Here is a 144179-nt window from a genome sequence, read left to right as displayed (position 1 = left end):
GCTGACGATAAGTGTCAGGTCTCGGATTCCAGATTTTAAAAGTATCCAAAAGTACTATTTCAGTCGCATGCATGTTTCATCATACCATAACCGACTACACACCATTCTCATGTTTTTCAGTTTTTACTGGCTGCATTGACATATTTTCAATTCATGATATTTAGAGGTGCTCCAAATAGCAATATTTAGTATTCTGCCTAATACCAAATTGCTCGTCAAGTATTCAGCCAAAGCTGAATCCGAAGCAGATTATTTTATTTATTTAACAAATCCATTCGACCATTTGGAAAAACACTTAAAACAGTTTTTAAATATGTGTGTGCATCATTCTTTTCTTTTTCTTAATTTTAACCAACAGATCCTTATTTAGAACTCAGAAAAGAACCAGATTAAAAAAAAACATTCAACAAATGCAAAGAAGGATGTTGCATATGCACAACCAGCGCTGATTAAGGTGCTAAGTCGCAGGCTTCACAAATCAGAAGGGTGCCAATGGCCTTATATACTCGTTGCACGGGCATTACCTCGCTGCGCTTGGGTCGTTAACTCGGGCCCCCGGGCCATCAACCCCCCCCCCCACCCCCTCCAACCACCCCTGGTGATGCTGATGGAACTGGTACATAGCACCACATTCATAATAGGAGGGCTGAGTGATCACTGAGTGATCACTGTCTACACAAACAATTGTTTCAAATGTGTTAATTCATTGCCGAGCACATATAGAGATCCAGATGCCCCATGTTGTTGATGAACCTCTATCTCAGTGAAGGGTTAATTGTCCCAGAACATCCAACCGTTGAACGTCTCGGTGGCAAAGGTTCTACTTTATTACAACAAATTAAATAACTTCATGGTAATTTACTTTCTTGCAATTCATTCAAATGTGTTTTTATGAGGTGATCCACCCCCTATGCCACCCTGTTACGCCTTTAGTGACACCCCAACCGCAAACCCGTATTCCCCCCTTTTGCCCCAGAAGGCTTAAATACATGTACACAGTGACTAAGTAATTTGACGTCATTTACTTTGTTAAAACAATGGTAGACTGCCGAAGTATAATAGCACATAGCAGAAGCTTAGGGCTTAATCAGCAGCTCTCATTCCAATCACTACTTGGTGTGGAATGTCCAAAGCTTTTTTTCTTTCACAGCAAATAAGTTGTCAGGCACATTCTGCCCCAATTTTAAAATGAACAACAAGCATACTTAGGCGATCAGAATATGGTCATTTCAAAAGATTTGATTTTGGTCAATTCAGAAAATCCACCCCCCCCAAAAAAAAACACAATGGCTCGTGCGACTGTAGCAATTACATAAAAGAATGCACAGATACAGTACTTGAAAACAAGTTGCATCCCATGGTTGTTTAATTTCCAACGAAAGTTATTAGCCAAGAGAATAGCAAACCTGCCCCCTTCACCCGGAATATGGCCCTTTAAGCTTTCAGAAGTTAGAAGCAGTCAATGCCCAAGGTTTCCTGGAGATAAACTGTGGAATTATATTCAATAGGCCTCAACATATCCGAATTTCTCATTTTGTCACCAATACCTGTTTCATTCTAATCTGGAGAGGACCTAGAATACTACCTTTGAAGCTTTCTGACCGTCTTTAGTGACTCTACTGCTTCTCTGGATCAGTGGTCGAAGTGGTTGGGAGTGCTGCTCCTCTACTTTTTCTAATTACGTTTTACTGTTCCTATACTTTTATTTTAAAAAGAAACTGTAACCGGAATGGTTTGGTTTTAAAATAAAAGTGTTGGAAGAAGTTGAAATTCAATTCAGCGCACTGCACTGGACGTTCCCTTAAACAGCAGGTGCATTCGTTTAGGGGGTTGTATGGCGTGTGAGAGGGGGCTTGGCGAGAGGGTTTGTGGGGAGCAGGGGAAGGCCAGCAGGGAACATATTCCACTAGTTCTTTTCGTAAACTTTGACCACTACTCTGGATAGTTCAAAGGCATGCACACTGTTGCAGTGTGTTATGCATAAATATTTCTAGAGCACCTACGCTGCACAAGTGGCAGGCATCTTGGGGTTAATGAGCGAATAGTCCATGCAGGTAAAGCAGATCAGAAATTAGGTTTTAGAGCAGGATGCAGCATAGGTAATCCAGTTTCCAGCCAATGCTGACGAAATGTAAAAAGAAATATCGTTTTTTGAATGTTTATGAAGATTCTGTATTGGGAGATTGTTAGGAAAGATTTCGTAATTGTGGGTAATTTTCCTTCCATGTCCAACCCCTAAACTTTTTGCTGTTGTTTTTCACCACGATCTAGACTTTGCCAGAGAAGTGCAGCCTTCTGCCGCACTCCTCTGGGCTTTCGCTCCATTCTTACAGGGAAACTGACATGCCCTTAAGACAGTCAGTACCGGGAAATGCTGTTTTCCGTAGTTTCTTTATCATGTTGCGGCTTTCGTGTAACATGACACAAGAGGGCACTTTAAGCTAAGTTACTGCTCTCTTGGGTCTCTAGCCTTCTACAGGCCCTAGATACTCTTTTTGGATTGTAACTGATCGGTGCAAGTGAATCACGGACGGGAATGGTGGCAGCGATCGTTTCTTGTGTTTTGAGCTCCTTTTGGCGTTTTAAGCGCGTTTCTCGCGCTTAGCCCAAAATGGTGCCCTGGCTCCCGAAATGGCCAGACCACGAGGCTCCTTTGTCCTGTCCGCTGACCGTCTTGCTCCCTTCACCTTCCCCAGGTCGAGCCGACCCGGGGCCTTCCTTATTTGGGCATGTACTTTCCCGCGAAACACAGATGCTTTTGCGGGCTTCTACAGGCCTTGTGTGTGCCTCCAGGATGTGGGCTGGGATGTCTGTTCCCAATAGACATCCTGGGTGCCAGAGAGTCTAGGGTGGTGTGAATGCCTGGGACCACCGTGGTCCGTGATAGGTCCACGTATGGTGTGAGTGTTGATGAGCGGATCTCCCATTGGGTCCCCTCCGTTTTGGCGCGAAGGGAACCGTGGATAAGAGGGGGCTGGAAATGCCACTACCATGTCGATCTCCTGAGTTCTCACGAACGAAGGAATACAGGAGCCAAGTATCCTGCAACCACGAGGCTGAACCGAGGAATCGCTGGTGACCCGCTGAAGGACTGCTCCTCTGCACTGCTGTCGCCTGGTGAAACCCTTTTTACCTCTGATCGAACCAGAAGGCCTGTACTGGTACTTCGACCCTTGGAATAGCGGGAACAGCTATTCTCGGCATCTTCACCATCTCCTGCACGTAAGCCTTCGGAAGTGTCTCTGGGCCATCCAGCAGACTGACCAGCCTACACAGGAGTCTTGCTCTGTAACCGCCGCCAGGTTGTGTTGTATTTCTAGTCCTTGTCACTCTCACACGATTCGTACACTTGGCGTTCCAAGGTCTGAAGTGAGTAGTGTACATTTGGCTGAGATACACACGGCCCTCCGTTGCCCTGCTGTGGTAACAATCTGTGCGGGTTCACTTCGTTTGGGACATCTTTAACTCAACTCTGATGCTGCAGAATCTACACGACGACGAGACATCCCCTGCTCTCCTGAACCTGCCAGCAACTGAAACTGACGCGGAGAAGCCTGGGTCTGCTTGCATCGGGTACCGGTGAGCAGCATAGCTAGGAACTGGTCGCCCTCCTGCAGGAGCCCATAGCTTTTCCCCGCTGTGTCAAAACAGCACGCCTTTCCGTCCTCGCGCTCTGCTTCTGCCCACAGTGGAGGCTGCGCTTGAGTCGGGGAACTCTGTTCTTCTTCATTTGTGCACTAAACTGAACTGCCTGATTCCCTCGAAGAGACTCCCCTTTTTGCCCGTTGGCACCAGCGTGTGCAGGTACTTTTGAGCACAAGGCTCCACTCTTCGTAGGGCTCGGACTTCCTTTTTAGTTAGGTGCCTCTGAAGGCGGACTGGGTCTAAGCATTGTTTCGCACTGCCTGTTTTCCTTCCCTTCTAGGTGGACTACACATTTCGTGCATCTCACGCTTTAGACCCGTTTCTATTTGTATATATATTGTATTGGTTTGGTATGTGTTGGTTTACTAGAGTTGTATTGTGATTTCTCGCTACGGTCATTGTTTTAAAGGCCTTGGAATAAATGTGTATATATTTTTAATATAACACCTGTTTGGAGTAGTTTGTAAGTGTCCTTGCTTTGTGTGCTCATTGCGGATTTTCAGTCACCCTCATCCCTCTTGAGACCTAGTCTTGACCGCCGCGATCGCTACCCAGATTGGTCTGGCTCGTCTAGAGGTTACCCTGTTCCAAGTAATTAGGTTGGCCTTCTGAACTTCTGCGCCCCAGGACAGAGTTCAGAAATCCGTCTTAACAGAGATCCCCCATGGGAGGCTGTAATAGAATTCCAAAGATGGTGAGCCAGTGCCCTTAAGGAACACCCTGCCGGTGTGGAGTATTTCAAGACTGTGGGCCTCATTACGAGAGTGGCGGAATGGGTTAACGGGTGCCGCAAAAGGATGCGTACCCGTTAACACCATTCCACCACATTACGAGGTCCCCTCGCGGGACCCCCTCTGCACATCTGGTTTTACCAGACGTGCAGAGCGGGTCCCGCAAGGGGAAGAGGGAGCTAACAACGGGCCTGACGTAATCGGCCCGTTGTTAGCTCCCTCCCCCATTCCCATTCAGCCCTATGGGGGCTGAAATGGGAATGGGGAAGGTCTGGGCCCGGGTTCCTGGAGGGAGGATTTACCGGGCCCTCTGAACTCGGAATGGCCCGGTAATTCCCCATTCTGGGAACCCGGACCCGATTTTGGTGGCAGCCATGCCGCCAATAGCGGCATGGCTACCGCCAAAATCGTAATGATGCCCTGTGTGTTGAAGTAAAGTAGCAAATCTTTGAGCTCGATTAGGGACATATTGACCAAAATAGTCAGTAAAAAGGGCATCTCCCTATTATGGGTGCGATGGACAACACAACAGATCTTACAACTAATATGGCAGCTTACTGAAAGCCAGCGTAAGGCACACAGCACTAGGGTAATGTGCTCGGGCCCAGAGGAGGAAATAGCTTTTGGTGCCAGAGTGCGAGTGTTTCTTGAGGGGACACTGACATCCAGTGGCAGCTGGGGAATTCTTTCATGGGGAGGCATACATATTTGCCATGAATTTGTGCAAGCGACCGAGCATAGTGAAGGAGTCTCAGCCAACCGACCAAGAATCTTTATAAAATAATCGGTTGCAATGGTGCATTTTTAAATAACACATTTGTGAAAAAGTGGTTAACAAGCCCTACAATTTTCTATTGGAGAGGAATACAAGAACAAATCAAGTAGATAGATGCCAGGTCACCAATGGCATACAGCAGCATTTTCAGCACATTTCGTTATGCCTGTGCACACAACATATGCCAGTATTCTCCCTTTGTAAGAAGACATGTTTATTCTACTTGTGCCCATATGTTGCCAGTTTCTCCATTTTAGAACACTCAAGTTTGGCTTTGCTGAAATATTGCCATGCCACTTCAATAAATCATGTGCACTTTGGCTGTGCCCAAGACAGAATCTGCACTTAAGCAATCAGTTTGGCTTTGCCCATAATGCCACCCCACATCAAGAAAAATGCTCGCTGTGCCCATGACAGTATTCACCCCCATGTAAGGACACTTATTTTGGCTTTGTCCAGAAAATCATGTCAGTTAATGAAAAAATGCCCATGCAATTGTCTACAAAGACTCAACTTTCACCCATCCTCTCTAAGTCCTGCAATGGCACCTACGATTGTGGGGAATTTGCACAGGTTACTCTGATTGAGCCCCCACACATTGGCACACATTCATTCTTACTGGCATTCACACACATTCATTCCTACTCATACTCACAGCCATCCAGCCCGCATACCGCATTTACCCACATGCACACGCACACACACACACCACTTGATCAAACTTTGCTACAGTGTAGTCAATGCAATGCATTCAAAATGCATGCATTGCAAAGCCTATTCTTTTAAAAGTTTTAAAGGGGCTGGGAAGGGGCGTGCTCCAGGATGTGGAGAACGGGTCCAAGGTGGGGAGCCTGGCCCCACCTCGACTCCTAGCTTTTAGTTTCAATAATAATTTGGGCTGCCACATTTTGCAACAGATAGCCTGGTAGCCAAGATATAGGCTATTAAATAAATCATAGAACTAGAGATGCATTGGATCAAATGTTTTGTTCCTGTTACAGAAGCTGAAGAAGCATTTTTAAAGTGCAGGGTGACAAAAGCCTGTTTGGACAACCAATGTAAAAAATTGTGAAAAATGGACACCTTCAATTGCTGTGAGATTTCTAACTTGTTCTATTACAGGGGGCATCAGCGTTCTCCCAGCACTGGCATTTTTTGATTTAATTGGGTTGTGCTCAAGAAGGGTATTATTCGTCCTGGTATTCCTGTTGATCAGACATGAAGACAAGCATAGTTGGGGTGATTCAGAATCAAATAATTGAATCATTAGCTGTGTTTCATCTGCAAAAAGTATAAAAACGTGTGTCACAGCTTCTAATTACTTTCATAATTGGTTTTATGAATCATTAAATCTCTCACTGCCTTGAGCCGGACCTTCTTAATTCCGGAAACTCCTCACGACCTTCGTCTTCTCTTCCTTTTTCTCTCTCCCTCTCCCCTGCTAACCTTCTTTCTCTTTGCTTCTTTCTCTCCTTCGTATTCTTCCCAGACTGCTCAGTTCACTGACTGGTCGCCTGGTGCACCTCCAAAGCCTCACAGGTCCCATGCTCCCCGACCAGTCCTGCACTTGCTTCTGGGCCTCTGCACTCTGCTTGGCATTACTGCAATATGCTCCATGAAAGGGGCAACCACTCCCTACTTAACCCAGGCCCCAGCTGGACTGGGCAAACTTGTCCCCTTCCGCTTCCCTCGCACTCCTGTTCTGCGCAGTTACACAACCTTGAATGTACTAGGCCTAGCAGGTCTGTCTGTCCGGTTCTCCCTCTGTCTACCCTCCCTAATCTGGTTGTGCTTGAAATACTCATGCATAGGTGCATTGGATGACCAACCACCAAGCAACCTAAAATGCTTGCCAGACCAGTACTGTAGTTTATTGATCTTTATGTTCCTTTCCCTACCCACCTTTCTCCCTCTCTGCTTATTCACTCACGTATACTAGTAGATATGCCTGTGGCGATGTATTTTTTCTGTGCAAAGTCCGGGCAAAGTAATTTTGTACTGCAAAAATGACTGTGCACTGACTTTGCACAGACTTTGCATGGCAAAAATACACTTTGCACGGTTCCATGAATCAGGGTTTGTGTCGGCAGTGCATAGTCAATTTTCAGCAGTGCAAATTCACTTTGAATCAGGCAAATATTCCATGAATCGGGCCATTAGTGTTATTTGGGAAACTGATCTCGTGTTTAGGGTACAGTTTTACATTGTTATACAAAGTGCATTCTTTAGAATTCACCGGTTGTGGCAGAGCCTTCCATTCATCACAAAGTAGTCCCACCAGGCTGTCGTAGGAACACTGATAATGCCAAACTAGACGATGCCAATATAATACATTACCGATTGCTGGCCTATAAGGTGAAATAGTTGTAAGGTATACAAAATACAGCCATCTTTTTGGTATTTGGGCGTCTGTGTTTCGTGTACTGGTTACAGATAAAGGAACAGGTTACCTTTAAGATTGGTATGACTTTTAAATCTGTTCATGGAATGGCCACGCGGTATCTGAAAATAGGTTGCGATCTTCCCACCAGGCTCTGTTAGTAATTTTCAGGGAGAGGTTCTTCTGTTCAGACCTACCCTTTGTGGAATTCCTTACCATCTAATATTAGGATAATTGCAGCCATCTTATCTTTCTAAAGAGCAGTGAAAACTCTGCTCTTCAGGTATTGCTTTGCCGTTCATTTGAATATCCATTTGGCGTTGTAGTGTTGTGCTATGTTTGTGTGCCTAGAAGCAAATGATGTTGCAGTGTGCACAATATAAATGGAGGTGGACATAGAAATGGTAACCTCTGTTACAAGAAATAGACAAGCATTTGAATAGACTGCACTCTTATCAGAACCCAGTGCTTCATTTTCAGTGTTCTGTATCAACAAATGCCACTTAAGGAGAATCTAGATGTGCACCATGTGACAGCTTGGAGTTTTCAGACTGCAGATTTACAAAGATCCAGATAGATGGCATTGAAGAAGTCCAGTCTGGATATCTCAGTGCCAAGGTAGCATCAGTCTGAGGCACTTCCAGGAATGTGAATGTGTGTCCCAGCATCCTTAGAAGAAAGTCAATGGGGGTCATTCCGAGTATGGAGGTAGCCATGCCGCTATTAGCGGCATGGCTACCCCCATACCCGGTACCGGGTCTGGGTTCCTTGAATGAGGAATTACTGGGCTATTCTGACCTTGGAGGGCCCAGTAATTCCTCATTCAAGGAACCCAGACCCGGTACATCCCCATTCCCATTTGAGCCCCCATAGGGCTCAATGGGAATGGGGAGTATGCTAACAACGGGCCCGTTAATAATGGGCCCGTTGTTAGCATCCTGGTCCGCTCGCGGGACCCGCTAGGCGTCCTTAGCGGGTTCCCACGAGCAGACTCGTAATGGGGCGGTAAGGGGTTGACGGCTTTACCGGTGCCGTTAACCCCTCACCGCCAAGGCCCTAATGACCTCCAATGACTGTGATGCATCTTCAAGCGCATTGATTTAAAGAGGGATGCTTAATCCAGTGTTTTTCCCAGGCTATTTACATCTGCAGATAAAATCATTGGCTTGTGCTGACACAGTGGGTTAGAAAGAAGTCTGTTTTACAAAAATATTTTTTGGGCCAAAGCGCAATGATTTAGAACATTTGTAAATGTACCGTAACATGATACTTCTTCATCCAGAGGTCAGTGTCTAATATTTAGGCAGTACGAGTTGATTGGACAGTTCTATTTGTGCTGTGTAGTCTCATCATGACCTAAGTGCCCTTTAGCATTTCTAGTCATGAGAGCAGATTATATGAGTAGGAATCTGGAGATACGTTTTAAATAGCACTGTAGACAGCATGGACTCCTGGGGGGAATCACAGGTGTGAGGCGAAGTCATGAGATGAAGGAGTAAGCGCTATCAACTGCAATCAGGCAGGCAGAAAGTAATGATACCAGGCAAAAAACAGTTTAAGGAATTTATTTATTTATTTATTTGTTTGCATTTGTTAAGCACACTTGCAGCCTATAAGGCATCGAGGGGCTGTTACAGAAGATAAGCAGACTTAAGATTACAGACAGGTGCCCGGGGGGCTCTTAGTTACACATTGGCAGGCATATATGCAGAAATTACATAATCAGTTAGACAAAGAGTCTAGTTTTGATAGCCTTGTGAAAGGCTAGGTGCGACTCAATAAGTCTTAGGTGAGTTGGCAGAGCATTCCAGTGCGTAGCTGCTTGAGTGGGGAAGCTGGAGCCACCAGCGCACACTTTCCGTGTAATACTTGTCTGTGTGGGGTGGGTGGGGAAGAGATCCTGATTGGTGGTTTCAAAGGCTGATGACAGATTTCGGAGTACGAATGTGGCCAATTTCACTCCTTGCCTCTAAATATTGATGAACCATACAATGCTGCATATTCAAGTGAGAGCTGGAGAAATATTTTCTGCATATGGAAGAAATTGACTATTTCAGGAACTTCTGGAATAGATTTTGTTGTCTTGGGAAGGCAGTCTTCATTATGTCCAGACAAACATTTATTCTCTCAAAGTTGTGGTGAACGTTTGATTTATTGGCCCTCATTACGACCCTGGCGGAGGTCCATGGTGCAATTTGCACCATGGACCATGGCGCAGAGCTGCCAATACCGCCATGGGGGTTGGCGGACTTACCGCCCCATTCCGAGGTTGGCGGGACGGTAAGTCCCCAATCCCCATTTACCCTTCCCCATTCCCATTTTTGCCCCATAGGGTATAATGGGAGTGGGGAAGGCGTTAATTACGCCACCGTAAATTACGGTGGCGTAATTAACAACAAGTCCCGTAGCGCCATGGATTTTTCCGCCTGCAAAAAGCAGGCGTAAAAATCTCCATGGCGCTACGGAATGTCGTAGTCTGGCGGAGAGGTACGCCATGCATTACGCTGGCGTAAACCCCTCTCCGCCAGGGTCCTAATGAGGGCCATTGTGTTTTAATGCCAGTAACTAGTGTATAGTTGTTGAGTTAGAGCTCTGCAATAACTCAGGATAGGGCATCTATGCTGTTATGTTAGTTTCATTATACATACAACTCATAATGTGAAGAAAGGGCTGACATTTTCCATATATATAGTACAGATCATATAGTTATTTGCTAAGAGAGAGAGACAAAAGACAAGGGCAGCGAAAAACAAAATAATGAGATTATCCTTGACAATTGCAAGGAATAATGATATCACAAAACAAGGCAATACTCTAAAGAGTCTTGAGTTTCATGAGACTGAACTGAGTTTTGTTCATGCATTACTTGCATATTTATCAGTACAGTATAATTAACATACCTCTTGTTGTAGTCCGTCATTTGTGAACTATTGTTATAAGGCAATTATCTTCATAAACCTGGAAGTCTTATGTTGTCAGAAGCGCTAAAAATGTGTAGTTCTTAGTGCGGGAGCAATATGTTTTATGTTAATGATGTAGTGCAGATAATGATTGTTCCCAGTCTCTTTTACAGCATTTCCTGCTGTACCATCCTGTTAAATACACGAATAAGAAAGTCCATGTTATGTAGCAGTACATGGAAGGGTATTATTCAGTATATCTCAGCGATCCTTGTCTTGATTCAGAACAGTTTACTGTTTAGTCTCATCACGGGTGAGGCATGTGTTCAGCAGCTTCTAACATGAGTGGGCTGTGCACGAGCCATTTTGAAGTAAAGGTAGAGATGCACGTATGTTTGCTGACATAAAGTACGCCTCTAGAAAATCACATTGAAACAGTGGCAAGGAAACCGTTTTTTAGAGTGGGGGTATTGGCTAGCAATGTCATGGCACCGAAATCTAGTCTTCTGACAGTGGCGCTGGAGCTAGGGGTGCTGGAAGTGTTGCACCCCTATAAACTTCAAGGGGGCTGAATGCTGACAGCATGGACTGCAAATGTTCTGGAACATTTCAGTGGCTAGGGTCCTTGACAGGCACAGACAGATAACAGGACCCATGACTTGTTTTTGTTAACCTTCCTGCTCATCAGTGAGGTGTTATTCCATCCAACTCTTGGGTGTTCCTTGTCTTCTGATGTTTCATTGAAGAGGCTGGTAGTTTTATTGATAGACATGGGGAAGATTTTAAAAGCTGGACTAATTTCAAATGCTCAATCAATTTCCAGTACAAGGATTGATTCTGCATAATTTAGCTTGAAATAAAAAGCGCAAACATGTTCATTTTTAAGTGTGATGCAAAATGTGTGATATACTGCTAAAAGTCACAAAATGTTGTAGTTTACCCACCTGTCACGTATTGCCATTAGCTTTGGGCAATGCTGCATGGGCATCCCTCAAGCGAGGCAGGGTAACTGCTGTTACCATCGGCAGCTGGGAGAGGGGCAGCCCCAACCCCCTGCGCCTGCTCCTCTCCTTCCCCCCAGCTACAGAGACACGCAGTCTCGGCAGCACAAAAGCCACGGAAGGGTAAGGTGCGAACAGTCTTCGCACCCTTCCTCCAAACAGCAAAGTGCTAAGCGCCATAAGGAAACAACCATCAGGCAGGGCCCAGGTTCAAAGATCTGCCCCCACCAGGGGGTCAGACAGTCGGCTATCCGGCCGGGGGCTGCGACAACAGTGGCCCCCACCACATGCACAACAAAGACCCAGGGTCTCCCGGGGTCCTATAAATGAGAGCAGCATGCTCAGAGTAAACACAATCTGTTTGTGGACCCTGAACGGGGACCCAAGCAAACAGGAGGTTCACTGTTTACCCAGTGTCTTCCAAATCTTCTTGCTTCTTTACCACAGAACCCACCCACCCTACAAAAGGGGAGGAGAACAAAAAGAAGTACAAGGCACTGTACGGTGCCCACAACAAGTCGTGGGACACAAGAAGGCGGCATGGGTCCGAGAGGGTAACCCCAGGACCCGGTGCCCAAAAGTATGATACCATCATAATATGTGATATTGTTATTGTCATAACCCATATCTGTACAATAAAATCCTATGGCCTTTTTATTGCCAACACTTGAAACAAGTTGTGAGCCTATCATTATGGGTGAGGGTTTGAGGTTCGGCCATTACTAATGCATGCATATGGGTTCAGCAGTTAGAGCAACGACTGCATGCCTGGTTCTGATATCCAATGTCCAACGCACCAATTGGCCCAAACCCCTGCATACTTTTTATTTGAAGGATCTCTCTTTGTGGGAGTTTGTTTTCTATCTACAGGCACAGCATGCACAATAGAAATGTAAGCTTAGTAGTCTATGGTTTCTACACAAAAAAAAAAAAGATGTGCTGTAACCTGGAGTTAGGGAGGGAAAGTATCGAACGTGTAGGATTCTATGATCATTTGGAGGTGAGGTTCGCCAGCTCGGCTCAATGGACCGAGCAAATGAGTAAAGCTGGAGCATCACTTGCTAGATATGGTGGGGCCATCAAGAAACGTTCATCCGAGTATGGCAATAGAGTGATGGCACCACTGATGCAGGCATACACAACCCAAGCTAGACAGGCTGCTCTCTATGGAGCTTAATTGTGGGGACACACCAACTGTCACACACTTGTGGTGTGATTGTGAATGACCTCCTGAATAAATGTAGGCCCTGGAATTGGTGCATCAATGCTCCACATGCATGTAGAAACAGGACTGCCTTAGGGGGAGCATGTGGCTGTTCTGAGACCAGCCTTGTTTTGGACCAGATTATGGAGCAGCACTAATCTTGAAAAGCATAATGAGACGGTTAAGGAGGTCCTGGGGCCGTTGGGTGGCTCATCCTTGCCATGGTTCGCGCATGCCAAAAAACATTGTATGATACTGGACACAGCGAGCTCCGGGAATGTCTCAAATTGATAACGGACAGCATAAAAGAAACTGCCAACTGGCGAAAGTGTGAGCAAGATGTTTTGAGTTCCAATACCACTTCCCTTGCTCTAACTATTTATTGGGAAAATAAGCTCACCAGGGGTTGCACATCTTACCTAGACATCATGAAGGGAAGGCTCATGCATACTTTATACCTCCCTGTGGCCGAGATAAGGAACCAGTGGAACGTTGAGGAGTCTACTAAATGCCCACATTGCTGTGGCAGGTGTGAGCCCATAGAGCATTTCCTTCTAGCGTGCCCATATTACATTCACTATGGAAGGAGACACCTGAGGCCAAGGCTCCTTTATTTAAGAGTTAATACAATAAGCGATGCTATGGCACTCTGCAGAAGATCCAATGAAGATATATATGTGTTCGCAGTTGCGAAATATATTTACAGGTCATAGCTGAAGAGATGGAACACATTGGTGAAGTGCTGTATTAGCAACGTTTTATTGTTTAAGGAATGTGTAATTTGTAGAATCTAGCTATGACTTATCGCTGTGCTTATTTATATTTTTAATTAATGTTTTAGGCCTAATAATGTAAGTGCATTTTATACTTATTAATGCGTTTGATACATATTTACATGACTATTCATGTCATACTTTGCCAATGCGTTTGGTATGTTTACATATTCATGGATGTGCTGCATCGAGCAATGCATTTCCACTTCATACTTTCAAGTGGGTTTCCTATGCTTTCATGGTCATATTTACTGTTAAAACTAGTAATGGCTTTAACATGTTTTATTTCATTACTATGCCCGCTGCTTATATTCGCTTTTATGGCGTTCAGCTGAAATGAAGTATTTCGACTGATTGAATTAGTAGCTATCTATGTGACTATTTTATTTAAGCATACATGCAGCAAAATGCATTTACTTGTGTGGCAATGTTTGCTGTTTCTTGTTGCAAAATGTGGAATTCAATGGTTCAATACCCAGGGGGTCTAAAAAAAGGTGGGAGCACAAAATAGAGTGACTCTTAGGGCCGGATTCACAGAAGCGTTTTTATAATGTTGCAATCCCATAGGAAAACGTTCTGTGACTCAGGCACTTAGTTGTGCATGTATCATAGATTGTGTTGCAGATGCCAGTTAAATCATTCCCAATCACCAGCTGCACTCTGACCTCAGCCATTCAACTAGCACAACTTGACTCTCAGATGTAACACCTACATCGGTACACACTGGCATAGTAGCAGTCCCTTTGATTGTGAGAAAGAGTACCATCATTTTTTGGGGGTCTGACACAGAGGAAAAAGACAGACTGGGCATGCAGTCTGATCCCCCCTCTCTACATCTTTGGCAGTTAATCTGTTCTTTGGTAGGCAATGTGAGGAGATACCACCACTACAATGGTGGGCAGCAATACTTAAGAAATAAACCCAGATGGTGGGGGCATTACTGGGCCATTTTAACGTCAGACTGGGGCATTACGTGCCCTGGTAATGCACCCGCCATAGGGGGTTTATTGCTATTAGTATCCCGGCACACATTTTTACTGTTTCTCAATTTGAAAAAAAAACTACAAATCAAGATGGCCCCTATGGATCGGAGAGAAGGGAACTACACATGGACCACCATCCCTTTGCATGGTGGCCATTGCTTCTTCAGGGATGCACCGGGAACACTAGTGTTCCCAGTGCCAGCGAGGGGCAAGAGAGCGCCAGGTAAATGGGGCAGGGATGTGGAAGTAGGGGATGGGAGGAAACAGACAGGGGGTAGCGCAGAGGGGTACTTACCTCAGACCTGGCAGGGAACGGTTTTGAGCCTCCCGATTGGCTTGGTACGTATATGGGGTCAGAATACCCATTTGTTCTACCAGGGTCAGTACAATTCTAATAGTACAGACATTGTGAAAACATTTCAGAAATAATTATATACTTTTAAGGGAACAGGGCCAGAATTTTTCAGTAGGTCGTATTTACTTTATCATTAAAACTGTACATGCACTTCTATGAGTTGTTTCTATACTGTTAACAGCACAGTTCTGACAGTTGATGGCCATCTCAGAGGAGAATCAAAGGATTGAACAAGATTTGCTGCTGTACTAACCTGTTAACTGGAGGCTACGAGGCTACAGGGCTAGCCACTGCAAAGCGTGCAGCTTCTTCGTTCCCTGGAGGGGGCAGAGACCGCTCGCGATCACGTGACCTATCACGTGAGTGAAAACGTGTTGAAAACGCACCCGCGTTCAGGCGAGCGCTGCGTTTGTTCCACACAAACAAGATTTGCTGCTGTACTAACCTGTTAACTGGAGGCTACGAGGCTACAGGGCTAGCCACTGCAAAGCGTGCAGCTTCTTCGTTCCCTGGAGGGGGCGGAGACCGCTCGCGATCACGTGACCTATCACGTGAGTGAAAACTTGTTGAAAACGCACCCGCGTTCAGGCGAGCGCTGCATTTGTTCCACACAAACAAGATTTGCTGCTGTACTAACCTGTTAACTGGAGGCTACGAGGCTACAGGGCTAGCCACTGCAAAGCGTGCAGCTTCTTCGTTCCCTGGAGGGGGCGGAGACCGCTCGCGATCACGTGACCTATCACGTGAGTGAAAACTTGTTGAAAACGCACCCGCGTTCAGGCGAGCGCTGCGTTTGTTCCACACAAACAAGATTTGCTGCTGTACTAACCTGTTAACTGGAGGCTACGAGGCTACAGGGCTGGCCACTGCAAAGCGTGCAGCTTCTTCGTTCCCTGGAGGGGGCGGAGACCGCTCGCGATCACGTGACCTATCACGTGAGTGAAAACTTGTTGAAAACGCACCCGCGTTCACCCTCGCGGCGTTGAGCCCGGTAGGAGTAGAGGGCGACGGCTGTTGTGCGGCTGTTGTGGCGCTAGGGTGCGCTACCGTTTTTTGGGGAGACTGCGGAGGAAGTATCCCTTTGATCCCCTTCCGAACACCTAGTTACGTCAGCCCAGCATCAAAATTGGCCGAAGAGGATCTGTATTTACAGATCACCGCATTGATCTACCTCTCGGACTCCCTTACTCCGGAACTCTTGGTCCATAAGGGCAGTGTTCAAACTCTACCAGATAATTACAACAGGATTCCGCGGGAGTTAAGGGTGCATGGTCCGGACCTTGACGAGTGCAAAGAACGGTCCACGTAAGACTAAACAGATGGCTCATCGGGAACTCTTCAACGAAGGAGAAATAGAAGAAATTCCAGAAAAAGCCAGTGAAACCAGGGATCTAGACACGGATAATGAACAATCCCGGCGCTGGCTGAGGAGCGACAAAGTAGAAAAATCCCCGCCAAAAAAGTCAAAAGAAAAACTTGTCGTGAGCGAAGAAGGAACCCAGGCAATGAACAGAGTAACACAAGCCCTAAAAGCTCGTAGGAAGGCACTTACAAAAGTGGCAGGAAAGTCAGCCGTAGCAGAGATGAAATCATTTAATGAAAGAAACCCCCCCTTGGTGGTACATGAAGTAAATGAACAGTATAAAGCACAGGAAATGTTGTCTACAGAAATAATCCACTTACCAGAGCAAGAGGCATCCAAAATTCCGAGTTCCGCCGGCAGGGCGAGTGGGTCTCTGGCACTGGCGGCCATAGGGCAGACAGTGACGGACCCTCAACGGATCTCAAGCGATACTGACTCTAGAGCAAAGTTGCACGTACAGATGCCCACGAAGTGCAGTGAGGAGGACCAGCAACAAGTGGTAGAAGCAGGAGAAATGACAGGGATCACCGCAGAGAGGGAAGAGGGGTGTGTCCAATTGTCAAACGAAGAGCACCCCGACAATCAGGAAAGCCAGGAAAGAGCACATCAGTCAATTAGGGCGAATTTAGCCCGAGCCTCGATTCAAAGTGCACCGAACCCAACAGAAAGTTCTGAGATACCAGCAATAATGAAAAACAATGTGACCCTAAACGAAGAGCCCAAAGAAAAAATAGTAAACGGTAAAAACATCATAGATGACCAGACAAATACCACTAACCCAGAAGTAAATAAAAAAGGAGGAATAGACACAAGTTCGCAAGAAAGCGAATTTACGTCTTCAGACTCGGACATGGACCCGGGGAGAAAAGAGCATAAGGCTAAACAGAATAAAGGAAAACCAAAACAGCGTGGCTAAGAAAAAATAAAGAAAATAGCAATGTAATAAAAACAACTAAACGTAATTTCGAAAAAGTAGCTACAGTAAACCTGACAGGAGAAAGCAGTCGTTTAAAGCAACATAAAGGACCCCCACCACCCTCGATTTCAGGAACTTTAAAAGCTTTTTTCTTCAACCAACAGAAACGGAAACGGGACTCAGAAATCGAGGTATCCGATGCGGAAATCTTAGAGGCTGCAACGGAGCCAGTATTAGGAATTAGTCAACATCAATTAGAACCAGAAGTAGCCCAGGAAGGTACACCGAATTCGGACTTAACGAAAGCCCTTATGGAGAAAAGAAAAGCGGCATTAGAACTTAGACGACAAATAGTAGAAAGAGATGAACTTCGAAGACAAAGTACGTCGAAAGAACAACAAGAAAAAACAGTAGGAAAAGAAGAACATAGTCAAAAAAGCCGACAGACTGATAAGACGGTCGATATATTACAAGAAAGGAACAATGGAACACAAGAAAAGTCACTAACAAACATGCAGGCATCTATTAGAGAAGAAGTTTCAACCCTTCCTAAACAAACACATCAAGAGAAAGACATGTGGCTAATCGATCTGCGGCCTAACGGGTCAAAAGGGCAATTAAATCCAAGCCATCAAGAACAGACTCCTGCCAAAATAAGAGCAATACATGACAAGAGCCAATTAAGAGATAGTGGGGCAGACATAACAAAACAAACGTCCACAGAGACGGAAGTACATAAAATCAGATTGAGCGACAGCCTATTCATGGAAGCAATGGTAACCCCGAGAAAAACACCCAATACGCCAAAACTAACAAACAATAAAAGGCTGAGTGAAAAACCTATTTCAACGCAGAAAGAAACACCAAATAAAAAAACAGATCTTATGACCATCATGTCAGCCATAACAATTGCCTTAGCTCCATACTATAAATTATACGAGGCAATTAAAGAAGGTATTCATGACAATACTTCAATATTAGCATCGATGTCTGCAAAAATTACACACATAGAAAACTGCATGACATCAATAGAAAGTAAGACCACTGATCAACAAAAAGACTGGGAAAAAGAAGTGGAGGAGTTAAAAAAGCAAATCAGGAGCCTAACCATGACGAAGAATCAAGAGGAAGAAAAAACGAGAAATTCACAAAAGGGGGTTTCAGTGGGAAGGACGGAGGAAAGTCACAGAGATGAGGAGGAGAAGGATCCAGGGTTAAATGGTCAACTGCCATACCCAATTAAATCAGGACTTTGCATTAAGGCTAAGAAAAAACCTCCAGTCCTATTAAAACTAACCAACAACGAAAAAACGCAGAAACAAGAGATGGCAGAAAAGGTGAACCAGCAAGACCCAAACAAACAAAAAGAAAATAAAGAAAAGACTCGAAAGGTTAGCCTAAGAGATACGCAAGATGGGCAACAAAGGAGAAAAAGATGAGCTCCCCACGATCGACAGAAGATTTTATGTATGATACAAATATGATGAATATATCCCAACATTGGGAGACGGCTTCGGATAACTCAGTCATTGAGGTCAGTCAGGATAACCAAGAATCAGAACAACAAGAAAGAGTACAAGAAAAAGCAATCTCAGAAGCTAAGAAAAAACAAAAAACGATTGAAAGACAACAAAACCTTGAAAAGGAAAAACAAAAAGATAAAAAGGAAGATACTGATAAGTATTCAAGAGATTATAAACAAAGGAGACAATCAACGACACACCAAAAAGAAAACACAAAATCAAACGACAATAATGATAAAGTAAGAACAAATAAAACAGAAAAACAAGTACGGATATTTAAAGTTACCCAATTAGATTTGAACAGAGAACACATGATCCTGAACAGGAGGACATTCCTGAAAATAATGAGCACAATGCAGTCCTTAAAAAAAATAAGGACAGAAGACATCATGTTAGTGGAACCCTACCATAGAGGAAAAATTGCAAAGGCATACATCCATCTGAAAGAAGAATGTAAACAAAATATGGATACGATAGTGGGCAGAGTGATGGAGGAAAATGGGCTGGAACTAACTGAAATAACCATAGATAAACAAACAGTGAACCTAGACTCTTATCTCAATCGACAAGGTGAAAGGAAAATTTGTTACACATCACGTACAGAAGAGTGCTACCGAAGAAACAGAATCGGAAAAAACCAGGAAGTTGACGATTACAGCAGGGAAAGAGCATACGTACACGATAAATATCGAAAAGAATACCAAAAAAGAACCAGAAATGAGAACAATAAACTTTACGGCCAAAGAAGAAATGACCAACAGGGAACAGAGACAAGTAAACACCGACTAAGAAGAGATACCAGATCCGATAAACAACAAGCAAGTCCGAGATATAGATGTCCTTCGGGCGGAAAGGAGAAGGGGGGAAAGCCCGTCCTGGTGAATACAAAAACCAAAGCACCAGGAACTGGACCGGTGGCCTGGATTAAAGCAGCACTAAACTTAAATTCTGAAAACTAGCAACAAAAACAAACTCCGACATCCATAACAAGGAGAATCCGGTACGAAGAGCCAGAAGAAGAATTGACTAGCTTCATACTTGGTTCATGGAATACAAGGGGGCATGTGCATCTAACTAGACCTAGAACCATCGACCTGGGTCAATTGGACATTATATGCCTCCAAGAGACGTGGCTTCAAGTGAAACCCAGCTTAGATGGTTTCGCAGTGGAAATTTCACCAGCAATCAGAGGAACTTTTGGACGTCCGTCGTCGGGTCTTCTAACAGCGATAAAAATGGGAGCAGGGTTGTCGACTCCAATAAAATTGCACGAATCCTATGAAATGCTTGTCCTGATGACCGCATGGACGGAACAACGGGAAGGACTTAAGAAAAGGCACACTAATCAAATAATCATAATAAACACGTACTGGAACCCTTTAAAAATGACAACTAAATCCTACTGCATGAAAATGGAAGACCTTATAGATCATCTACACACAGAATATGAGAGTGCTTATTACATAGTGTGCGGAGATCTAAATACGGACTGCAGAGAGTGGACCATAACGACAAAAAGAGGAAAATCCAGAGAACCCACGCGAGAGAGAGGAAAAGCTTGGAGAACCATGATCAAATCTAGAAACCTTCATAACGTCGCCAAATTGTTCCCAAAACAAAAGAACATTCCAACTTGGGAAAATTCGAACCTGAACGTTACCTTGGACTACATATACGTGGCAACTGAGTTAACAACACGGATCCAGGAGTTTAAAGTCATTAAAACAACACAGAGCGACCATAATATGTTAACATGCAAATGGTTAGGCAACCACTTACAAAACCCAAGATATAAATATAACTTGGACATAAACAAGCAACAATCAAGAGTTTCTTTGAATGAAGAAGAGATTAAAAGAATAACAGAAAAATACGCAATGCCAGACTCAACTAAAATGCAAGAGATGAAACGACCGAACTATTTACCTTTACTGATCCCATTTAGAAAACCTGTGGGAAGTCAATCGAAAAAGAAATCGACCAACCCACATGTATACGACAGATTGGTGGTGGAAAAAAGAAAAATTGTCAGAAGACTGAGAAAAAACGCAAAAAAAACAGATTCCATAGAAGATTGGGAAAAATGGAAGATGGAGTCGAAGAACTATAAACAGTGGGTAAAGCAACATAGGTTACAACTCTACCAGCAGGATGCAGAAAACATGCTAAGATGTCTCAGTTCGAAGAAATCAAGTGACTTTTGGTCAATAATCAAAACATCTAACCTTACAAAAGAAACAGATACAACAAATGCGGTCGACGAAAAAAGATGGAAAACATACCTAACGTCGCAATTCCAACAACCAGAGTCGCGAGAACTACCCCAAAAAACTAATCACACAGTACCATGGGTAGACGTAGCAGATCCCGAAGAAATCGAAAAAATCTTAATCAACTTGAAAACATCAAGGGCCCCTGGACCAGATGGACTGACTAATGTTGAGCTGAAGCAAGCACCGAAAGCCTGGGCAGCGATTATAAGTAAAATTTTCACACATTGTGCTCAAACAAAAATGGTCTCAGAAACGTGGTTAAAGGCAATAATAGTGCCTATTTATAAAAAGGGCGGAAGGGAAGACCCGGAAAGCTACAGACCCATAGCCCTATTAGACATAGTGGGAAAAATATATGCATCGCAGCTACTAACCCATTTTAGAACTTGGACAAGGCAGGCGCCGTGTTTTGACATCTTCCAGACGGGTTTTCAAAAAAATGGAAGTACAATCATCAATATTCTAATACTTCAAATTCTGAAAGCAAAAGTGAGAGAAGGGGCACCCTGTGTCTATTTGGCCTTTGTAGATCTATCGAAAGCCTTCGATAAAATCGACCGGGAAAAGCTATGGTCCAAATTAGAGAAATGGAAATGCCCAAAATCTATCACAGGACCCATAATAGCACTGCATAAAGATACAAAGATCAGAGTGAAACTAAGTAAACAAGGCGCCCTGAGCGACGAGATAATGGTCCAGCGCGGCGTTAAACAAGGCTGTCCGCTAGCTCCGGCCTTGTTTATATCCTTCTTGGGAGATTACCAACAAGAGGAAGAAACAATAAGAAGCTTCCCTCCCAAAATTGGCAAAAGAAGTATCTCGAGGTTGCTATATGCGGACGATGCCATTATCATCGATCAGACGCCCATCGGCCTACAGAGAAAACTGGAAAATCTGGCAAGATACATGAAATCTAATAACCTCGAAATTAACACAACAAAAACTAAAGTGCTGGTCATGGGAAAAAAGATGACGAAGCAAAAAAAAAACCCACCAACATGGAGACTCGATGAGTGTAAATTAGAAGTAGTGGAAAAGTTAAATTACCTAGGGGTGTCCATAGATGGATCAGCAGTGGAAAATACAATGCAAGACAAACTATGGGACAAAGTGAAAAGGCTCACGGTCCAAACAAAATTGATCGACAAAAAATTTGGCAAATTCTCCATTATGCCAGCAATAAACTTCTATAACGCAAAGGTGGTGCCGGCGATCATTTATGGTATGGAGGCTTACTTCAACTTGCCCCAACCACTATGGCAAAAACTGGAAGGCTACGTGTGGAAATCTGTCTTGGGTTTACCCAAGTCGACGTCGATGCCAGCAATAAGAAGGGAATTGGGTCTGGTCTCTCTTGCGGCCATGGTGGAACAGAACAAGCTAAGGTTTTATAGAAAAATCATAATGGCAGTCTCTCTCCCAATATTCACAGTGATCGCAGAAGAAGTGAAAGACGGAAACTGTAAAGCTCTCAACAGATGGGTGGCAACAATCCAAGAGTCTATGAGAGAAATCGCATGTACAGAAGAGGACTTAATAGCTAACCCTAATCGAGTAAAAACAAAAATAGAACTCATGGATTGGATTCGATCGATAGAAGCGGCAAGTGCGAATAAGCTACTCACTCATTTGCCACCGACATACAATAAAGTGAAAATGCCGCTGAATTATTGCAGGAAGTTTCCTAACAAAAAAATGCGAGAAACATTTCTAAAGGCCAGATTGAACCTACTAAGGACCCAGCAAATTTTGACAATTAGGTCACCAAAGACGGACAATAGATGTCGCCTATGCGGAATAAGAGAGGAAGTGGAAACACTGAAACATCTGGTCCTGAAATGTACAAGGACCCGCCAGAATAGAGACACATACCTGTTACCATGTGTGAAAAGGGGGGACCACGCTAGATACAGAAGAGGTATGGTGCAGATTGATTTCGGGAGATATGACAAGATGGACAATCGTAATGGTAAAGTTGATAGAACTGGCTTTCGAAATGATCTCAAAAGCACCACAAATTGATCCCGCCTGAGAAGAGATGGATAACACTAACCCATCCAATAGTAACGCTACGTCAACGAAGAACTTGAAGACACTGGGGAAAATTTTTTTTTTTTTTTAACCCTACAAGAGAGCGCAGAGGCGCATCTGAAGAAGCAAGAAAAACTTTTCTTCTTTTCGATTAAATTAAAAAAAAAAAAAAAAAAAAGAATAGAAGAAATGTATGATCTCGTCTCTCTTCTCTCTTCTCTCCCTCTTCTTGAATTGCTCTAGGAGACATCCTGCATACTGGGTTCAATCGCGACACCGTTCACGGACTCTCGATCCCACATGACTGACATGCCATTGAGAGTCTTCAAGCCCTACCTACTTTTCAAAGGCACCGACCTATGAAAATAGCGCTTTAGTTGCTTACAGGACAGATCGTTCATTATCTTATAGGTGTCAAGCGATGCCACTCTGAAGTTCGGCGATTGCTACTTGTTCCTAACACTGCCCAAGTCCTGAGGAAACCAGCATGGTGCAAAGCACATCTCATTCAGTTAACGTTCCTGCAAAAGAGATCTAGGTTTAATCTGTGGACCCAAGCTTCCAATTCTGGTGAGATTGCTGTGAGGGTGAATGTGTCTGCTGCACACATATCTGTTCAAATGCAGGCCAAGGGTTGGTTTCACAGCAGAATTTACTTAACCTTCCATGCATCAAGTGAGCTGCTAGTTTGCTAATGTAGTAGGGACACACTACTTGGCAGGGATGGTTTAGTTTAAATGGCATAGCATTGTATGCTTCAACTTTTAATGGGATAGTATTGTATATTTTATAAGGACTATTATACTTTAAAAGGGGATTGCAAGATATGTCACTTCAAAATGGCTATATTTTTAATCGGACAGGACTGTCACTTCTTAGCATGGCTGCAATACTCGTCATGTGACATTTGAATTTTATTAAATGTGTTCCACCCATTCCCCTATGACAGAAAATCATTTTATATCGGCACTGCTCTACTTTTTATAGGATTGTACACCTCTTTTCAAATACCTGCTACTCTCCAAACGGGGCCGAAGAAGGACGCCTCTGCATGGCTGCAACACATGTCATGGACATGTGATTCCGTAGTCCTTCTCAGAAGAGCTACATGACTTTCAATAAGTCATCCCTGGCACTTGTTTCTATTTCCACCGTAAAGTACAAGTACTTAGTTTACATGACACGTTAGCTCTTTCTTATCCTCCTGAGTGGTTCGGGTGAACACTGACATGGTTAAAAAATGCACACACAACCTGTAGCACACCTGCCATGTAGCTGATGCTGACTCGGCTGAACAGATCTTTAAGAAATATACCTGATGTTACTGCATATTGCAGTTGTAACGTTTTAGTATCCCGTGCCAGTATTGAGAGAGATACACATCATGTATCGATTAACCACGGGATCCCATTTTCTCAAACATATATTCAAGACATTGGGCCTCATTCCTAGGTTGGTGCTAGTCATGGCGCTATTAGCGCCATGACTAGCACCAGTACCTGTACCGTGTCCGCCCTCGTTCAACGGGGACTTACCGGTCTAGTCTGAACTTTGCGGGACCAGTAAGTCCCCAATGAAAAAGCCATTCCCCATTCCCATTTCAGCCCCCATAGGGCTCAATGGGAAGGCGCTAATGACGGTACCGCAAATCGCAGTACCGTTATTAGTTCTGAAGTCCCTTTGCGGGTCCCGTCCTTAATGCCTGGTAAAACCAGGCGTTAAGGAAACCAGGCATTGAGGAAGGACCCGCAAAGGGACCTCGGAATAGGGCGCAAAGAGATTACCGGCACCGGTATCCCTTTGCGCCCGGGTCGTAATGACCCCCATTTCCTCAGACCACACAGTTCCACTGATGGGATTTAGCATATTTGCTGCACCTACTTGTCAGCTGATCTTAAGTGCCCAACAGGTCATTTGTCAGGGAGTGGTTTAACCTATGAAGTACCAGAAGCTGAAATCGAACCCACCGAGCCTTCGTAAATATTTGCAAATGCATGGAATGGTTGGATGCAATAGGAAAGCCCAGATGGTGGGCTGAGTTAACCAGGATAGTGGTGACACTATTCAAGGCAAGATATGAAAGACAGGAAGACAAAGATAAAACTATGTTCTGGAAAAACACACTGCATTAGACAGGCATTAAGACTTGTTCAGAGTGATAACAAAGACTTTTGAGAGAGAGAATGGAAGAGCATCTTCTGAATACAGAACCAAAGTTAGGGAAGAGACCAAAACATACATTGAAACCGCAGTCAAAAGTATCACAAAGAGAGCTGGCGTGATCTTGACAGCAAGGGCTCTGCGGGTGGCCAATTTTTGGAAGCAGAAGCATGACAAACAAAATCGTTTGTTGTTCACAATAAAAATAAAGCTGCCTTGCCAGCAAATCTTTTTGGAATACGCAATCTTTACAGCTTTAGACCAGTCCCTGACTTGCTGTTTATACATCATATTACAGCCATCCAAACACAATGTTAACAATGACCGGTGCCAAATATGTTCCAATTCGTGGATCTGACAAATACTAACATGAAGGGCGAAATAATGTCCTTTCGTGCACAAGTGCATTCAGTTTACAATTGCTCTGGTGGCCGTGCTAATGCATTACCTTATTTATTTATATATTTTCACACAGCCTGGGAGCATCGAGGCGGCATTACCGGAACATGTCTTAGTTGAGTATTTATAACACGCTTAATACCCAGAGGTTTCTAAGCGCGGACCCGGGGATCGAACCTGTGTTGCTTCGTGTCGTTTTTGTTTCTCAGGCGAGCGCATGCCCGCTGAGCTATCATCGGCTCACAGATGCTCCGATGCAGTTTACACATGCCCTGTCTGCCTGCACAAGCCTACTGTAATTTTGCATGCAAGCTTTGGGAGTACCAAGAGTTGTGTTGCTGTATAGTAAGAGATGTTTGCTCTATTGGAAATGTCCAGTCGAGGTCCTGTGATTGCTATATGTTAAAATGAGCATGTTCATACCTTTGGCAAGAGACTTTCATCCTCCATCCAGGGCGCAGGGGGGTAAAGAAGAGACATTGGGCCTCATTACACGGTAGGAGGTAACCATGCCGCTGTTAGCGGCATGGCTGCTACCTTACCGCATACTGGGTCAGGGTAGGCGGTATGGGGACTTACCAGGTCATTCCAACCCTGGAGCACCCGGTAAGTCCCCATGCCAAATACCATTCCCCATTCCCATTTGAGCCCCCATAGGGCTCAATGGGAATGGGGAAGGAGCTAATAACGGGCCCGCAATTTGAGGTACCGTTATTAGCTCTGAAGCCCCTTAGCCGGTCCCGTCCTTAACACCTGGTCAGACCAGGCGTTAAGGACGGGACCCGCTGAGGGACCTCGTAGTAGGGCGCTAAGGGATTACCTGCACCGGTGACTTTACCGGTACCGGTAATCCCCTAGCGCCTACTGTGTAACGAGGCCCATTGTGAAATGCAAACTCTTATTGTTATTATGGATATGCCACATTAAAGCTAACATACAATCAAGAATACTTTCTGTAATCCGGTTGAGTAATTAAACAAACTGAACATACCTGAACACCAGCAGTCAGCCAGGCAACACTCTCAGACACAGGCATATCTGAACCAGTTATATGCAGCTTTCACTCACCTCAATTTCCATTCAGGTCCCCCAACCTAATTTCCAAAGCCAAAAAAAAAAAGGAAAAGACAAACCGGCGGACAGTATTTCACATTACATATATTAGTCAATTTAGGAGAGACAGATCAGGATATCGAGAGAAATCCAGAATTCTTTTGAACAGATAATAATTAAATATATCTCTTTAAATAACGCCTGCTCCTCATCCCCTGCTTTTGGAATGATGCAGAGAAAAAGGAGCGGGGAAGAAATTCATGAAATCATGGAGTGGGGTGCAGGAGAACCACATTGTATTTGTGAGCAAGAATAAGATCAGCTGCCTGAGGGTCAGGGTATGGGTATGGGCAGAGGCCAACTCCACCCTTGGAGGACCAGAGTAAGTACTGTAGAGATTATTTTATTTTAGCAGCACATGTCGTATCTTGTGATATCCTCACATGTAAACCTGCTATCCCTTATATAATTAATTAGTGTATACCCACCTCCTTTCCAGCACTATCTGAAATGTCGTCAGGCCTAGTACGATAGACGCTTGTTCTGTTCCTCTCCCTCCTCCCCTCTCCCTCACCTTGTGTAATTCTCCTGCTTTACCAGAAATGTCGTCAGGCCTAGTACTTAGTCGCCTGTCTGTTCCCATTTCCTTCCTATCTGTGTCTTAGCACTTGCCCTATCTGAAATGTCGCTAGGCGGAGTACCATCGTTAATTTCACATTCTTGTTGTTCATGGCCTGTAAAAATGTTTTGTATTTTCCCTTGTTCTCTCCCTTGTCGTGAAGCGCTTTGGAACACATTGTGTATACGCGCTATTTAAATAAACGATCATATCATATACATGTCCTCAGGTTCAGATTCAATATAATTATCCACTTGAACTAGTGTAAACTGTGATTGCAGCTGCTACCAGGAGAACAATTATGGGGTCTTGTTTTGTTGGTGGTTTTCATTACCACGCCCTAGATTGAACCTTTGACTGAGCAGCTCTGCTTAAGTCTCACACATCCTTCACTTTCACGGAAGTTTCTCAAGCCAGGGTCAGAGGTAATTTAAGACACATATTTAGCAGTATATCAGAAGCAGATGCCACCCACACTGTGCTTTGAACAATATCTGTTGCCCACTTTAAGGGCTTCTGATAGTTTTCATTTACATCCAAGTCTGTTTGTCCATTTCACCACACAGATCTCTGTTCTATGAACTAATCTAGGCACAAAAAAAGAATTTGCCAGCAGAATTGCTCAGTTGTTATTAAAGATCAGAAATCAAATATTTGCAAGCGGGTTTATGTGTGAACTATTAATCATTCACTTTGTTCTGAGACTACTATTTTATTTGAATGTAATTAAACTTGTCTCCTTCTTCCAAAACACATTCCAACTTAGACTGGTAAAACTACTTAGGTTGTCGGGCCTCATTAAAAGTTTTGCGGTAGCCTTGCCAGTAAAACCGGCAGGCTACCGCCAAATTTGTGAATTTTTCTGGCCCCTGGCAATGGGGAAATACCAGCCATTATAACCCTGGTGGACCCTGTATTTCCCCATTCCCAGGGGCCAGAAACTTTTACTCCCCATTCCCATTTGAGCCCCATTCAGAATGGTGCTGGTGAATCCCGAGATGCTCTGTCCACGGATGTGGGTACGCCCGCCAGGTTCGCCCTGGTGGGTGTAAAGGCACCCAAGAGCAGAACTTGTAGTTTGCCGGTCCGGTAACTACGGTACCGGCAAGCTTACCGGTACCGTAGTTACTGGACTGCCAAACTTGTAATGAGGCTATTTCCCCAAGACCTCCATACTCTGTTTGAGAGTTTTGGCCAGCTAATTGTTATCAAAGTACTGGGCAGAAGAAAAGGACTGTGTATGGACCTGGGAATGGTTCCATGCTTCACATTAATGAAGCTTAGATATTGCCAAAGTAAATTGGGGAGCCACAGCATATGACACAGTGAGACAGCTACCACCGGCAACTTATTGTGCCAGCACCTGTCAGCAGAGTCCCTGTATGTTCTGCAAATCCCTGTCAACCCTCAGCCAAGCACACTTCCTAACTAATAATTCAATGTATGCCAGACCATAAAGCTGCTGCAAGAAACAACAAAATAACAAAAGCCTTGTAACCTGGTCTGGACTGCTTCATTGATTGTGTTCTTGCAATGACTCTAGCTACTGCTTCTCCTTCTTTGTGTTGCTTACCTTATTTGGCTGCACACCCATTGAAATTGGGGTTCAGGTTACCTGATAGCCTAACCAATCTGGTACAAGGTGCTGTCGCAAACACCTCGAAGCCTGGCACATTAAACCCACACATTGGTCCCAATTGATTGGCAATGCACCTTATTCTTTTGGAGTTAGGGTTGAAATAACAAGTGGGAATCCATCCTCTGATAGACCCGAGAAACTAACCTTAACGGTCCGAAGGTGGAAATCTGCGAAAGTGCTAAAGGATATGGGGATAATCCCCGGAGTGAAAAGTGATATCTCCTTTCGCGATGATTGACATACCTCATGTCCCAAAAACACATCAAGATATCTGACAACAGACAACAAGCAAAGGAAATACAATAAGTTATCAATTCACTGACTCATTTTAAATCACCTTGGCAAGGTGGTTTCACCACAGCATTCTATAAAGAATATGAGGATTTACTTATCCGAAGACTGGTAAAGAGGGTTAATTAATAATTAGGCTTTTATATAGCGCTACAAACCCTCAGGTATCCGAGCACTGCTTATTATTACCCACGGTGTGTGGTGCTCATTTATCGACCTCGGAAGGATGAAAGGCTGAGTTTGGCCCCGCCGGGATTCGAACCTGCGTTAACAGGCTCTGCACGGGTGTCAAAGCGAGCGCTCTACTCGCTGTGCCACTTGACCGGCTGTTAATGATATGTTATATCAGCAGAAGTCATCACACTTAATATGAAGGGCATCATTTATATACTTTTGATACTAGTCAAGGGAGCAGATGGCTGGAGGTCTTCTACAGTAGACTCATAACACTGCTTAATGCATATTTCAAGCACTGGCAAAGCACTTATCCTACTTTATCAGACCATTGATGGCTTGGGGCGAAAGCAGATTCATATGTGATAGAAACTTGGTGACCAATACCCATTTTCTGATTGTGCTTTTTTAGTGGAAGGTTCTTGCAAGAATGCATTTTCCAGAGTTGCATAGCAATGGTCCTATGGCTTTATATGAGGGTGCAGCAGCAAAGCTATTAATTAATCCTAATATATAGTATCTGTCCATTAGAGCTAAAATATCAACCAACCTCCGAGGCAAGACCTTTTGCCTTGTGGAGTGACTACGGGTGATTTATGTCTTTTTTCCTGTCACTGGTACGCCTAAAAAGAAAGTAAGTGCACCTTTCCAATCTCGACACACGAACCACTCAGCCCATGCCCACGTTTTGGCCCAACTCGCGAGCCGGGTCATGGTGACATACGATCAACAGGCTGGTGTCGTAACCTGTGCAGTATGCAGTTAATCTTGTGGCATGGGTGGAAGAGCGGAAGGTCAAGTGAGGTCCAACAGATCCGTTTCAAACCTCCTTGCTGTCCAGCACCGAGTTCTTTTACCTTTCTATTTTATTTGCTTTTATAAAGTCAATGCTTAATCTGAAAAGAGTGCAAATGTGACTAGACATAAACTACAGTTCTTGATGTCATAGGCATATTGCATAGGTACTGCAAGAGGGATACGAAAAGGAAAAGGCAGCACAAACCCTTACAATAAAGATGAGACAATAATGTTGCTGTGTACACAACGTTGTATTTTGCAGATCTCAGCTCAGAATCCTAAAATTGTCCCCCCCATGACCTAGACTAGGGAGGCAAGTAAAGCAATCCCTGCACATGATGTATGGACCTGTGCATAAGCACACTTAGTGATAAAAGCTGAGGTCTGCAACCTGCACCTCTCTTGATGTTTTGAACTACAACTCCAATTATTCCTCACAATTGATCTTGTTGGCTAGAGCTGATGGGAGATGTAGTCAAAATAATCTGGGGAGGCAAATGTTGTAGATCCATGAACAGCGCAGTGACAAGAAAGCCCCTCTCTAATGCTATGGAATGTTTTGATGATTTCAGGTATTCTCTTGCAGTTTTAGAATGTTGGGGTGTAATAAGCCACACTCGCAGCACATTCTGCTGTCCGGCAATCATAATTCTGCTATGAAAGAGCCATGCCAATCTTGCGCTTATAAAGAAAATAAACTGGGTGGCCAGGAGCACAGCATTCCAAACCACAGAATCTGTGGTTTCCATCCTTTAGTGTTGCATTTATCATGGTAATAAACACCTATTAGAAAAAAGGAAAATGCTAAACATTCAAATTTTTCAATCCCGGTGTTTAATTGAAGGTGCATATGCATGGCTTGCCTGCCCACCACCCATCCAGCTCCATCAGTGACCACATGCACTGAATGGCAGCTGCCACCAAAAGTGGAAATGAAAATATAAAGTTGTAGCCAGTATCTATTTATAGACCCCATCACTTTACATAATATACTTGCTAAATTCTATCTTATGGCTTTTATGGGGGTTAATTGAAGCAAGCGGAAAAGGCATTTCTAAACTTTCCTCTTGAATTTCTCAAGTTTCATAATTAGATATTTTGGCCTGCTAAAATGTTAGAAGTGAACTAATATTTCTTTGTCCCTGTGCTTACATGAAGTTTTTAAACACATTTGTTAGATTAATTGCTCTGTTTAGAATTTCTTTATATTATTTTTGCCATCATAGGTTTTCTGGAAATATAACTGTAAATAATGAGTTTCCTCAATTATTTAATGTTTTTCCAAACAAAATCCAATTACATTTATTTTGCCACTGATGTTTTGAAAAACGATTGGAGTTAAGTTAGGAATAATATTATCATCCACATACATTGAATTTTTAATACACGAATTGCGTAATTTAGCGGAAAAGTGTCTAGAAGTAGTCAATGTAGCAGGGGTTCTTTGTCATTCCATCGACAGGTTTTCTTTCCACAGAGTTTTTTTGCCACTGATTTTTGGCTGAAAAAACTCATCGACATAAAACAAAAATGATTTGGGAGATTCCCCATCCCCTCTTCCCAGCTGCTTACTACCCATTCCCCACACCTCCTACCCCTTATATCCCTTTACCCACCAACCCATATTTTTCAATGACTCAGCAAAAAAACCCTGGTAATGAATGAACGTTGTACAGTAGCATGTAGATTGGCCAAGTACAATGAAAATAACAAGAGGGCTATAATGCAACCTTGTTGTGGACTGTTTTTCTATTGATGTTTATACGATAGAGGGAGAATAAGACATTAAAAAGGAACCTGACAAGGCTGGCCATCTTTACCAATCATGTCGTCTCTGTATATTGGACCAATTGTAAATAAAATACATCATGGGCCTGACTATATGTTTAGTGGTAGCTCAGTGGTAAATCCAAGCATTTGAAGTTATAGATGAATGTAGTGAAGGGTATCGAGACTTAGAGTAAATCAATCTAAAACCAAAATGATTCTATTTATTGTAACATCTGATGTATATTTATCTAAAGGACTAAGAGTTGAACATAATATCAGCCGGAAAATGTATCTCTTTATTGCGGTTATCAATGACATGAGTCAACTACAGTAAATGAATGGTGAATCTAGAGCTGGAAAAATCAGTGTATATTTGAATACATTGAAGAGCCTCACCTTATCCGGAATAGGTAGGACTGTGTTGATTCAAATGGTTATTTTAGAATAATAGAATGGAAATCCTTTATTGCCACACAATGACCAAAATTTAGCCTGTGGGTGCATTACATGAAAACATGAAACAAGAGGACAAAACAATGTCTTAGACAATAACATCCTCACAACTTCTTCTGGGATCCAATCATACGTTTTAAGTTGTACCACAACTTCTTTTTTTCCGAACTCCTTAATTTTTACTGAAGTTGAATCACATATTGGCCCTCATTACAACACTGGCGCTAAACCATGGCGCTATTAGCACCATGGTTGGTGCCGGTGTTGTAACGGGTCCGCCATGGTTCAATGGGGAATTACCACCCCATTCCAAGGTTGGCGGGGCGGTAATTCCCCATTGAACCATGGCCCTTCCCCATTCCCATTTTTGCCCCATAGGGCTCTATGGGAATGGGGAAGGCGCTAAGTACGGTACCGCAAATTGCGGTACCGTACTTAGCACCAAGGTCCCTTTGCGGGTCCCTACTTTAACGGCTGGTGTAGACCAGCCGTTAAGGTCGAGTCCCTCACAGGGACCTCGTAGTAAGGCGCTAAGTCTTTAACGGCGCCACAGCCTTTTATGGCACCGTTAAACACTTAGCGCCAGGGTCGTAATGAGGCCCATTGAATTCATATTCATGGCGGTAAGAGTACACAAATAATCATATAATTAGAGAGGCAGAAGGGGTCTCTTTGATTATGAGAAATGTCATTAGTCATCATCATTACAGTATCTGGATGCATTAAGGAATTAAATGGGACAATATTTACGATCTTACCATCATTAGAAAAACTACTATTTCATATAAACAAAAAGGTTCTTTGAATACTTGTTTAGCTAAAGGCAAATCAATTATGAACTTCTCCCAGACTTAGGGGGTAATTCATAGAATTTAGCGCACAAGTGGTGTACGCGGCTGGAGCACAGAGTGCATGTGCGGCAGTCTGTTCCAGCCGCGTGCATCAAAACCCATTTAAACGCACAGCATATTCATGGATACTTACATCCATAAGCAGCCGTGGCGCATAGTGGCGCAGCGACCCTGCAGCAGCGCCATTTACTACCCCAACCCCACCCCGTGCACCAAAATCATCGCCCAAATCCAGTACATGGCGCAAAGGCCAGTGGACCAGAATACAGCCCCCCAACCACGAAAACGCGTGGAAAACTCCCTGCGCACCCCTCGGAATATGCATTCCCCGCTCGCGCCAGCGAAATCGAATGGAAAACTCCCTGCGCACCCCTCGGAATATGCATACCCTGCTCGCGCTAGCGAAATCGTATGTAAAACTCCCTGCGCACCCCTCTGAATACGCGTAAACCACTCGCCTAGCCAAATCACGTGTAAAACTCCCTGCGCACCCCTCAGAATATGCATACCCCGCTCACGCTACGAAATCACATGTAAAACTCCCCGCGCACCCCTCCGAATATGCGTACCCCGCTCGCGCTAGCGAAATCGTGTGTAAAACTACTCGCGCACCCCTATGAATACGCGTACCCCGCTTGCGCCAGCGAAATCGCAAGTAAAACTCCCCGCACACCCCTACGAATATGCGTACCCCGCTCACGCTAGCGAAATCGCGTGTAAAACTCCCAGCGCACCCCTCGGAATACGTGTACCCCGCTGCTTCAAGTAAAATTAGTGGAAAAAGTCCCCCTGTGGTGTGGGCTGCCTGCGGGGCATGCCCAGGGGTGATGGGCTGCCTGCGGGCCATGGACTGGGGTGATGGGCTGCCTGCGGGGCATGGGGAGGGTGGATGGGCTGCCTGTGGGTCATGGACTGGGGTGATGGGCTGCCTGCAGGGCATGCCCAGGGGTGATGGGCCACCTGCGGGCCGTGGACTGGGGTGATGGGCTGCCTGCGGGGCATGTGGAGGGTGTATGGGCTGCCTGCGGGGCATGCCCAGGGGTGATGGGCTGCCTACGGGCCATGGACCGGGCTGATGGGCTGCCTGTGGGCCATGTGCTGGGTTGATGGGCTGCCTGTGGGGTGTGGGGAGGGTGGATGGGCTGCCTGTGCGTATTCGGGGGGTGCGCGTGAACTTTCACATGTGATTGACCTGGCGCGAGTGTGGTACGTGTATTCCGGGGGTGCGCATGGTGTTTTACACGCGATTTCGCTTTTGCGAGTGGGGTGTGCGTATTCCGAGGGGTGCGTGGGGAGTTTTACATGCGATTTCGCTAGCGCAAGCGGGGTTCACGTATTCTGAGGGGTGCATGGGGAGTTTTACATGTGATTGGCCTTGCGGGAGCGGGGTACGTGTATTCTGGGGGTGCGCGTGGACATTCACACGTGATTTCACTGTCGTGAGCGGGGTACGTGTATCCTGGGGGTGCATGTGGACTTTCACACGTGATTTCGCTGATGCAAGCGGGGTACGTGTATTCCGGGGGTGCGCGGGGAGTTTCACACACAATTTGGCAGTGTGTGTCCTCCCAGGTGTGCCCCCCATGCCCCGCAGGCACCCCACATCACAGGGGACCACCCCACACCCCTGCCCCGCAGCCAGCCCATCACCCCAGTCGATGCCCCGCAGGCAGCCCATCACCTCAGTCAATGGCCCGCTGGCAGCCCATCATCCCAGTCCATGCCCCACAGGCAGCCCATAACCCCAGGCCATGGTCCGTAGGCAGCCCATCACCCCAGTCCATGGCCCGCAGGTAGCCCATCCACCCACCCCATGCCCCGCGGGCAGGCCACATGGCACATGCACTTGGTAGCCCCACCCCACCCCCATTGACGGGCACCTGCCAGCAGGCCCCAACTCATGTCCTCCCTAATTGACGGGCGCCTGCCAGCAGGCCTGACTCATGTCCCCCCTGCCCCCCATTACAAAAACAAAAGGAAGTAGAACTGCTACCTTCCAGGTTCATACCCAATTTTTATCAATAAATGGAACAAATGGAAATCGGGGAGCCTGGTATAGTTATACTAATGGATTAAATCCACTGAGTTAGTAACCCATAAGGTTTGTCCAGAAAGAAGAAAGATCGAATAAGGAGACTCACACGTGTCAAAGGTTGTGAACATAGAAGGTTTGTATTAAAACAAAAAAAAAAAAACCATCAAAAAAAAACATTTGAAAACAATATGTAAGAGACACATTTCAATAATCTAGACAACGAATAACTTGGTGGGGTACATAGGAACATCAAAAAACATTTGAAAGCAATATGTATGAGACAAATTTCAATAATCTAGACAACAATAACTTGATAAGGTACATGAAAGAAATGCCCATTCAGGCCTTTTAGTATTTGCTGAATGGAGAGTATTTAAGCGTGACCCAAAGGGGAAAATATTCACAAATGGTTCTGGGTTTTAGAACATGCTCCATGTATAATACATGTGGGAGTTGAAAAGGTTTATTAGACCTGTAGCCATCTAGGTCCTGGAGTTGCTTCTATACAAGGAAGCATCTCATCTCCCCCCATTGACAGGCACATGCCAGCAGTCCCCGACTCATGTCCCCCCACACCCCCACCCACCACCATTGACGGGCACCTGCCAGCAGGCCCCGACTAATGTCCCCCACCCCACCAACCCACCCCCATTGATGGGCACCTGCCAGCAGGCCCCAACTCATGTCCCCCCTCCTCCCCATTGACAGGCACCTGCCAGCAGGCCCCGACTCATGTCTCCACACCCCCCCACCCACTACCATTAATGGGCACCTGCCAGCAGGCCCCGACTCATGTCCCCCCAATACATTGATGGGCACCTGCCAGCAGGCCCTGACTCATGTTTCCCCATTCCCCCATCCACCCCCATTGACGGGCACCTGCCAGCAGGCCTAGACTCATGTACCCCCTCCCCCCCAGTGACGGGCACCTGCCTGCAGGCCCCAACACATGTCCCCCCTCCCCCACATTGACAGGCACCTGCCAGCAGGCCCCGACTCATGTCTCCCACCCCCCCACCCACCCCCTTTGACGGGCACCTGCCAGCAGGCCCCGCAAATGTCCCCCCACCACCCCACCCACCCCCATTGACGGGCACCTGCCAGCAGGCCCCAAATCCTGTCCCTCCAACCCCCCACCCACCCTCATTGATGGGTACCTGCCAGCAGGCCCCTACACATGGCCCACCAAACATGTCCTACCAAAACAGACCCATGGCCCTGATGCCAACCCAAATCCCCCCTGCCCCCCAGTAAAAGCACGCAACCATCCACTGAACCCACTCCCAAATGATCCATGCCATGAGAGTCTTAAAAGAACCACCATGGCCATGCATAAATGCACAACAGAGCCACACAGTGGCAACTCATGACTGAGGCAATGTTTATTGAGACATGCACAAAATCAATGATAGTACACAACACCAATCATGAAGTTAAAATAAATGTATTAAAAAACATAATGAAATAACATAATCAAAATCAAACTTGCAGATAGATAAATAATGAAAGCTATTACCAAAAAAAAAGAAAATACAATGAAAACAAAAATCCCCAGCATGAAAAAAGAAAAGTGGTCCATCGCCAATGTCAATATGAATTATATAATAAAAAAAAGAAAACCATTGATCCATAGGAATTGTAAAAAAAGAAGTATGTACACGTCTTCAACTATATACAATCCAAGTCCAAAGGGCCCATGATCCCAAAACAAAAGGAAACCTACAAAAAAGTCCTATGAATAAAAAACTATATACATAAAGTGGAGCAAAGCCCATGAACTCCAAAATAAAAGAAAAAACAAAGGAAACCTAACCCTAAACAACTATGTACAGAGGCAGCGGGCAAGTCCCATGGCTCACTTGTAGATGTTCCGGGCCAGAGCATCATCGAACTCCACATCGATGTTCCAGAGGCGGGCCTCTTCCCTGGCCTTGAGGTCTCACAGGGATGCAGCCATGGCCTCCTCCAACTCCCTGTGAGTTGCCTCGAGGCACTCAGGCCACCTCAATGCCCTGCGCATGGAGTTCTCTGCCCTGACCATAGTGAGCCGTGCCTCCTCCACCCGCCGCCTCTCGGCATCTATCTGCTGGCCCAACCGCTGCCACATGGAAGACACTCCCAATCCAAGGTCCTCCTGCCCTCCGGCCGATACCTGCCCCCGTGATGTTGATGGCCCCGAGCCATCATCGCTCCCACCCTGAGCCTGCTGCTGCTGTGCATGTGCCTTGCTTGTCGATGCCTGCACGTCCTCCTCTTGCTGGGGTCCAGTTGGTGGGGTGGCCACACCTGCTGGACCTCCGACTCCCGACTGTGGCAGGGATGTGTCCTCCACCAGCCTGGCCGCTGGGTCAGGGGCAGCTCCACAGGGTGCCCAGGTGATACTTGGGCAGGAAGATGGCATGGAGGATGACTGGCGCATAGGGGGTACAGTTGAGGAGGGGGTCGCTAGAGGATCCAGCACACAGAGGAACCCAGTGCCGGTGACCTGTCCTAGTAGGCTGACGCAGTCAATCGGTATTCAAAATGACGTGCATTGTCCTCACGAGAACTCTGCACGTCATCCCGAATACCACGTTGACGCAATGTCATCCCAAGTAGGACAGGCTCAACACGGTCACGGATTGCCACGTCCTCAGGGAGAGGAAGGCCAGGTGTTGTTTGCGCATCCCCTCCCTGAAAATGGGTCTGGACAAAGGCATCCCTCCCTGCTGGTGCCGTCATAGGATCAGGGACAGGATTACACACAGGCACTTCTGTGGCGGCCTGTGCTTCCCCCTGTCCCTGCCCCTGGACTGCACCACTAGCACCAGTGGAATCCCCCCTCCAGGCCCCGTTTGTGGGCCTTCCACGGCCTCCTCCTCAACCGAACCCCCCACCAACCTGGATGACTCCGTGCCAGCTTCCTCCATAGGCCCCTGTGGGGTCTCAGCTGACCCTACTGGCCATGGACGCGACACCAGATTCCTCACTCCCGGAAGAGATGCCTACGTGGGAGGAGAGCTGGGCCTTGCATCTCCGGCTGGCGGTGGGATCCCTACCTCTGTGCTCCACAGCACCATCTCCGCCCTCTTCATCAGTCGACACTGCAGACAGGGAGAGACAGAAAACAGGCATCAGGGCACTGTACAATGGTCAGATACACATGTGACAGTTGCACATGAGTGGCAGTGTCAAACTTCACAGATGGCATCACACTCCCCAACACTCATATCATTTGAACCCACACACATGCACAAATTGACAGGAATTGTGCAGCAGGCAGCAGCATCCATACACACAACACCAGCATGAACATCCGATGGTTGGCATGATGTCACAAGCAACATGGGGAGTGCCGAACACATGCACACATGCCAACAGACAGACATGCATCTGTACATCTCCACCACCTGTCAAAGTGCAATCATCGGCAACTATGTCACATCTGCCAATCGGGTTCCTACATGTCTGTGTCACATGCATCCATGGCGTATCACTGTCACACACATGTGAAACACACACACACACATGTATGCCGTGCACATACATGAAGGTGGAACCAGCATCCATGTGTCACACCCCAATCATGCCATAGTACATACACAGATATACTCACATGTGTGCATCTCCACATACAGTTGTACATCATGCGTTGGAACACATACACCATTGATGTGCATCACACATGACAGGACTCACATGCAGCACTGTCATGTCCCTGCACATACACATCCATACATGGCCCTTTTCAGATATATGTCCAAGCTGCACACTCCTGGCACACCTCAACATGCACCGCATCCAATAAGTACGCATGGACATTTACCGCTTGTGATTTGGCACGTTAAAAAACAGCACATCAGCGTGTAATTTGAGGAAAGGCCCTAAGCGCGTAAGCGCATATGTGATGTAACATGCACAGGCGTTTCCCTCGTCACGGGTGCATAGTTATTCAGCATGTGAAAAAACAGCACGTCCGCGTGTTAATACATGTAATTGGAGGAAAGGGCCTAAACGCGTAAGTGACGTGATGCGCACGGCCGTTTCCCTCAGCACGGGTTAAAGGTGAGCGGGTCCCGGCAGGTGGCTGTATGTGCCGTTCGTGGAGACAGATGCATGTTTTGCTACTTCTGGTTGTTTCACGCGCCATCACAACTTCACATCGGATCAAGGACGCATCTCTTCTCTTGGCGGGAGTATTGGCTACGCGTGTTTTTCATTACCACGCTAGTCAGACGGTAAGTTGTGCACCCTATTTCTCCCACTGTGGGTCCCCCTCTGTATCGCATACCCATTTTCGAGGTCATAGTAGCCTGCGTGTCCCACGTATATGTGTTTTTCTTGCCCCTGGGTGCCACCCCGTACTGCAGGAGGTTAATTCCACACACATGGCCTACTGGGGGTTGCATGCACGGTTTTACTGCAGTGTTGGGGTGCCTGAGCATTGGGTGACCCGTCACTTCCTCACCGGGGTCACATACAGCCTTGGAGGTGCACAGGGGTGCTGTTAACATCTAGTATCCCACCCCCTCCACCCAATTACCCAGGACAATTGTAGTGTACACCTCCAATTGGCACTACTACATCTGTACCAGCACTACTACACCTGTGCCATGGTTGGGAGGCCACGAAAGGTGAGGGGCGCCTCAGCTGGGCGTACTCCATGTGGCGGGCGTGGTCAGGGACGTGGCCGGGGTGACCAGGGAGTAGGGGGACTCCAGGGTGTCCAGGGTGGCTGTAGAGGGGGAAGAGGCAGGGGTGTGCCACTTCGGGATGATGTTGTGCCACGTGTTGGTGCAGTCATGCAACCACCCCCTGTGGTTCCGGGAGATGCAGCTCTTGCATCTGGCACTGGTGTCCATGTGACCCGGCAGTCCGTTTCATCGACTGCCACGGGCCCAAGGGTAGTGGTCGCTGCAGGTGCAGCTGTGGACACCACCACCCAGGCTCAGGGTCAGCCAGCGCATGCTGCGTTGGGACATGAAGAGTCCCGGGATGATTTCCAGGAGGTCAGGAGGCACACGGTAAGTGCATGCAGGGCTGCCCTGACCGAGGCACATGTCCCTGGGGCAGTATTGTCATCTGCTGCCCCGAGCAGCCGGGTGTTGGCAAGTGCATGAGCAGATGCAGCCGACACCACCCCGGCTGTAAGTCTACCATCCAGGACAGTCCCGGTCAATGACCTTGGCACAGCAGATGTTGCTGCGCAGGGTCCAGTCAAGGGCACCCAGAAGCCACTGACGCAAGTCAGGGCTTCCGTCCTTGTTCCACCTGCCAGTCTCTCGGTTCAATCCACCAGCGCCACTGCCCCTACTGATCAGGGCGGCATTTGCCAGTCAGGGTCCAGATCACTGTCCAAGAGGAGAAAGGTTGCACCTGCACAAGAGGCTGGGACCCCACTTGAAAGCATTCACTGTCTGTTCCAGCTGGGCCCTTCAAGCTTGTCTCGTGTATGTGTTTGCGGCTTGGGGTCCTGACTCACACATGCCACTCCTGCTTCCCCTATCCATGGGCTCGCAAGGATGGTTCGATTTTACAACCATTTACACAAAGGCATTGGAATTTGGTCATATCTGTGGCCTGTCTGCTGCTGTACTACTTGTGTTAACACCCCTAGTCGGGATTATGGATGTTTTCTCCACAGCATGTCTGCAATCAATTTTGGTGAGTACATTATTGAAATGTACATTTATTGATGATGATTGTGATGTATGTTCTTTTCTTGCATGTATATGTGCTTGATGCACTTCATGCTGTAGACAGTAGCCTGCACCCTTTGGCTGTCAAAGTCACACTGATGGTGGGAGGGGCTGGATGTTGACAATGTCAAGTTGGTACATGTAGGGTTCAGCCCCTGGGGATTGTGGCAAAGGAGGCTGCATTAGGAATGTGACCCAAGAGGCAAAAGTCACGGTCCAGTCTTCACCTGAGATGTCCGCCTATACTACTACTACTCTCCGTTCCGTTTGGACGGCACATTGTGTCTGTCTTCCCTCTTGGACTTTGATGCTGCCTGAAGGCGCAGTTTTCCTTCTGGACTACTGCTCTTTTACTTGTTTTTCACACTCTGGTGCCTTTAGTCCCTGTTCTTCTTCCTGCTACTGTCCTTGTTGCAGATATGTCCACCTGTCTCTCGGGCTGTTATTTCCACATACTCTTACACTGCCTCGGTTTGCCTCTGTACAATTCTGTTCAACAGCATCTTTCTGTCGCTCCTCCTGTCTTTCATCTATTACATCCATGTCTTTATGTTGGTTGTTGGCTTTTACCAATGCTATTCAACTGTTGTGGCTCTTAACTTGCTGTCAGCTGTTTCCGGCTATCTTGCATTCTCTGTGCCCTTCAAGACTTCTGCTGTCTCTGCCTTTCTTTGTTCACTCTATCAATGATTGATTGGGTTTTAGCTCAACCATACTGTTGTGCCAGCCTCCTTGGTTATTTTCGACTCAAGTTCCAGCTCTACCTGTCAAGGTACAGAACCTGGGGTTGTGTGGGAGGAGGTCCGATGCAGGACTCAGACATGGCCCAGTGACAACCAGCATGAAGACATACACACAGGAAACTTTCCAGCCTTATTAAAAGCTTTTATGCCCTTTCTGCAGGAAATTGAGCCCCCAGACTACCTTTACCAGCAGACACAGGGCCAAGAACTACAAAAACATGGCCACTTTGGGTGGTGCACACGTGCTCATGCGTGTGCAAGCAGAAGCACGGGGCTTGTGCTTAGACGTCCGACAGATGCAGCCATGTTTCCAGAAGCTCCGAACAAGGTGAGCGCACAAGGCGCCACACTTCGATCCGACCTTCCTCCAGGCCCCTTGCAGATGCAAGCTAAGTAGTGCCAGTGCTGGCGAGCTTAGCCAGGCGTTGGGGAGGGTGCGCACAGTACAGCTAAGCCGCACTGAGGAGCAAATGCCAAGAAGCTTTCCAAGTTGTCAGGGGCACACGCAGGGGGCATCGGCCATATCCTCAAGTCCCCCCTGCTCCATAGAAGCTAAGGTATTAGCGCAGTTGCGTTCTTAGCCACAAACGTAGACAGTGCAAGGGGGCACCCAGCGACACACAAACTCGAGTGCAGTGCATATCATTAGCATATGCAATTAGCCACGTGGGCTGCCTATAGTAAGCCAGGGCTGGCATAACTCAACTTGTACTGAAGTCGCACCTCGCCACACGCATCTAGCAGCACATCCAAGGCACATTCTATCATGTGTGATTCTCAGCACATGGTCTTCCATTTGACGCAGGGCCACGTGCGGCTTCCTTACCGTATTAACAGTGTATTAACCAGCACAGGGGCAAGCAAAGGTTTACGAATGAAGCAGCAGACAAGAGTGCTTGTTTGGGGAGGAGTCACTAAATTCGAGGCATTAATGGTGTTATGTGTGTGTGAGGAAAACACACACAGAATAGTAACTCACGTTCTCTTACCAGCATTGAACTGCTCCTGTTACCGGACCAGAGAGTGCGCAGGCAGGAGGCCAGCACTCACCCCAGAGATAAGTCTCTCTTTTGCTCGCCTTGGAGCCATTTTGTACAATGTGCATGAAGTACATGGTTTCTATGAATGAGTATGTGTAATATTCAATAGTTGTATTTTGTATTTTCACTACTTTCTCTTGTCCATTCACCTCCCCTCTCCTGACCCTCTTTCCTGTTTTCCTAAATACCAATGCCTATCCAACCAACGGAGTCCTAATCCTCTTTCCCCGCCAGGGTCTCGGAGTCCTGTGTAAGTTTTACCTTGCAGGCACCCAGACAGCGGAGGGGGTGGTTGGTTTGTGCCACTCCTGCACCTGGAGACCGGAGCTGTGACACTACCCATTAGTTGTTGCATCCTCATTGATTGTTGTGTACTGAAATTGCTCCCCTTCCTGTTGAACCATTTTTCAACTGTGGTACCTTGGTAGTAATTCTATCATTCTGCTTGGACATGTGCTTGGCCATATTCAGCGACTTCAAGTCATCTACTGGAGACTCTTCCAGGGTTTTTTGGTGGCTACAGGCTTTTTCCCTGGTTTGGGGGTTTGGCTCCTTGGAGTTCTCTGCGATTTGGTATTTTTACCAGTCAAGGTGGCCTCTGAGGCGGCTGGACCCTATTTACACGAAAGGTGGAACAAGGAAACCAAGGGGTAGGAGGATCCTGAAGCCAGGTAGACTAGAAGGAAGAAGCCAACGGACCCCAAGCACAGTTCTTCTGAAGGTCATGGTGATGAGTAAATGAGTGAGGGCCTTTTGTTGTCGGACAGTACGCTTGGGCTACAATGTTTGGGGTATTATGTACATGATGTGTTCTGCTGGTCAATGGCTGCTCCTGAGTTGTGTTTACTTATCAGGTGTCAGGGGATTGTTTTGGTTTGACATACTGGGGTGTACACATGGCCAATGTTCACATGTGATGTGTACAGGACACTGAGGGTCACCAGATTTCACATGCATGTATTGAGTGCATGTCCCTACTGACACACACACACACACTTACACAATGCTCCACCACACATACAGCCACCCTTCCATGCCTACAAGTGCACACAGATTGCCTTCTCTGGAATGCTGTGTGCCTGCAGCTCATGATTACTTACCATTTAGGAATCGTTTAGATGCATCAATAGGTTATTTGTGTTGCTTGTCCTTTTTATATGATGCTCAAGGTGTATCCTCAACACAATGGTTGCTCACTGTGCTGTGTGCCGAGCGGTGTGTTGCAGGAGACACACACAGCACACGGGTTTGGGATTTGCAGATTTGGCTTGTCCAATGTTCATGCCAACTGGCATTCTGTCTTTTGGTGATGGTACCGCTGGTGGCATGCATTTATGTATGACTTTGTATGTGTTGGAGGTTATTGGTCAGTCATTTGTCAGGTGTGATTATTTCAGGCCTCTTTCCAATTATCACGTGTCACTTCGTATCTAATTGGTCATGTTTTGTGCTTTTGGTTTGCTCTTTTGCTGTTGCATGCCATGTCATGGTGTGGCGGACAAGGGTGATGTGGGTTGGGAGGGTTTGGGTGACATACCAGTGATTGCCATGGCCTGTTTTGCAGGGGGGTGGTGTGATATACACCTTGCATGTGTTCCTTTTGGTCACACAGGATTGGTTATGTTTAAGTAGCTAGGGATGCACACAATGTAGCACTTCCATGGCAACATTCACAGGGTGGTAAGGTTGTCACAGTTGACTGTCTCTTTGTCATCATCGATTGTCACATGGTATGTGCCAGGCCTGTGTGCACTCCACAGGGGTGGGAGTTTAGGTGAAAAATATGGCCACAAGCTGGGTCCGGGCTGCCTTGCCACATGCCCTTTCCCCTCCCATGGGCAGCGCCTGTGGTTGGGGATGTGGGGGAACCACCATGTCCACCGGTACACCCTGCCGTGTTGCAACATTGTGCAGGACACATGCTGCCACAATGATCCTGCTCACTACTGGGGGTGCTTATAGTAGCTGCCTGCCAGAGCGGTCAAGGGAGCGGAAGCGTGACTTGAGCACTCCGAATGTGTGCTCCACTATGCCCCTGGTTGCAATATGGGCAGCGTTGTATTTTACCTGGGGTGGTGTGGTGGGGTTCCGTATTGGTGTCAACATGTGGTTGCTCAGAGGGTAGGCACTGTCCCCTGGGGAGGTGATGATGGTTGTCATTAGTTGGGTTTGTGTATTTGTCTGTGTGTGACATGCATGCATGTGCACAGACATTTGTACTCACCAATGAGCCATGTGTCGCCATGCTTCCCAGCTTCCAGGTCCTGGCTCAGGGCAGACATTCCTTATATGAAACTGTCATGGGTATACCCAGGATAGTTTGCATAGACAAAGGTGATGATTCCATGGGCATCGCATACAACCTGTACGTTGATGGAATGCCAGTGCTTGCGTTTCGATACATGTGCTCAGTGGCCCTAGGTGGACGTAGGGCCACATGGGTGCAATCTATGGCACCAAGCACTTTGGGGAAGTGTACCATCCTGTAAAAGTCCTGGACGACGGCCTGCCTTTCTGCGGGTGTTCTGGGCATGTATGTGTACCTGCGGACTGAGGGGCACGCAGTCATGATTGCCAACACCTGGTGTAGGCAGCGTGACTGCGTGGCCTGTGAGACGCCCCCAACTATGGCAGTTGTCTGCTGAAATGACCCAGTGGCCAAAAAATGCAGGACATTGAGCACCTTTTCCAAGGGGCTTCGTGCTTGGGAGCACAAGGTGTGTGATGTGAGGTCATCCTCCCACTCAGTGACCAGGTCTAGGATGATACGAGGTGGAAACCTATACCTGCCATAGACCTGGTCATCAGGCATCCCAAAAAGGCTGGTGCTGGGCAAAATAATGCGGGTCCTGCCTTTTCTCCTCCTCCTGCGGTGTCCCACGATCAGTGATGCGAGAAATGGGACATTCATCGTAGCTGTATATACGTGTTTGTTGTTTGCGTGCACTTTTATACAGCGCGGGGACGCTTCCGCCTGCTTTTGTGTGGTGCACGTGTTTACGCCTGTGCATGTGTTTTGGCGTGCGTGGATTTCCCATATTCGATTCCATGAATACGTGTTGTTTGCGTGCGTGTGGGCGTTCCGTGTATTTCCCAGCAGTCCTTCCCTAGTTACGCCTTTTTTTTCACGCGTTGTTCCCCATTCGCGTGTTCCGGCCACTTTTTGGTGTGTGCTCGGGATGTTGCAGTGACGTTGCACGCCCGTGTGCGCTACGCGCGGATTTGGCGCACATCCCGGGGAAAACACTTGCAGGGCCTTCCATGAATCGCACGCGTGCGCATGCGCTTGCTTTTTCACGCTTGTGCCAGCTTGCGCCACACATTTCGGCGCACATTTGTTCCATGAATCGGCTCCTTAATCATCAATTGAGCACAACTCAAGCAGTTTGTTAAGTTCTGTACGTGATCTCTGAGAAATGTGTAGTGATATATGTATGCAGAGGTATGGCACATGGCCTGGATCAAGCAAAGGGGTCAAATGCTTCATTATTACAGAATTCTTTGGTATTCTGGCAATTCTTTCATAATTGTGATTTGTATTTATGTTTGTTGATGTTTAGAGTGTATTTAGACCAGAAATGATGCACATAGGATGCAATACAGGATATGGAACGCAGTCCCTGGGAATGATTAACCAGTTAATGAGGAGATCAAGTGTCCAGTTATCATATGTAGTATCTGCCTTTTGCCATAATGCCTGGCATAATACATATTCATACTACCTCTACTGCCTTCAAACACACCCCTCATCCATTGGGTTGAGCCGGGAATGGAGGGGTTGCATTCCCTAGCACTCCTCCTTTTTTCTTTCCTCATCCCCCCTGACTTGCCATTATTTTCATCCTTTGAGTACCAGTAGTCTTCCTTTAAATGACCTTTTTCTGTGGACTTCCTCCTGCTTTACCTGCCCCTGGCTCTACTAACTCCTTCAGTGAGGATCTAGACACACTTGTCTCTGTTTTCTTGCCTTTAGATATTCCCCTTATTCTTCTAGATTTCAACCTCTATCTTTTCTTGATCCACTCTTCTGTCCCCCTTATCTCTATTCTCGATTTACCATCTGTTTTCAATCCCCTCTCCTCATTCCCACATCACTGGTTCCTCTCTTGATTTAATTTTGCAATCTCTGATTCAACTACCTGTGTCTCTGCGAACCCAATCTACTTCTCTGACTATGATCTCCTTTCCTTTTGCTTTTCTATTATTCCTGCTTCCTCCTTTGCTGCTCCCCCTACAATATACTCTTTTCTCTGTCTTGATCTTCGTGCCTTTGACTCCTCATTGGTCCTTTTCACATGTACTTCTTCCCTTCCATCCCTACCAAGCTTTGTCTCCCTTTCCGCTGATTCCGCTACTTCCTCTCTTTTCTCTTCCCTACCTTCGTCTCTTGACTCCCTACATCCAGCATCTCCATGTTGACCTATATGATAGCCTTCTCAGCCTTGGTTCACCGTCCAGCTTCACTCTGTATGGCACAATCTTCGCCGAGCTGAACATTACTGGTGTAAGTAATTTGCTGCTTTTAACTCTGATACCTTCTCTTCTCTTCATTCAGCTTTAAATACTGCCCTTCTCTCTGCCAAACAATCTTGCTATTCTGACCCCCTTCATTCTCACTCTTCGCATCCTCGTCTTTTTTCAAATTGTTATGATGTGTCTCCCTGGTGATGTAACAGGGAATAGGAATGTATATGGGTGTCAGGGGCTTGGAGTTCTGCAGTGACCATTAATCGGACGGAGAAAGCCTTGGAGCACGTGTACTGGGGCTTGCTGTTAAAATAACTTAAGCAGTGAATAAATATCAAAAAGTATCATGAAGTTATCTGTGTGAAGAGCCTCACTTTATTGGTGACAAGCACCCATGCACTTAGACGACCCCCAGCATTTTCCTTTGCTTAGTCGTTGCCTTTTTGACATATCATCCCCTGTGTGAATGGCTCTCGGAGCAGACACTGCCCACAGTTGAAGAAGGGCATAGACGTCGAGAAAGGACTTCAGTGCCTCCTCAGTCCTCATTTGTGGAAGGCCAAAGGTGCCAATGAAAAAATTGAGAACCCTGTGGTGTGACGCAACGGACACCTGCCTTGCCTTGGAAAGTGCTGTGTGGGTGCTCTCATACTTTGATGGATGCCAGAGGATTTTGCAAGTGAACGCCCTCCTACATGGCTCTGATTTACTCATGCTTCCATAGCAACAGCTCCAGGAAGCTTTTTTCTGATTTACTCATGCTTCCATAGCAACAGCTCCAGGAAGTTTTTTTTCTGTCAGCCCTGCTCCATGCCCACCTGCATCACTACAAAATATTGGAGAGTGACCTTTGCTACGTCTGTGTGATCGTGGGAATCCCAGTGTGAACAGTGTGCAATCTATTTTGGAACTCTTATTCTCTGAGGCTGTGAAGAAGTATGGTGGGACATTTTATTATTTCCTGCATCTTAAAACTATACTGCTGGTGAGAACTGCCTGGGGTGCCTGGCCCTGCTCTGCATATGGCCTCCCTGGGTTCTTTTAAAATAAAATGGGGCCAATGGAACAAGGGATCCTTGCATTATCTGAGAGTTGAATGTGGGAACACCTTTGCAACCAACAGGAAAGTATCTATGGAATTGGATGTGACAAATGAGTTGGATATTGTGCTGCTCAAGTTAGAGGTCCACTTTAATAACAAGACTAGCACAATTCTGTAATGGTACAATTCTGGGGTACAGGTGCAGGAAAGTGGAGAGTCTGTGGAAGAATATATCACTGCTTTGCGCAAATTGGCCCCTACATGTAAATTTGGTAGTGGCCTAGATTAACATATTTGTGATCAGTGCATGATCCATTGCAATAATAACAGGATCAGAGAGGAACTATGACTTCAGGATGATCCAAGTTTGGACGAGGTGATTGAGATGACAGAATGAGTGGAACACTCTATGGCGCGTGTGGCGAAGCTAGACAAAACTGAGAGTAACGCGTGTGGCGAAGCTAGACAAAACTGAGAGTAAGGAGCCTAGTCCAGAAGTGCTGAAGTTTCCTCCATGCAGAAGTAAAAAAAAGGAAACAAAAAGGGACCGTGCTCCATGCTAAAATGGGGAATGAGGCCAAAGGAGGTTGTCCCAAAGGACAGAGGGGCAAAGAACAATTTTTTTTCTGGTGAGCCAGAAGTGTGATCATCTTCCCAATTGTTGCAAGTGCTTCCAGATGGGTCCCAAGAAAGTGTTTTATGTTTCTGAAGACGGGCAAGGCTCATCTGAGGGGAGGATGAGGCAAATGTTGCAATGATAATGGTGAATGTGGTGCAAGCAGAGATGACGGTAAGGGTCGGATGCCCCAAATTATGTGAATGGTGGGATTGTGTCCATGATCGCTGATTCAGGGGCAAAGATCTCTTTGTTGTCAAGGAAGGTGTTTGAATTTGATGTGGGGGGAGCTGTGGGTAATGTATGCATCCCGGACATGTGTTCAGGTCAATACAATTTAGATAAGATAGAATAACTGGAATACTTCCTGGTGAATCTCAAATTCAAGGGAAAGAAGGCAGAAGGAAAAATGTATGTGACACAGAAGGGGGCAACGTTGTTGGGGTGGTGAGAACAGAAATTGTTGGGGATTAGATTGGATCCCAGTACAGATGAACAGGTGCTGCATGTGGGTGAGTCAGTACGTGAAATGTATGGGATAGTGTTTGCCAAAGGTATTGATGAGATGAAGGGTATGAACCAACAAATCAACCTCAAGGATGGAAGTTTGCCGGTGGCGGCAAAGTTGCGTTCTGTTCCATCAGTCCTTAGAAAAAGGGTCAAGGTAGAGCTAAATAAACAATGTAGTTTGGGTGTGATTGAACACGCAGGAAGTGTGCAATGTATATAACCATTGGTGGTGGTTAAAAAAACACTGGTGAACTTCGCCTGTGTGTAGACCTTTGTGAGTTAAATGTGTGGTGATGGAGAGATACCCCCTTCCAAACATGGATGAGATGTTGGCAATGATATGGTATTTTTCAAATTAGTAATGGCTTCAGCCTATCACCAGATTGAGCACAAGGAAAAGTCACAAAGAATGACAAAGTTCATAACACATGAGGGAATTCTTTCGTTTTCAGAGAATGCCCCTAGGGTCAGCAGCATCTTTTCTTCCAGAAATGTGTGGATACGTTGTTGGAAGAGCATGAAGTTATATTGGACCAGGTCCGTAAGATTTTGGAGGTGAGAGGAATAACATTGAGGCAAGAGAAGTGCGTGTTCAGAAAGGATTCTGTTGAATACTTAGGGCACACAGTTTCAGTGCTGGGAGTAAGGCCCAAGAGTGAAATTGTGGATGCTATCAAGAGAATAGAGGTGCCCAAGACTAAGAGTGAGTTGTGGTCATTTTTCAGGATGATAGAATTTTACCAAAAATGTGTTTGTAACTTCACCAACAATGTGGGCTAGATGAGGAAGCTGCACAAGAAAGGAGTGCATTTTGTAAGGCATAACTTGTTTGATGAGTTCAAGTGAATAAAGGAAGAGATTAATTTGGCAAAGGCATTGTGTCAGTTCAACACTAAAAGAAAATCTGTGATTACAGTGGATGCAAGTGAGGGTGGGATTGGGGCAGTGTGGTCCCAAATAGACAGGAATGGTGAAGAGCATATAGTTGAACGATAATGAACTTCCAAACCGCTTATTTATGAAAATAATATATTCTTGTGACATCAACAATATGCATTGGGCGATATGTAGTACCATGACGGAATATTATGATTGCGCTTATTTTCTAAGTAATTATATGAATGTTTGTATGGATACTATCATTTATCATGACTTGTGACCAAAGTTCGATACAAAAAAGATACACTATCACAGGCCCTGAGGAAGGACATTACTGTCCGAAATGCATAGGCCTATAATGTGAATCATTTGCCAAACATTATTTGCAATAAATAGAATTGGAAGAATGACATTATATGATATTTTGAAGTGATTTTCTTACAATCAAACAAGATACCATTACATCAGTACGAAAACTATTAAGTCACACCACTTTACCGCGGTGATCAGGGTGTGCAGCCCACACTGCTGACCGCGTGGCCGAGGTCTCTTTTCTTGGATTATATAGTGCTATATCAAGGAGGCACCTCTAATAGTGGGTATGCACCCCAAGTTTAATGAACAGTAATAAGTAACTGAATCAGATCCGAATTTGATTATTAAGGTTGTGAAAGCTCACCACCAATGGAGAGCATATAATTGCTCATGCCTCCAGGGGTCTGCAAGGTCCAGAGAAAAATGGCTCGGTTTTGGAGAAGGAGGTGTAAGCATGTCATTGGGCCATAGATACATTTAGGGACTTTGTTTGGGGAGCAGAGTTTCTGATACATACTGCCGCTTAAGGTGATTTTTTAATCAAATGGGTTGGACAAAGTTTCTCAGCGTGTGGCAAGTTGGGTGGCCAGGATGTAGCAGCATGCATTTAAGATGGAAGTGATACCAGGCTGGGAAAATGTTTTAGCAGACCATTTGTCAAGTTTAGGTGGACAAGAAGAAAGTGGAGACGTAGAGGAGATGGATGTGTTTTTTTTTTACACACAAAGGTATCCTTACGAGAGAGGAGTGGTTGTTGGCTATGGCAGCCAAAGATACCACGGTCTGTGTCATGCGATATTTGACTCAGAGTGACCGGATAAGAGAATGATCACTATTGATGAAAGGAAGTCAAAGACGAGTTGAGCTGTGTAGATGGACTACTGTATTGGTGGGTTGAGTTTTGGTCCCGCAAAGCTTACGTTAAAAACTAGTGACAATAGCCCATGAAGGGCACCTGGGTGTGTCAAGGACAAAGGTAGTTTTAAGGGGAGAATATTGGTGGCCCGGGTTGACTGTGAAATTGAAAGAAGGCTGGGAAAGTGTGTGTAGTGTAGGAAAACATGTAAGGGAGAGCGAACAAGCCCAACCCATGGCTAAACTGGATGTGCCCAGGAATGTATGGGAGGACCTCACCATGGACGTTTTAGGTCCTTTGGAAATGGGATGTGAATGAGGAAAGTTTATTTTGGTTCTGGTGGACTTATTGTCCAGGTGGACAGAGCACGACGTAGTGAGGAAAGCCATAGGATAAATGCTTGTTGAGTTTTTTGCAGGAAGTATTTGAGAGGGAGGGACTACCTTGAAGTATTCCAATTTACAATTGTAGCCAGTTTGTGGGAGGTTATTTTGAGAAGTATTTGAGGTGTACCACCCAGGGTGTAATGGCATGGTTGAGTGGGTGAATAGGTGCATGGAGGAGGCTATAAGGATGGCAGGAGTGTGTGAACCAATAAGAAAATGAGCATGAGGGGAAAACTTTATGCCCTCCGGATGTCGTTTTATGGCGTTACATGGATCAGTCCCTTTGAATTGATGAGAGGTTGGAAGTGCAATACCAGAGTAATACCTCCCTTGTTGGGGAGGGTGAGAGAAGCAGATTGTGTGGTGGGGGAGTTACAGTGAAAGATGGATGGGAGGAAGTATGGGTGTAGAGAGAAAACAAGAAAAGGGGGTAGAGAATGGTGGAAGTTTGGGGAGGTGATTGGGTGAGACTAACAAAGGGTGTTGTGCAGAGGAAAGAAGATCTGTTATATTCCGAACCCGTACGGGTGGAGGAAGTTTTGAATGGAGCTTTGAGGGTGAGTGGTGGACAGGTCGGGCAGATAGCACAGCGAGTTGAGCACTCGTTCTGACATCCCTGTGTAGCCTGCTGACGCAGGTTCGAATCCCGGCAGGGCCAACTCAGCCTTTCATCCTTCTGAGGTCGATAAATTGAGTACCACGCAGTGGGATAATAATAACTGTTATTGCAGCGCTTAGATACCTGCGGGTTTGTAGCTCTATATAAAAACAAATTATTAGGTTTGGAACATGGGCAGGGTAGCAGTGGTGAAGAGGAAGGGAGATGTGTTATGATGTGTCTCCATGGTGATGGAATGGGGAATTGGAGTGTATATGGATGTGAGGGGCTTGGAGTTCTGCAGTGGCTATTGATCGGTGGGAAGAGAGCCTTGGAGGACGAGTGCTGGGGTCGCTGATAAGCTAACATGAGCATTTAATAAATATGAAATAACATGAAGATATCTGTGTGAAGAGATTCACTTTACAAACTGTGTCTAGTATCCTCTTTCCCCATTCTCCTGATCTTGCTCTGTTCTCTACCCTTTCTGCCGGCAACCTGGACTTGTACTTCTCATCTAAGGTCACTCTTGTCCGTAATGCTATTTTGCCTACTCTAGCCTCTCAGTATTCCTCTTCTTTGTCTCTATGCTCAGCTCCTATGTCTTCCTTTATCCCTTCATTGGACTCTGATACCGCTGCTTTATGGGCTTTATGGGCTAAGGCACTCCCTCTCTATCCTGTTCCATCTACACTCGATCTAAAGCTCGATCCTCTTCTTCTTCCCTATTTTACTGCCCTGTTTAACAGCTCTCTCTCAACCTTTGTCTTTCCTCCTCCATTGAACATGCCACATTTCTCCCTAAAAACCCTACTTGAATACCTCCCTCCCTTCTAATTATCATTCCATATCCCTTCTTTCTTGATTTCGAAACTCTTGGAGTTTGCTGCCTACTCTCAAATGTGAACCTTTATTACCTCCAACTTACTGCTTCCTCATTTCCAATCTGGCTTTTGTCCTCACAATTCCACTGAGACTTCTTTGCTTTCAGTCTGTAACTCTCTTCTTTCTGCACATTATGCTAAGCACGCTACACTTTGATTCCTCCATGATCATCAGCTTTTGATAGTGTTGATTGCTGTCTCGTGCTTTCCTCGCTTCCATACTTGGGCTTTTCCGGTTCTGTACTTAACTGGTTTAAATCTTACATTTCTAATCACACCTACTCTCCGTCGTGGGCGGGCAATGTTTCTACCAATTCTTGCTCTTCTTCACAAAGCTCTCACTTGTGTCCCCTTCCCTCCACACTTGCCCTATTCCTGCTATTATCTCTTCTTTGGAATTAACCCACCATTTCTATGTGGACGACACCCAGCTTTTTCTATCCTTTTCTTCCTTCTCTTCTAAGACTCATGCTACTATTTCATCTTCTCTACTGGCCATTCAATCTTGGATGGCCGATCAATAACTGGCATTTAACTCCTACAAAACCAAGGTTCTTTTCTTTCCTACCTCTTTACTCCCTGCAGCCTCTATTTCATGTTCTCCTTCTATTCTACCCATCTCATCTACTGCTCATAATCTTGCTGTTTACTTGGACTCTACCCTTTCTTTCACTCATCATATTTCCTCTGTTTCTTACTCCTGTAGAAACCACCTTTTCAACAATCGTAAAGCTAGGCCTTTTCTTTCTTTTCATGATACTAAACTCTTAATCTCTTCTCTCATCTTCTCTTGCCTCTTTTACTGCTCCTCCTTGATTTTTGGTCTTCCAGCTTTCCACCTATGTCCACTCAAATCTATCTACAATTCCTAGATTTCACTCTTATGTCCCCACACAATTCTATTACTCCAATTTTTCTTTTTTGCGTTGGCTTTCATTTTACTTTTGGCTCAAGTTTAGTTTTATTTGGTTAGTCTTCAAATCTCTCTATAAAATGTCTCCATCCTTTCTCTCCTCACTTGTATCTTTCTATTCTCCTACTTGTTCTCTTAGCTCACAGACACTTTTTCTTCTTAATGTCTCTTGGCCACCCTGTGCTCAGTCCCATTTCCGTTCCTTTGCCCTCTGAGACCTACTCCACTGGAATGAGCTCCCATTGGCTCTTCACTCTCTCCTCTCCTATTCTCTTTTTCGAACCTGCATTAAAGACCATCTTTTATCCATGCTGACACGTGATGTACCATTTTAATCGTGTCCAGCGCAGTGTCGTAAAGCGATATACAAATACAAATAAAATACAAAAGAATACAAAATATTGACATATTTACATAGTTACAGATGCAATGTATGATTGGGGTCAAGTGGTATGGCTAGGCTGGAGTTTCTTGGGGAGTGTAGGACAAGCTCCTTTGTTGGTCAGAAGGTGGAGCTTGAAACTGTAAATGTAATTGGTTGTTTATAACACTCTTAATACCCAGAGGTTTCTAAGTGCGGATCAGGGGATCAAACCTTTGTTGCTCTGCATCGTCTTGCTTCCACGACAAGCACGTTGCCCCTCAGCTATCCTCCCGAGACTGGTCTTGAACTGTTAAAAAGATGGGAGTGTTTCAATATCTGGTGGGGGCATTGCAGTATGGGGCAAGCAGGGAGGAGCAGCACATGCAAGAGAAGGCAAAGGAAATGTGGGAGACACAGGTTAAGTAGGGGTGATGAATAGAGATTTTGTGAGGGAAGAGTATAGGAAGATGCAGTCAGCAAAGTGGGAGGTTTGAGATCATGGATGGCTTTGTAGACAAGGGTAAGGGATTTAAAGAGACATCAATTTTCAATTGGGAGCCAATTAACTTTGTCGAGGTTGTGAGTAGCAAACTTGAGGACTTTGTTTAGATGGACAACAAAAAATATGCTCATAAAGAGCTGGGGGGACTATTAGTGTTTTAGTGGTGTGTGAGGTGGGGACACATTTCACTGATGTTGAGAAGGTTGACTCTATCAGCTAAAGCAGAGGCAGTAATTAACTGTTGTAGTGCAAAGGTGCTGTTAAAGGGTGTCTCAAGATTGCATGCCTTTGGTGAAGCCTGCAAAATGGAAAAGAGAAGATCTTTGTGTCATTGGCAAAGAGAATGTAGTGAAAGCCAAAGGAGGAGTTCAGCTTACCCAGGGACGTGATGTCAAGCTTGAGAAGGAGTGTTCCAAGGACAGATCCTTGGGTAATGCCCAAATGAATGCATGTTTCCGTTCCAAGTCACCACAGAGAAGGAGTGGTCCGACAGGTAGGAGGCTTCTTATCGAAGTACAGTTTCCTGTAAGCCATTCATGATGAGGGTTTGGTGGAGAGATGGATGGTCCACAATGTCAATGGCTGCAGAGACATCAAGTAGAATTAGAATGGATGGTAGGTGAAAGTGGTGTGTCTTGCTCAGAAAATTAGAGACCTGGGTGTCCGCTGTTTCAATATTGTGGTTGCTCCTAAATCCAGATTGGAAGCTTTCAAACAGTGGGTGGTACTCTTGGTAGCTGACAATGTGCTTGAAGATAACTTTCTTGAGGATTTGTGAATTGGTTGTGGGATAAAACGACAGTTCTGTCGAATGAGGGATTGTTGAAGTCAGCATTGGGTTTCTTAATAATGGTAGCTATTTCGTAGCAGGCAAGGAAAATGACAGCACAGAGAGATAGGTTAAAGAGGGAGAAGAGATGATTGGAGGTAATAGGTGCATGCTCTTTAATTGTTTAGGTGCAAAGGAGCCAATAGAAGCACTGGTTGGAAGGAGTTCAGTAGGGGAGACCGAGACAAAGTGGGATACAAAAGAGAGAGGGGTGGTGATAAGCGTTGGAGAGAAGGATGGTGAAGGAGGGAAGGTTACAAGGGTTGATGAGGTATTATCTATACTTGTGATTTTAGAGGAGGAGTAGGAGTAAAAGTCCTCAGCGGAAAAAGAAAATAATAGGGTGTGTTTTTGCAGGGAAATGCTTAGCCTTGAGTGTCCTGGCGAGCTTGCAAGGGTGGGAGTGGTGAAAAGACATGATGTCAATATAGTATGATATTCCGGCAGAGCCAAGGTTGGCCACGAGGGCAAGGAGAGAGTCCTTGTAGGTAGTGAAGAGAATGGGGACATGATCTTTACTCCAGCAGCATAGGTGGAGGTGCATGAAAGTACTCTGTTGCTGTAGGGCTATGGTGATCTGTGTTTGAGGGCATGAGAAAGAGGAGGTAAATGAGCATGCAGGATAATTGTAGTCAAAAAAGGTGGCAAGTATATCATTGAATTTTGTGGAGGTCAGTTCAATTGAGTGAGCGAGCAGAGGATAGGGTTTATAGGGAGGGATTAAATTGGTCCAGGTATAGAGCAAGAGAGTCACATTGGAGCTTCCTATAGGCGATGAGGGTACAGATATGGCGAAGTGAAGTAAATGAGTAACTGGTTAGAGGGAGAGGGATATATGGAGTGGGCAGAGGAGGTGAGAGGGGATAGATAGAGCCAATCAATGGAGTACCCATGGATGTGAGTTGGGACGCTGTGGACACCATGTGGTGGTCAGAGAGAATGAAGTTGAGTTGTGATTGATGGTTCTTATTTAATACAGGAAGGTTAAGGTCACCAATTATCATCAGAAGGATTTTGGCAGGGAAAGACCCAAGTAGTAGGGGGAATGAGAAGAAAGTTGACCCTCGGCTGAGAACAAATATTTATAGAGGATCATTTTGCAAGTCCCGCAGATTGGAGAACAAGGTCTTAAGACAGGAGTATTTGTGTTACATCTGTCTTAAAACCTTTTCCTATCCAGGTGATTTTTGTGTGTATTTTATGCAGAGAGGAAGCACTGTATTGACTATCTGTGTCCTCCAAGTATACCCACTCCACCTCAAAACACCATGGGCCTCATTACGAGTTTGGAGGCAGCCATGCCCTTGACAAGGGCATGGCTGCCTCCAAACTCGGGTCCGGGTCCGTGGTCCCTGAATGGGGAAATACCGGGCCATTCCAACCTTGGAGGACCCGGTATTTCCCCATTTAGGGAACACATCGCCATTCCCATTTGACCCCCCATAGGGTTCAATGGGATTGGGGAGGGAGCTAAAAACTGACCAGAAATCCAGAGCAGGTCCCACAGGGGAACCTCGTAATACGGCGGAATGGGTTTAACGGCACCGGCACCTTTACCGGCGCTGTTAAACCCATTCCGCCTGGGTCGTAATGAGGCCCCATATGTTTTAACACCAGCAAATATTTTTCATCCTGCTAGTAAATCGTTATTCCTAGGAAATACACCAGCTTTTCTACACCTGGCAAAGGCAAGCTGTTTCCATAGGAATACAGTTTAAATGTGCTTACTTTTTTTCATTGTGGGAGCCATTTCCACCTTTTTCCAACACATAGTGGAAAGGAAAGGTGTAAGATATTTTTTCTTGTTTTTAACCCTTTTTACACTCTTGTTTTGAAATCATTAATATTTCAAACACTCGACTTTTGCACAAATGAGCAAATGTAAGTGATCCCATCCATGCATTTTACTGTTTGAATGAAAATGACCCCCCACAGAGTTATAACACTTATGCAACCCCCTCAGATGACAACTTTCATAGTCTATGTGAGGATTATTTACCTCGAGAAATGAATTGGGCGTAAGGGAACATCTGTTTTTTGCCCAGTATGTGCGACATCAGTGGAAGATGAGTTATATTTTATGTTGTCCCTGTCCTTTAAATTAAGTTCTGAGACACAAGTGGTTTAAACCATTGTTAGGTCTGTATGTGGTTGAAACTAGAAGAGAAGCTGTTATCATATTGAAATGATCCTCTTCGACCAGGATTATTAATGCTGCCCCAAAGTTTCTATTTTCTGCTTTCAAAAAGAGGAAACATTTTTTCAATCAGCAGTAAATAATAGATCCTTCATATGTGAAGGATTCAGAATTTATTGATCACGTTTTTTGCTTGTCATCGTCTAAACATTAATCTGGATTGTATAATTATTGTTTTGCCTGGAATCTTATGTACTGCGATGTCTTTTAAACTGTGACAATTGTTTTTATATCCTGTGTATTAACCGAAGACTGGGTTTATGCTGTTGGATTTGTGCAAGGGTTGTTTAAGAGTTTGTAATGATTTTTTTTATTATTGATTTGTCTGCTTTTATGGTGTACAGCCGAAATAAAGATGATTTGAATTGAATGGAATATAAAACAAAGAGAGGAAATTAATTTGAGGGTATGGGTGGTGGTCCTAAGCAAACACTATCATACCATCTTCCTTTATGCTAATTTATGGAAGGAACTTGAAAATGAGATCACAGAATATGACCTAAAATATGAACTTGCACACGCCATTTCAATCCTCAGTGCACAGGAGTGTGATTCAAAACCTGAGCAGCTATCAACACCGAGACACATGTGTGCAAGGCAACCTGCAGTACGTCGCTGCAAGCCTAGGTTCAGTGAACCTGAACTGAACATGCTTGCCTACACCCTTGTTGAGCAAGGACGAAGCTGTTTGCATAGATCTGTGGCGCCAAGAGCAAATACGAAAGAAGACTATATGGAGGAGGTTGCCCGTAAAGTTTTGGTGGTGCGGACAACACCCTGTAATGTGCGAGGCTGCAAGAAGAGGTAGGACGACCTATGCCTCTGTGTGCGCAACCTCCTGGACCCGAAAACATAAACCACTGACACACCCCACATGTCCAGTTGATTGCCCATAAAAGTAGCATCTGCATGCACACAGACACACATCAACTAGACAATGCCCAACTGGTGTCGTCACCGCCGTGCCACCACATGCCCTAAGCCATGTCAAGACAAGATGCACACATCAATGACACATGTGGCACACTTGTCACACCACCATGTTCCATCAGGCTGAATCACCATCAACACAGCAACAGCCATAGGCAGCAGTCACAAGTGAAACACATCCATTACACAATCAAACTCAACTCAACTCAACATGTCACACAGCTCATGTGGCAGGCCCATAACACCCAAACTGGTAAACACCAGTACCCCAGTCAACAGACACTGCGCACACCATGGCCGCACAACAAACATGCACCCACAATGCATCCCCCACAAATGCATGTGTGCACCATGCCATGCCCTCCACCATGTCCATGACAATGCACATGAGTCTGAAAGTACTAGCATTGATGTATGTCTGATGGAGCCACACCCATTACTGATGCCCTGCCTCACTGTCCGCCACAGGCACATCATCTGACAATGATGGGAAACATGCAACCAAATCCAGGGGCACCAGGGCACGGCCCGCCACAGGCAGACCACCACCTCAAACCAAGATACGAGCATATCCGCCACCACAGTGTGCAACAACACATGTGGGCTAGCCCCCCCACCAGCATGAGACACCTGCTGCCAAGCAGCCCCACCAGAAGAATACACCTGCTGCCAAGCAGCCCCACCATCCGGAGACACCTGCTGCCAAACAGCCCCGCCAGCAGAAGACACATGCCACTAAGCAGCCCCACCAGCAGGAGACACCTGCTGCCAAGCAGCCCCACCAGCCGGACACACCTGCTGCCAAGCAGCCCCGCCAGCAGGAGACACCTGCTGCCAAGGCCCCACCAGCAGGAGACATATGCTGCCAAGCAGCCCCACCAGCCAGAGACACCTGCTGCCAAGCAGCCCCGCCAGCAGGAGACACCTGCTGCTAAGGCCCCACCAGCAGGAGACACCTGTTTCCCTGGCCCCAGCCAGCAGGATGAACCTGTTTCCCCAGCCCACAGCCAGCAGGATGAACCTGTTTCCCCAGCCCACAGCCAGCAGGACGAACCTGTTTCCCCAGCCCCCTGCCAGCAGGATGAACCTGCACCACTACTACAAGGCTCTGGAGCCGACAGCTTTGTGGAGGGCAGTGTACACTGCCACCACAGCGACCGTAACTATTGAGATGATGCTGTGTTAAGTTCCATGGACCCTCGGAGCCCACCACCCATGCCACTACCTGGACTACATCAAATACGTGACATTGAAGGGTGCCTCACCAGGATGATGGAAAGGCAGCAGGCAATGCACACATTGGTGCAGCGGTACCTTACTGAGGCACAGCTCTCGTGCCAGATGATGCAGGACATTGCACGGAACACTGCCCGAATGCTGGGCAGTACCACGGAGGGGGTGTACCACCTGGTGAAGCATGTGAGGGATGGGAATGGTACCATGTTTTCACTGGTGGAGTCAATCAATGTGTTGGTCCAGGCAATTGCCGAACAATGCCACATCGCCACACCACTGGCCCCATCCTCGAGGACAGTGTGGGGATAGTTGTGGTGGGGGTGTGGGGATAGTTGGGGAGGGGGTGTGGGGATAGTTGGGGTGAGGGAGTGGGGTCAGTAGTACAGAAATGTAGTAGTAGCCAATGACGATCACATTTGTGCATAGTTATTCATATCACAATACACCTGGGGTTTCATAAAATACATGACTGGATATTGCTTATTCAGTGTGAGTATGTTTAAGCATGTACAGTGTCCAGTGCCCAGTGTGATTCATGTCCAGTGCCGCGTCTGTAATAGTTAATTAAAAGTAGTGTTGAATTAATTCTTGCCGTGTGGCACGCCCATCATTGCCAGGGCTTTTTCGCCATCTTCTTCATCCTCGTACTCAGCCTCTGGTGCCAGCATGTCCACGTCAGGGGGTAGAGGGACGTTGCGCCGGATGCACATGTTGTGCAGCATGGTACATACCAGCACAAGTTTGCCCACCTTCTCTGGCCCATAGATGAGGGCTTCCCCAGATCTGCTGAGGCAGTGGAACCTGGCCTTCAACAGGCCAAACGTCTGCTCGATGGTGCAGCGAGTGCGTACATGTGCACAATTGTAAGCTTCTTCGGGCCTGTTGTGAGTATGCCTGATGGGGGTCAAGAGCCATGCCAGCAGGGGATACCTGGCATCACCTGCATGGGAGCAAGAGCAAGGGCACCTATGATTTTTGTAGTCATTCCATGTTGGCACAGGCTGTACAGTGTTCATTTGAGAAGAATACCATGCACAGGGAATTATTACTGTACATGGCTTAGGTTATTTCCTATGTACCCCGTAAGTGAATTTAGGGCAGACGCAGGGGCGAGGGGGGTTTGTGCAGTTGCTGTCACATGGGCCATTCACTGTCAACCTGCCCTCTCACAAATCCCGTACAGCTCACAACAATGAATTTAAATGTCATTAATGTGTTACCAATGAAAGAGCACTGTGCCTATGAAGTGGGACTTTACACATTCACCTCATTAACATTGTTTTTCACAGTGGTCTCCATCGACAGGACTTTGTGTACACATCCATCTACATCGTAACACATATGACAAGGCCACATATCCATTGATAGGAACTGTGTGAGGGGTAAAGGGTTATGTAACAGCATTACGACTGGGTGGGTGTTTGCATGGATGATTGAAGCTTAATTGGGTGAGGCCGGCAGGTCTCAATCATGTATTGGTGGTAGTCAAGAATTGTTGCATTTTGCTAATTTGCACTTAATGCATTCTACCTGAAGATGTCCCTTTAGGAGACATGACAAGCGTAATGACCAGCAGTCTACCTGTGGAATGTGTGTGCAGTCACGATTCATTTCAGTGCGGCAGATAGTTTTATCTCTGGCTGACCATCATGACTTGTGAATTCACTCTACTGTTGTTTTGAATGTCAATCATTGTCACTAATATGTGGTGCATTCTGGTAGATGTGGTTTGTGTCTTCTGAAGGCCCATATACATGTACTTATGTAGGCACTGTGTGTATTACATGCATGGAGACACACCTGGGAAGGCCTTGCGCTTTGGCATGCTATTATTGTGTAGCACATTCAGTTACATCTGCGCACTAGCAAGTTCAGTGCACTCAGAACGCTGTGTATGGTTTGTTCCGTTCTATGTGTGAGGTTTGTTGTTGGGCAGGTTGCGGATGAGGAGGTTCTTTGGTTTATTCCTCATCTGCCTTTGTCGTTTGTTGGCCTATCCAGCCTCTGTGCACTTCAATACATGCTTGGTAATGGTTACAGGATGTTGCAGACGGATTGATTCTGGCTTAATGCATGCAGTGTGCACATCTGCCCTTTATGCATCTCATGCTGTGCTATGTTTAAACACTCCTCATGGCCGTGTGGTTGGACTCACCCAGCAGCCAGGTTCCCCCACGCTGTTTACTACCCTCCCCCCCAATTTAACACTCCTCATGGCCTTGTGGTTGGACTCACCCAGCAGCCAGGCTGCCCATGCTGTTTACTGCCCCCCCAATTAAACATTTCCCGTGACCTTGTGGTTGGACTCACCCAGCAGACAGGTTGCCCATGCTGTTTACTGCCCCCTCAATTCAACACTCCTCATGGCCTTGTGGTTGGACTCACCCAGCAGCTGGGTGGCTTGTGATGTTTACTGCACCCCCATTTCAACACTCCTCATGACCTTGTGGTTGGACTCACATAGCAGCCAGGTTGCCCATGCTGTTTACTGGCACCCCAATTCAACACTCCTCATGGCCTTGTGGTTGGACTCACCCAGCAGACAGGTTGCCCATGCTGTTTACTGCCCCCCCCAATTCAACACTCCTCATGTCCTTGTGGTTAGACTCACCCATCAGCCAGGTACGATGTCCAGTGTGTCGTGCCATGTAGCGAGGAAGCGTGGAGTTGTGCAGCACCGTGGAGTCATTTGTGGAGCGAGAGAATCATGCGCAGCAATGTGTGATTATTTTTCGAGCATCATGCACCATCTGTACGTTGAGTGAATGGTACAGTTTCTTGTTGCGGTACACTACCTCCACAGCATGCCAGACAACCAGCTCCACATGTGTGCAGTCGAATGCTCCTATTACATTAGGCATGCCTGAAAGTACATTGAATGCTATTTTTGTGTCATTCACCTCCTCCGCAGTCCGTGCTAAGCTGATGTGGTCACATACGTGGGAGAGGAGTGCATCTAGCACCTGGCAGAGCATACAGGAGAAACAGGGTTGGGAGATTCCATGCAGATGTCCCACTGTGTGCTGATAAGTGCCTGTGGCAAGGAAGTGTAGCACAGACACTACCTTCAGCAAGGCGGAGGGGGGTGGCGGGTGGCTGTCTGGATATTTATTTGGCTCACTAGGTCATCATGAATCAGGTCCACTATAGTGGTGAAGGTGTCCCTATCCAGCCAGTACAGGGTGTGGATCTGTGTGGTGGTGAGATTGAATGGGGTGGCCCTTATTCAAGGGATTGGTGGTTGTCTGCGGGGGACAACCGGCTGCACATTCGGTATCTGCTGGGCCATGATGGCCCTCCTTCTCCTCATGCTCCTCCACTGCGTACTCTGCCTCAATGCCTCCTCAATGAGTAGCTGTGCATGCATGTCCACCAGCTCCAGTATTGCTAGTGCTAATGGTAGCATTGTGGATTTGGAAGGGGTGTGGGGTATGGGAGTGGTCCTTTTGTGCTTTGCCACAGGCCATTGGCTCCACCTGTGCTGATTGTGCGCCCATGTGGCAGGTTTCTACACACCAGACTCCTCTTAACATCTAGTCTGTGATGCCGGTGTTTCCAGCATCATTGTACCCCTTATTACCTGCATGTACATGCTGGTGCTTTGCTTTTTTCCGTGCACCTCTTAATGTGTAGTTACGTACGCCATGACGGAATCACTGGCACGGCTGCCGTGTGTCAAGACAGATACTGGCAACGGTGTGGCTGTGCACGGTGGATTGCTGGCTATGCCGGTAACACCGGCATCGTGACTCGGACTACACCAGTCTGGAAAAGGGCGCTGGTATGGAAATAACGGAAATGCTATTTCTGGATTTGCATACTTGTAATGAGGACCATTGTTACAGTGGGTCCGTCTCTACACAGCAGGGTTGGAAACCTGGTTCAGGAGGCCTTAAAGACACTGAAAGATGGTGTAGATCCAGAGCCCAGCAATAGAAGTTATTTAAAATCTTCAAAAAGGCCAGGTTGATTATATCCAGATGTGATGTCCTAACACCACACAACTGCAAACCCCAAAGCCCAATGCTCCTTTATATTTGGAAAGGGTGTGGACATATCAACGGGCATATAAAACACTTGCAGCCATCGAGCATTACGAGGAATTCAGATTTGTAAACTTGCACGAGTTATGCTCGATGGGGCATGGGCTAGCCATTTTAACAGAAGCCATGGAAAGACTGGTCAGGTGTATTTTGGAAACTGTTAGGCCCAACTGTTTCATCCAGATACTCTGATGGTTTAACCAGGCCCATGCTTACAAGACAATCCACTTGGGATCTCTCCTGCAATTTACAGATTCTGGAGAATGAGAGGAGGCTCCTGCAATGTAAGACTGAGATTATGTGTTTTGTACCAATAGCAATCATGGCACTAGTTGTCAGACTCCGCTCTGGAGGTATTTACAAACCTCTGAACAAAGTCATAAATGGCCACATTATAAAATCTAAAAAAGATGGCTATTAAATTTCAATCACGGGTCGTTTAATCTGTGTCTGGCGTCTCATAGATTTAATCGAAACACAGAGTTGTAAAGATGCCAAAAAATATGCCAAAGCATTGAAATCCCATGTAAGAGCTGGATATTCCAATTGACACCCCTTTAGGCTTTGGGCCGGTCCCTTTCTTTGAGGGGTATTTCGCAGACTCATCAAAATACTGTAGTTCAACCACTGTATGTTGCACTACTGCCTGCTAACTCATAAAACAGCCAGAAGCACTTTATATGTTTTACACCAAGATGACCATTTCTACACTATAATCCACCTCCATAACTTCCTTGGGGATGAATACCTCTGTAAGCATTGTCACCATATTTGCACCAACAAAAATAAAACCAGGTGTCAGTATCATTGTCGCAGAGAGGATTGCAAAGTGCTTAAGGAGAGACCTTCTAAATGTCCACAATTTCACACCTTTGCAAGGTTGCGTGCCTGTCTGAACATGTAAATAAAAAAATCGGCTGTGGGGCAGTCGTGCGTGAGTCATGTCTTGACTGACCCATGTGTGGGAAAAATACCCCTAAGTGTAATGGGTTAATCTGCCAGGTAAATAAGGTGACAGTTTTCAACATGGCTGAGCACCAGCATTATATGATGGCTTGGAGACCTCAAAAGAAAAGCAAGGATTATATTGTGTATGGCATGGAGACCCGGCAGGAGATCATAATGCATCAGCAAAACTACATTTTTGCGCAATATTGAACAGGTGATAGTTGTGGGAGTTCAAGGGTGATTTGTGTGTGAGCGATTTTGTTAGCACCTTTTTAACATCGAAATTCACAGGCTGCACATTTTTAACTCATAATTCCCAAGGTTGGGATGGCTGCTTTGCACTCTGACATTTGGTGAAGGAGCAAATTAAAGTGTAACTTAGAACAACTAAGCTCACGGCCATATTTGTGGTAATGTTACAAATATATTGTATCTACCCCTTGAACTTCTTACCCATGAAAATCAGTAAACTCTCAAAAGCTTTTAGTTTTCCTGGTTGAAAGGGATTTTTTCCACATCTTGTAAACACGCAAGCTAATCAGAATAGCATCCTTCGACCAATACAACGTTCAGCACATGATGCCTACCTAGAAAGAACATTTAATTATGTGGCATAAGGCAAATGAACACAGCGTGTTTGACTTTCACCAGGAGGGATAGGCTCACTGTAAATAAGATGTCAACGTTTTAAGACAGGCTTGCAATTTTTTCAGGAACAGGATCATTCAAACAACCTGTTGGGAAACACCTATAGAGGATGCCTTACACGTGTTATATGTCGATCCTTTTAAAAGTATCATGCTGGTGAGTTTTTGTATGCCGATCTACAGTCAATTTTACCTAAAGCCTGAAACAATTGCGCTTCCGCCCCAGGATTCACACAAGGGGTGTCAGAAACGTTATTCCACAGCAGTGATTCAATGGTTCTTATGCATAGTGGAGACTGAAAACATTGAGCTACAACATGCGGTGGGAAAACGCTATGTTAAATATTGGTTGGACGGATATGCTCTGGTTCAAGATGTGGAAACATCCCACGAATTCAGTGGTTTTTTTCATGGGTGTTACAAATGTTATCCATCTGGGGGCAATACTTTGACAGTGACTACTAACGAACAGTTGTATAGACCCACTGTGTTGAAACAGACATCCCTATCCAGCCAGGGTGTTCATTTGTCAGTATTTGGGAACATGAGTGGCACGCAATGGTACAAAACATTCCAAAAGTGGGTCATTTTCTTAAAGAGAAGAAACTGACCAACCGCATTGTGATGCTGGAAATGCATCGGAGGGACAGGGCCTCCATATCCTTGTCCTTTACTGCTTTTTATCGTGTGTTCTGTCGTGTTTTCCGCACAGAAGTTCATGTGGGACTCCTGGCAGTGCAGCTTTCTTTCTTTTGGTTTGGTGATCAGACCTGTGGGATACACTTATGGCACCTATGGGTGAGGGTACAACCCTGTGCCCCTAGTGTATGTTTTTGGGCACCTGTGGGTGGCCCACAGAGCAGGGGATGGGCTGGTGGCAGCTCCATGCTGAATTTGACAGGTGCGCGGAGTATCCTCCATTTTGGGAAAACCCGGCCCTGCCATTGGGATCAGTTGCTTCCTGATGGAAAACAAGATGGCCCCGGTGGCCTCTTGCTTTCTATTACCCATTACCTTGTTTTCCCAAAGTCCTGGGAAGCCCTGACTCTGCCCTTTCCCCCTGACTGGCTGTTGGGTGGAAATGCCATATATGGTGTTCTTGTGAAGGCCCGGCCAGACTAGCTGGAGCCTTCCCGGTGATGTATGTTGTGGGTACCTCCTGTGGGTGGGACCTGGGTGAATAGAGTGTGTGACGAATATGCATTCAATGTTGTGGGTGTCTAGTATCTGGTGGTTGACACAATGACTGAGACAACCCTGCCCGAAACCGGTATGAATGCAACTTGGAGTGTTGAATGGCTCGGTACTTGTCCCAATACACATAACTTGTTGTGAGTGTCTGGAGAGAAGTGAATGGCCTGAATACCTTGTGTCCCTGATTGGCTGCCTGCCTGCATGAATGCCCGTAGTCGTGATTGGATGCTTGAGTGTGACCCAGCGGAATGAATGGGAGATCAACAGTATATCTGGGGACCTCTCACTGCTAGGAATCGTGTTCAGAAGCTGAAGTCCACTGCGATGAGTAACTGGATTAACTGACGCTTGACCTTGAAGCCCTGCTGGACGAGAAGAATTGCTGTTGCTCTCCTTCACAATCTGAAAGCTGCTGTGCCTCCAAGGACTGACCCAGAGAGGACCTGCTAAGGCGCCCTCTTCCCGAGCCATGAGGGACCATCGTGCACAGCTGATCTTTGCCAAAGCTCCCTGGTAGATAGACCTACGACAGGCTGCCGACCCGATACGGGGACTGCTACGGAACTCCAAGGAGAAGCACTCAGACTGTTGTCCGCCACTGTCGATGACCGCCATCGCCGACCGGAGCCACCGTGCTCCCGTTTGCCTAAGAACTTCCATCGATCATCGGGAGCTCTCGTCTGCATCGTCACCCGCTTGTCTCCCGCCGGAGAAGGCCTGACCGTCGACACGCCGAGGAGCATCCACCGGTGGGTTTCCCGCCACCTAAGGACCACAGAGACGCCGATGACTCGACGCCCTTGCTGGGCAACAGTTCTTCATCATCTCTTTGCGGTCCAGAACTATCGTCACTGAGGTGCCCCGCACACCTCTTCCTTGCAGGTCGCCAACGCTCTGTCGTCGACGAGCGCCGCTAGGAACGAAGCTGCCAGTTCACTGCCGTAGTTCCACCTGTTCACCATCGGATATTCGACGACCCGTGACTCCCGCCTTAAAGGGAGGGCACTCAAGAAGGGCCGTCGATTCCCTGACACCGAACGCCAAGTTCCCCAACACCTTTCGATGATCCGTGGCTCACACCTGAAAGGGAGGCACTCAAGAAGGATTGGTCGACGCATCGTCGGAGAACTCTACTCCACCAGGTACATTGGGGGGGTAAAAACCTTAATAGGAAGAAGTGAGACTATTGAACATATGGACTGGGCTTGTGCGATATATCTTATTTTACAGGTTGCCCAGGTGGGGGGATCTCCACACAGAACTGTGTCTAGGGTACGGGGCCAGTATTCTGCCTACTGTTTCAACCATCTTGCGTTCCTTCCTATCTCTATTGCTGGTTTCCTCATTATTAATCTGTGTGACATTTTAACCGTACAGTTTATGCACTTTAATGAGATTTGATAACATTGGTGGTACCACTTTAGAATTGTATATATTTATCATTGTTGACTTCCAAGTACAAAGTGCGTTATTGTGATCGTGTACATACCCTTGAATATTAATTATATAAAGACTGTGTTTTCAGTAATACAGTGTGTGGACATTCCTTTGTGGAGGTTTCGGGGACTACACTGTACTTAAGAACCAGCCTGCATCACCTCCTGAGAAGCTAGGCATTGATTGCTCGTCCATTGCTACCTTATAGAGAATCTTGACTGGGGTATCCTGTGTCTCCCCTCTACCATATAGAGAGCGGAAGTACAGACACCCCCTACCAGTCTTTACACTGGTGGCAGCGGTGGGATGCTTATGGTTTTAAGAATCAGTGTATAACCGTGCCACTTACAAAATATCTGCACTTTATTCGATTAAGGTTTGGGTGTGTACAAAATAAATGCATTACAAGCAACGGAGTCTATTGCGAATGGTAAATTGACTCGGATGAGCTTAGAGGCTCTCCAGAGTGCTTGTGAAGCCAGGGAGTTAGACTTTGTGGATAAGTCTAGGGCTGAGCTGATAGCTGCCCTGATGGACTACCAGACCGATGGTGAAACTCTTGATGAGGGGGGGAATGCAACCAATGAGAACTCTGCCCCTGGGGTTTCTACTGAATCTGTTTCTGGGAATGCTGCCATTCCTGCTGCCTCTGTTCCGAACCCCAGAAATACCTTGGAACTTGAGTTATTAAGGATGAAATTGGCCTTTGAATATCGCAAGTTGGAAAAAGATGCTGAGCTTAAGAAAGAGGAGCTGGTGCAACAAGTGGAACTCAAGAATAGGGATCTTGAACTCAAAGACAAGGACACTGAATGTCAGAGAATCCAGCTAGAGAAAGCTCGAGTGGAGACTTCAGCGAAACCCAGTGAGAGTGTCAGGTCCCCAGTAACTAAATTGATGAAGGATTTGGTTGGTGTGTTTTCGGAGGGTTCTGATATCCTCCAATGGATTGAAGCGTTTGAAATGGCTTGTGCAATTCATGATGTTGACAAAAGAGATTGGGCGAAGTGTTTGCTAAGCAGAGTGCCTCAAACTGGATATGACTGTATTCTGAAGCTAAGCGTACAAGAAAGGGGTCAGTATGAGTGTATGAAATCTGCTTTGATTGCCAAGTTTGGCAATACGCCTACCCAATACCTTAAAAGGTTCAGGGATTATAAGAAAAGAGAGAATGTGTCTTGGGTTGACTGGGTGAGTGCTGCGCACATGAAAATGATGGGGTGGATTGATGATTACAAAGTGAAAACATTTGTTGAATTGTCCCACCTGTTGTTTTTTGAGCATTTTTCTGAAGCCTGTTCACCGGAGCTGCGTCAGTATGTTGCTGACCAGAACATTTTAGATCCCTTTAAGCTGGCTAGGTTGGCTGAGAAGTGGGTCTCCCACCGGGTGTCCCCTAGGGACTCCAGTGGGAAGGACAAGGACAAAGAAAAGGGGGCCTCTCAGAAAGCTGAGGAGTCCCAAAAGCAGTCACAGTCGAATAAACCTAAACCCTCCTCTGCTAAGACCCCAAAAAAAATCTAGTGGGGATAAGTCATCTGTGGTTGGGAATAAGAGTAGTGGTCCACCTGCTGCAAAGCAGGCTCCCGGTGGTTCCAGTACTGTACCGCGCACTCCCAGCACTTGTTGGGAGTGTGGGGCTCTGGATCACAAAAGGGGTGACTCCAAGTGCAAAGGTAAGGCACTTGGAGTACAGGCTGTCAGCCTGACCTACCCTTACCCCATGTCTGAGGTGGAGGCCACTGCCCTCTCCTCCTCTACAGGGATCACTTTTGGTGCTCCCGTAGAGATTTCCTTAGTGTCCCTTGGGGCCTGGGACCAGTACGCGGAAGTACTGGCGACTATCCCACAGAACACCCGTAGATTTTTGAGAAGTGTCCTCCTGAATAACCAGCCTTCTACTGGTTTGAGAGACACTGGGGCAAGCATGACAGTGGTGGACAGGACCCTGCTCAAGCCAGAGGACTATGTAGATGCTCTTCTGAGAACCACCAGGTTAGCTGGTGGGCCTCCCAAATTATCGCCTGTAGCCCGAGTCACACTTGTAATTGGAGACAAGACAGCAAAGCTTCCTGGCCTGGTTCAGGACAATGTCCCTGCTAACATTCTGTTAGGTAACGATCTAGTAGAGTTGGGGTTGATCACGGATGGTCTTCCCATGACTGCTGCTGCGGTCAATAGGTCACAGGTGACACTGGGTCTGGCTGTGAGTCAGGTACCCGAGCCAAAGGCTCGGCCTAAGGCAAGACGAAGGAAGAGCAAGAAGGTCACCTCTGTGGAGGGAGCTCCTTATCTTCCTGCTGTTCCTACAGCACCCATTGGGACCCATGCTCCGGACGGGCTGGGTCCAGAGGGAAACCCTGTCTCAACTCCTGTGGGAGAAGAGCCAGAAGACTCTCCTGTGGGAGAGGTTCTCAACCCGGTGGATCATCCCGATCTACAATGCTTGTTAGCTGAAGGGGGACCCTCCCGAGCAGACTTCTGTAAAGGACAGAGAGAGTGTCCCGCTCTCGAGGGTCTGAGGAAACAGGCCCTGTCCCAGGCACAAGGAGAATTGCCTAGGACTTTCCGGATTTATTGGGAGGGTGAGCTCCTTGTTAGTGAGCCCACTAAGCCTGAACCTGGTGCTCTCAAGAGGTTGATGGTACCCCAGGTTTACAGGCCCTTCCTACTGCAGTTGGCGCATGAGGTGCCTTTGGCTGGTCATCTTGGTACCAAGAATACCAAGCTGCTGACAGCCTCTCTATGTAACTTTACAACATCAGTTTAAACACCACCAGTTTGTAGAAGGCATGCTGGACAGTCTGAATGATGATCACATACTACCACAGAGAATGGTGAATATGGCAATCGAGGACGAGTTGATGACAGATGGTGGTCAGAGCAGTAAGCTCGAAAAAGCCTTTACTCAGTATTTGCATCACCGCAATATGAGCATTTGCTATATCATGCAGAACTGGTTCATCAAGGGTAGGAGCAAAAGATCTATAACACTAAATGCTAGTAATATAGTGCTCTTAAAAAAGCCAGTGATAAGCAAAGACTAGATGGGATTGCACCACAGATGTATCTGTTTAAAACACAATTCGTCATGGAGGCTTTTGAAGACGTGACCAGTAAATCCTACGGATATCTTTTCATTGATCTAAAAACAACCAGTCTAGAGGATTATAGATTGTGCACTGATATATTCCCATCTAGTATAACTGCTATCTACATCCCTTAAAAGGAATACAAAAAAACTAAAAAACACCATAAACTACAGTACCTAGTAAATAGCTGTTAGAGCTTTCAGCATGTGAGCACAAATGCAGAGAAACATCGGGCTGATCAGAATGCTTGTATACACAACCACTTACCAATGCAACACCATTCAAGTGATGGCCTCTGACAATCTGGTGGCTGCTATTTTGGAGATTTCCCAGAACATTTTTAAGGGACAGGTCTCCCTAACACACCACCAAGTACATTTGTTAGAAAAGAAGAAAGACGTAATTGAGAAACTGGTCAGTAATCAGGTATTGATTTGATACTGACACACTCACCTGTGTCTCTGCAGGAGCGATGGACGAGCCTCCCTTGACCCCAAGTCTTCACTTCCCTGTTTACCTGTCAAATACAAGGTGTACACTCAGACCTGAATTCACCAAATTCCCCTGGGCCCTTCCCTTCTTTTTACTGTGTGCTGTGATGTCCCCACTTGGGGCTTACCTTGATCTTTAGTAGGTTGTGCACTCTATCCTGCATTTGCAGGGGCATGATTCACTCATGTGATTGGTGCCAATGTCTGTAGGCTGAGTTCAGATGCCAAACGCTGTTTTATGCCTTCACAGCGAGGCCGAGAGTTCAAGGCACCAGTTTCTTCACTGGCTAGAAAGTCCTTCCCACAAGTGAACGTTGCGCTGAGAATGTTGAGTGTCCAAAATTGTCTGTATTGTCTTTGTTTGCTGGTATTTTTGTGGGTGAGTAGCGCTGCGTGTAGAAGCTAGCTGCTGATAGGTTTGCACAGTGCCTTCAATTTGAGCGCTCCTGGTAATGTCTCTCCCTTTTCCTTGCAGGAGAAATTATGTGGTATTAGCGCTTCGAGTCCGGGTTCAGCGCTACTGAAGACTTGCTAGTTAGGTAAGTTTGCACAGAGGCTTTTGGTAAGTCTGCACCGCGTAGAGAGAGAGAGCGCAGTGAAATAAGTGTCTGCGTTATTGGAGCGAGCGCAATGAATAATGTCTCTTATTTCTTACAGTGGTTTGTGCGCTCGTGCAACTAACCTGGATTCCAGTGTTGCGGGAAGATTTGGTGAGTATGCGCAGCGTTACTTATGTGCGCGTGTTAATGCTGTTCTTCTTTGTTCTTACAGCTGCTGGTGCAGAAGTCCCCTCTTGACTGGAGATAGCTGCGGCATGGATTAAGAACCAGATAAGCTGAAGATGAATGATCCGGAGCGGGTAAGCAGAAGCAGGATGATCCGGAGCAGGTAAGCAGAAGCAGGATGATCCGGAGCAGGTAAGCAGATGCTGGCTGATCCAGAGCACAGCAAGTGTGTTGCTGATATAGCTCACAGTAAGCAACACAAAGCACTGGAAGAATCTTGGGTGTGGCTTATATAGCCAGCCACACCCAAACACTAGAGAGCTCATGAGTTATCATGCACTTCCTGTTTGGCAACAGGAAGTGGTAACCAGCATGTTACTACAAACACTAGGAACGAATGAAAGGAGGTATTTGTTATGGGTTCTTTGTGTGCCTATGCCAGGCCTGCCAAGCCTCCACCCAGCTTGCCCTAACTACCTGCCTGATACCCATGACAGATACAGGCTATAAGAAAAGTGGTCTTGTATGCTGGTGGATTCATCAGGTCTCTCATAGGCATAGCCCTCTCGCTAATCACCAGATTGCTCGGGGGTCAGTGTAGGAGCACGCTCACAAAATGTATTTGGTGGACAAGTGCCAGTTAGAAAGCCCGACATCCCCAACACCCTCAGAGGATTGGGATGTATGGAAAGTTGCCACCATGTGGCTCGACCCGGAAATGAAGGCTGTTTTAAACAGGCCTAAATTAACGACGCATGATAATCCGGTCTTATACACAGATTTTCTGCATAAATACTTAAGTCACGCCAAGCATGGTGATGCATAAAATAACAAACTAACATTATACATGCCACCCAGTGAATCTAGCAGTGTGAAGGTAACAGAGGTAGTAAACTGTGGTGAATACACTTGCGAGCACTATGAGTGTAATGCAGAACTACTGCTACATAAAATGGAGCTTGAAAAGGATCTGGTGGTGTGGACTGATAGAGGTGAATTCATCCACAGAGATTGGGTTTTAAGGAACTCAAACCTCCATGATCTAATACGGGGTACTACAAGTTGAGAGCCAACGTCTATAAAAGATTCCCCCAACTGCTGGAATGAGTTCATGCAGGAGGTTGCTGATTTAAATATCCTAACATCCTTTGTAGGTTATGTTACTCAACAACGCTTTCTGAATAGGCTAGAAAAACTGCCCCAGCTACCCCACAACAATGCAGTTCTACAGATACACACAGGGAAATCACCCCTATAATCAGATCCCAATTTCCTATTCTTGAAGCAGGGTGACCTACCTGGCATTTGAAAGTCCTTTTAACCACTTCCATATGCTACTATGATGACCCCACTGTCTACTGTCTATACCTCTGAAGCATCTAGGCTTTGCAGGAGATGCATTCACCTGAGTTGGTTTTCTGATTAATGCGATCGACCCATTGACTGTGTGTATTTTTAAAATGATTGATGCATTTTTTTACCTCTCTTTATTGAAATGTTTGAGCAAGTATAACTCATACCTTTTCTCCTTTCTGTATTAAAATGATTGTTCAAGTATAACTGATGCATTTTCTCCTTTCTGTATTAAATATATATTTTATAAACCAATATGTTTTACAATTAATAGAATAGACTGGTTGTTTATTACATTGTCATATTTTTGTATTATAACACACAACACTTGTTGATTTAAAAAAGTTATTTTATTTATATAATGTAACACTAGATAGAACACACACATGTGCATTTCTGACACAGGATGAACATTCTGCAAGATCTATTTACATTGTGCAATGTCTTATTCTTAACAAACCTCATCACCATTTCATCATTTTGCATGTGATTACTCGAGTACATTTTCAAAACAGCCGACAGCGATCACTATTCTGACATTTGACAGATAAAGAATATACAGTGCTGGTCACATGTAATAGCTTTAGAGTCTTGCACTGGCTTGATTGTATAAAATACATACTTTGCAATTCATGACAACTCAGGCATGTATGGGGTGTTGTGGGAAGTGTGCCAAGCTGTCAAACACCATTAGCGTATCCACTTTCAACCACAGAGCTATCCAATGCGTTCAACCCCGGGCCTACAGGTAGGTATTCACAACCAGGGAAACCGGACAGGTGTCAGATTGTTGTGGGGGACATATATCGCTGCTAAGCACACTGTGAAATGTTTTCCAGGCAATTCTGTGGTTACTCAGGAAACCTTTTATCTGTATATTATCAACGAGTATGAACGAGTATGTTGCGCCTAGCATTGATCTTGATAACTCTGTCAAAAATTCTCCACACTAGAAGCAAGTGCGTAGCGGCTAAGTTTCACTCAAAATTTATGTCAGCTAGTATGTTCCTACTCCTCAGTAGGTTGAAATGTCCTAATGATCCGTTGTCCGGCTTTAGATTGAAGGCTAGCAGTGTGTAGCCGCGGGGATGGTTGTTGTGTGAAAATACAACCTATGCATCACACACGTGATTCCCTGTAGTAGACACTAGCCCGTTTGACTCTTTTGTGTGAGGACCACCATCATCACTGAGCCGTCTCAATGTGAGAACAGATAAAGTCTTTCCCTGTAGCTTATGGTGGCCAGTACTGGCACGTGGGCCAGTGCGTCTTTTGGCTCTGTGAAACTCTCATTCATTTCTGATGTCCATTTTAGTTCCCTCTTCTCTTTTTGTGCTTATTTAAGGCCCTGCAATAGGGTTTTGTGAATGTGAAAAAATCAAACACCCTTGCCCTGCAGTAGTTGTATAGCCCCAGGAATTTCTGCATTTCCATCACTGTGTGTCGACGTGTGGTGGAGTAAATCGCCTGTACCCATTCTCATGTTATCCTATGCCCTTCAATGCATATTTTCTCTCACAGGTTCTGCACCTCTTCCTGGCAATATTGTATTTTTGCTTTGCCCACTTTGTATCCATTGTCTGCTAGCGATATTAGCAGGTGCACTGAAGCTGCTGTACACTCTCCCTCTGTCTCACTGGATCATTGTGCTGGGCACAACTCAGGTCCATCTGGATTACTCTGTTAAAGATTCTAGGTGACTCAAAGTACCCCTGTGGCAGTCGAGTGTGCTCAAATCTTGTTCTGTGGTACATACACACTATCAAATACCTTCAATCTCGGTGCAATGGAATAGAAAGAAGGGATTCTAAAAGTCAATGGACCTCATTCCGAGATTGGAGGTAGCCATGGGTGGCTCCAATACCGGGACCGGTCTGGTTGAATGGGGACTTACCGGGACATTCCGACCTGTGCGGACCCGGTAAGTCCCCATTCAACCAACCATTCCCCATTGCCATTTGACCCCCCATAGGGCTCAGTGGGAATGGGGAAGGCGCTAATTATGGGCCCCCAAATAGCAGGCCCGTAAATAGAGCCCTGGTCCCTTAGCGGGACCCGCTAAGGATGTGTGGTCTGACCACACGTCCTTTGCGGTTCCCGCTAAGGGACCTCGGAATTGGGCGGTAAGGGTGTACTGGCACTGTTCTCCTTACCGGTGCCCGGTATCCCTCACCGCCCAAGTCGGAATGAGGCCCAATGACTGTGAACTACTTTGCCTTTTCGGGATGTTGCATAATATTGTGGCAGGATTCAGGACCAAAGGAACTTCTGCTTTAACCACATTGTTCAGAGGGCATATATCCTGTATGAACCTCCACGGGCCATCCTTTGATTTCTTTATTGGATATATCACTGTGTTGCATGGCAATGAGGATGTCTGGATGATGCCCTGCTGCCATAGTGCATGTAGAGGGGAGTATATACCCTCGTCTTATTCTCTGGACAATGGGTATTGTTTTAACGTGGGGCAGTAGTGCCCCTTCTTTTAGTTTTATCTTCATCACCCTACCCCTTTCAGTACCCCTACATCATGGGGCCCCTTGGTCCATAATTCCTCTGAGACTTTTTTGAGATTTTCTTCTGTGTGTCTGTTCCCTTTTTCCACTAACTGTGTTAGTATTGGTACCAGATGTTCCATTACTTGAACTTGACAAGGTGGCCGTACCTGAAACACAATTTCTCCCTCCTCTTCCTCATTGGAGAACAGTTGTTCATCCAATATTCCTGTTATCATCAGTGCAGGTTCGATACATAGCACTGTGCACCATTCGATGCTGCCATTGTTTGTCCCACACAAGATTACCATGTCTTTGTGTTCCACTACCTCCTCTAGCTGTAACACCACTGTCATCCCCTTCATATCGGCCCTCTGACACTGTGGTCTGAACAGAAATTCTGAGGCCAATTGGAACACCTTCATTTGTATCCCCGGGACCCATCCTAGTAGGATCTCAACCCTGTACAGGAACTTGCTTGGGTACAAAGGCTGTGCTTGCAGGGTGCTCTGTGCGTGCGCCACCAAGTAAGGGCAGACACACACGCGTAATAGATGTCTCGCATTGTGCACACCATCCCTTTCTCTGTGAATGAGATTGTTGTATTGAGCTTCTTGCTGAACTCTCTCCCAGTATATTGATAGGTGTTTCTTTTTTGAATATAGTAGTGGCATTATGATGTGTTGCGTCCCTTATGTTAGTGGTAAATCTCTTGTTACTGAAAGCGTGACCCAGAGAGGCCCTGCCTATCCATCACCTTGTTTTAATAATGGGAATTCCCCCTCCCTGAGGAAGGATTTGGTTGCTCCTGTGTCTATACGAAAGGAGAATTCTCTTGGTCCTATTTCCACTGCTACCTCCGGTTCCTCTTCGGGGTCATCAGTTACTGCTAGGGCTGGACACACCTGGACATTATGGGAGCCCCCTATTTTTGTGGGTTACTTGGTTGCAAAGGAAACAGATTTCCCCAGACAACGCTGACCCCAATGTAATGGGTACTACATTCTGTCCTAGCACCACTGCATTTCCTGCCGCCACTGCTGGTGGTTGTGTCATAGTTGGAGCTACTATCCCACCATCAATTGTCCCTCCTTGTGCCTGCATCCCACCCTACTGTGTTAGCATCAGTGTCTATTGTGGCTGTGCAGTAGCAACCTGTATCTGCTGCCGCTCTGGCTGTACTGTGCCTAACCCCAGTTGTATCGCTTGTGCCCGGGCTTCTTGCACAACAGGGAATGTGTGTGCCAGGTGTCCCATATTCTGGCATATATAACATGGTCTGAAGACCCTGTAACCTGACCCTCTATATCCCCCTCTTCCTCGTTGCTGGCACCCTCTTTCCATAGGAAAAAAACCTGTATGTATGTAATTCCGTTGTGGTGGAGTTCCCCATTGTATCATATGTTGTGGCTGCATGTAGCTTCCTTGCTGCAGCATGTTCCCCATGGAAACTGTTCCTGTGGTGCTGGCACCACAACTGAGTTATCAGGCACAAGCATTGCCCCTTCCATTGTGTACTTTGCCACTTTCTTTTGCACCAGTTTGATTCCTGTTTTGGCAGCATTCTCTGCTGCCTGTCTCTCACTTTCTTGTTTTCATTTGCAATAATGCACTATTGTTGCCGGTTGTCATGGGGCAGGGTCTAAACACCTATAATATGGACCCAGTAAAGGGCCAAAACCAGGAGAACACAAAGGTTATGTGGACAAACCACACAAGACACAGAATCCATCATTATAGCCCTATTTGCAGGAGAAAGGCCTCAGAGACTACATTACCCAGACTCCTCTGGGCCCAGAACTACAGGGACAAGCCCAAAAGGGGCGGGATGGTGCGCGCGTGCGCACAGGAACAACCAAAGCACGACGCTTGTGCTTAAGGTTCCGACCGGAGAGGATGTGTCCTGAAGAGCTCCGTGTACAGGGATCAGCACGAGGGGCCGCGCCCCAACCAACCTCTACCTAGGCCCCTCGCCAGAGAAAGCTAAGTAGCACATGCAATAGAAGCACTCCAGCTGCATGGGGGAGAACGCGCAGGGTGGCGACGCCATACCGTGGGGCTAGCACGACCAGTGAAGGCTGCCTGGGGCAGGGGGGCTCTGCCCACGATCCACTGTCCCCCTGCTACAAGACAGCTAAGTCTCTTACCTGGGCACCGGAGCGCAACTCTGATATAACGCGTGCATAACGCTGAGCAGGCCATAAGTGTAGAGCAGTGCATGTGATTTGCATGACAATTAGCCACATAGAGGAACCGCGTAGAACAGTGCGGTTAGGCCGCCACACGTCACGTGCGGCAAATCGCACAACCATATAACTCGGATCGCTCAAGGGTCCGCGACCCAGTGAATCCACCAGCACAGTGCGGGGCCACATGTGGCTTATTCCGCATGTGCTAGTTCATTAAAGGCATTAACCTGCACACTAACTCATAGTGCTCCGCACTGCTTAGCACACACAGCAGGGTGAGAATTAACCAATTGCATGCTGGCTAAGTTTTGTTTAAGGTGTGTGCAGTAACACACAATATAGTAACTCATTGCTCTCTTGCAGCGGTAATACGCTCCAGACAGACACCGGACCTGAGAGTATGCAGGCAGGAGGCCAGTGCTCAACCCAGAGATAAGTCTCTTTCTAAATCTCTGTTGTGCATTGTATGATGTGTAGTGTATGATTATTGTGTTATCCATTGTCCCCTTCCCTATCCATCTCCCCTCTCCTACCCATCTCACCGGTTACCCTACTGCTGAACCCATCCAACCATCGTGTTCCTAACCCTCTTTCCCCGCTGGAGTCTTGGTGTCTTGTGTAAGGTCAGACTTGCAAGCGCTCAGACTGTGGAGGGGATGGTTGGTTCGTGCCACTTCTGAGCCTGAAGACTGGAGCCTTGACAGAAGCACAAGCCCAAGTGTACCAGGCTCCTGCCACCCAGGTGCGCAGCTTAGCTGCGCAGACCTCTCCCCTTCCCAGTAGTACAGCCGCCCCCAGCCCTGTTTAGGTTCATGTTTCCCCACAACCCGTAGTGCCGCTAGCCCCACCGGAAAGATACTCTGGGGACCCACAAAAGTATCAAACTTTCCTTACCCAATGTAAACTCCATTTTTTAACTAAGCCCACTGTGTTTAGGTCCATTCAGGCTAGAACAGCCTTTGTTATTTCTTATTTAAGTGGTGATGCGGCGGCCTGGGCAAACCCTTTGGTGCAAAGGGACGATGGGGTTCTCTATGATTGGGAGGAATTCCAAGCTGAGTTTGGTAAAATCTTTAACCGCAAGGCGGCGGCCATGTGCAAAGACCGTGAGCTGTTAAGTTTGCATCAAGGGAGTAAAAAACTGATCACGGATGTGACCCAATTTAACCATTTAATGGCAGAAGCAGAATGACCCCGGGAAAAGCAGATGTCACTGTTTTATCAGGGGTTGAGGGATGAGCTTAAAGATCTCATTGCCCAAGTGGATCCGCAACCACAAGTCTGTCCCGCAATGATGGACTTGGCCTTGCGTCTAGATCATTGCCAGGCTAAGCGGCGAGGCAACAAAAGACGTGTAGAAGCACGGCCCATAGCCAGATTGGACCAATCCCGAGCCCCGCGCCCCACCGGCTCTTTTGATAAGTCAGCAGGGGACGAGCCAATGCAAATCGGCTCGGTTAAAGGTCCTCTTACCAAAGAGGAGAAAGAGCGTCGACGCAAGGAGGGGCTTTGCCTATATTTCAGCACCACAGGACATTTTGTTGAAGAATGTCCTCCAAAGCCTAAGTCTCAGGGAAACGCCTCGGCTCAGCGGTTGTAGGGGTAGAACAGTCGAGCCATGTAGTGGAAGATACCCCCCATGGTCGGGTTTGTTAACTTTGCCCCACATGTCACTCTGTCAGGAGTTTTGGGGTTTCTGGGTCGGGAGGTCCCTGTCGCTCTCCTCTTGGACACTGGAGCCACGGGTAACTTCATCGATATTACCTACGCTCGTAAGCTGGGTATACCGTTGTGTCCTAAAGATACCCCTGAGGTGGTGAGGGCAGTTGATGGGACTGCTTTGTGTTCCAGTCCAGTAACCAATAGTACACAAGTACTGACATTGTGTTGCCAACAAAACCATGTAGAAAAAATTCTGTTTGACCTGATAGCAGTGCCACAATTTGGCATAATTCTGGGTCTCCCCTGGTTTTGTAGACATAACCCCCATGTAATTTGGTCTACTGGGCAGGTGTCTTTCACGTCTCCAGACTGAATGATGCGTTGTATCACTCCAGCGCACAATCCGAAGTCTGAGGGTGATCCCAGCCTTACTGTATGTGCAACAGCTACAGAGGGAGTTGATTTGAACATCCTATCTCCTGAGTATCAGGAGTATGTTGACGTGTTCAGTAAACAGGCTGCTGAAACTCTACCACCCCACAGGTCATTCGATTGTCGAATTGATCTTGAACCCGGGGCAGTGCTGCCGTGTAGTCGTGTTTACGCACTCACAGAAGCTAAAACAGTACACCTGAAGAACTATATAGACACCAATTTGCAAAATGGTTTTATTAGACCTTCTAATTCCCCAGTTTCGTCTCCCATCTTCTTCATACTGAAGAAGACCGGAGACTTGAGAATGTGCATAGATTATCGCAGGGTTAATCGCATCACAGTCAAGAACAGGTATCCATTACCATTAATCCCAGTATTGCTGGATCAAGTTCGTATGGCAACCATCCATACTAAATTAGACCTACGTGGAGCCTATCACCTGGTACAAGTACGGGCTGGAGACGAATGGAAAGCAGCTTTCAGAACCAAATTCGGCCTGTATGTTCTGACTTGAGTGTCGTGTAGACCGTTGAGACCTCCGTCCCCAAGTGCCGCACAGGGGAACCAAAAGAACCCCGCTGTGCGACCTTTGGAACCACAGGTGGGAGATGTTACTTCCCGGATCCACAGAACCTCTGGAACACCGATGCTGCTGCAAAAGGAACGAGGTTAAGTACCAGGCAAGTACAATATAACACAAGAATCAGAGGATCTGAATAATCTTACCTATCCGGTGGTTGGAAAACCCGGGAAACCTAGTGAAGGAGGTTCGAGACTCAGATGAGAGGCGGTCCCCAGAACAACAGGGAACGGAGTCAAGCGTGGACACAGGATAGCCCACCTGTAGAGCTGGAGACGTAGCTTGAGTTCTCAAAGGGCAATGGCGTAGAAGTCCAACAAAGTACCAAGGGGTGATCCGAAGACAAGCAAGAGACGTGTCGAGGTTCAGCAATGGGTAAACAGTTCCAAGAAAAGGTACAAAAGGGTAATCCGAGGCAGTCCAGGTGAGAGATTCAAGATCAAGGTAAACCAACAGAGTATATCAAACATAGCGCCAAACAGAGTCGAAAGACAGCTGAGAAGCGGTGAGTGCTCCATGCATCAAGCTTTATATACTGTGCGCTTCTGAGTCATGTGACGTCCACCCTTGTTACGTGGGAAGTGCCGCTCTGAATCACATGAGCAAATGAATGATCGATGCAGAGGTGTTCCGCCGCCCCTTCTGCTGTATGTTCTCCATGGCAACTGCCAATGCAGGAAGGGCTGCAACCGGGCACGTACATTGTACCTGGTACAGAGCTTTCGGTCCTTTGGGGTAACCACATCACGTGAGTCTCGAACCCTGGAGGGAGTAGTGTGGGGACCCGGGGAAGGTGTTGTGGAGATGTTAGCAATGTTCTGGTGTGCAGAGGAGCGTCTAACATAGCCCCCCCCAACGTCCCACAACCCCGTGGGCAGGACGGGTGATCCCTATGGAACCGGGCCACCAACCGAGGAGTGTTAACATCCAGGGCGGAAACCCAAGAGCGCTCCTCCGGGCCATAACCCTTCCAATCCACCAAATACTGGAGCCTACCCCTAAACCAACGGGAACCCAAAATAGCTGACACTTCAAAGACATCAGGGGAGGCCAGGGACACCGGGGCAGCTGAAGCCCGAAGACGGGAGGAATCAGGAAAGGGCTTGAGGAGAGAGACATGAAAAACAGGATGGATACGCCAAGAGTTCGGGAGAACTAGACGAAAAGCCACTGGATTCACAACCTGAGAGATCACATACGGGCCAACAAAGTGAGGCAGAAGTTTCCGACAACCAACCAGCCGAAGGTGACGGGAAGACAACCACACCCTAGAACCCACCGCAAGAGGAGGAGCAGCCAAGCGCTTGCCATCAGCACGGGACTTCATAGAGGCCTTTGCTTCAGTAAGGTGGACCAGAGTACGAGCATGAACAGCAGACAGATCCCTAAGACAAGCCGTGGCTGCAGGATTCAAAGAAACAGAGGCGTCAGGGACAGGCAAGACCTTGGGGTGTTGGCCATAGAGGGCGTAGAAAGGAGAAAAACCTGTAGCAGAGTGAGCCTCATTATTGTATGCGAACTCGGCAAGCCGTAAAGCACTCAACCAGGAGGACTGCTGCTGCAAGATAAGGCACCAGAGATACTGCTCCATAGATTGATTTGTCCTTTCAGTCTGCCCATCAGTCTCTGGATGATAGGCAGAGGAATACCTGGTATCGATGCCAAGCAGCTTAGTCAGAGCTCTCCAAAAACGAGAGGTGAACTGTGACCCACGATCGGAAATAATGACAGAAGGAAGCCCAAACAACATGAACACTGATTCAAAAAATAACTCAGCCAGGACCGGGGCCGAAGGGATCCCCTTACAAGGAACAAAACAAGCCATTTTTGTGAACGTATCCACCACCACCCAGATGGTATCAAAACCCCGCACCTTGGGGAGATCGGTCACGACATCCATAGTCAGTGTGTGCCAAGGTCTTGGGGGTACCAGTAGCGGAAGCAGCAGGCCGATTGGACAACCTCTTCGATGTTTGGCCTGAGCCCAGACAGCGCAAGAGTTGACATAGCATTCCACGTCGCGCTTCATAGAGGCCCACCAGCACCAACGCTTTAGGAGATCCATGGTACGCTCCTGGCCGGGATGGGCATTAAAAGGGGCATCATGAGACCATTCAAGGGCCAGGTTACGGGTGTCAGGCGTGGGGAGAAACAAGCGATCATGCACAAAAGGTAAACCATCACAATACACGGGATCCCAATCCCGTAGTTGATCAGAATGACTGCTCGTCCATGCTCGCACAGAATCCAACAATGATAGAGAGGGAGTGCAGAGACAAATCACGTGACTCTTACCTAGAACGGTATCAGGGAAGGTTGGCAACGAGACTCCACCCGGAGAGCGTGACAAGGCGTCCGCTTTTCCATGAGTGATCCCAGGACGATGAGTAATGTGAAAATCAAAGGCGGAGAAGAAGAGATGCCACCGGACCTGTCTGCTGTTGATGCATTTTAGGGAGGCCAGATCCTGTAGGTTCTGATGATCGGAGTAGACAGTAATTGGATGCTTAGCCTCCAGGAGATGATGGCACCAGACACGAAAGGCGTCCATGACAGCCAGAAGTTCCTTCTCCGTTACAGTATAATGGGTCTCAGTACTGGAAAACTTGCGGCAATGGTATGCCACCAGGTGCAACTTGCCCGTCGTAGGACATGTCTGAGACAACACCGCACCGAGAGCAAAAGAAGAGGCGTCCGCCTCGACTATGAATGGAAGTTCGGATTGGGGTGCTGAAGAATTAGTGCGGTGGTGAAAGCGGTCTTCAGAGCCTCAAAGGATTCCTGATGTTCCTTTCGCCACTGATAGGGTACTTGAGGGCTAGTCAGAGCCGTAAGTGGGGCCACAATTGTAGAAAAGGATGAAATAAAGCGCCTGTAAAAGTTGGCGAAGCCCAAAAAGGCCTGTAAGGCCTTAAGTGTCTGAGGAATCGGCCAATCTAAGACCACCTTAACCTTGGATTCATTCATGGATAGTGCCCCAGGGGTAATGTGGAAGCCCAGAAACTCAACAGACGTTTTATGGAACTGACATTTCTCGGGTTTGGCAAACAGCTAATGTTCTCTCAGATGGGATAAAACCTCCCAAACATGCTGTACATGGTCATCAAGATTCTGTGAAAAGATCAAGATGTCGTCCAGATAAACAACCATGTACACGTCCAGAATGTCCCTGAATATGTCATTCATAAAACGCTGGAATGTTGCCGGGGCGTTACATAGGCCGAAGGGCATGGCTAGATATTCATACAACCCGTAACGGGTGCAAAAGGCAGTTTTCCACTCATCGCACTCGCGGACGCGCACTAGATTGTATGCGCCCCGAAGGTCCAGCTTGGTAGAAACGGAGGCATGGGATAAGCGGTCCAGGAGGGGGGTGATCAAAGGGATTGGATACCTGTCCTTTTTCGTGATGGCGTTAAGGCGTCGGTAATCCACACAAGGACGTAAGTCCCCCTCTTTCTTGGCTACAAAAAAATAGGGCTTGCAGCTGGTGAAGTAGAGGAGCGGATGTGTCCTAGTCGTAGGGCGTTCTGGATATACTGTTTCAGAGCTTGTTCTTCCGAGGGGGACAGAGAATAGATCCTGCCCGAAGGAACGGTAGAATCCGGGATTAGTTCAATCGGGCAGTCATATGATCTGTTTGGAGGAAGCACCTCGGAAGAACCACGATCGAAAACTGACTCGAATGCTTTGTACTCAGAGGGAATCCCGGTAACTACCCCTCCGACGGTATGGGAATTCACAACAGCTGATCCACCATCATTCAATGTGAGCTGAGCGAGAGCTCCCAAAGCCCGTGACGGAGTATCTGTTTCAAGATGGGTTGGGAGACAAAAGTTCTGGCAGATATCCGACTCAAAGAGAACCGTGCCTGTTTGCCAATTAATCAGAGGATTGTTTTCACGCAACCATGGTATTCCTAGTATGGTACCGAACTGGGGTGTGGTGATCAAGTCAAAACTTAGCGTCTCTGTGTGAATGTCTTGTATAGTCAATAATAGAGGAGCAGTTTGGTGTCTAACGGGACCAGAGACTAGGGCAGTGCCATCTATGGCCTGGACCGGTTCAGGTCGGGTTTTCACCACTAAAGGTATATTGAGAGAATGGGCTAAAGCAATGTCTATGTAGTTCCCCGTGGCACCAGAGTCAATGATAATCATGACTGCGTGAGAGATACCCGCAGAGGGACAAAGAATGGCCTGTACAAAGATGGGCTGGACACGAGCGAAGGCAGGGGTGGCACCCGGAGATGAGGACTGGAAGCTCGACCTGGTCTCCGGATCTAAGGTCGAGCTGTCCGAAAAACCTGGGACTTCTTGGGACGTCGAGGCCATTCCTTAACATAATGTCCCGTGGTGCCACAATAAAAGCATGCATTATCCACCCTCCTACGTTCTCTCTCGGATGTCGTGATAGGACTACGCAAACCTCCCACTTGCATAGGTTCCTCAGTGCTGGAGGCGGGAGTACTGACAACTGTAGGATGAGAAAAACCCAACTCAGCCCTGTGCTCTGAGCGACGTGCATCTACCTACAGGGCTAGATCCACTAGTTCTTGATACTGAGTGGGCACGGAAGGAATCACGGCTAAGGCATCTTTCAATGGATTATTCAACCCTCTATAGAATATGACCGCCCGCTTGTTTTCTGGCCATGATGTCTCGGCGACCAATTGGTTGAAGCGGGTGATGTAGTCTATCAAGGTCCCTCTACCATGGGTTAGTTCTAACAACTCCAGATCCCTAGATTGTGCCTTGTGTCGGTTGTCGAAGACTCAGGACATCTCGGTAACCAACAAATCAAAATCATAGAGAACCGGGCTATTGTTCTCCAGTAAAGGATTAGCCCAAGCGGCAGCCGTTCCGGCCAGGTGGGAAAGGGTAAAGGCCGCTTTAGCAGTGGAATTAGGAAAGGCCAGAGGTCTACACAGGAAGTGTAACTTGCACTGATTAATGAAGGCCCTGAAGTTCTTGGGGTCACCTTGATAACGTTCAGGAGCGGCCAAGGGAGAAGGGGCTGGAAGGACCACCGGGGTTGGAGCTGGGGTACTTGCCAATGGAGGAGGTGTGGCTGGAGTGGCAGCATCCCCGAATTCAGAGTCTGCAGGGAGGGAATGCTGGACACTCTGTATGGAATCTAGCCTTTGGTGAATCACTGTGTTTGCGGTGGCCATATCTGCCCTTAATACTGTAATTGCCTGAACTAAAGCAGCTATGGGTTCTCCCGTGGACCCCTGCATTATCCAACACGACTATACGGCTTCTCAGTCTGTTCTGACTTGAGTGTCGTGTAGACCGTTGAGACCTCCGTCCCCAAGTGACGCACAGTGGAACCAAAAGAACCCTGCTGTGCGACCTTTGGAGCCACAGGTGGGAGATGTTACTACCCGGATCCACGGAACCTCTGGAACACCGATGCTGCTGCAAAAGGAACAAGGTTAAGTACCAGGCAAGTACAATATAACACAAGAATCAGAGGATCTGAATAATCTTACCTATCCGGTGGTTGGAAAACCCGGGAAACCTAGTGAAGGAGGTTCGAGACTCAGATGAGAGGCGGTCCCCAGAACAACAGGGAACGGAGTCAAGCGTGGACACAGGATAGCCCACCTGTAGAGCTGGAGACGTAGCTTGAGTTCTCAAAGGGCAATGGCGCAGAAGTCCAACAAAGTACCAAGGGGTGATCCGAAGATAGGCAAGAGACGTGTCGAGGTTCAGCAATGGGTAAACAGTTCCAAGCAAAGGTACAAAAGGGTAGTCCGAGGCAGTCCAGGTGAGAGATTCAAGATCAAGGTAAACCAACAGAGTATATCAAACGTAGCGCCAAACAGAGTCGAAAGACAGCTCAGAAGCGGTGAGTGCTCCATGCATCAAGCTTTATATACTGTGCGCTTCTGAGTCATGTGACGTCCACCCTGGTCACGTGGTAAGCGCCGCTCTGAATCACGTGAGCAAATGAATGATCGATGCGGAGCTGTTCCGCCGCCCCTTCTGCTGTATGTTCTCCATGGCAACTGCCAATGCAGGAAGGGCTGCAACCGGGCACGTACATTGTACCTGGTACGGAGCTTTCGGTCCTTTGGGGTAAGCACATCACGTGAGTCTCGAACCCTGGAGGGAGTAGTGTGGGAACCTGGGGAAGGTGTTGTGGAGATGTTAGCAATGTTCTGGTGTGCAGAGGAGCGTCTAACACTGTATGAGTATCAGATGATGCCCTTTGGCCTATGTAATGCTCCCGCAGCCTTACAGCACTTCCTTGATGAGGTATTTCGAGGTTATCTAGATGTGTTCGCCATAGTGCACATAGACGATATTTTAATCTATTCCCAGAATTAGCACGATCATGTAGGGCATGTTAAGGCGGTTCTTCACCGATTAAGGGAACATCGCCTATTTGCCAAAATAGAGAAATGTGAATTTCACCGTTCTACGGTGGAATTTCTGGGGTACTTTTTGACTCCCTCGGGTATGCAAATGGATCGGCGTAAGGTTCAAGCCGTGTTAGATTGGCCCGCTCCTACATCTGTCAAGGAGGTACAAGCCTTTTTAGGGTTCGCCAATTTTTACAGGCGTTTCATCAAAGGCTTTTCTGAGTTGGTGACGCCCATTACCAAACTACTCCAAAAAGGGAAAACCTACCAATGGGACATAGCAGCGGAGCAAGGTTTCCAACGATTATCTCCTGGGGGCACATCACACCATAACGGTGATTACTGATCGAAATCCATTGAAATCTGCAGTTCATTAAAACTGCATGGATTACCCACACGGGTCATTACAGATCCTGATCCACAGTTTACCTCTCGGTTCTGGCGGGCATTTCGCCGGTTAATCGGAATGGAGGTGAGTTTATCCTCAGGTTATCACCCAGAGACTGATGGCCAAGGATTGGAACAGTATTAGCGTTGTTATACTACAAGTGCAGAGGCCTCTTGGGTCCACTATGTGTGGTTGGCAGAGGTTGCCTATAACAACACAATGCACACATCAACTAAGTTTACACCATTCTTTGGAGAATTTCAGCTATCATCCAAAGGTTTTGCCCACAGCCGTTAGCTCACCACAGGACAATCTGCCCACTTTGATCGGAAAACATGCCCATGCAAAACAGGTCTGGTCCAAAATGCAACAGAATCTGGAAATAGCTAAGAGTACCTACAAATCATAGGCTGACAAGAAGCGTAGAGAAGGTCCCCAGTACAAACAAGGTGATAGAGTCTGGCTCTCCACACGTAACATTAGGTTAACGGGTCCTCGTAAACTGCAACCTCGGTACTTGGGGCCATTTAGCATATCCGCAGTGATCAATCCAGTGGCAGTGAGGCTGAACCTACCCAGCCAAATGAAAATACACCCCACATTCCATGTTTCTTTATTAAAGCCAGCTAAACCCTCCATCCCCACAAAACGACCACCCCATGTTTTGTTCGAAGGATTATCCTGAATATGAGGTAAAAGCTATCTTGAACTCGCAACAACGACAGGATCGGTTGTACTATTTGGTAGACTGGGTGGCGTATGGTCCGGAGGATCGGTATTGGGAACCAGTGTGTAATGTACTTGCCACAAGACTGATTAAGGCATTCCATCGGAATTACCCAAATAAACCCAAACCTATGTCCTTCTGTGCGGGGGGAGTACTGTCATGGGGCAGGGTGTAAACACCTCTAATATGGATCCAGTAAAGGGCCAAAACCAAGAGAACACAAAGGTTATGTCGACAAACCACACAAGACACAGAATCCCTCCTTATAGGAGACTCTTATGCCCTATTTGCAGAAGAAAGGCCTCAGAGACTACATTACCCAGACTCCTTTGGGCCCAGAACTACAGGGACAAGCCCAAAAGGGGCAGGACTCATGCACGCATGCGCACAGGAACAATCAAAGCACAGGGCTTGTGCTTAAGCTTCCGACCAAAGAGGACGTGTCCTGAAGAGCTCCGTGTACAGGGATCAGCACGCGGGGCCGCGCCCCAACCAACCTCTACCCAGGCCCCTTGCCAGAGAAAGCTAAGTAGCGCGTGCAATAGAAGCACTCCAGCTGCATGGGGGAGAATGCGCAGGGCGGCGATGCCACACCGTGGGGCTAGCACGACCAGTGAAGGCTGCCTGGGGTATGCGCAGAGGCGCTCTGCCCATGATCCACTGTCACCCTGCTACAAGACAGCTAAGCCTCTTACCTGGGCACCGGAGCGCAACTCTGATATAACGCGCACATTAACGCTGAGCAGGCCATGAGTGCAGAGCAGTGCATGTGATTTGCATGACAATTAGCCACATGGAGGAACTGCGTAGAACAGTGCGGTTTGGCCGCCACACGTCACGTGCGGCAAATCGCACACCCATATAACTCGGATCGCTCAAGGGTCCGCGACCCAGTGAATCAACGTGCAAGGCCACATGCAGCTTGTCCCGGTTCATTAAAGGCATTAACCTGCGCACTAGCTGCCTCCAAAATCGTTCCGACTCCGGTCTGGTGGATGGAGCAATTACCGGTCCATTCCGAGGTCGGCGGGACCAGTAATTCCCCATTCACCAGAGCCATTCCCCATTCCCATTTGAGCCCCCATAGGGCTCAATGGGAAGGGGGAAGGCAGCAATAACGGTACCGCAAATTGCGGTACCGTTATTGACCCCAGCATCCCTTTGCGGGTCCCGTCCTTAACGCCTGGTAAAACCAGGCGTTAAGGAAGGACCCGCAAAGGGAACTCATAGTAGGGCGGTAAGGGATTACCGGCACCAGTGCCCTTACCGGTGCTGGTAATCCCTTACCACCCACCTCATAATGAGGCCCTATATCTGGAAAAATAAAAAGGAGCAAGCCCTATGCCATGATCGCCATAAATGGAATAAAGGTGTCCATGTTAGTGGTCAGTCGGGCGGATTACACTCTTATGAGCATACCAGTATGGAAAACCAATTTTGTTTGCTGTACACTACAAGAACTGGAAATTAAGGTGAATGCCTATGGTGTCATAGCCATCGACATTGTGGGCCAATTCATTGCTGAATTGAAGTTCAAAGAGAGGAAAGCCATGGGTATGGTATACAAGGCAATAGGGGAGGAAAATTGCTGTTGTGGGCTGACCAAGCAGAGCTGGCCATTCGTTTAGATGCATGTCATCCCAAACGGGTGCTATCGTGAAAGGAGTTGAAAGGTGCACCAAATCCTTAGACATCGCAGAATGGCATCCAGAGGTGTTTGTGAAAAGACTTGGATGTCTCAAGGCTGTGGGCATCGCATTAGACAAAAAAAGGGGCAATCTCCATTTCATCTAAGTTCCAGATTGTGCCATTGGCATTGCAGAAAGGAAGTTGAAGAGGAGATCACAAGAATGGAAAGAGAGGGCATTGTGGAGAAGACAGAGTCTTCTGAATGGGTCATCTGCATAGTTGTGGCGAGGATCCAAATGAGTCAGTGAGATGCGGCATAGAGTTGAGAAATTTAAGCTAGATAGTTGTGGCAGAAAAATTCCCATTACCTAGGGTTGGAGATCTCCTGGCTGGCATTGCTGGTCCTCAAGTGTTTTCAATTTTAGATCTCAGAGCGTCTTACGACCAAGTCGAGCTACATGAAAAATCTATGGATCCTATGACCTTCATAACACCCATTGGATAGTTCAGATACTGAAGAATGCCATTTGGTTTGGTGTCTGTAGCAAGCGTGTTCCAGAATGTCATGTATTGCTTGTTAGGTAGTGAAAATGATGTGTTGATTTGTGGTGTGAATGTAGAAGAGCATGATGGGAGTTTGAACAGGGTGTTATAGATATTGAAAGAAGAAGGCTTTACGATTGCCTGAGAGAAGTGTACCTTCAGAGCAAGCAAAATTATTTATTTAGGACATGACATTTCAGGAGAAAGCGTGAGACCTAAACATGATACAGTGCAGGCAGTCAGAGGTATGGAGTGCCTGAAAAGTAAGAGCGATGTAGCTTCATTTTTAGGCCCAGTGGATTTTTACAATAAATTCATAGAGAAATTGTCCAATAAGATGAAAAACATGAGGAAACTTACGAAGAAGGGTGCAATATTCCACTGGGATGAGATGTGTGCCAAAGAATTTGGATCTATTAAACAAAGCATTGTCAGTGCCCCTGTATTGTCTGTCTTTGTAAATGATCGGAAGACAGTGATTTATGCAAATGCCAGTGATTCTGGTTTGGGGGCCATGTTAATGCAAGAGTGTGGTGGAGAGTTGTTGACCATAGTGTTTGCCTCTAGGACCCTGAAGGAGGTGGAAGTGAGATATTATGTGGTGGAGAAAGAAGCGATGGCATGCATGTGGGTAATTAACAAGTTCAATATGCATTTGTGGGGTGATTCACGATAAGGACGGATCACAAGCCACTGATTAGCATTTTTTCTAAAGGTGGTTTGGAAGGTGTATCCAGAAGGATTATGAAATGGGGCATCCGTTTACAGGGTCTTAAATTTTAGATGCTCTCTCCAGGTCCGTGCTGGATTTGGTGAAAAGGAACTCCCATGGTTTGGTGATGAGAAAGTCAAAGATTTTGGGGAGATAAAAAATAAGCTGTGCGTGAAAGATTCCTACTTTTGCACGGGACATAGATTGGTAGGAAAGTTTTTTTGCAGGGGCCAGAAATTTGTGTCAGGTTTTAGGATAAGGAGAGCAGTCATGGAGTTGGGCTATAGAGGTCATTTGGGATTGGCAAGAACCAAGGCCTTGATAAGATCTGATTTTTGGTGGCCGGCTATTGATAAGGATGTGGAGGAGATGGTTAAATATTGCTCTGATTATGTTGAGGGCGATGAAGGTCTTAGGTTGTGTAAACCCCCCAGAAAGTTGAGGGAGATGAAATTTCCTTGGATTTATTGGGCCTTTTCAATATTAGTGGTGCCAAGGACACCTACTTGTTGCTCATGATGGATCTTCTATCAAGATAGCCAGAGGTTTGTGCATTGAAAGAAGATACCAGCAGCAGTATTATCCAATTTTTAGAGTCACTGTTGTGGAGAGGGTTTCCCATGCTGATGTTTATCAGACAATGGAACACAACTGGTTTCAAAGGAATTCAAATTGTTATTGGGGAGGTATGGCATTGAACAAGTGATGACATCTCTTTATCACCCCCAGGGAAATGGTTGTGTGGAAAGGTTTAACTGTACTTTGATGGATGTGATCAGGGTTGCAGTAGCAACCAGTGGGGATTGGATAAGGGCTGACATGGAGAGAATGTTTCAGTACAGTGGCCATGCATTAGGTGATAGGAGTTGCACCTTTCAAATTGGTGCATGGTAGAAAACCCAATGCCCATTTTTGCCCCGGGTGGATGGGCAGATCAAGATGTGAGAAGGTGTATGTGGCATGTGTGAGGGAGAGGTTGTTTCTAAGTGAATATAAGGCTAAGAAAAGGTTTGATGAAAAAAAACTGCTGTACAAATTTTAATGTAAAGCCTGGTGATGTGATTAAAGGGATGCTTCCAGTAAAAGTGAGAAAAGGTAGTTCCATATTCTTGGAGCCCAAGGAGGTGGTCAAATATTTGGGGGCATCCGTTTTGCACAAGAGGAATGTGGTTGTTGGGTAGTGGGAGGAGGGGAGGTGTTAGGATTGGTCATGCTTTCATGTTTTGTCAATATTATAAGTTGTGTTTGTGACTCACAGCAGCATTGTTTGAAGGTGTGGGTCTCTTCCAGTGTAGAGAGGGAGATGAGTGGGCATAACTCGTTTTCTTTACTTTATTATTAAATTACTGGTATTTGAAGGAAGTATTTGGTCCTGTCGCCAGATGCCTCCCCGTTTGCGAGGGGAGGTAAAAACTAATGATGTACTGGTGGCTGGATTGGTTATTCCAATCTACTGGAAGGACCTGTGTGGGCAGTCCCACCTTAAAATAATTCAATTTTGCATTGATATACATTGAAAAATCTTAAAAAACTCAATTAGTTAAGAGGTAAGTATATTTTTATTGTTCCATTACTTTCTCAAATTTCATAGAGATACATATGACTATTTGAACGATGAAGTTTATAGTTGGATGAACAAATATAGCCAAAAATCAACAACAAGAAATTCAACAAGCTTGTCAGACCCTGACACTAGTGGACCGGAGACCACAAGTACCGAACAACAAGACGCAGGAGAAGGAACCAGTACCAATACCAGACATCCTACAGGTAGAGGATTCAACTCAACCAACACTTTTTTGGGCAGAGGCCCATGAGCAAAAGGACCAGGAGGGGACAAAGACAGAAACCAACAGCGCCGAAAACCCGACAGAACCCCAGGAAAACCTAGTGGTCAATCTATCTGGAAACCAACTGAACAAGGAAGAGAACCGCTTACTACAAAAAGGACTGAATTTCGTTCCAACATACCACTCCAACTTATTTGAAAAAGAAAATTGAACTTTTCAAATTTTCATGCTACAATGGAAGAAGAGACTACAGAGCATGCATCCCAAGAAATCGAATACAAGGAATTCAAGCCCAAATGTACCTTCATACCGCCAGTAAATTATCCAATAATTGATCTCTTCCAAAGAATGGTTACCACCGACTTCAAGAAACTTTCGTACAAACCACCATGTAACAGCAATTTTAGCAAAAAAGATCTGAATATCATCCGAAGACTGTTCTCCAATAGTGACATTACATTCAAACCACCATATACAGGGGGTGCCATGGTAATACAAGACACTAAAGATTGTCACTGAGAGTGCTCACAACAACTTATGGACAGATCTGTATAGAACCCTATAGACAGAGATCCCACAAATGAAATAAATCACAATTTGGAATATATACTGGATTCAGCACAGAAGAAAGACTGGATAACAGAAAAAATGTGTTGCTTTCTAACAACTACAAATCCAAGAGTACCTGTATTCTATACTATTCCCAAAATTCATAAAACACTATCCAAACCTCGGGCAGACCCATTGTGTCCACAACTAACGGCACCCTACAACCATTAGGGACATATTTGGACTATTTCCTTCAACCAATCATACAAAACACAAAGACTTACATCAAGGATACCACTAATTTTCTTAATATTCTCACCACTATACCAACTCAAGACGACATCATTATCTTTACCGAAAATGGACAGACTTTTATACACCTCAATCCCACATAACCAGGGTCAAGAATCAGTGGAATGGCTTACTTAACACTGGAGACATAGGAGCATCTAAAGAATGTTTAATGATTCTATTAGAATTCATTGCGCAGAATTGTTATTTCAGCTACCAAGAACAATACTATTTGCAGACGAGCGGTACCTCAATGGGGGCGACAATGGCGGCAAGCTATGCTAATAGCTTTATGTACAAATTCGAAATGGAGAATATCCTGAATCACAACACTTGGAAACAACACCTCCAGTATTGGGGAAGATACATCGATGATGTATTTGGAATTTGGCAGGGAACCGAAGAGCAATTCATCCAATTCACAGAATTCTTGAACACGATTTATGAACATATACCATTCACAACGACTCGCAGCAAGAAAGAAGTTAATTTCTTAGATGTTACTGTGATATATAAGGACTCAAAACTTACCACAACTTTGTACTGGAAACCCAGCGATCGTAATAATCAAATACATCGTTTAAGTTTTCACCCGCCAAACACTCTCAAAAGTCTCCCTTACAGTCAACTACTAAGGTTCAAAAACATAGTGCAAGATGAAGCTGAATGCATAAAACAAATACAAGAGATGGCCACAAGATTCTTACAAAGAGGTTACTCACCACAAGAGATCAACAACTCAATGCCCAAGGTGGAAACAATAGACAGAAAAGAGATATTGGGAAATTTCACAGAGACCAAAGAAACTCCACTGATCTAAGTGAGCAAATATTCGACAGAAAGCAATAAAATTTAAAAAAAAATTTTGAAACATTGGCATTTTTTGTCAGAAGACAGAATTTTGGGAAATCTCTACACAACTCCACCGATGTTTGCGTACACCAGAAGTGGAAATATCAGGCACATGTTAATACGCAGTAACATGCAAGTCCAAAAGCAAAGACCCAAAAGGAAGGGTACTTATCCATGTTTGAATTGCTCAAATTGCCACATGGTCCAGAAAGGAGACATTGTATTTCACCTGAATTCAGGACAAAAAATATTTCTGAAGAAATTTGCAATATGTGACACCATGACCGTCATATACAGTATCAAGTGCTCATGTGGCAACTACTATGTGGGGCAAACAACGCGCAAGGCCAAAGTAAGGTGGAATGAACACCGGTCTAATATACGTACAGGCAACATCAAATCTCCTGTATCAAGACACTTTAAAGAAGCTAAACATCACATAGCTCAAATCAAATTCCAAATTCTTGATGTGCTAGAAGTTACACAAGGAGTTAATGTGGACATCTACAGACTTTTAAGTCAAAAAGAAACTTTTTGTATAGAGAAGCGGAACTTTTTACATCCAGGTGATCTTAACGAGGAATGTAATTATGGATGTTTTCTTTAAGTTACTCAATTGTAAATAAGTCAGACATTGAAAAGCAATCATATGTATGAGTGATATATTGGAAATGATACCGTAGTGTGCACTTTGACATTCATGTGAGAAATGCTGTAATGATTAACCATGAAATAGCATGTAACTATTTTTGTCTTGAATGTTTAGAATTATTCCTCAGTATTAGGTCAATCAATGATTCTTTTTTCACAATATGTTTTTAGACAGCTTATCAACATCAACATCAGTATGCAAAAATAACAGGTGACGTACTCTCATTAATGAGCACTGACAGGTTTAATGATATGACTGTACTAATTATAATGGATAAGTTTCCAATTTTGAAAGACCAATACATTTTTTCACTAACACCCACTCTACACAAGTATTATTAATACAAGTCCAACATTTGAGTGCTTTTGACAACCCAAATTACGATTCCAAAATGGCCGCCGGCACACGATGACGTCTACACGCCGATGACGTCACTGCGTTACGTGCAACGCTATTTTGTAAATATAAGCAGCCAGGGCAACCAGCAATACGGGTCCACACGTGCGAGATGCCCTGCTGCTTCAAGATCACATCCAAACAGGTAAGACTCCCCATTTGGGGAGGCAAAGTCCTAACAGTCAGATGTATTATTGAATTAAGTGCTAGAATTCTTCCAAACTATATACTTTCCATCACTTAGACCACCTAATAGGAACTGCCACACGAGGAACATAAATGCTATTCAGCAGCAATTATCAGTGAAAGTGCTTAAGTGGACCATAAATTTGGGAATGTTTCCAATAGAAAGAACACATAAATAAGGCCAAGGATTTAAAGCAACATTGACACAGGTACATTTTTTAATAGTTACTGCACTGCTCATTTTGAACAATACGTGAAATACATGTTTGGTTTACTTTTAAATTAATATGTTGATTGACATTTTATTTATTTATTTATTTTCATTTATTTCATTGATAATAGTCCCTGAAGAAGGTCTTGAATAGACCGAAATGCATTGGACGATAACATTTTTGCAAGAAGCCTACTAGAGAAAGTAATGGAACAATAAAAATATACTTACATCTGAACTAATTGAGTTTGTTAAGATTTTTCAATGCACAATTGAATGCATGTTTCCTGCTGGGGGTTAGTATACCCGGACACAGGCCGTAGTGACGGTTAGACTACATAGGGTGGGGGCGGTGAGCTCAGTCAGCTCCCTCCCATATTCTCCTCATCCTTTTTCCCCCTTTTACCCTGTGGTCTCTTCGTATAACTTCCAGATCCCCAATATGTTCTGTCTGCTTTTCAACGTAGAGCCCTTTTATTTTGTCAATAAGCAAGAGAATGTATTTTCTATTATTTTGCCATCAAAAGTTCTCTCTCGGGGACCTGCAGACTCCTGAGTCCATTAAAAATTATACTTTTGTATTTTATCATGATACTGGGGCAATTTTCAGGCACATATGATCTAAATAAGCCATTATTCCCCTTCCCCTGTCATGTTTTATCCCAGCTACCCTATATTTCCTTTGTACGTCTCTCCCATTACACACTCACTCTCTCCCAATCTCACCTAACTCAGCGTTCAGTCTGGCCCTCTCTACAGGCTCAACCAGGCACTCCACTTGTCACGCTGGTCCTCCCCATAGGCCCCTCCATTGGTGTGCAGTTATAATGTCGAAAACATAATGTCGAATTACAAAAGTGTCGAAAATATAATGTCGAAAACATTTTTTTTTAAATGCTTTATTTTTTTATTGACATGTTTTTTTTGGGTTCCGCAAGAAAAAAAAACAGAAAACATTTTTTTAAAAAAGGGGATTTTGGGGGGAACCCCCCCATTTTGAACAAAAAACTAAGAAAAAATAAATTCAAATTTTTTTTTCGACATTTTTTCGACATTATGTTTTCGACATTTTGACTTTCGACATTATGTTTTTCGACATTATCACTATAAACCCCCTCCATTCACTCTGTGTTAGTATCCAGCGCCCCCCTCCACTGGCTCACCGTTCACTATGTAAGAGCCAGTATGCAACATGCCTCCTCCACACCATTTGCACACACCCGTCGCTAAAATGCCAAGTGCATTATTTTACAAGAGGCAAGACTCTTCCACTACAAGGCCACACCATACGACAACACAAGCTACCACACGCATGTCCCTTTCTATACCGTCATAAGAGAAAAAAACACAACTCTTACCCAATGATGCAACTATACAATCACTGGTACAACACGCAACTCCCATCTGATGGGGTTCACCACTTACGATGCACCCTTCCTGCTCTAATGCAGGTGTGCTCACACTCGTGTCCACTCCCTATTAGGTGGTGCACACTAGTTGCTAATACTACTACGGTCGATTTCTCACCCTCTTTGACGATGTGTCCTAGACACCATCCCTCCCCGACCGTGGGCATGCAACCCCTATGCAGAACATTCTTATATGGTTAAACTCACATGCTAGAGACCCTTGTGTCCCCTCGGCACCGAGCCTCCAGCACAAGCTCACCCTTCCCACTGAGCGCGGGCGGTACTCAGGACCAGGCAGACCTTCGTGAACTTGGCATCTGCAGGGCCTCCTCAGTGATGCACGTTGATCAGGTCTGCAGTCGCCGGACCCAAGTCCCTAGGGAGGGTTCCTGGATACCCTCAGCTAACCAGGAGGACTGAGGGTCTTGCTGGGGCCTCCAAAATAGGTCGTCTGATCCTACCATATAAAAATCGTAATAAAAAAGGAGCATACACCGGGCAAGAAGCAACGCCGTTTATTACAACTGGGCGAGCACAAATCAAACAGAACAGTGGACTGGAACTGATTGATGAGAGCTGACATCTGGGCATACAGCAAAAAATATGTTTATACCACAGAATCGTATTGGCTAGGCTATGTCATATCCTTAATGGTAAACATATGTTAGTGAAATGTGATTGGAGCAAAGAGATGAACAGTATTGCAACGCATCGCTCTGAAGGGCGGCCACCTCCCAGGGAAGTAAGAAAAACAATAGGAGCCTATATGGCTGGGCCCATGAACCTCTCTGGCGCCCTACTTGTATTGTGAAAATACTTGTTGAGAGAGGAATTTTGAATTTTATTACTCAATCTACCACATATACTATCTGTCCCTGCACAGACTCTATCATTCGCTCTGTGTGTGGGTGTATTGTTGCTAGTGGGTGGTCGTGGGCCTATCTATATAGGCTATCCCTATCTAAACTACTTCTAAAAATGTTTTTGATAAACAACTAGTCTTTTATATGTTTTTTATTCGATATTGTTGCATTAATCAATCTTAAAAGTGTTAACACTATAGAAGTATAGTTCTCTAATTCGTGTGCAAAGGAAAGGAAGAACAATTTGAAAATTCAAAAAGAACAAAATATATCATTGGCAACACAAAGAAATGTAAGTGGGGAAGAGCCTCCACTCCTGAGCCAATCTTCTAGTTTTGCAGTATGATACATGTTGTCAACTTTTACGAATCCATAGTAATGGTCTACCGGTTTCAGTGTTTAAAAAAAATTAATATCACCTTCATCAGGACGGTAGGTTCTGGAGAACTTATGAACCGCCTTGGTTTTTGTACTCTATTTCCCATGTTGCTGCCCCATCGTCTTGGTTGGTTGATGCTCTGGGTGTAGCACGATCATCCACCTCTCAGGGACACAGCGACTTACCATTTGATTGGTCCTCCCAGGAATGCCACTCCGTTCAGTACCCCTTTCCCAGAGCCACCTGCCGATAGGCACTTGTGGCCATGTGATCGGTTCACTGTCTCAAATCCACTTCCCCTCTACCCACGTGTGCCCACAGGATTTGCTTGCCACCCTGTCATTACATCACCAGGTGTTGTCTTAGCTGATTCAGTCTGCCTGTGATGCGCAGCTTGAGCTCCTTCTCCCTCCACCCTGGCCCGTGGTGGGTTGATCATGTGTTCAGAGCAGGTTTTCCTGGCAAATCCCTGCCTGGGGGCATCGCTGCTAAATGTGTTTATCTGGGATTTTCTAATATCTAAGAATAACATACAAAGGATGTTCTCCGGCCGTATGGCATGAACCGTAGGTCTCTACCTCCAGCATTTCCCTGAAAGGCTTTCTTTCATGGTGTGACTGCAGTTCGTTGGTGTACTCTTGTCTTCCTCCCCACTAGAAGGTTCCCCATCCCCTCTTGCTTACTCCCATAGGAGGTAGGTGCGCCTACCTGTCTGGCACTGAATTAGCACCTTTAATACAATTGTCTCTTATCTGTATGTTGACAGTTTCTAAATGTTTTTGACACACAGGGACGTAATTGGGTTCCTGTATTGAATTTTCACAATATCATTGTTGTTTCCTCTAGTTTCCATGGTTCTGAGTAATGTGCACAGCTATCCCCCATCCTTTGATACTGAACTATATTGCTGTAAAGCAGTAAGCTGTAAAGACTCACCATTAATATCAGCACGGTATTGCCCTGATGTTCGTCACATCCATTTGTTGCATGGTTTCCAATATGTTACGCAGTTTCCCATTGTTGAAAACCTGCCACACATTTCTGGTCCCTGAAGAAAAACTTTCCTTGTTGAGGTTCTAGCTACAACACTGTATCGCCATACTCATGTATAGTTGTTATGCGTTGATATGCTTTTGTTGATGATTCTAACAAGGTCCTTAATATCCGGGTAGTGCCCTTCGGTGAACCACCCCAGTGAGTACCTCAGAGGGTTTGTTTGTTTAATGTTAAACGGGGCATCCCGCTGTCTAAAGTATCCCACAACCGGACGTACTGAACTTCTGCAAGGGCCACAGTCCACTGTCCTTCCAAATTTACAAGTTATACCAGCTTCATGGTATTTTGTATTTTATATTTATTAATGTTTTATTTAGCGCTTTATTCCGAAGCGCTTTACATTATAACAACAAGAATACATTGGAAAACAATAAACTAGAAGCATAATTGCAAAACATGAGACAGACTATCAAAAACAGTATGTAGAACAATTAACGTAAGTCAATAAATGAGCAGAAGAGCAGGGAAAGAGTGGGAGGGAAGTAAAGAGGAAGTCAGAACGGGGGATGAAGAAGAGGGGATAGGGAGAGGTAAGTAAGAGGGTAAGTAAGAGGGAAGTAGTGAGGAATGCCAGAGGGAAGTAAAGGGGAAGAAAAAGAGGGTTGTCAGAACAGGGAATGTTCTTTGGGAATATATCTGCGGAGTCATTGCTGGGGAGCATAATGTAAAAAGGTGTAGACTCCATAGTGTTTCTGATGTACACCCGTGGTCTCGAGGAAACTGGCGTACACCCAACTGTTGAATTGTACACTCCATCACAGCCATTTCATTAGCTATTGCTTCTTGGCTCCACGGCCTTTACCCCTTCTGACTTTTTCTATTCCATAGATTCTGTGTGGGTCTTTGCTGACTTTCTGGATCTCTTCCCTATGAAAAAACACCTTTTACAGTTTCCCCTACATAATTGATTAGTCTCTCTACATAAAGACCTAAAGCCACTCTGTTTATAATAAAGACCTCATTGCTGTGAAACTGCTCATATCTCTTTGTAAAGATGGCCTTTAGTTTTGAGATCTCCACATGATCCCCCTTTCTATGGGGGGCATTCAGGTCTCCTTTTCAAAACGTGTTTTGGCATACAGGTTTTTCCAGACCTCAAAGAAATTCTGGGGTGTTACTGCTACGGCAGTAGTTTTAATAGATCTATGATGTGTGTTGTTATACACATTTATAAATGCTTGTAACACTTCCACATATCTACAGGTGTTTTTAGTTGGGAATAAATGCTGGATCCATTTTTAAAAAGTTTCTACGAAATGTTCCTCAATAGAGGCTTCAACTTCGGAGTGTCTTATGAAATGGTGCACCCCATGTTGTTCAAGAAGGGTCTTTAGATTCTTATTTTGAAACTCTTTACTGACATCTCTCTGTAGTTTAATGGGTGTCCTTTGTTAAATATGCATTTAAAAGCTGTTCCTACACTTCAACTCCACTTGTCTTTTAAAGCCTCAACATAGGCTAGAATATAAAGACATGGTTCTTTTTCCCTGGAACTGACTTAAACCCACAATATCAGCCTGCCATTTTTGATCGATATCAGATAACACAGTCATTCATGGTTTAAAATGTTTTCGGGCCGGCTTCTGTAGCCAAAAGCCACGTCTTGACAGCTCTCCTTGACACCTTCTCACCATCGGTTCACAGTTTACGATACAACACTTGAACCCCTCCTTAACTATCAACACCCCCTTCATTGTAATATATTTTGGACAGCTTTAGACAGGAAATGTTCACCCCATAATCGCTGGACATAAAGACACAATTAGGTTTTACAAACAACAGATTTATATTACCATTTACACCGTCAGATTTGTATTAACATTTACACCATCAGATTTGTAGTCACACTGCATATCAGAGTTTGTCAGATGCTGTACAGTGATCAATCAGGCACTCGCCTGCAGAGAATCACACTGTGCATCCTAGAAAACAACTTCAGATCTGCTGTCCAACCCTTGGTATTATCCCACCTGGATAGTATCAATGCCCTTTTGGAATGCCTTCTGGCAACTATCCTGGCATCCCTGAGTTGTGTTCTGAATGATGCAGCATGTCTCATCAAAGGACTTTGCAAATTCTACCACATCACCCATAACCTCATTGGACTGTATTGGCTCTCGATGCCAACTGGTATCATGTTCAAAACCTGCTGCACCATCTAGAAGGCAGTTAACCTGACGTTTCCAAGCTACCTCACTGAGAAACACAGGATCTCTAGAAGCCTATGATCCACCAGAATTAAGGATATGTTCAGATTTGAACTTTGCCGGTGCTGGATGGAAAGAACCAGAAGACAGGTATTCTCTGTCTACCCCTAAGACTTGGAAGCCACCTCCCCATCAACATCAGACTCGCCCGCTAGCATCTCCAGTTCTGTAAGGAGCTGAAGACTCTCCTCTTCAATGAATAGCTTCTCTAAAACACCTATGTCCACTCACCCTCCACTCACCACTAGGGGTGTACCGATTAGTAGTTTCACGTATTCGGCCAAATACTGAATCATTGGATAAGTATTCGGCTGCAGGCAGATATAGAACTGAATAGTTGCCTTTTTAATACATAAAGTTTTGCAGACAAGAAAAACACTTTGTAAATTAAAAACACACATTAAATTATGTACATCCATTTTTTATTATTCCCTATTGCATTTCTTTTCTTTGTTTATAGAAGATGTTTGTATGTATGCAAACTAAGAAAGGAATCCATTATTAGAAAATAAACTGTTCAATAACAGCACAGTTTATATTTGTGTGCATTCATAGGTGTCCAGGGTCCAAGTAACTAAGACTAGCCCAAAATTATGTATGCAGTTAATGTGAGGGGAGACTGGGAGACTGAGATGTCTCTACTTGTACTTTTAAATGTCCTTTTTGGGCCTGCCTAACTTTAGCCTTTTAGCTCCACCAAGGCACTGAAACACAAAAGTTTGATTACATCAATTAGCTCCCTGCAGATTGCTGAAGTGCTACTGAATGCAAACCTTTGGGATACTAAAGCCATTCTTTCTACCTGTGGTGCTGAGAGTAGATGAAGCATTTACTAATAAATAGTGTTTTTGTTTATTTTTCGGGTGAGGTATAGTTTTTGTGTTTTGGGGCATGGTAAAAGCCACCAGCTAAAATTATATAGTGATTGCTGAGTCCTCCATGGTTCTCGGCTGATCCTACAGGGAAGGGACAGTGCTGATTTCTAGATCTTTAATTGGCGTGTGCATGTTTATTTTACTTATTTGCTTCACTTATACATCCATTTGGCCCAATATTTCAAAATTGCAAACTTGTATCTCCTCAGCCCTCTTTTTGAACTCTCTAATGTTGGGAGGAATATTTCTGGTGAAATAGACTGGGGCATTTTGGTAAAAAATGTTTTTTTTAAAACTCTGAATCTATGGCATAGACACATTCCATAGTAACATCTTCACTCACTTTACTCAATTCAAAGGGACTCCTTTTGGCCATATAAGAAAGTTGAAGAACAGGAGGTGTAATCTATGTTTCGATATTACAGGCACACTACTTCCTGAAATATTTTACTCCAGGTTTGGGACATTCTGGGACCTCTGCAGCAGTTGTAGTAATCCACATATTTATATTACTTGGATTGGGAATTGGAACCTGTAACTTTCAGATTACTTCCACACGTCATTAGCAGATCAATAAGCCCCTGGAGAAAATAGCATTTTCCAATAGTGAGTTTGTAAACTATTGTAATATGACATGCATGAATGATTCCAGTCACTGGCCCTCATTACGACCCTTGCGGAAATCAACTGACATGACCGCCATAGCGTAAATAGCGTTTCCGCCATTGCACGATGGAGCAAAGTGCGGCCAATTCCGACCCATCGGGCACGAGCACCACGCCATGGCGGAAGTGCAAAGTCCGCGATGGCGGAAATGACCCCAAAACGGCCCATTCCGCCGTCGTACGGCGCCCTAGGTGCAATTCCGCCACCCATCTTAGCGGTCACCGCAATGAGCGGTCAGCGCTAAATACGGTCACCGTAAATATACGGAAACGGAAGTAAAAACATGGGGCCGGAACGGGAAACAGCACGCCGTACACCTATAAAATCAGAATCCCAACACAACCATTAAAAATCCGACCCTGACACACATCCCAACCCGTCAGCCACCCCAGTTAAAAAAATAAATATGGGAAAAGTTGCTAAAAAAGCGTGCGACCGCAAGCGGCAGGTCCACTTCTCCCACGAGGAACTCACCGTGCTCACAGAGACCCTCCAGGAGAACGCTGCCGTCGTCTTCTCGACGCAAATGACCAGGACGGCACTTGCGAACAAGAAGGCCATATGGGCGCTGGTGGCACAGCGGGTAAGTGCGGTGGGGACCGCACCCCGCAACCCACAGCAATGCAGAAAGCGATGGGACGACCTACGGATACGCGTCCGGAGCATACTCTCTGCCAACCGGAACATTGCCACAGCTACCGGGGGAGGATCGGAATCACCCATCAAGTTGACCCCCTGGGAAGAAATCTGTGCCTCCACCATTGGAATGGAGAGCATAGAGGGAGTCGGAGGGATGGAGAAAGGAGTGCCGACATCAGAAGAATCAGGTAGGTGGCCCAAATAAAACCATGCCAAATCCACAATTACCAACCATGTGAAGTACCATGTGTCCCCATAGTGCACTAGAAACACATGTCCAGGAGAACGACCACATACATTGGCATGACAGCGCCCCTCAAAAGTCTGATTAAATAAATAAATATTAAAAAATCCAAAAAACACACTCTACATGTGCAGCATGCACACCCTAACTGCAGACTGCAAAACAACTGCATCCCCAATGCACACAAAAATGAGACCACCTCCAAGGCCCTGACCCAAATCACCCCCAGGTACCACCCCAATCCATGTGATACAATTGCCATTACAATTACCACAGACCCATGAATAACGCTCGCCCTCCTTTACTCCACCACAGGGTCAGATTCCAACGACGAGCTTCAGGACACCCCTACCAGCACACCTGCAAAGAGGGCCAAGACCAACGGCCAAAGACCCTCCACCTCAGCTGCACGGATCAAGACACGGCAGCAGCACAAATCGAGTGGCAGCACACTGGAGGGGACATCAACAGGCACCCCAGCAGCCAGCATGTCCACAACAGCAGCACCACAGGTCCCCCCAATGGATGCCACAGAAGGCACTGCTTCTGGTGGCAGCAGCACCATAGGTGACACTGCTTTCATGCCAGCATGCTCCGACACAGAAAACGGTGCTGCCGATGTAGGATCCATCCATGACCTGTCCCAATCCCCCTGTATGTTTCATCCCGTACACCATGAGGACACCACGCAGGGGCACCCACAAGACGACGACTGGCCAACCCCCACAAGGCCTGTTGCAAGGCAACATGAGGTGTCCAGCCCCTCTGTGACACCACCGCAAATGGGCATGGCCCAGCAGAGGCAACAGTCCCTCGAGCAGATGATAGTGCAACAGCAGCAAATGGCCACGCTCCTCAAGGAGCATGCTGATGAATGTGGGGGTTCTAAGGCAGCCATTGAAACATCTACTGAGACACTTAGGGCAGAAATGGAGCGTAGTACAGAGACACTAAGGGCACAAATGGAGAGAAGCACCGAGAGCCTGAGGGGACAAATGGAGAGAAGCACCGAGAGCCTGAGGGGGGAACTGCATGCGACGTCCAAAGACGTATGTGGTGAACTTGCCGCTGTGCGCCGTGTGCTCACTGAGCTCTCACAAACCCTTAGGGACATGCATGGACGTGAGCAGGCAGAGACATCATCCGTTGCAAGTTCCGTCCAGGGCAGCCCCCAACGTAGATCTGGGAGGAACCGGCGCTCCACAGGCAGGGGTGCCCCTGATACCCGGAGAGGGGGCTTGCAATAGCGTCTGCCCACTGACGATGAGCGTCTTCGGACACTGGTGTTCGGGGGGGAGGTGGGAGGGTGTAGGGGGTGTGTTGGGCTTCATTGGGTGGCGGGTCGATTGGGTGTGTAATGTCATTTCACATATGCAATACAACTCTTCACAGTAATCCAATGAGATGTGTGGACATTGATCATTGTGTACGAGGCCTATCTTTGCGTACAGTCCACATTGTGCATGTCCCAGACACACACAGTGCCACAAGTCCCGTGTCCATGTAACAGCCACCAGGCGTGAGTGCTAGAAGCATGCATCTATGAGATTCTGACGTAATTCACGGGCCTCCTGTGCCTCGCGGACCCCTTCAGGTGCTGCCACATCCCCACCCTCATCATGACCATCTTCAGGTGCTAGCAGTTCTGCGTCGGGGGGCATGGCCACATTCCTACGTACGCACATGTTGTGTAGCATGACACATGCCATGACCATCTTTGCCACCTTCTCATGGTGGTACAGGAGTGCCCCGCCAGACCTGCTGAGGCAGCGGAAACGAGCCTTCAGTAGGCCGAATGCCTGTTCTATGACCACACGGGTACGTGAGTGGGCATGGTTGTAGTCCTCCTCATGCTGGTCCTGTGGGTTCCGGATTGGTGTGAGGAGCCATCTCTTCAGTGGATACCCGCAATCACCTGTATGTGGACAAGAAAGGATGTTTGTGGAATGTCATTGCTACGTACGCACCCCCACCCCCTTCCTGCCAGGTCATTCACGCATCACCTACCCCACATACTCATGCATTAAATGAGACTCACCGAGTAGCCAGGATCGGCGCCCTGCGTGTCGCTCCATGTAGCGTGGTATTCTAGAGTTCCGCAAGACCATAGAATCATGTGTTGATCCTGGAAATCGGGCAGAACAATGTGTAAAGATCCTGTTGGAGTCACACACCATTTGTACATTGATAGAATGATATTGTTTCCGGTTGCGGTACTGGGCCTCCATGGCATGTGGGACAACCAATTCCACATGGGTGCAGTCGATGGCACCAATGCAACCCGGCATGCCGGCAAGTGCATGGAATCCCACTTTTGTGTTTGTGAGCTCCTGCTCCGAGCGTGGTAAAGTGATGTAGTCGTCTGAGTGCTTCAGGAGGGCATCAAGCACTTGGAATAGTGTCCGTGAGAATAGGGGCTGTGAAATGCCATGCAACTGTCCGACTGTGTGCTGGTAGGTGCCTGTGGCCAGGAAGTGGAGTACAGACACCACCTTCAGTAGGGGTGGGATGGCGGTTGGGCTATCTATCATGCTTACAAGGTCAGCGTGTGTCATGTCGACAATGGCGGTTATGGTGTCCCGGTCCAAACGGTAGAGGGTGTGGATCTGCTCAGCTGTGAGGTTGAACGGATTAGCTCGGAGGCGTGGGATTGCGGGCTGCCTGCGTGGTGGTAGTGGCTGTGCTGGTGGGGCTTGCTGGCCATGCCTTGCCCTCCTCCTCCTCCTCCTCCTGCGTCTCCTCTGTGCGGCTGGTTGTTGCAGTCGTTGGCGTTCGTCTTCTTCTTGAAGTTGGAGTACTTGCAGTGCAATCAGGTCCCCCAGGCCCAACATCGCTAGTCCTGCCGGTAGCATTCTGGAGTGGGTGTGGTTGTGGGAGGGGTTTGGGTATGCAATTTATGTGTTTTCAGGCTGTATAGCCGTCACCTGTGGTGATTCATTCCACCTGTGTCAGCTGCAATGCCTTTCGTGCGAGCACGTCCCGCACACGACGCTGCAAATCGACGCATGGCATCTTGCATTCGCATTCATGTTCTTAATCCCGAAGGCTGTGGAATATTGGTTTACATGTTGATTCTGCTATGGTCCCATTGTTGCACATACGATATTTGCATTCGCGAGCAGACTTGTGAAGGGTCAGCGGAATGTAGTGCTCGGTCAACGGTGGACCCTCATGCAGCACTGTACCGAGGTTCACCGACGGCGGGGAGTCCCATCAGTGATTGAGGGCAGTTACCATTTTCACACACAGACGCACTGCATAGATGTATTTGTGAATACTAGCGTTCACAGATGCCTTTTCAACGTGATGTTGCAAATTAGGAATTCGAAGGACAGCGCTTTCGGTTTTCAAGTAGCGGCGTGGAGACGCCCACAGGTCTGACTGGAAATGTAACGTTCTATTGTTGAATGTCCTTGGGACAGGGCCCATGACGGGAATGCAATGTATGATTTGATTTGAATGGGATGCGCTATAGCGTAGTGGACGATAAGGCAGGACGTTCCCTAATACATGTGACTTCACTACACAAGGGATCCGGGCAGGAGCACAGTGGATTTTGAAGGCTGCATTACGCACAGACTCAATGGAAATTTCGAATGTGATGTGAGTGAATATTCAGGCGTTTTCATAACGGGACGAGGGAATGATGAATGGATGCATGGGAAGATGTTTTAATTGGGAGTCGGCCATGTACATGGCTATTTGGAATGTATCCCCTTCCCCTGCGCTATGTGATGCAAGGCTGCCATAGTGGGACCATCGTCTGTCTGCCCTTGTTGAACCCTCCCTGTCTCGGCGCGCCTTCAATCACTTGTGTCTATGCACGTTGATGATCCCATCTGATGGATCCTGTTCTGACAGGCCCATGCACACAGACACTCGTTTGTAATTTTGTATTCACCTCGATTTGTGTCGTAATGATTCGGAAGTGATTTTTGAGTGCAATTGATCCTTATGAGTGGGCTAGCATGCATATGGTTGTAGGTTTGGTGTGTTGGATGTAGTGAGTAATACATATGAAGTCCGGATGCCCATACTATATTTTTTTTCATTTGGGTGACAGGTATCTCCTCCCCTTCTGCCGCTGCCATCTGTACGCCACTCCTGCAGATGGCTTCTACAGTCGACACCTGCAGCTTCGAGTTAATCAGTGGAGCACCATTACGATCTTATGGGACGATCGGCAATGGCCCACATGCCCTTATGCAGTACTAGTGGCTAGGTGCAGCATACCTAGCTTCCAGCTGGACTAGTGCCTACTTCATGGGACGGGCCTGCGGTCCTAGGCGCTTCCATGTTGCCTTTTTGGACGTGGATGTAGCCCCTGTGTGCCATGGAGGTACAGGGCGTCACACATGGGGAAGCTGGTCATTTATTGCGGATGCAGCCCACAGTAATGCTGATCATTTGTGAGTTTATGCTCAAATGGCTGTATGGCCTTGGTGATTTTGATGTGCATTAAATTTATATTCAGATATTAACCGTGTAGCGTTATTCTTTGCTAGTAATGTGGCATTTTCCGATTTGTGGCGCGATGTATTGTGAGGTGTTCTGCATTGGGTTCCGGCTTCTGGGTACAGTTGTGTGGTACGTGCTTATGCTGATGGTTGGTTTGACTACTGCCATGTGTACAGGGCTGGTGCAGTCTCCCTCAGGTTACTGCTTTGACTGTTGGTTTACACTGGTGGCAAGCGATGGGGGACTGTTGTTGTTTTGTGTCATGGAATTTTCAGTTCATTTTGATGTACTTGCACCTTCAGATGCCTGTGCTGCATCAGTACGGCAATGGTGTGTTGCCAATTGTGGATGGCCACTCACAGGGCACTTGGGGCCCCTGCATGCATTTGTTCGTTGGCATGCATGGGTGACTTGTACATTTCACTGGTTGCATGGTGTGACTGCATTGCGCCTACGAGGAGTTGTGCAATGTGGCCAGGGAGTGGAGTACAGGCACTCAGTAGGGCCATTACGGTTGGTTCGCGATGCCGTAGTTCTCGCCATGGCGGAATGGTACTTTCCGCCATGCTTGATGGCGTTAGGTGAATGTCCGCTGGGGTCAGCATTCGCGTACCGTTGCGCCATGGCGGATATTGCGGTTTTGCAAGGCGCGCATGCGCGTACTTGGTGCAGTTACCGTTGGCGTTCATTACGGTGTCGCTAATCGCATCGTACTTTACGGTGACGGGTCATAATCGCAACGGGCGGTATTCGATGGTGGTATTACATTTCCGCCATCGTTTTTCGTATTCCGCCAGGGTCGTAATGAGGGCCACTGTATTTTGTAGGGGGAAATATTTGGCTTTGAGTGATAATTAATTAAGTATTCTGCCGAAGCTGAATATCTCATTTTCAGCCAGAATTCGGCTGAATACTTACTCAAAGTTTAATTTCAGTGCACCCCTACTCACCACCCTACCTGAGACTGAGCGACCTGATCCCCACTGTTTCCTCCCCTGATTGCTTTTAGATCCCTTGCTACCAACTGCCTGCCCTCCTCCTCCCCTTTTAGCTCCCTGCTCCCTTGTTTCTCTCCTACCCTCATCATGTTCTTCCCCTTATGATTGCGAAGCACTCTGTTGTTCCCCAAAGATAGGTCTATGCTAAATAAATACAATAATAATAGTAATAATAATAACCATCATCATCATCCTTATTTTATGATTATTTTCAGCATGTTTGGCTCATCATTCCCTGAAAAAGATGAAGTTAGGTTATTGAGCTTGGTTAAGTATGATGGGGCTGAGGAAATTCCGAAGGGAAGACAAGTGTAGCGGGGAGATGGATCTAACAAGCTTGGCAGTACTCAGGTGTAGGCTGTCACATCAATACAGTTTTTCTTAATTATACATACCTAACCCATATCTTACCTTTCTCCTCCAACACCTGCGGATCTAAATGTTTGAACTACCCTGGGCATGCCTCCGTAGGAAAAGGCTGTGGTCAGGAAAAGCAATACATACCCGGATTCTCCAAATCCCTTAGGAAGAAAGACAAGGTTAGTGGAACGAAATACAACATAAGGAAAGGAAAACAAAGGAATGCTAGTGTACAGTTATTTTAGTTGTTATTAGTAATACATAGATCTTCACTTCACTTTCCCGCTTACACACCATCAGTTCTGTTTTTTTTATATAAAAAAGGGAATCAAAATAGACCCTTTAAAACACCATAACGTCTCCCAAGCAGCTGCTTTTAAAAGAGTCCTTTATAAATATAAAACAAAGTCCATATGAAGTGCACTTTATTTGATCAAAACTATATACATAAATCCTGTACTTGGTAAACAGTCGGGTCAGGGCTGTCTCAAGACCATTTAAGTTGTGAATATTGAGTTCTGGTGCTCCTGGCTCATAGCAGGACAAGCAGGGCAGCAGCAGTAGGAAGGGGGCCCCAAAAGTATCTTAATCTGGGCTGTGTATGTCAGGAGCAACTTGGCAAATTAGCAACAGTGGGGTGCCTGTATGAGGTCTTGGCTGGGCCACATATACTGGGAGTAGCCTTCCGTCAATTGTAGCAGCAGGGGGAGCACAAAAGTCTCTTCTTCTTGGCTATGTCTGCCAGCAACAGACCAGGGGCGGGCCCAGCAGTTTTCACGCGGGGCTTCCCTTCCTTGGCAGGGAGTGCTGCATAATGAGGAGCAGAAACCCAGGTGGTGGCATGAAGGAGTGACACTTCTTGCCCCCACGGGAATGTCCAACAAGTGAGCCGGGCCCACAGTGGCGAAGACCTATGCTGCGTCCCTACTTTCAACAGGGCACCATGAATATGAAGGGCCTGGGCCACGGTGCTGCCTGTTTATAATAAAAAGGGGTTCCCGTTTTGATCCCTTAAAAAGCGACCTTGGTGTGAGTGTCACTGTCCAGACTAAGATAAGAACATGTTATAACATTTGTTAATTGCAGGTTGCATTTCTGCCTTTCCTGTCCAGCTGGTCTGGGGGCAGTTACAGTTTGGCTCATCACTGAATGGGGGATAGGAAGATTAACCCTTACTCTGGACCAGGGCCAGAAAACCCAGGGGCTACATAAGTGCCCTGTTACCTCTTTCAGGCCACCTGATCTAGAGACATGGCCGATGATCCACTTAGATTGTCCACATAGATTGGAATATATATCTATTTATTTGCATTTTTAAAGCGCTCAAAGAGACAGGGGGCATCGAGGCGCTGTTACAGAATTTGTTGTTGTCTTAGTTGCATATTTATATTGCGCTTAAATACCCAGAGGTTTCTAAGTGTGGACCTGGGGATCGAACCTGACCTGTGTTGCTTCGTGTCGTTTTGCTTCCAAGGCGAGCACATTGCCACTGAGCTATCCTCAGTATACTGCAGATCCAACTTCACTATGAAACTCTGGCTGAAGGATCCGCCTGTAGAGGTTAATCCCTGCATCTTGATGTTTTCCAATCCTCTAGTGCTCTGTTGAACAGGACAAAAACAACCCTGCAAAATCTCCAGAAGTTGAACCATGAGCGGTGGATGCATCAAATCCCTCAACATAGTTGACCTTCTAGTTTAAGTTTATGGAGCATGCATCTTTGCAGAGGCTATGAACATGTACTACTTGAATCCGTGCCTATCATAAAAAGTTTATTTTCACAGCAATTACATCATCCTGAAAATCAACACAATATAAAGGGCATAATGGATCATGTTATTCCTCTCCAACCTTCTCTTTGCTGCTGTTAACAGTTTTAAATGGTGGTGGTTGGTGTTGTGCAGAGTCTCTCCTTAATGATGTGTCAGAAAAGTACTAAAAAAGAAGGATACAGAGAAAACAGGTATATATGAGTTATGTATTATGCTGTTGCTTACTGTGCAGTATTTTAGAAGCTTCTGTTGTTTTTGATGTTTCTGCCTGTTCAATAATCGGCATCTGTATTTTGCCTGCTGAAAGTGGAATTTAGAATTGCAGTTTGGACATTTTGCAATTTTGTCAGGCTGTTCGTCAGAGCAGCAGAGGATGTAGCCCAGTTGTGGCTGCTGTCTGTGCTTGCGTAATGTTGTATTCTATGTGACTTAGTTTATTGCAGCTGTGGTTAGAGAAGAGTAGAATTAAAGAGACTTTAAATAACACTAGCATCAATTTCCTTATTAATAAAGCCTCAGTTATCATGACACAATTGCTGGACAAATTCCCATTTCGCTGAAGTGGAAGATGACAGATCAGCCGGTTCACCTTTCTTCAGGGAATATATTGATCTTGTGCAATAACCAAGGTTGAAATGTATACTAATACATGTGAATGCCTTGTTGCTTAAAAACATCGTTCATGTGTCAAACCCATCTTGCCAGCATTCAGCGCCTGGAGCAAAAGACTTCCAATCTAAAAGCAGTGAGTCTCCAGTGTGTGTGTGTGTGTTAGCTTTAAATCAAAGATAACTTGAATCTATGCTTTTGATTTACACCTTCCTTCTGCTTTTAGGTGGGTGTACCCCACCACACATATAAAAACACGCCCAAATCTTGTTATTTCCACTTCCTCGCTCACTGCATCGAAACCTAGCTTTGCTCCTCCCTTGTGTTTTTTTCTTCCTTAATTTTTGCTTTCCTTTTGCAATCTTATAATTGGATTTGAATGGCTTGCTTGTCTTAAGGTTTCCTCATTTTTCATTTTAATGTATATTTATTTTGTTGATTTCACTAATGGAAGACAGTTTAAGTATAAACTTTACACATGATTCAAATGCATATAAAAGTAAAATAGATTGATTGGAATAAAATCTGATAGAATAAGTAAAATAAGATAAATTAAAATAACCTCATTTAGGACTGATTATTCTATGCATAGAATTTCCAGAGATATCAATATACGTGTAGATAACAATACATATTCTCTCCAACAAGATTGAAGAGCACCATCAATAGTTCAATTCAATTCATTATTCGAATGTACGTTTGTATTCATTATTCAAGGTCAAAACCACCTCATTGCCCAACCATAAGAATTTGAATTAAGTATAATTCGCTTATCCGAAGATAACGCCATGCGCAAATACCCCTCCAAGATGTTATTCGCTTTGAATCATTTTGGTGGGGCCGACCCATGTGGCACAGTATACTACTGAGAAATTGGATAGGCTAGATAGTAATGCCCAAAGAATTTTCGATCTTCAACCATATGCTGTACATAGCTATATGAGTTTTTATGCTGGTTGAATTTAGACTACGGTACCAAAACCAAGGTTCATCTAAGTGCTCCAAATTGTGGACCAAGTTCCCATAGCATAATTCATAGGTTTTAGCCAAAACCGGACAAGCTATAAGTAAGTGCATGGCAGTTTCATTAATAGAAGTGTTTTTGCATAAGCAACAATATCTTTCTTGAGATAGCAAGTGGATATCAATCCACTTGTTGGCTAGCACCGGTCTATAATCGAGTCGTAGCAAGAGAAGAAAACGTCTGAGTCTACTGGACGGACTTAGGTTCATATACACCTGTGGTTTGAAAAATGTGTATAATCTATATCGTACAAATTGGTACTTTGTGAGTTTGCTCAGATGCTCATAGTTCTCTAGCCAGTCCCATAAGCCTATCCGTTTCGACAGGCCTTTCTTCAATATATCGTAGGTGCCTCTCAATGTGGGGTTCCAGTCGATCTCTCTATAAAGACTTTCCATCTGATCCTTTAGGAGGTAGATTGTCGACTCCCTAGAAATTTCTTGACACAAGAATCTCAATAAGAATTTCGAGGGTTGGTTGGTCATCTTCAGACACATATCCAATCTTCTTTTGAGTATGATGGCTTTTAGGGAGGTTAGCCCCAGTTCCAATCTGAGGATTGCCATCGGGATACATTGGGGAAGGCCCAATATCCTCCTCCAAAATTTGCCTTCTATGACTTGGAGCCAGCTTAAATAGATGTTCAGTAGTGCCTCCAGGCCACAGGTAACCATAGGAACCAATATCTGCATGTATAACTGGCGCATTCCCCACATGGTATAACCACAGATTTTGATGGCAAGCCGGTGTATTAATGCTGTTAATTGTGCAGCTCTGGTGATTCGTGTCTGTATGCAGGTCGGATATTCACCTATAACATCAACCTCCACACCGAAATATTTGTATGCGGGGGTGTATTTTATTTCAATCCCCTGCATAACTAGTTTAGGCCTAGAGAATCTTTTAGCCGAGAATACCATTAATTGAGTTTTTTCACTATTAATGACCAAATCGTTGTTGGTGGTGTATTCCAGAGCACACAGGCCGATCTGGATAGTCCACTAAATGTGTGGTCCATGATGATCAGATCATCTGCATATGCAAGCACTGGGCAGTGCTCAGATCCGATCAGTGGGGGGCAGTTATGTACTGCAGATACCGCTATGGGAAGATCGTAGGTAAATAAATTGTACAGGAAAGGAGCTGTAACACAACCCTGTTTTACTCCTCTATTTTGCATTACTGGGGCAGTCATATGGCCCTGGGAATCCAACTTCAGTTTGGCCGAGGTATTTAGATGTAAAGCTCTCAGGTAGTAGAGGAGTTCATCAGCCAGAGTTTTTCCTGAGGGACGGTATCAAAGGCTGCTCGGAAGTCTGTAAAGAGGGCGTACACAGGGGGTTTCCCTCGGTTCTCAGCTCTCGTCCTCAGCAGATTAATGATCATCTTTCCTGAATCCACTTAGGAAGTGGTTGAGTATTCCAACTTTATCAGCCCACGCCTCCAATTTTTCCAAGAGCAGCGATGCAAATAGCTTCCCTGTGCAATCCAACATCGATAGCAGTCTGTAATTTCCAGGTTCCACTCTATTTCCTCTCTTGAAGACTGGAATAAGTATGGAATTTTGCCATAAGGCCTGGATATTACAAGTCTCCAATAGTTTATAGAATAGGATCTTTATTAAGCTGGCCCAGAAATCAGGATTACTCTTCAGAACAACATTAGCTAGGCTGTTGGGTCCTGGCGCTCTTGATGATTTTAAAGATTTGATTTTGACAAGGAGTTGCTCATTGGTCACAGTGAATGGTTTCACAGGATGGACACGTTCATCACTACGTTGATAGTCCAGCGCTAATGGAGTATTACGTTCAGACAAAGATTCAGTCCATTGCTGAGCGCCTATTGGGTTAACCATTGTGTGGTTAGTGGGGCCCCTAACTTCGTTCAGTACACCCCATATGTTTCTTGTGCTTTTAGAGCATGATATTTATTCTTGAGCATTCTTCGCTGAACTGCAAAGGATTCAAATGTGGGAACATCCGTTTTCGCTTTACGAATAGAAGCTCTTAAAACTCGCTTAGCGTCTCTAATGCTTTTATCAAAAGTGGTCTTCCTTCCTTCTTGGATCATCGCATTAGTAGAGGTAGTGACATGTGATGACACAAAGGCAGCAATCCATTCTTCGATATCGTTAGCAGTATATTTACTAAAGGCTTGAATGTCATAAAGCAAAACAGCTTGTGCTGAGTAGGCTGTATTATCGATATTTTTTGTATGCCAAAGTATATAGGTGGCGGCTTGATTTGTCATCATATTTCCCATGGGTCTAGGACTCAGAATTTCCCAGTCAACTGCAAAAGTCAAAGTTAGGAGACTATGGTCGTTCCAATCTTTCTGAGTGATCTTCATATCTTTGACTCTGCCGGCGATATTCAGACTTACAAATATGTAGTCTAAGGTACTAGTTGCAGAGACATTGCACCAAGTTTAATAATCAGGATAATCACTTCGCGTTCTCCCATTAATAAGTTCCAAGTCCCAATCGGAAGAGAAGTGTCGCCAGTTTGAGCCTTCAGGATCTTCTTTGTTATGCAGCATTAGCCCCTTTGGTTGAAGAAAAGGATTGACAGTGGTGCCCTCTGATCCTTTTATATGGCAATTGAAGTCACCAGTGAAAATAACTGAGTTTTTCCCTGGTGTCATTGTCCATTCGCTAAGTAACTCACGGACAGCCTCCTGTATTAATCCTCTACAGACAGCGCCTGGAGGATTGTATATAGTGACAAGTAAAATTCTTTCATAGATAGCTTCATTTGGAACTACCACTTCCACAGCTATAATGTTATCTGATTAGCTTGTGGTAATTCGATGAAATTGAGCTGAGTGCTTGACACCCACAATCATTCCCCCGAAAGGTCTGCCCCTAGGCCCCTTCTTGGCAAACGACTGGTGCAACGAATAGCCATTAAGGATCACCGGGGAAACCAACCGTGTTTCCTGCACACAAATACATAGGTGGTCAGCTAGAATAACTGCTGATCCTTCCAATGATAACAGATGGTTGAAACTCTATTTTAATGTATATATTCACCTCCTCTTTTATCTTTTGCGACATGATGCAGTTTCTGTTCTACTAATAGGTTAGATGATGTTATGGCAAGGTATTTTGTACATTGTATGCTAATGAGGCTGACTGACTGTGCCAGAGATGACCATACTGTTTGTATGTGTGACCTCTTCAAAATGTAATTTGTAATATTGTACCTGTGTTGATAGTGACTTTCCGTGGTACTGATTGTAATTCCAGCAGTAAGGACTGTTATTTACTTTTGCTCCTCACCAGGTGCGCTGTGCAGATTAGTATCTGCTTCACATTTATCATACCATCTAGATTTAACATAGATGGCATTGCTGACTTTTGTTCTTCTTTGAGCCAAGCAGCACACGATCATGTACCTAGCGGCTGCACGGTATTACAGTCTTGTGACCCCTGTAGTTCTTTTGAACTACACTTCCCAGGATAGCTGTGCCTCAAAAACAATGAACAGCATAGCATTTTCCTAGAAATAACAAATAAATTGAACATGGTATGCAGCACAAAACTAAAACTTGTACCTGCCAAGACTATAAACCTATACTGCTATATGTGAGTGGTCAAGCTGGTTCAGGGAAAGCGTTCTTAATAAAAATCATCAGTAAGTTCCTCCAACAATTGACAAACAACAAACTGTCAGCTGTTGTAACTGCCCCCACAGATTTAGCTGCCTACAACATAGGCAGTGTCACCGATGTACTCCACTAGAACACCAAAACAAATTAGATTACTACAAACTTTCTCCAGAAGCTGCAATGGAACTATGCAGAGTTTTGAAACAAATGAATATTCTGCTAATAGATGAGGTGAGCATGGTCTCCAACCTAATGTTGGCTTTAATTCACCTCAGATTAAAAGAGGTCCTCAAAACAGACTACGAAGAGCTCTTTGGACAGAAAACACATTATTGTTTTCGGAGATCTTCTTCAATTAACACCAGTTAAACGTGAACCTATTTTTAAAACCTTAGGGCACAAACTGTGCCATAAAGCTCTTGGCAGCATAGGAAATGTCAATCTTTGACAACATTTCCAATACCAAGAATGAAATGAAAACATGTGTCAGTCTGCAGACCTCACCTATGCCAACATTTTGAAATGTATTTGAATTGGTGATCTATCAACGAAGCACAGAGTAACTTGAATACCAGATGCATCCATGACCTATACAGCCATAACTCATGTGCTACTGATGTCATGGAACAATTGGCACACAAAAATGTAAACTGTATGTCCTTGATGCCAACTCTTGCAAACTGTGCACAATTCAATGAAACAATTTTGAAATTTGTTCTACAGACACATTGGACATGCAGGGTATGACACTACCCATCTGTGAACAAACCACAGCACAACTAAATACCTTAGAACACTTTATCTCTAACACAGCTGGTTTAGAGAAAACATTAAAATTATCTTTACACCCTAAAGTAATGTTCAAACGTAACCTTGACTTGGAGCAAGGACTAGTTAATGGAGCACTTGGTACAGTTGTTGGCTTTCAAACATACCCACATGACAACAACATTCAGTATGTCAAAATTCACTTTGACAAACTATCAGAAGTGAAAAGGATAGGACGCTCAACAGCCCGATTCCTTCTTTTCAAAGACATGTATGTACGCAGAGAACTATTTTCTCTATATCTAGCATACGCAGTCACCATTCATAAATCACAAGGTCTGACCCTAGATCAAGCATTGATAGATATTGGTAGCAGAGTGTTTAAAGAAAACATGAGCTAGGTAGCACTATCACACCTATGTACACTTGAAGGACTATTTCTAGTCAACTTTGATGCAAGTAAAGTAAATGCTGATATTCATTGCATTTTAGAATACAATAGACTACGTGCTCTCTACGCACCCCATCTCAAAACCTATCCTGTTCCTCAAAAAGCAAAAGTTTGTAAAAGAAATCTAGTTCAGACTAAAATTATACAGGATCTAACAACCATACCTCCAAAGAAATTAAAAGAGGCTAATACTTCATCAATGACCACAACCAAAGAAGGATCTACTGCACAAACAAGAGCAACAACATCTTCAAAGAAACAGGGCACAGTTCCAATAAATGTCTTAGACACCAAACTGTCTGGTCCATTCAAATTTTCAAATTCAACTTCTGCAAATTGCTATGCAAATGTAGCAATCAATATTCTATTCCAATTGCCACCAATTATTGAAAACATTTACTTAAACAGGACAGACCAATTATGTTTGCAAATGTTAGTCCTTCTCAGAAATGCAACCAACTATCCTGACAACATTTACAGTGTTTCTGGAACAAGGCAGGAATTGGACCACTGTGCTGCAATGGTCAGATTCACTATAAACACACAAGAAGAGCCACAAGAATTTCTAATGTACTTACTACAAGTATTGGAAAACAAAAAAAACATACCTATAAATGAAATCTTCCAGATTTCATACATATGGAAACATAAATGCACTCTCTGCAACCATGTGGCACAGGAACAAATCCCTAATGAACGCTTTGTGTATGTATCCATGCCTAACTGTGAATCCATTCCATTTTAGCAATTTGTACAAAATGCAAACCATGGCAGATTATTTACTACTTGCAGTTCTGATAATCGTTCCAGTTTACAAATACAATCACACCATGAATACGTAATAGTAATGCTTTAAAGTTACAATGCAGATGGTACCAAAAACAACTGAAAGCTGACTGGATTCAAACATGGACAAGTATCACTTGGTAAGAAAAACTTCACAACAGTAGACATAATCTACCACGCAGGAGCCACAACCAATGCAGGTCACTTTACTGCATACATAAAAAAGAAATGTGGAGGGTTTGAATGTAATTATACTTCCATTACTCTAAAGCAAAGATTACCTGCAAATCTTCTAAATGCTTACTTAATATTTTTAAAACCAAAATGTATTCGCTAACCTGAGTATAAACATCTACAAAATGTTCTCAACAACCTTTAAAGCCACAAACTAATAGAATAGGACAACAGCTATCTAACAGTGAAAAACTATGAACAGTTAGAATACACCAACCAGTATCTAACTACAACCAGACAACTGCAATATACATTTTTCTAAGGAAACCCTACAACACTTATTACGTATAAAAATAATCTCAACAACTTCAAAACTATCAACAGTTAGAATACGCCAACAGATATCTAACTGCCTCCAAATTCTGCAACAACCAATGGGTGAATGGCGCATGGGTGTGTTATGCTGCAGTGGTTGTGGCTTGGGCCTAAAGTCTTGGGTGCATGGCCGAAGGCTCATGGCCTTCGGCCATGCATCCAAGACTCTAGGCCCTGGCCACAACCACCGCAGCATAACACACCCATGCAAGCAAAAACCTACCAACTGACCAGAACCCAAAAACATAACACAACCACCTCAAACCCTATCCACTTCACTTGAAATACTAATACAGTACTTGCAGCCAATGCACAAACTCTTCAATGCATGGCCTCTCCACTCAATACTCAACGAACTACCCAAAACCAATACATCAGAGCATAATAAAATACCCAGTAGTGCAGTCAATGGTTTGCCAGTATGAACCTTTTTAAACTTATCAGAACTGGGAGCTCGAGATTTGGAGCCTATGTACCCCCCACCCCCAATTCATTGAAGTAAAACCTGGAGAGTGAGAGAGAAAGAGAGAGACAGTGTGTGTGTGTATGTATGTATGTAAGAGAAAGTGAAAGAGAATGTCTGTGTGTGAGAGAGTGAGAGAGAGAGTGTGTGTGTGTGTGTGTGTATGTGTGTGTGTGTGAATGAGAGAGTGAGAGCATGAGAAAGAGACTGACTGGATTACAGCACTGCACTGTTTGGCGAAAAGTAAGAACGCACAACAATAAAGATTCAAACCAAATCTAGGGTGAGGGGTGATGTTGGCCCAGAGAAATTATGCCTATGAAAGGGCAGCAAAAGAAAGAGCCAATGGGAGCATGAACAAGAACTGAGAAACGTATTCACAGGACACAGGTTCAAATGACAGCAAGATCCTCTCTGCACCCCTGCTGCTTCTCACACTGCTCACCCAGCCCCCTGCTTCTTGGACTCCTCCCAGCACCCTTGGTCCTTTTGACACTACTCACCCAGCTCCCAGCAGACCGCTTCTTGGTCCCATCTCTGCACCCCTTGTCATTCTAACACTGCTCACCCAGCCCCCAGCAGATTGCCTCTTGGGCCCTTCTCAGCATGTCTGCGAACAGCCGTAGTGACCGTGGGCACCGCAATCACATAACAGCCTTTTCCCACCTAAACAAATACAGCATTTGACCCATCTCTCACTCCCCCACCCTCTTCAGCCATTCTTCCACACCAACACACTCCCCAAAATTGAATTCCAGCTCTGTTCCACGCTGCCCTGTTCGCGGATCCAACCTGACGGGCGCATCGAGAAAATGTGACGCTCCTCACGCTTCACTCCAACCAATCAGCGAACATGTTGCCTGTCCGCGGACATGACACACGTCCATTGACCAATCGGTGTACTGCACGCGGAGCGAACAGGGAAGTGTGTCCATGGACAGGAGACAGATATCACACATTTGTTTGCACATACTTTTTTGTCATTTTGAAAAAAATAACTGGATGAATTTCTACCAAATTTACAAAAGCACGCTTTCGAGACCAAGCCGCCCCTCCTGCTGCAAATTAGGTGAAAATACATCCAGCGGTTTCGGCTGTAGGCGTGAGCAAAGTTTCCCTCCGTTCATTCTATGGCAAAAAAAGACATTTTCGGACACCCCCTTGACTAAACCCTTGACCAAACCTCACCAAACATTGCAAAAAAAAAAACGGAGCCGGCCATATGCTTTTTTTGCAAAGTTTGGTGAGGATTCGTCCAGAGGGAGCAAAGTTATATGCCACCCAAAAAGTGCTCTTCCTATGAGATGAGAAACTTAACCATAACTTCTGCCTGCTACCGCAGACCCAGTAATTTATATATATATATATATATATATATTGATGGGAACATTCACTGAGCAAGATGAGTATCTCTGGTGAGAAGGGAATAGCTAATGTGAACCAAATAAGAGTGCATCCCAGCATGGGCCAGGTTCTTCAGAAGGCGATGGGGGCCAGTCTGGGACAGAGGTCTCAGCAGTAATCCCTTATGCTGAATTGGCTGAAATTCTCCAGAGGTATGGAGGAGCTCAGAGGAGCAGGTGAGCCTGGGAGAGAGAAAGGGGGAGAAAAAAGGCCTGTAGGGCACAGGATGCCCAGCCCCCCAGACACACCACAGAAGGTGAAAGGTAGCAAGCGGAAGGAAGTGAGGGTGAGGGTGAAGGAGAGCAGGTAGAATGGCATGTCCTCCAGCAGCCCAGAGAAAGCAGGAAGACGAGGAATGGCAAGAGCAATCTACAGAGGATGAGGTGGAGACAATATCGTCTTCCAGTGAGGGAAAACACAGGAAAGCTCCCAAGAAAAGAAGATGAAGAGGTCTACGGGATGACTTTGACCCTGATTCCCTCCTTGACGCAAGGCTATCAGAGTGGAAGCTGCCAACAAAAATTGTGGCATAACTGAAGAAGAGATTCAGGACACGCTAGAACGAGAAGCTAGAAACAGACTTAAATCAGAGTTCCCCAGACCAAATCTGCCGAACGGGATAGCAGAAACTCCAGAGATCAACAAAAGGATGGTCCCCTTTATGGGCAGATACATGAAAGATGTGAAGAAGGGTCTGGATAAATCCTGGCATTCATGTCAAGATAAAATGCTGCACATTGTGGTCCCAATAACAAAAATTCTCCAGGTGGTAGATGAATCTAAGGAGTAGCAGGAGAGGGTAGGTGGTAGAGGAAGCTAGGGAGAAGAATGAGAGCATCATCCCTGTGATCCTGACAGGATGGGCCCAGAGAGCCATCTGCCTGTTGGGGAATGCCAACAGTGTGATTACTACAGAGAGACAGAGAGCTATACTAGTCACAATTTACCCAAAACGAAGTGTACTAGCCACATCGAAAGTGGCTGCGGCTGCCAAAGGTAAATCATTTGGGGATTCCTTCATAAAAGAGCTAACCAGGTTTGCCAATTCCTATGCTGCATTAGATAAAGCATAGGCATCACTAAATAGGGTATTTTGTAAGCAGGTTTTCAGGCGGCTCTCAGAGGCAGGGGCCACTCTGCCAGGCACTATGCTTGTGGCAGGTCCTACAGCAACAAAAGCCACTGGAGGGAACAAGATGACTGCAAACCAAACCCGTTCTTCCCCTTGAGGGGAAGAGGCACAGGAAGCGGCTGGCGGCATGCTGAAAGGAAATAGCGTACCACAGATGAGAGCAGGTACAAGCCAGGAAGCACAAGTAATAAGCAGAAACATACCCACAGTAGGCGGGAGAGTGGCATAATGCTTAGAGGATTGGAAACTGTTATCAGGGGATACATGGGTGTTAAACAGAGGCCAAGGTTTTCACCTAGATTTTGATACCGTACCAGTACAAACAAAACCTTCGAGACCGCATAGAATACCAGCAATTACTGGGAACAGAGATAAGAGACCTAGAGAGAAAGGAAGCCATAGTTCAGGTAGCAGAGTTTGCAGACAGCTTTCTAAGCAATATGTTCCTGGTAAAAGGAAAACAAAAGCTGAGACCAGTTATCAATTTAAGAGAGCTGAATGGCTTCATAATATACAGACATTTCAAAATGGAGGATATCCACCTCCTGAGGGTTATATTACAACAGGGAGACTGGTTAACCAGGATAGATCTCAGGGATGCCTACCTAATGATTCCCATTGCAACAGAACACTGGAAATATCTGAGATTTTTCAGGAGAGGGCAGACATGGCAATTCGAATAAGGCAAGAGGCAAGCAGTGAAGCCAGTACTTTTTTGTGCTGTGTTGAGACTTTGCAATACACTCTTTCAGGAGACCATTGAGGCGCTTGCATATCCCATTTGCTTGCGGGTGGTAGGTACCAGCAAATGGGTGTTTTATTCCTAGTAGGGTAGCAATATGTTGGAGCAGTTAATTGGCCAAATGATTTCCGTTGTCAGACCGCAGGACCTCACACACGCCCCATCTTGGGAATACTTCTCTAACTAGGAATTTTGCTGCTCTCAGGGCAACAGTATGGGAACATGGCCCAGCCTCTACCCACCTGGAGAAGGGACAGACCACCACGATCATGTAACTATACCCTTGACATACCTGGCATTTCACTAATGCTACTTCCTCTGGGAATGTTATCACATTTATGAATTTCCCCAGGAGTAGGGCATGCTGCACTGGGGTCCCATCTACCCTTCTGAATCCCCTTCTGAGCCATCTTGCTAGCCCAGAATGTACTGTGGAGGTGACATAAGCACTATCTGAATAGATTGTCACTCTTTTCCCTATGCTATTTTGTAATGCCTGAATTAATGCCACTAGTTCTGCAGTTTGTGCCGAGTAATGAGGGGGTAAACAGACACTGTACACCACTTCACTTGTCCAGTCTTCCTTTTGCTTTACTACTGCGGCTCCAGTTCTCCTAACCCTGTCAGTTTGGTCAGTTTTTGAGGACCCGTCAAGATACAGTACCTCTCCACCCTCAAGTGCATCCTCCTCTACCTTGCGTGTCTCAGGGAAGAACTCAATATTTTGTGTACAATCATGAGCCCAGTGACCTGGTTTATGGATATCTGCTATAAATTGTGCGAGGTTAAAATCTTTACACCTCACTATTTTCAATTCTGGTCTTTATAATATCATTTCACACCCTGTTGCTCTTAGGGTTGTTAGTGTGCTTTTTGGTTTATGCAGTATCGCAAAGAGCGCATTCTCCATGTAAAGTGTTGTTGAGCATCCCATGATGCCTTTTCTACTGTGAATGCTGCAGCAGCCAAATGTTGTTTGCATGGAAAATGTCCCTTCATTACTGGGTCCAACTGTGTACTGTAATATGCAATTGGCTTATGGCCCATGCTTGTCTTTTGGGTCAGTACAGCTTTCATAACCACTCCATCGGTGTGGGAAAAGAGGAAAAAGAAAATGTTGTAATCTGGGGTCGCTAACACTGGTGCTGTGCTTATTGCTTCTTTCAATTCATTAAAAGCATCAGTCATTTCTCTTGTCCATCCTAGTGGCTTTGCCTCTCTCTACGCTTCCTTGAGGTCCATTAGAAGTGGACATGTATAAGAGCTGTAGTCGAAGACTCATGCTATGCAATAGTTACATAATCTGAGGAACTGCTGCAGTTCCCTTACTGTTTTAGGCTGGAGAGTGTTTTGTATAGTCTGTGCTCTTTTCGAGGCTATGTGTCTCCCGTATTTGGATATTATCTGCCCAATGTATAATACACACACGTGCAAATACCGTCTAAGTACCGCTTCGCCGATACATGCTGGTGCTGTTTGCTGTTTATTGGACTCTTTTTGGGACTCCTGTGCGACCCTTTCAGAAAACGTGTGTTGCAGTTCAAGCTCTTTGAGTGGCCGATCCTGTGGATCACCCCCTTGCCTCGCGGTACTCGTTCTACAAGACGGGCACGGCCATGCACAGCGTGCGCTCACACGTGAAAGTACCATCTAAGTACTGCTTCGCCGATACATGATGGTGCTGTTTGCTGTTTGGTGGACTCTTTTTGGGACTCCTGTGCAACTCCCTGTCAGAAAATGTGTGTTGCAGTTCAAGGTGACTGATATCTATGGACTGCGGAGACAGACAAGTGGTCTGGACCATCCCGAGATCATTGAGTGATCACTGTTTGTTTGTTTTCCAGCTCTTTGAGTGGCCGAACCTGCGGACCGCCCCCTTGCCTCGCGGTACTCGTTCTACAAGACAGACACGGCCGCACACAGCGCACGCACCTATGTGCAAGTACCGTCTAAGTACTGCTTTGCTACTTAGCCGCGCAGCAGCAGGGGACGGCTGTAGGGCATTCGTAATTGAATTGTACTTTTACTTCGGCCTGTTTGTTTATTGCAAGTAAGTGTGTGTGTGTAAGCCGCACTGTTCTATTGTGAGTGGTTTTAACATGCTTGTCAATGGCCTTTGCTGCATTTAAATTAACTACTGGAATGACTAACAGTATGTCTTCATCGTGCCTGCATTCATTGGTCACAGCTGTGCCTACGGGTCAGCAGATATTTCAATTGGCCATTAATATTACACCCTCATATGCCCTGGGGCCCTCACGTCAGGCACAGGTGCAAATATATCCTGTATCCCTGGCTCACCAAAAAAAAAGAATAATGTGAGTGTGAGTCCAGTTAAAGGGTTTCTCATTCAACAAACTCAAATCCTCTTTATACCCAGTTGCCTGTTGTATGTGGGCGGCCCTCTTCGCAGTCCGTCTCTGATACTACATTGTTAGATTCTACAAAAGGCCATGGAGGAGCTCCTCCACTTACATTTGCTGGCTCTCCGATTAGATTTCCCATTCTTTCTAATGATTCATCTGGCATTTCAATTTATGCCAGTCAATGTGAGTCACCAATAACAATTTTGGAGGACCAGAACTCAACAACGAGTTTGCATTCGACTTCACCACAGGCCCAATCCCCATTACATTCTTTTGTGTTTCCAACTCCAAGAGCTCATAAACCATCTACTAATGGGGACAACATTTTGTTCCTAACCCTTTTACAACCGGCTCTTACAGCAATCAATACCACGATAATGAGGATGTTGAAGCTATTTGACACATTAGACTCCAAAGTAGCTAAACAATCCGCTCAGATAGCAGATTTAGCAGAATGGTTAAAGACAAACGTTCCTGTTCTGCCCTGTAAGGAGCGGACTGATGCATTCCAGCATCAAGAGCAGCCTGTACTAGTCACTGATAGTGACGAGTTTAATGCTTCTGTTGTGTAATTACTGGATGCTGGGGTTACAGCGTTGGCACGATTTGATCCTCCATGTCAGCTGCCGGCAATTGAGGGCATAATTTGCGGCATTGACACAGACCACCGATGAAAATGACTGGCAAACCAATGGCCCACTTGCTTTGTCCACTACTACCCTGGACCTTGGAGAGCAGATCCTCTCCCAAGATGACAGCATAAGAAGGGTGGGAAAACCACAGCGTAAAAATAAGTCATCGGGTGTCTCCTCTAAAGGGCCCCGTATTTTTACACAAAGAAACCAAAAAATATTGTGGGAAGGAAAAAAAACATAAAAAATTATCTTGATGCTTTTTTCCGAGTCTTAAATAACTCATCGAGGCGTCAGCAACCAAAAGTTATACATAACCTTGATATTCAACAAAACCTACAGTCTGAGCGCTCAGTTCCCTGTGGTGTACCCAAAATAGCTTTGACAGTTGCACCTAGAGTTAATGCCCCTTGTCCAGTCATAAATCCCTGCCTCTCTTCTGATACATCAGGCATCAATACTTGCCATCCTTCTGGCTCACCATTGTCGGATCTAGTGCAGATCTTTCAACAGCAAGAAGAAAGCGTTAAAATTGTGGCTTCCCTCTTGCTTGTAAAGAAGGTAGTCTCTTCCCATCCAAAAGAGCCTCTTCCTTAGGTCCCTATTCAACAGCAAACCACAATTGCTATGGAAGATATGAAAAACATGGTGGATATATATATAGCTGAACGCTTTACAAATGCTCTTTCAAAGCAACAGGGTGTGCAGTTAAGCTTGACCAGTGAGTGCTTGCAGATGCCACCTTCACTGGATGCTGAGTGGTTGGATCAGGGGAGGGCTCAGAATAATTTGCATTTACCACGACCTGTGCCAACAAATAACACCAGAGATAGAGGGACGCGGATCTTTAGATCTCCTGCTCAGAATGCTTTGGGTAAGAGCGTCTGCACTTGTGAAGAGCTTGTGCCATTCAGTGATACTTAAATGAAGGGAAGAGCCGTACCCTTCTTATGATTTAAACAGGCAAAGTGTGCTAAATATATTCAGTGATGTTGTTTTACTTAAAGATGTAACTTCAAGGGACATAGATCAGATAGAATTCATTTCAGATATCTCATCTTCTATAGTGAGATTGTGGGTTCCATCGGGAGTGGTAATGAACACTATCTGGCAAGCAAAAATGACACTATTCGAAATGGGCTTTCTCATTGCCCAGGACCCTGAGCGTTTGCCCGTGAGTATTCAACGTGACATTCCAAAATCAAACATTTACATGCGAGGCCAAGTTCCAGCTCCCCAATGGCCAGCCATTTATGACCAGACTTCTAATTAACCATCAACCCTTGGGCTTATACCAATCTTAAAAATAGCCAGTTGGAACTCACGAGGGCATTTTCATTTACAGACCTCAATTAAAGATTTAACAGTCTCCTTTCATATTATTGCCCTACAAGAGACCTGGCTCATAACACCTCTGATTTGGGAAGGTTTTGAATGTATCTTATTGCCCGCTCTACCTAGTAGAGGCAGAGCCTCTTCGGGTCTTATGGTTGCAGTGAACTCCAACATGGGTTTTTCTATCTCAGCCTGGGCTTCAGAGGGCGCCCATATCTAATTGGTAACAACTATGTGTAAGAACCAATTGGTTGCCTTAGTGAATTTATATCACAATCCGACAGCCATACCTGACGACATCTTTTTGCAGGTCTGATTAGAGTCCTTGATTTGATTCAACTGACGCAAGCGATTACAAGGACTATTATTGTGGGAGATGTCAATCTTGATTGTTGGAATGTCACTCGGTCAGATAAAGCAGTTGTGACTTGGTCATCCTTGATAAAGGAGCGGAACCTTTATATGGTCAATCGTGCAGTCCAAGGGGATTTACTTCCAAAAGCCACTTGGCACAGGGGCATTAGTAATGGCATCATTTATTACATCTATGTCGATACCCACACATTTGGTAACATTCAAACATTGGTTGTGTTGGATCACGTGCAGAGTGATCATAGGATACTATGTTTGGACATCACAATGAATGTAGTGTACAAGAAGAGACCGATCTTGAATCAAGGGTTAGTAGTAAATACCACAAAAAATAGGCTGAAGTGGAATCTACCTAAACTTGAGGCTTTTCACAGTACCATTGAATGTCACTTATCAGCTAATAGGCAAGTGCAATACTCAGAGCTGTTGTGGCCTTTTGCCAATACTGTCATCATATCGTACAAAAATAGTTGTCATACGCATATATTTGACCGAGAAGTCAAACTTAAACGAGCTGAACATAGGAGGTGTGAAAAACTGCTCATTAAAAGCAATTTGTCTACTGTGTGGCAGGACATAAAAACAGCAAATTCTCGTTATAAGTCTTGGCTTAGAAGTAGAAAAGCGCTGATGTTCCAAAGAGATAGTGAACACATGATCAGGACTTTGGCATGTAAAAATTCAGCCGAGCCATGGCAACTTTTGAAAAATCATTCTAATAATATTTAGATGGAAGCCCAGATTAATGGTGTACAGGAATCAGAGTGGGTTAGATTCTACACCAAGCTATATGCTGATGATAATTATGCCAAATCACAATATGTGCACCATTCTGAAAGTAGGTGGTCCCTAGATTTTTCGGTGGACTTACTACAAAAGTTGATTATGATTGCTAGCTCTTCAAGAGTGGCGAGCCCAGACGGTCTGCATAATGTGATGTTTAAAACTCACTCAAATGAATGGGCACATATTTTATTTAAGATTTTTCAACATGTATTAGTCACTCGTACAATTCTCATAACATCTATTATTATCCCTATATTTAAGAAAGGAGATCGAACCCTTGCACAAAACTATCGTCCGATTGTATTGTTAGATGCCCCAGGCAAGATTTTTTCAAAACTAATTTTGTGAGACTTCAATGCATGGACAGTGGCAAATAATTTGTGTGATCCACAGCAGACAGGTTTTGTACCTGGTCTTGGTACAAATATTAATTTTTTAAGTCTCAATGCAATTAAAGAACAATGTCAGGGCACAGGGCAAACAGTCTTTTTTGCATTTGTGGATCTCCTCTCGGCCTTTGACTCAATTGCTTGTGGTCTCCTTTTAGAGAAATTGAGATGGGATCATTTCCCCTCGACATTGAATGATGTTGTACAAGCTCGTCACTCTGATACTTCGGTGCGCATTAAGCTTTCTTTGGATGGCTCTTTATCGGATTCTATTCCTACTGCGAGAGGCCTTAAACAAGGCTGTCTCCTGGCATCAGCTGTGTTTAATTATTTTATGCATGATGTCAAGGGCACCTTTGATAAAATCAGCTCAGATTCACCTAAGTTTAATACACATCAGATAAAATCTCTGATGTATGCTGACGATCTAGTGTTCATCTCTAAGACTCAACTGGGGTTACAAAACTTACCTACAGCCTTTAATACATATATACAATAAATGAGCTTAGAGTGAATACGATGAAAACACAGATAGTAGCCTTTTCTCCGACAAGGATAGGCCACAAACCATTTAACTGGGAAATCAATCGTATCCCCCTTCAAGTTATCCCAGAGTACATTTATTTGGGGATATCTTTTGAGGGGAAGTTGTCTGCTACCACTCATTTGGACAGGTGGAGGGTAAACTAACTATTTGGGGATATCTTTTGAGGGGAAATTTTCCATCACAGCAGTATGGTTCTTTTGGACCATGAGGATAGTCCCGACATTGTTATATGTGTAAGAAACTTTTCCAATTAAATCTGGCTTTCAATTTGATGGCTGGGAATCGAAATTTTGGAAACAAATATTACATTTACCAACATGCATGCCTATTGTCTGGATCAGATATGTGCTGGGTTTGGTTTCTCTTCAGGCGCTCTACCAGTGGCGTTTATGTGCCTTGTTTAGAAAATGCCTACTGGCAATGGACCATCCGGTTATTGTACCCCAATGGGGAATAGACCAAGCTGCAATCCTAAAGAAAGTTGAGATTTATATTTTTTCTGTACAACATAGTTTTGTCTCAGATTGGACAAATAGGGTCTATCAGATTTTAGTTAATGCCGATGTGGTGATTGATTTACTTCTAACTAATCCGGATAAGGCTAAGGCAAAGATTTATGAAAAAGATTGGATTAGCACACACGAACGATGCCTCCAGTACAAGGATGCAGATTACTATTGGTTTCCTCCAAAAAAAGTGCGGACATTGCCCCTGTATTTGGACAAAGCTCCAGCCCTTAGAATTAGAGCAGGCATTCTGAGGCTACATTTCAATCTTTGGATTACCAAGGATATCCAGGTGAAACGTAAATTGTTACCAGAGTCATTCAATGTTTGTCGATTCTGTTTAATCTATGAGAACAAAGAAACATTATTTCATCTCATTATGGAATGTGAGGCACTTAAACATCAAAGAGAGGTACATTTTGCACGTCATTGTAAGTACTTGGGTGGATTGGAATCTTTGCAATGTTCGGCGGTGATACTAAGTTCTATGTATTTGCCAATTCAGATTGCCACGATTAATTTTTCGGATTGCCTAAGCTTAGAAAAGAACGCAGATTTTTAAAATATTGTACAGTGGTGTTGGCTGGGTTTATCCTGTAAAAATGTTTAATATATTCGGTGGATTAAGAATATTGTTGTTGATGCCGTTTTTTAAATTGATGGGTTGAGATGATATATTCTCATATTTTATCAAAGTTCAACTTAACTTTTAAAAATGCTTATGTTTTCAATTAAGTGGAAAATGATTAGGGATGGATCTGTTTTATTGGTTTTTGTTCCTGGTTTATTTAGTTTTTCTTAATTTTTAATAATTAGTTAGGATTTGGATCTTATTAGTTATTGTCATATTTGCATAATCAGAAAATTGTAATTGTAAATTGTAAATTGTAATATGTGTAATATTGGAAATTCTAAATTTTGAAAGGTTGATTAAATTCAGCCAAATCAAATTAAAAAAAATAATAATAATAATACTTCCTTTTGCCAGTACTGAAGTTTTGCTTTGTCTACTTTGTACCCCTTGTCTGCCAACACCATGAGTAACTGTACTGAATCTTTCCTACACTCTCTTTCTGTTTCGCTACAAGTCAGTATGCCATCTACATACTGTAGTACTGTGCTGTCTGTTTGAACATTGGTTATGTCCATCTGTATTGCTCTGTTGAAAATGGATGATGACTCACAGTAGCCTCATGGCAACCTAGTGTGTTTCCAATTCTGGTTGCGGTACATAAAACTGGTCAAATCTTGCCAGTCTGGGTGCAATGGTATTGAGAAAAACACATGTTTGAGATTGATAACAGTAAAATATGTGGCTTCTGCTGGAATTCTACACAGGATTGCTGCAGGGTTTGCTGCTACAGGATACTCTGCTTCTACAATGTGGTTAAGTGTACGGAGATCTTGAATAAAACGTCATGCCCTCCCATTCGCATTGCACACAGGGTACACTGCCGTGTTGCATGGAGACTTTGATGGTACTAGAATGCCTCTTTCAATGAGTGTGTGGATTGTGTCATATATGCCCTCACTGCTTTTTTTTTGTCAGGGGGTATTGCTTGACTTTAAGCAGTATTGCACTGGGTTTCAATTTTATTTTACCTCCACCTATGCTTTTATGTACCCTACATCATAAGGACTTGGGGTCCATAAGTCATTGGGTACCTTGGCCAGGTCTTTTTCCATAAATGGGGGTGGAGCTTCCAGTGCCATCGACATTTCCTGTGCTACTTCCCTGTACGTGAAGTGTAGCCAAAAGCGCACAGTCATTTCTAGTATCATTTCTGTCTCTCCTCTGTCTTCTGAAAAGAGCTCCTCATCTGTCACCTGAGTCAATCTGCATCCTTCTGCCGCTGCAAATATTGCCCTCCATGCTCTCCCTTGGTCATCTACTGTATGCACTGAGATCCAATGCTGTCGTACTACCATCCATTCATTGTCTCCAGCCACTGCCATTCCTTCTTCTTCATCGTATGGTGTTTCTGGTCTGAATAGGTACTCACCTGGTCTTCTCCCTACCTTCCCTGCTATCCCTGGCAACCATGCAAGGCCATGTCTGTACCACATTGGAATAATTTGGTGTCTCCTGGTTCCCCCCTCTGCCCTGTTTTCACACAATACGCCTGGAGAAGTTGCTTTACTGTGAACATGTTTATCCCTGGTGTTGAGCAGATTATGCCTTTGTCTGTGAATGAGATGGTTATATTGAGTCTGCTCATTATATCTCGGCCCAATATATTTACAGGTGCACATTTGGAGTAAAGTAAGGGTCGCGATATATCGTGCTCCCCGATAGATAAGAAGATGTTATCAGTAAATGGAACCACCTCACGAGCCCTAGATAATCCTTGTGTGTTCATAGCATCGCCTGACGACGCAAAAGTCCCTTCTAGAATAAATGACCTGCAGTGTCAACAAGAAAGGAAAACGTTTTGTCACCCTTATGTGAGTTTCCTCTGCAGGGTTAGGTGTAACCAACAGGATGGGACCCAACAAGTTTGTTTGTGGGCTGTCCTATTAGGGAAATAAGGATAATCTGTTCCCTGTGTAGGGGCTGTTTTCTACTATAGTGACCACTCCCATCTTCTGAATTGGTACCATTGCTGTCGTATCGATTGGCTCTGAGGAATGAGCATGTGCCTGTGCTAGATGCTGTGCTGGTGTCGTCACTCGTATAAATAACAATAGAGAAAAAATGCTGCTTCTTTTTGATACGTCTGAATGATTTTGTAGTACACTGTTTGTAAAGTATCAACCTGTGGGTTTGAGAAAACACCAAATCCCAATCCAAATCTATCTTCTGTGCACAAAAAACCACCTCCACACAGCTTGTAAGATATTGAAAGTTATTATATTTTCTTATACATTAGATAGCAATCAAAAAACCACGGCGCACCGCAATCTAAGTGGTCCATACAGAAAAAAACAGAAAATAAAAACAAAAACTTGATCATTGTCAATCACAAATGCAGAAAAACAGAAGAGGCACTAATGGCCATTTATCATGTTGACAGAAAATGTTAATCTCTATAGGTCAAGTAAAAAAGATACACTTTAACAGAAGAGAGATTTAGGTTTAAAAAATAGACAAAACCCACTGTGGAGTTGAAATGAATGAACCCCAACTTGGTCACATAGAATGTAGAGAAATAAAAGGGATTGAGAGCAGGTTGCATAAACCTTATTATATCAAGCAATTATTAGCAACTGAATCCAAAAAGTAAATCAAATTCCTAGTTGTAATCACAAAGTTAAACTCTTGAACATTTTGTCATAAATAAAAAGAATTGTGATTTTCAATTTGCAATGTGAGTATTTGACACCAATTGTCCAGTCTAACAGTAAATTGCTAACAACAAACAAAAGGGCAATACAATATCTTGTACATAACTCAAGAATTTTTTGGGTTCCATTTACATTTTTGTTTTCTTGTGATAAAGCAGAGAAACCGTCCATGCAAGAAAAACACTTCCTAGTGTCTACCTCAAAAGTGTTATCATTTCCATTCACTTAAAATGTCAGTGTCCACTGTATTTTTGAGAAAAAAAAAAACATTGGGTCTACCTACGCGGGCAGGGGAAAATAGGTAGCAAACAAGTTAGCTGGAATGGAGCAGAATTGCTTGTTCAATATAATGTGATCTATGGGGAAAAAGAACCACCTGTATCCCCTTACTGTAGTCACATTTCAGTGGCAGATTAAGCAGGTAAAGCCACCTTCGTTGGGGCGGAATTAAAGGAACCTGTAGGGAAGAAAAGGGGCTGTGTGAAGGTGGCGACACATGAAGAGAGAGCATGAATGAATCAGCAAAAAGGATATAGCTAAAAATAGGGTTTCGGGCAAAATAAAGAACCCCACTTAAGCATTTTATGATTCTTACCCTGAAAGCCAAGAACCGAAAAAAGTATGCTGGTTCCCTCAGGAGCGGCTGAAACTAGAAGGACGTAACCCATCATGGAAAACCTGTCTACTGTTGTAGCTTCCTGGTGTCTCTGCAGTCATCAGCCCAATTGGGTACCACTGCAAATGGTTCGCGAGGGCAAAAATAGAAAACCCAGAAGATTTGTGATATTAGTGTCTCAATCAGTTATATTTGTGTATGGTTTTAAATTTACAAAAAAAAGATGGGTCATGGAGAAGAGGCCGGGTAGAAGAACTTGCCTGGATTCAGCTGATGTTGAATCATGCAGGAAACTGACAGACCCTCATGTCTCCTGGAGATGTCACCTGGGCGAGGTAAAGCACATTATTTCCTTTCTTTTTTATATTTTCCAGGGGCTGTTCAGGATCAAATACCCTCTACTCGTTGTCAATTAAATCTGTGTGGAAATTGTGAGCAGAAGAATGCCTCAATTAGTCTCATTGATGAGTCAAAAGCAGGCCCCCTGTTTTATACCAAAAAAACAAGATTTCGAAAGAAATGGCAGACGTTACCTACACGTCTTAGTGTGCCATTCGAAAAACGTGCCGCCAGCGGTCCTGTATAAACCTGTAGTCAAAATGAAGCGAAGTAAGGAGACCGGCGTTCTGGTTTCCTTCGTTTAGTTCTGTCAGTATGTTCTAACCGGCATTCCAAGTTCTGCGGGAAAAACCATAGCCAGTATTTTTGTTGCTAGGTTACAAAGAACAGCTGGCTAAAGCGACTGCACTGTGTCATCACTTGTGGCACCATCGTTTACAGCGGTGCTGTGGTTGAAGGTGTTTGTTGGTGTTGTACTTGTGGGGGTATCTGTGTCTGCTGCTGCATGTTTTGTATCGATCCATGTTATTGTATTTCTTGGACATAGTAGTTATTCCGTCCTCGCTAATATACCCCTGTTCTTCCCATCCTAACTGGCCCCCTCTGTTTCTACATGCTCGGGAAATGTGCCCTAGTTGCCCACAGGTCCGGCACTGCAGTGGCTCCCTTGCCTGCCATGGGAATCCCCCTTCTCCCCTCCCTGGCCCTTGCTTCATTCACTGTGTGTAGCCCCGGAACCCTCACACATATTGGTGTGATAATGGTCCAAACCCCCATCCTCTCTGGAAGTCTCCCCTTCCTCTGAAACTCTGTGGGTATCCACATCTCACCTTGTACCCTACGCCCGTGGGTGACGCATATGTTGGTTCAGTGCCCTATGACTATTGTGGTTAGAGCTGAGGTTATGGTTGTGAGGTTGCTGTTTGTGCCTGTGGACTGGGGCTCGTTATCAGTGCTCCTTCCAGTGCATATTTGGATAATTTCTTCTGGACTAGCTTAGCTTCATCTGCCTTCCTCTCCTCTGCCTTCTGTTTCATCTTTTGTTGCCATAACCTACAATGATGTACTATGGTGAGTTGTATATCTGGTTCCTGAGTCTGCTTCTGTACGGTGCCTGGGGGGCTCCCGCCTCTGCTGTATCATGTGTATGTTTGTTATGCTGTGTACGGTACACAGCTTACCCCTCTGTTCATGTGTCCTACACTCCCAAGAGCTCCGTACATCAGTCCTTGTGAGATAGAGCTTGTTAGGTCCCTCCCTCTCCTCATCACTATGGTCATTGCCGTCATCAGATTCGTCATCCATGTTGCTACAGAAACTAGTTGAGAAGTTCAATTTTCATGTTATATGGCTGGGGTTGTGTGGTACATTAAAATCGATGTTTGTTAATTTACACATGTCCTCCTCCCGCACTCCCAGGCATGCCGTGCCGTGTCTGCTTAGCCCTCCATTGTACTCACCTGTACTTTCCCCTTGATTTTGTTTGTCTTCTTCTTGCCTTTTTGTGGCTAGTTATATTTTGACTTGGTCACTTACCTTCTCCAACACCTGCGGTTCCTCTTCCTTCCTACTTTGTTGCCTTGCCTACCGTTCCATCCTCAATTGTTTCAGTCGCTTCTTCTCATACTTATGTGATTCCTGCAATAATATTTTCTTCCTCCACAATGCCATCTCCAATTCTTTTTCTTCCTCATATTCCCTATTTCTTTCTTCTTCTGCTCCATCTCCTCCCGTTGTCTTTCTTCCTTCATCTCTCTTTGTATCCTTTTGTTCCTTTTCTAATATTATCAAATATTCCCTTTGACTTTGCTCCCACATCTCCAGTTCACTCGCCGACTCTCACCTTTGCGCTTTATCTCCGCTTCCTAGTCTTGCTTCTCCACACTCTTGAGGTTGCTCATTTCCCTCCTCCTCTGACCTATCTGCCTTTGCATGGCACCCGTGTCCCAGCCCCAGATTCTCTATTGCCTTTGTTGCACCTTCTGCTTCCACCATTGTGGCCCCTTTTGGTTTTAGTAGTATCTGTGCAGTTATCCATTCTTCTGGTCCAATACCTGCAAACTCTGTTTTCGCACACTGCAGCCCCTCCTCGTCGAGGTCGGAGACATCGGCCATCTGCTCTATCCCTTGTGGTTCTTCTGTTTGGGCATATGTGGGTGGTTTGTAAGTGGGATTTGAGTAACCCTCTACTGCTTTTTGTTCTCTTAATGGGTATAAGCCCTGTTCCTCCACCGCGTCATCATATATATGCACTCATCATCCATGGCCTGTCCTCTTGGAACATACGCCGCAGTTCAAATATTTCCATGCATTTAGCTAACCTTTTCCCTTTGTACATACTCTGTAAATGGCTCCAAAGTGATTGCAGCACGTCTTTAGAGAAGCTGCCGTTGGGTGGCCATGGCCTCGCTATTTCCCCTTTTGTGCTTTTAGACCATTATATACTGTACTTCACTATCTTATCGTTATACTGAGGCAGGGCCTTACAAAGATGCTATATGGGGGTTACAGCCCGCTATACATAGTCCCTGCCCCACCATACAAATACATATCAACCCTTTTACCTGACCTCTGGTTGAAGTGTTCGATATCTGCTGTCATGGGAGGAAAAGGTTATAGTACACTGTTTATCAGTATTTTTCATTACGAGCCTCCTCGGCTCTACACCTTACCCAGCGGGCTCTGATGTCAGCCCCACCTTCACCAGCACTGCCGCTGTGCAGCACACCACCGCAACCATGCACAGGCGCCTTCCACACACTGCCGCTTGTTCACCTGTCCTTCAATCCCAATTTCACAACACCAACTCCTTGCCTTCCCAACACAATGTCTTATGCATCAACCTATGGGTGACGTCACCAAGCTAAATTTCAAGCCAATAAAGAGACAATGGTGTGCACATGATGAATGCCCACTTTCGCCACTCCCCGCAATACACCCCAAATCCAAAATAAAGCCACAGCTGTCTTTCCACCTTCCCGGGGTGGAGTATTCTATTTAGTCTTTCTGTTTGCTACAACCGACGAATTGCCTGACGACTGAAACTCTTCTCTCTGGGAGGCTTAACCAGACAAAACACATTCTGCAATCTAGGATAGCTCCAGCTAGCCCTTACAGGGATCCGTCATCTATGTTCTGAACTAAAATGTTCAACACATGGGAATAGCACATATATACAAGTTGTCACAGACCGAGCCTACTGAACCCACAATCCTTGCTCATCATCAGAGCCCTTCGCCACGATACTCGAACAAACACAGAAAAGGGACTTCTACCTCCTCTCAGGTCCCTACCACCATACACGTGTCAAAACAACTACAGCAGTAACATTCATCGCACATTACACCTCCCTCCTCCCGCTTACATGAAACCCACCTACACAACACATTGCCTGTTATGTGGACCGCACTTACGTTCTCCTGTGTTTGTTGACGCTGCTCAGCTGCTGGCTCCCCGTTAACCGCTGGTCTCACCCCTCTGAACTGCATGGACACTTTGACGACTGCAGGAGGGATAGATTTCTCAAGGTGTCTCCCGACGGCCTATCTCGGGTTGTGCTGTCCGGTTGTCTTGCAATTCCCTCTAGGGTCCTGGAGCCTTCTGGGTCTGACAGCTAAGGATGCAGCTTCTGGCAAGGCTGGTGCCACAACATATCTCAGTGGGACCTCCAACTTGTTAGGGGCAGGCCCCCTTGGTCCGGCCGAGCTACTCTGGGGGCCCGCTGGTGCGAGTCCGTGGAAGGCATAACTCCTTCCTGTTGCCCAATCAAGAACGTCACAAGAGACAAGGAATTACTGTGGTTTATTGTAATAAATGCACCACAGGGATCACATTCATGGTAGAACGTCCATGCATCTCTCAACAGACCCTGGCTCGCAGGCCAGTTTTGTAGTTATCTGACATCACAATTGGCATCATCTTCGGGAACCGTCTCAAAAACCTATCCTATCTCAGGATAGGCTGTTGAGTAGTAGGTCCCATATGGAAACGTATTGAGGTGCTATGTTATTGGCACGTGTAGCGTCAGGTGGTACTTTTAGCCATTCCCAAAAGGTTGTTACTTCAAAGTTGTTACAGTGAGCAAGCATCGTGATTGGTCAGTGACCCCCCACTGTCCACCCGAGGTTCCTTGGCTATGATTGGATGAGCCAGGAGCCCCCTAGCCTGGGACTAACCCTGTTCCTAGCCATGGAACACCTGTGAATAGTGCCTTGTGTAATTATGTATCAGCAAGGTGCAACTATGTGTCAGCATCATGACAGTGTGAAATCCATAGCTGTAATGAGCGCGCTCCGATTCCCAACACAGTTCTGTAACGTGACTGTAACAACTTTGTTGAAGCTATTGTCTGGACGGTGGAACAGGTTGCTCTTCTTAGGCCCTAATCTTGGCAGACCCTCAACTCAGCAAGATCACATGCTTGGAGAACATGCCTGTGAGCCCGGGACCTCTGAATTGTTCTGTATTTTTTGGGAGAGCTCACCTCTCCTGTAGCCAGTGTTGCTCAGGTTCAGAATGAGGAACGTCATTTGCAACATTGCGAACTTGGTGGTTTAGTGCTGCTCGTGCATAATTCTGTGAGGCTTGGGGCCCCATTTCTAAACCGATCGCAGCCTGTTCGATTTCTTAAGCCATGGTCTGGGTTCTACTGTACACCGCTTCTATTAGTCTATAGGTTAGGGCATTATGGCTGTCAGGTCCCTTGAGTGCACCTGCCACACCATGGGGTTATTTGCATATGAGCATCTGCAAGCATGTACACAAACTCTTTTTGCTTCGTGCGTTACTGCAGTGCTGTAGCAGGCCTAATGGCAAAATAATAAACGTGCAGACAGTATGTATGTGTCACTGTCCACTAACTATAGAGCTGTATACCTGTGTTCTTCGTGTAGTTCAGTATGTATGAGTGTCCATGGTGTGCAGATACCACATGTGCTTCATGTCTAACGTAGCCCAGTCGTCATGGTGCCTCTACCGACAAGTGGCTTGGTTTCTTGGAGCTTAATCGAGTCAGTCCATGTAAACATCTCCAGCTCCATCTTGCATTTCCTTGTTCACTCTGGATAAGATTTTCACTACTGCTGGATTGTAGAGTCTGCTGGGAGGGTACCCCAAACTAGGCTTCGCATTCAAAAAGATAACAATTCTGGAAGCAGAAAAAATTATAGCATCCTTAAAGCCTTCTAACTGCAAAGGGGACAGCTGCCCTGCCCAGATCAACGTTCTCCTCTAACCTTGTCCCCAGCAATCTGAAACAATCTTGGGTTCTCCCCCTTTTAAACAAACAAACCTTAGACCCTGCTATACCTACTAATTACAGACCTATCACCACGGTCCCATTCCTGTTAAAAATCTTAGACAGAGTTGCCTACTTGCAAATTAAGGAGTACCTTGAAATGAACCAACTATTAGGAATACGTCAATCTGGCTTCAGACCTCAACATGGAACAGAAACTGCCCTTGTTGACCTCAAAAGCCAAATCGATTAAATTAAAGATAAAGGTAACGCTGCCATCCTACTCCTCCTAGACCTCTCAGCAGCGATTGACTTGGTCGACCACAAAATCCTGTGCAACCACCTCTCCTCTGCAACTCATTTCTCCTCGTCTGCTGTCATGTATACAATCCTTCCTAGCTAACAGAACCATGAGGGTCTTTTCCCCAGTAGCCGCAGAAGACCCTACCCCTATCACATGTGGTGTCCCACAAGGCTCCTGCGTTTCGCCCACTTTGTACAATATACTTACAAAGCCACTCTTTGACAAACTGGACCATCTGGGTATCACCTACACTAATTATGCAGATGACACCCAGATACTCCATACCCTTTCTGGTAACTACAATGCCGACCTCACCCGGATTAATGAAATTTACTCCATCATTCAGGCATGGATGGCTTCCCATTGCTTATGCCTTAATGATGAGAAGACTGAGCTTCTCCTTGTCGGTACACCCAATAATCTGCTGAAACTCAGCCCTAACTACAATAGCTTTATCATTGATGGTAACATCATCCCCATTGTCAAAAATGTGAAAACGCTTGGCTTCTACCTTGATGCCAACACCAACCTCTCCAAACAAGTGAACATGACCGCCTCTGCCACGGCCTACACAGGTAAACTGATTAGGGCATGGAGACAGTTCCTTTCCACGAATAGTTGCCTTACGCTGGCTAGGGCTCTTATACAATCCAAATTGGACTACTGTAACAGTCTCTACCTAGGCGCAAACAAATCCATTATCAAAAAACTACAGGTGCTTCAAAATAATGCTCTACGAGAAGCCCTTAACATATCAAGACGCGAGCACATCGCCACCACCAGATTATCTTGCAAATGGCTTACTATCCAACAAAAAATTGACTGTCTTACATACAAAGCCCTAAACCACCTAGCTCCACCTTATCTCACCAACAAATTCACCCTTAAATCCACGACAAGAACCACTAGATCCACCAACACATTATGCCTATCAGTACCTAGATTCTCCCTAAAAAGAGCTCGAGGCGCCAGCTTCACGGTCATTGCCTCCCAACGCTGGAATACCCTACCATTCAACATTAAATCCATCGGCTCGTTTCTACCCTTTAGAAAACAGGTTATCAGCTGTTTATTGGACAAACACTAGCGTCACAGACCATTCTCAAATGATGCCCTTCTCTTGTATTTTGTATATTATAAACCTGTAATCTGCTAATTGTATATATTATGTATAATGTTCGTAATTGTACTTTGTAATTGCCTACAATGTACCTTGTAACCTTGTTCATATGCGCCCTTATACCTCTGGTTCCGTAGCGCCATACAAATAAATAAACAAACAAACAAACAAACAAATTATCCATATTGGGAGCAGTGGGAATGGGTGAAAGTTTGTATGAATGCCGGCCATATTGTCGCAGATTCTTCTTCCTGTTGAAGGGTCTACCGGGACAGGGGGCACGTTCTGATTCTCCCTCTTCAATATCCAGGCTGGTGCAATGTTTGGTGTCATCAATTCAAGCTATTTTGCTAGGACCACTCCATGACAGGGCCCTGCATAGACTGAAGATACAGCATCTCATTAGGGGCATATCATACAAACAGAAAGTTCAGATTTTGCAGGAAGCAAATGTGGAACTGGAGTGGTGGCTCCAGCCCATGGATGTTTGGAATGGGAGAGCAATATTGGGTTAATCCCCGGATATGGCAACAGAGTCCACTGGCAGCAGATGGGGCTGGGATGACCGATTCTGAGAATTATCAACAAGAGGCAGGTGGTCGGAAAAGGAACTAGAGCTTCATATCAACTGCCTAGAATTTCTTGGGGGATCATTTGGAGTGAGATGTTGGACACAGGTGAGGGTGCAATGTTGTCTAATCCTCAAGATGGACGACTTGTCCACAGTCAGATACATAAACAGACTTGGTGGCATGAGATACAAAATGCTCAAAGAATTGGCGAAGGACTTTTGGCATTTATGCCTGCAGAGAAAGGTATCAGTGACAGCAGAATATCTTCCGGGCCATCAGAACGAAGTGGCTGACTCGAACTCCAGATTCCTCAGGGAACCCAGAGACCGATTGCTGGATGTAGGAGTATTCCAGGAATTAATGGCATGATGGGGCCCATGTTGGACAGACTTGTTTGCATTGAGGTAAAACAACCTATTACCTCGATTTTTCAGCTGGGGACTAGATCCGAAGGTGGAAGTGACAGAAGCGTTTCTCCAAGCTTGGGTCCAGACAGAGAGTATGCAGTCCCACCTTTTTCAATGACAGTAAGGACTTTGGCACAGGCGAAGAGGCAGAAGGCCTCGCTGATACTGATACAGAGATTGGAGAGGCCAGGATGGGTTCCCCAATCTTTTGGAGAGGGCTCACGACAATCCGATAGCTATCCCGAATAGGGAGTCAGTCGTACGGGATCCCACAGGAGGAGTTCACCCATTGGTGAGAAGAGGCACCATCAACCCGATGGCAGGGGATCCTGGGCTAGGCTAGGCTAATCTTGTGAGGCTGAATGCATTATCGAGTAGTCAAGGGACCCAGGGACAAGGAAATCCTATAGATCAGCATGGACACAATGGCATAGCTGGTGTTATGGAGAGGAACTTGCATTTCTCTGGAATGGATGTAGTACATGTAGCAAATTTCCTAGCGCAATTGGCAACACATCGGATAACATATATAGCTGTTAGGGAACACCCATTGATATGCAGACTTCTGAAGGAGATAATACTCCTCAAACTTATGTTGAAGTATTCTCAAATGTGGGATGTTGATAAGGTGTTGAAGTTGTTTTCAACATTGGCCAGAAAACATGGAATTAGCAAGGAACTGACAGCCAAAATGATAATGCTGCTATGCCTATTATCATGTAAGAGAGTAGCCAATTTGAGAACTTTGGAGGTTAACCGGAAATCAATATCTGCTAAGGGAGTGTCATTTTACATCATGAAGAGAACGAAGACAGGGTTGAGAACAGTATCTTACAAATCATTCCCGATTCAACCTAAGATATGCCCGGTTAGATGCTTAACAGCTCACGAAAACATGACAAGAGATCTGTAGCCCGCAGGAATGATGCAAGTGCTCACATCATACTGAAATCCTTTGGGGCAGTAAGCCTAGCGACCCTGGCTAGATGAAATTATGGGGCACACTCTAAGGCATACAATGTGGGAGCATGGCTAGAGGATATTATGAAGTCAGCAGATTGGTTGAATAAGTCAACATTTAAGATCCTTTATTTCAAACCAATTGAGAAGATCGTATCAGTGGTGGTAGGTAAGCTTTGAACAAGCATAATCCGAGCCTCCGGGTCTTGACATAGAATGCAGATTTTCAATACTATCATTATAGAAAGTCATAATTCTATTAAAGACATGGAGGCGA

This window comes from Ambystoma mexicanum, chromosome 6p, assembly GCF_040938575.1.
Source record: "Ambystoma mexicanum isolate Mex_15411 chromosome 6p, UKY_AmexF1_1, whole genome shotgun sequence".
Taxonomy (NCBI): Eukaryota; Metazoa; Chordata; class Amphibia; order Caudata; family Ambystomatidae; genus Ambystoma; species Ambystoma mexicanum.
This window is presented reverse-complemented; position numbering follows the sequence as displayed.